Source organism: Vulpes lagopus, chromosome 7, assembly GCF_018345385.1.
Source record: "Vulpes lagopus strain Blue_001 chromosome 7, ASM1834538v1, whole genome shotgun sequence".
NCBI lineage: Eukaryota > Metazoa > Chordata > Mammalia > Carnivora > Canidae > Vulpes > Vulpes lagopus.
Window position 1 is genome coordinate 129,752,780 of NC_054830.1, and position 144,179 is coordinate 129,896,958.

General features: G+C 41.5%; 1 protein-coding gene across 2 annotated transcripts; it reads right to left on the reverse strand.

The window, feature by feature from the left end:
* Positions 1–9,317: 9,317 nt before the first annotated feature.
* On the reverse strand, positions 9,318–118,800 carry RNF130 (ring finger protein 130). 2 transcript variants are annotated; one of them, XM_041762566.1, is made up of 9 exons: positions 118,105–118,800; positions 85,878–86,072; positions 57,032–57,282; positions 31,371–31,442; positions 29,382–29,464; positions 22,188–22,284; positions 19,869–20,073; positions 16,559–16,652; positions 9,318–9,504 (listed from the first exon to the last, which is right to left on the reverse strand). In XM_041762566.1, exons 1-9 carry the CDS (start codon positions 118,349–118,351, stop codon positions 9,489–9,491), a joined length of 1,260 nt encoding a protein of 419 aa, XP_041618500.1. In that variant the 5' UTR covers positions 118,352–118,800; the 3' UTR covers positions 9,318–9,488. The 2 variants fall into 2 exon arrangements, with proteins under 2 accessions (XP_041618500.1, XP_041618501.1); XM_041762567.1 differs by lacking the exon at positions 16,559–16,652.
* Between the last annotated feature and the right edge of the window lie 25,379 nt (positions 118,801–144,179).

The window sequence follows — 144,179 nt, forward strand, 5'->3', positions numbered from 1 at the left end:
GCTACGGTAAATGAGAAGGTATAATTTTTCTAAGGTAATAAAAATTCAATTAAAATTCAAAGACTTTTCCAGGACACCTGTGATTTCTACCTGCCTTTTCAACTCCTCAGACCGTGCTCCCCCCACCGCCCCCGGAGCTGTATACTGAGTAGATACAAATGCATGGATGTAGCTCTCCTGTGCTGGGTGGATTCTCCCTAGAGGTCCCCTTACCCATGGGTTTTTAGGATCTTCTCCTCTTCATTGGCCCTACTGTTTCCATTCTATTTCTTGCCTGCTGGCTTGTTAAGGCATCTTCTTAGCTGGGATGTTCTAAGCCAGCACCTCTATATATTTTCTGTAGCGATCCCGTTATTTTAATTTCAGGAGCCAGTCTGCATCTAATTCACACTTTCCACAGTGCACGAGCCTACTTTCGGCTCCCCATTGGGAAAGCTGTGGTCTTATGACAGCACCAGGACACCTCTCTCCCCAACCATGCTTTTGTCCTAAACCCAAGCCAATTACACTTCTCAGCCTTTCCTACCACCAAGGTTTGTGCACACAGGGCTCATGGCTAGGACGACCCATGATCTGCTCTTCTACTTGGCAAGCTTCTCTAAGGCAAAACAGAATGGGGTTTAGGACACAGCATTGGCAAGTTACTGGATTTCCCTAAACTTGTTTCCTTACCTGTCAAGTGGTGGTTAATAATAAGATGTTGTGAGGATTAAATGAGTTAATATGTGAAATGCTTACAATTGTGCCTACCACAAGGTAAGCTGTTATGATAATCAATAATTCACTTAAAAAATACATACACACACAGATATACAGAAAGAGAATGTGCATGCATGTGCTAGCTCAGCCCAAATAGTTCCCTCCATTCATGGTCCTGTTTTCCCCCTGAATCCATAAATTCCTTAAGGGCAAGAACCATGTACACCTCAGCAAAAGCAGTCTCAGGGCTGGAGGGTGGCTGGGGGTCAGGAACCACTGGGATGCCTTGGTTTCCTTCTGACTTTGTCACTTAATAGGTGTTCAATCTTGGCCAAGTTTTGGGACATTCTCTAAACCTTGTTTCTTTATTTGGAAAAGAGGAAAAACTATACCTCTTCTGATTTGGATACAGCCACAATAAAAAGTACAATGTATGCAACCACTCAGCATGGTGCCTGCCACATCTTATGTGATCTGGAGCTGCTGGTTTTCTCCTGCCCAGCTTCACAGTAGAGATCTAGAATGGCAGTTCCTATTTCTTTCTTTTAATTTTTTCCAAGATTTTATTTATTAATCATGACACACACACACACACACACACACACACACACACACAGAGACAGAGACAGAGACATGGGCAGAGGGAGAAGCAGACTCCACACAGGGTGCCCATGTGGGACTTGATCCCAGGACTCCGGGATCACACCCTGAGCCAAAAGCAGGTGCTCAGCCACTGAGCCACCCAGGGATCCCAGCAGTTCCTATTTCAACTGGATTCTTTCTTCTATTTGTTGCCATTAGGTTCTATTCTTAAACTTGTCTTGATAAGGAATTTAATATAACTGAATATTTTTATAGATACAAGTCAAAGAACCTTACTATTGAAAAAGGCTAGTTATAACCCAGCCAGCCGAAGAGAATAGATTTAATTCTATCAGGTTTCAGTGGCTATAAATAGCTGAAGCCTGATTATCAGGTATAATCAGGAAGTGCTTTCCGAGGGTGCCTGGATGGCTCAGTGGTTGAGCCATCCTTTGCCTTTGGCTCAGGTTGTGATACCGGGGTCCCGGGATCAAGTCCCACATCGGGTTCCCTGCAGGGAGCCTGCTTCTCCCTCTGCCTGTGTCTCTGCCTCTCTCTGTGTCTCTCATGAATAAATAAAATTTTTTTTTTAAATTTTTTTTTTATTTATTTATGATAGTCACACACAGAGAGAGAGAGAGGCAGAGACAGAGGGAGAAGCAGGCTCCATGCACCGGGAGCCCGACGTGGGATTCGATCCCGGGTCTCCAGGATCGCGCCCTGGGCCAAAGGCAGGCGCCAAACCGCTGCGCCACCCAGGGATCCCAAAATCTTAAAAAAAAAAAAAAAAAAAAGGAAGTGCTTTCCTATGAAAGGGCTTTTTGGAGTATAGATTGTATTCTTACACACCTTTGGTCTGTTGTACTGAGGTTGCCTTGAAATAAAACTCTTGAAAAATACGTTTTTTTGGGTATGTGTAGAAAACAAAGGACAAAAACAACCTACGTTTTGAAGATTACAAAGTTTTTCCAAGAAGGTCTTAAAACCGAAATATCAATCTGTTCCAGACTTGTTGTTTTCTAATTTTTAAAATACGTAAAAAAGAAATTACTCAACTTCCTACATTGCTTCTATTCATAAAGCTGACTTCTTAGTTGGTAGCACTGTGACTATGAATAAGCAAACGCATTTTGATGAAACTTTGAATTCTGGTTCTAAGGAACCCAAACACCCACTTAAAGGATAACATGTGCGCACGCACACGACACATCACGTTCTTAGCTGAGACCATGACTAATTGAAACATAAAAACTTAATGATGCCAGTTTAATCTCAAAGCCACAAAACGGCAGGTTCAAATTTCAATGGCTCATAAATCATCTGTAAGATTGATGAAAAGCTCTATTAGTTCACTCATTTCATTTCTTAGCTCTTATAAAAATTCTATATTTGGCCCCACATGGGACCTATTGTTTGAAAAAGTCTTATTCTCTGCTAGGGCTTGAAATAATATGAAAGGGGTGAAAGTACACTAACAGTGGCATTGTCATTAAACAGTCTTACATCTCCTGCCTATTGAAGGAAAATAACAACTTGTCATAAATGGGAAGGAACAGCAAAGAGAACAAATTTGGTTAATTTTCACTGGAATAAAGTGAGGTGGGGAGAAACTATTCTACTAATTTGTGAAAATCTGCTCGAAGAGAAAAATTTTGTAGGTATTGAGGAAGAAGCGAACTTCAACACAGCCCACTCTAGGAATAAAGTCAAATACTCAGCTGAACTCTCTAGCATACAGTTAGCTGGAAATGTCAGGAGAGCCACTGAACCAGTCAATCTCAAGTGAAAAAGATACACTGAATAATCTCCGCAGCTTCTAGAAATTCTTTAACCCCATATGCACCTAACAACAGAACCCCAGAATACATAAGGCAAAAATTTCTCTATTTGATAGCAGAATATATATTTTTCTCAAGTACACATGGAACATTCTCCAAGATAGACGATATGTTAGGCCACAAAACAAGCCTAAATGTATTTAAAATGATTGAAATCATATAAAATATGTTCTCCAACCATAAGGTAATGAAATTAGAAATCTTTAAGAGAAGGATATTTTGGAAATTCACAAACTTTTTAAGACTTTATTTATTTATCCATGAGAGACAGAGACAGAGAGAGTGAGAGAGAGAGAGAGAGAGAGGCAGAGACACTCACAGGCAGAGGGAGAAGCAGGCTCCATGCAGGGAGCCCAATGTGGGACTCAATCCCAGATCTCCAGGATCACGCCCTGGGCTGAAGGCGGTGCTAAACTGCTGAGCCACCCGGGCTGCCATAAACATATTCTTTTTAAAGATTTTAATTTATTTATTCATGAGAGACACATAGAGAAGGGCAGAGAAACAGGCAGAGGGAGAAGCAGGCTCCCTGTGGGGAGCCCGATGCGGGACTCAATCCCAGGACCCTGGGATTACACCCTAAATTGAAGGCAGATGCTCAACCACTGAGCCACCCAGGTGCTATTCACAAACATATTTTTAAGATTTTTTTTTTAAGATTTAATTTATTTGAGGGAGAGTGAAAGAATGAGTGCAAGTGGAGGGAGCAGAGGGAGAGGGACAAGCAGACTCCACTGTGTGGAGCCAGATGAGGGGCCCAATCTCACAACCCTGAGATCATGACCTGAGCTGAAATCAAGAGTTATTTACTTAACTGACTGAGCTACCCAAGCGACCCAATATGTGGGGTTTAAATAAAATATGGATCCAAAGAGAAATCACAAAGGAAAGTAGAAAATACTCTAGGATAAATGATGCAAAACCCACAATATACCAAAGCTTATGGATAGGCAAAATCATGCTTAGGTGAAAATTTATAGTTGTAAATGCTTGTAAGAAAGATCTGAAGTTAATAATCTAATTTTCTACCTTTAGGAAACAAAACAAACAAAACAAAACTAGACCCAAAGCAGAGGAAGAAAGTAACAAAGATCTGAGCAAAAACTAATGAAACAGAGAATAGAAAAATAGGCAAATCAGTGAAACCAAAAGTTAGTTCTTTGAATAGATCAAAATTTACAAACCTTTAGCTATACTGACTAGGCAAAAGGAAGACTCAAGTTACTATGAAATTAAAGAGGGCATTACTATCAACACTGCAAGAATAAAAAAGGATTATAAGGGAATCTTAAAATTGTATGCCAATGAGCAAGACAACCTTGATGAAATGGACAAATCACTAAAGAGATACAAACTATAGAAACTAACTTAAGTAATAGAAAACATGAATAGAAAAAAAATTAAAAAAAAAAAAAAAGAAAACATGAATAGATCTATAGTAAGACAGTCAGTATACAAAAAACTCCCCACAAGGAAAAGTCCAGGCCAGATGGCTTCACTGGTAAATTCTACCAAATAATTGTGTAAGAATTAATGCCAATCCTTTTCAAACTCTTTTAAAAACCAGCAAAGAGGAATTACTTCATAATTCATTATATGAGGCCAGCATTACATTGACATTAAGCCAGAGAAAGACATCACAAGAAAATTACAGATCAATACCTTGTATGAATGTAGATGCATAAATCCCCCTGGGCTGCCCAGGAGGGGAGGGAAGGGATGGGGCTGGATTTAGGTGGATTCCCACCTGGAATGGCAGATGACCTCTGTGATGGAAAGGGAGAGGGTGATCCTCTCCGCAGAGAACCCTCAGTCCTTTGAGCGCAGTGTGATGGGATTTTACAAGATATGTGGCCTGTACTCTCAAAAAAAAATTGTATTTTGGAAATATTTAGATAAATACAAGAGTTGAGACCATCTGAAAAAAAAATACAAGCAAATAGTAGCAACCTGAATTTTGCAACATATAAAGGGCAAAACCCACACAATCATAATAGGCATAGAAAAAGCCCTTGCAAAATCCAAAATTCATGATAAAAACACTCAATAAGCTAGAAATAGAAGGGAACTTTTTCAATCTGATAAAGGGCATCTATGGAAATCCCATAGCTAACATCATACACAATGGTGATAGTCTGAAAGCTTTCTCCTCAAGATCAGAAACAACAACAACAAAAAGATCAGAAACAACATACGGATATCTGTTTGCACTTCTGTTCAACATTACATTAATGGGGGGTCTAGCCAGGGGCAATTAAGCAAGAAAACAACAGGACTCTAGATTGGAAAGATGTTAAACTACCCCCATTTGCTTATGAGATGACCTTTTATATAGGAAATTTTAAGGTATCCACTAAAAGACTATTAGACCTAGTAAAGGAGCTCAGCAAGGTTGCAAAGATAAAAGATCAATGTACAAAAATTAATCATATTTCTACAAAAATTAAATGGAAAAGGTATCCTCTCTTCAAGGACTGACTTACTATTTTAAAATTTTAATTATTTTTAAAATAATTTATTTGAGAGAGACAGAGAGACCACGTGTGGGGTGAGGGACAGAAGAGAGGGAGAAGCAGACTCCCAGCTTGATCCCAGGATCATGAGATCATGACCTGAAGTCAGATGCTTAACTGAGCCACCCAGGTGTCCCAATAAAATATATATTTTTTTAATTAAAAAAATTTTTTTTAAAGTAGGCTTCATGTCCAGTATGGAGCCCAATGTGGGGCTTGAACTCAACCCTGGGATCCCTTGAGCTGAGGGATCCCTGGGTGGCGCAGCGGTTTGGCGCCTGCCTTTGGCCCAGGGCACGATCCTGGAGACCCGGGATCGAATCCCACATCGGGCTCCCGGTGCATGGAGCCTGCTTCTCCCTCTGCCTGTGTCTCTGCCTCTCTCTCTCTCTGTGACTATCATAAATAAATAAATAAAAATTAAAAAAAAAAAAAAAGACTTGAGCTGAGATCAAGACATGGATTCTTAACTGAGCTTCCTAGGCACCCCAAAGACTGAATATTATTCTAAAGCAATCTGCAGATTCAGCATAATCCCTATCAAAATGTCAGCTGGAGGGGGGGGATCCCTGGGTGGCGCAGCGGTTTAGCGCCTGCCTTTGGCCCAGGGCGCGATCCTGGAGACCCGGGATCGAATCCCACGTCAGGCTCCCGGTGCATGGGGCCTGCTTCTCCCTCTGCCTGTGTCTCTGCCTCTCTCTCTCTCTCTCTCTCTCTCTGTGTGTGTGAATATCAAAAATAAATAAAAATTAAAAAAAAAACATTTAAAAAAAATTAAAAAAAACAAAATGCCAGCTGGGGGGATCCCTGGGTGGTGCAGCGGTTTGGCGCCTGCCTTTGGCCCAGGGCGCGATCCTGGAGACCCGGGATCGAATCCCACGTCGGGCTCCCGGTGCATGGAGCCTGCTTCTCCCTCTGCCTGTGTCTCTGCCTCTCTCTCTCTCTCTATCATGAATAAATAAATAAAATCTTTAAAAAAAAAAAATGCCAGCTGGCATTTTTGCAGATTGAAAAATTGATCTTAGAGTTTATATGGAAACACAAGGGACCCTCTATAGCCAAAACTATCTTGAAAAAGAACAAAGTTGGGAGGACTCACACTTCCCAATTTTAAAACTTACTACAAAGCAATAGTAATCAATATCATGGGATACTGGCACGAGGACAGAAAGGGAGACCAGTGGAATAGAATTGAGAGTCCAGAAATAAACTCATATATTATGCTTAACTGACTTTTGACAAGGGCACCAAGACCACTCAATGGGTGGGTGGGGGGGGGATAATTTGTCCAACAAATGGTACTGGGACAAATGTATAGCCACATGCAGAAGAATGAAGTTTGACCCCTATTTGACACCATAAGCAAATACTAGCTCAAAATAGGTCAAAGATCTGAATATAAGAACTGTAAAAGGGCAGCCTGGGTGGCTCAGCGGTTTAGTGCCGCCTTCAGCCCAGAGCCTGATCCTGAAGTCCCAGGCTGGGCTCCCTCCTGCCTGCTTCTCCCTCTGCCTGTGTCTCTGCCTCTCTCTCTCTCTGTGTCTCATTAATAAAGTCTTAAAAAAAAAAAAGAACTGTAAAATTGTCAGAAGGTTTTGTCACCCTCAATTAGGCAATGGTTTCTTAGATATGATACCTAAAACACAAACCAAAGAAAAAAGCAGATAAACTGGACTCCATCAAAATGAAAAACTTGTACTGTGAAAGATACTCTCAAGAAAGTGAACAACTTAAAGAACAGGATAAAATATTTGTATATCATATATATGATAAGGGCCTAGTAATCTGGAAGTATAAAGAACTCTTACAACTCAACAACAAAAAGACCACCCAATTAAAAAAAATTGGCAAAGGACTCAGATTTTTCTCTAAAGACATTCAAGTGGCTAATAAGCACTTGAAAAGTTGCTCAACATCATTAGTCATTAGGGAAATGCAAATCAAGAGCATAAGGAGATGGTTTTAAAAAGGAAAATACGAAGTGCTAGTGAGGATGTGGAGGAACTGGAACCCCTGAACACTGCTGGTGGGATTAAGAAACTGCAAAAAAAAAAAAAAAAACAAAAAACAAAAAAAAAAACGAAACTGCAACGGCTCTGTATAACATTTTGGCAGTTTTTCAAGTCAGAGCTACCACATGACCCAGCAATTCCACTCCCAGGGACAGACCCAAGTGAGCTGGAGATAAGTTCATAAACTTGTACGCCAACGTTCACAGCAGCGTATTTGTGATAGCTGAAAGGTGGAAACAACAAATGTCCATCACTGGACAAGCAGACGAACAAAACGTGGTACACACCCATACAGTGGCATATTATTCAGCCACAAAAAAGGATGAGTACTGATTAAAGGTATAGCATGGAAGAACTTGAAAATGTTACACTACATGAAAGAAGCCAGATGCAAAGGCTACCTATTCTAGGATTCCATTTACGTGAAATGTTCAGAACAGGTGGATCCACAGAGATAGAGAGATTAGTAGTTTCCAGAATGGCAGGGGGAGGGCAGGGGTGAGAGGTTACTGTTCGTGAGTATAGGGCTTTTTTGGGGGTGATGTAAATGTTCTGGATTAGGCAGTTGTGATGGTTGTACAACCTAGTAGTCACAACTATACTAAAAACCACGGAATTGACTTATCCTTCAAAAGGGTAAATTTTTATGGTATGTGAATTATATCTCAATTGAAAAGATAAAAATCTTCAACCTACCAATTTGAGAATTTACTACTTTTATTGGTTTACTGTAGTGGGAGTTAAGTTCTCATCCCTTAGGGATGCTGAAGTAAAAGGCTGAAAATTCACTGCTCAAAAGGTTTATACACACTGATAATCCTTCAAGCATAGAATTCAATATAACATAAAATATTTCAACATTTTCCTCATCAATATAGCAAAAAATATTTCATTTACACATAAAATTGCTCTCTCCCAACTTTTTAGAATTTGCCATTTTTATTTTTATTTTTAATTTTTTTTAATTTTAATTTTTTTATTTATTTATGATAGTCACAGAGAGACAGAGAGAGAGGCAGAGACACAGGCAGAGGGAGAAACAGGCTCCATGCACCGGGAGCCTGATGTGGGATTCGATCCCGGGTCTCCAGGATCGCGCCCTGGGCCAAAGGCAAGCGCCAAACCACTGCGCCACCCAGGGATCCCCAGAATTTGCCATTTTTAAAGAGTACTGTACAAATCAGGTAGAAAACCATCATGGGTAGATGCAATTCATTACTCATCAGTGCGTAGTTTGGAAAATTTTCCATATACTCATTCCTTCATCCCACAAATATTTATTGAGTCCTTACTATGTGAGAACCACTTTACAAGGCTGGGGATACAGTGGCCAGCAACACAGCTAAACGTTTCTGCTGCTGTGGGGCTAATGTTCTGGTGAAGGTAGTAGGTCAACCACAAAGCAGTAAGAGATGATCAGAGAGCACGGAGACCCTAAAGAAAGTAAAACAGAGGAACTCCACAGAGTGCCTGAGCAGGCGGTGCCTCTGCTCGGGACTATGTTGGCATGGGAGGAGCCACTGTGAGAATGCCAACAGGAGCAGCGTCATGTTCCTCCTGTGGGGATTCATGAGCACATTCTGTCTCCAAAACACACATGTGAGATTTGGGTATGTGATCTCCAAGTCGGCCTTCCGAACACAAGTGAGTCAATGATACTCAACAGCACGGTCTTTTTATTTTATTATTTATTTATTTTAATACAAAGCTTTGGCATTAGCAATTTTATGAAAAAATAAAATGTACTAAAAATAAACGCTCGTATGGCATGATTGGTAAATGATGCACAAAAATAGGTTCTTTTTTCCTTGAAGGCAATCAGTCAGAAAGCAGTTTTTTCTTCTTCAAAACCACTCTACCCTGTGGAATGAAAGGGAAAAAAAAGAAGTCAAGAATCAGTTAAAGGGGAATTGCCAATATTTTAAAATAACAGAGAAAGTGATCCTCACTGAGGGGTGGCCTGGCGCTGTCCCCAACTACTTCCCAGCCCTGTCTGGTAAAGCCAGGAAGCCACTGGCATCTTCCTGAACTTAGCAGCTTCAGATCTGTGATCAAGTGGCGCAGTCACCTTGGAAGTGTGTGTGTCCTCCCACCAGGAACATGGACAAAAGCCCAGGCTAATAGCATCTCGTTTAAAAATTCAGGGACAGGGGCACCTGGGTGGCTCAGTGGCTGAGTACCTGCTTTTGGCTCAGGGTGTGATCCCGGAATTCTGGGATCGAGTCCCACATAGGCTCCCCATGGGGATGTGCCGTGCCTATGTCTCTGCCTCTCTGCGTCTCTCGTGAATAAATCAGTAAAATCTTTAAAAATAAATAAAAATGCAGGGGCAACTATACTGGTTGCTGGTTCACAACTTTTCCTGGTTTGAATGTATGTTCTCAGGGCCACGTGTCCTGGAATCTGTAGTTGTTTCTTTATAATAGGATCCCCCTTTATATCTCATGCAAGAAGGTCAATCTTTACTTTGAAATAAAATTTGCAGAACCCAGCCTTCCAGGGCTTATGGCTCTCATGGGACTTCCCCAGACTGTATGCACACACATCTGTCCCTAAAGGAAGTGCCTGATAGTACCTGGGGCCTCTGCAGCCTGGCACTGTGGGGCTGCTCCAGCTCGCTGAAGCCCTGTATGGCTGGCTCACTTCCTTGGCTCCCCATTTGTGTCTTTAGTGCTGCTTCCTCTTCTCTTTGCTCAGTTCCAGAGCCACGTTCCTTGCCTCTCAATTTCTAATCACACATTGCTCCAGCACTACTTCATGTCCTCTCTTCCCCATGACTTCCTCCCTTAGATCCATACTCTCACCTCACCCATCACCCTGCCTGCAGCCTCTACGCTAGAGCAACTCTTCGGCCACAGGAATCCTCTTTTTGCTGAAAAGCCTTACGTATTAGTCGCTGTTTCCAAGAACACAGTCCAAATTCTGCAGCTGGCCTACTGCCGCCACCACTTTCAGCAGACACAACCAACCCACAACTCTCTGGTCCTGTTCCATGAGGACCCCATCCAGGAAGCCTCTGCTAACTTCCTAGGGTGTGAGCAGGGCCCACAAGCTCTCCCATCACTTCAGCAGGCGCCATAAGCCTGGCCATAAGCCTGAGCGCTGTGCAAAGCAGCCCCATTCCCACAGCACCCCTGCAGGGCAAGGCCATTCACAACTTCACACAGAGCTCTGGACTTGACTGGTTACTGCAGCCCCGCTGAACATAACACACTGATTTTACAAAATTTTCCCAGAGAAATTAGATGTTAGATATAACAACTTTCAATGGGCAAATCAAGATTTTTAAACTGACTTTATTTGGGCTGCTCTTCTAAGGAACTGTAAATCGCTGCAGCCACAAGATTAAAGGGACTTGTGAAAACCAGAAATGAACACTACAGAGACAGTGCAGAAGTCCAATCCAAGGTCCTCATTGCCTTTGATCTTCTCTGTGTCATCACATTTCTAGAAAGCCAACAGTCTTCTTCTACCACATTATCCAGAGCCCTGGGATGGCTCTCTGGAGTAGTCAAAGATGAGCAATGCAAAGGGAAGAGGTAGACCCAGAAACATCGAGCTTGAATTCCAGGCCCTTCTTCCTATGGCATTTCTCAGGGAATCCCCCAGCCCCTTTGGGCCTCAGGTTATTTTGTGTATGTATCTTAGGCTCAGAATGGCTAAAAGGAGAAGTAAACACTAGCAGAAAGAAGAGGATTCGTTATAAAATTGGGGGCACGTTGAATCTTTGCTGGTGTTATGACAAGGAAGGCTGTCTCGGAAAAATAAGCAATCCTTGATGGGTGCCAGTGTAAACAAAAGGTACTCGACTGAGAACCAGAAATTGAAAATTTTTAGTTCTGTGTTTTCTCAAACTGCAAGCAGTCTCCTATTAATGGACTGAAAAAGCCATGCAGAATTCCTGACTAGCATTAACAACAAAGTGTAAAGGAGGATCGGTGGAATACTGTGTGTAGGGAGGAAGACACCTGTAAACTTTGTCAGTTACACACTGGGAATGTCACAATGTAAAATGTAGTTCTTACAGTGGTAGGTGGTAAAAAAGTTTTCAAATCATTGCTTAATATTTAAGGTTCTTTTTTTTTTATTTTTTATTTTTTATTTATTTATGATAGTCATACAGAGAGAGAGAGAGAGAGAGAGGCAGAGACACAGGCAGGGAGAAGCAGGCTCCATGCACCGGGAGCCCGACGTGGGATTCGATCCCGGGTCTCCAGGATCGCGCCCTGGGCCAAAGGCAGGCGCCAAACCGCTGCGCCACCCAGGGATCCCCAATATTTAAGGTTCTAAAAGGGGCAGCCAGCCAGCAGGGCATGCAAGTCCTCTTCTCAGGCTCTGACTTGTCCCAGGAAAGGACCATTGAGGACAGACAAGTGAAGAGGGGCTCTCAGAACTACAGGGAACCTCTGGCCTCCTCCCACTCGGTCTGCCTCCAAACAGTGCTAGCTTTGTAGCTCATTTCTGTCTGCAGCTCCCTGGCTTGCAAAGCATCCCATGTTCAGAGACGGATACTGCCGACCACCACAAAGCTCTTCCTTGTACTCAGTGGTGCTCTACCTTCCTGTGGATATCTTGAGAGCTCCCCAACTACACAGTAAGCTCCCCCTGTGTGTGCACTGGTCAGTCCCCATGGGACTGTGATGAGTGTCACACAGGGTAACTGGGGCAGACCCAGAGCCTGACAGGAATAGGCTGTTGGGAGGTACTTGGCAAACCATTGCTATTTTCATCTTTGCGAGCCCTTCAAATACTTGGAGACCTCCTTCACATCACCCTCAACTTTGCTCTTTAAGCCAAGCATCCCCAAGACATCAAAATGATTACACTTGCAAATCCTTTTACACTGAAACAAGTTAATGTTCCTCTTAAGAGTGTGAGAATAGGGCGCCTTGGTGGTTCAGTAGGTTGAGGGTATGACTCAAGTTCGACTCAAGTCAGATCACAGGGTTGTGAGGTCCAGCCCTGCATCTGGCTCTGTGCTCACTGTGAAGTCTGTGTGAAATTCTCTCTCTCCCCCTTCCTTTGCCCTTCCCCTGCTTGTTCTCATGCTCTCTCTCTCTCTCTCTAAAATCAATCTTTAAAAAAACAAAAAAACAACAACCATGAGCAGAACAATTCAGAACTACTGAAGACAGTCAAATAGAAGCACCCATTCCTTTGATCAGGCTCCTAACTTTCCGTCACTATGCCTCAGGAGCCAGCTCAGCAGGAATACTGGCAGGGTTGACTCTGACCTGCTGCAGAGCTAGGGCTTCCTGGCCTCGGGTTATGCCACAGGAGTTTATATTTGCTACAGTTACTGCACATTAACCACAGCAGGGTTCATTTCCTTCTCCTGAGATGGTTTTGAAACTTGAATGTCTGGGTTATTATACTCCTGGGCAGATCTTTGGGCATGAGTTCTATGAAGTGGAATCTAGGAACTGAGAAAGAACACTGGAGGATACCTAGCTGAACCTCCCATTCCGCTCAAAATCCGTCTGCATCATTGTCCTGACCTCGCAATGCAACTCGTGCCTCAAATGAAAACAATGAAAATACTTACTGTTCTCATGTTGAGGGAAAATAGACTGATACAAACATAAGCTGGTTAACACTGAGATTTAATGAGGTTTTTGGAATGATGAAGTAGAGCAGCAAACCTCCTTTGGGAGCTGAAGTTTACTAACATTGCTTACTTAGGTACTAAGAAATTGGGAGTATGGAAAATTATATATATAAATATATTTACCTTGGATGTTATTTGCTGCTTTGACTCTTTATATTTGCAAAGCCTCAACATTCACTAGATTTGTTTGCAGTGTTAAAAATTAAAGCACAAAAAAAAAAAATAAAATAAAAAAATAAAAAAAAAATAAATAAAAATTAAAGCACAATTAGTCACGGTTGAGTATTTAAATAATATTTTGACACAACAGAAGGGGAGTGACCTCAGATTCATGGACTTGATTGACTTCACATCAGGAAATAGCCTCAAGCCGTGGATAATTGTGCAGAGTGTGGTGAGGGCGGAGGGCGTGCGTTTAGCCCTAGCAGGGCAGCCATTCACGCACTGCAGCCAGGCTTGGGGCCGTCTGGGTTCCACCACATGCCAGCCCTGACATGTGGCCCACACTGCTTCCTTTTGCCTACAGGGTTTCACCCGCAACTAGACTGGGTCAAGGTCTTGCTAAAATCACAATATACAAGTTCAGTGTAACACCAGCAGAAGAGTAAACTATAATAGTAGGTAATATGTGGGGAGGTGAATTTTACTATCAACTTCCAGACAAACTGTTAACATGTGAAAAGATGGAATCTACTTATATAGAAGACTATCTCACGCATGAATGAGGTTACCTAGAAAACTAAAGTAGCAATTAAATTGAAAAGGCAATCTCATTTTGGCTGCAGTTTTTGGTAAAGGCAAAAAAAGGAAGTAAGATAGATTTAAAAGAATTCATTGATGAAGAATAATTAGATTTATGTACTAATAGAAACTTTCCTCTGGAATTAAAACCTCATAGGAATTTTTCATCAAATTCTTGGGAAGGAGACACTGAGTAAGAGTGACTATTATTTTTCATCCTCCACAATTAAAATGGCCTTTAAAATATTAAGTAATTCATGTTTTATTGAAAATCAATATATAAAAGCACAATAGGAGAGAAAAACATCACCCCAAATTCTACTAAATTAGGGTAATCACCATTAATATTTTGGTGACCATTCTTTCATGCACTCATATGTCCACACACACACACACACACACACACACTCTCTCTCTCTCTCTCTCTCTCAATGGGATCATGAAAATCGTCCTTCAGAGAAGTTCTGATTGGAGGCACAGAAATATTATCAGGATGAACAATTGCAGTATCAATCCTTTACAAAGGCTCATGGGAGAAGGGTTGGCCTAAGACATGGATCTAAGATCAATGTTGAGATTGAGTCATGCAGGCATTTATGCGTGGAACTGAAATATTGTGGCCAAGGGACCCTGATTTCTAAAAGGTAACATGTCTATTGAGCCTTCTTTAAACTATCTGATGCATGACCTGACATCTGGCAGATCCTTGGTGGCAGCAAGGTGATCATTACATCACTGAACAGTTTTCTATAAGTGCCCAGAGTGCCCCTACTTGCTGTGATTGGTTTTCACTCATTTGTGAAAAATTTAAGGAGTGGGTTACATCATCATCTAGTTTGATGTGGTCACTGTGAGAGTAAGCAAATGAGGCGACTGCAGGTGAAATCACCATTTCTCTACAAACTGAGGTCTGAATCACAGGACTCACAGAGTTCCTGTGATTCTGTATTATTTCATGGAAGAAAATGAAATTGATTTACCAAATGATAAAGGCAGCTATGGTCATCTTGTTCACAGGACTGGAAGAATCTCATTGGAACTGTTCAGCTAACATTTATTGAGCACTTATTATGTACCAGGCACTGTGCTAAGCACTGTATATGCTACTTCGTACAACCTATGATGTACTCCTGCCGTTATTCCTGTTTTCTGCATGACTAAAATGAGCTTCCGAGAAATACAGCTGCCCAGGTAGAAAATGGAAGAGCAGGGAGTCAAACCCAGGCTATGTCTGACTCTAGAGCCTGAGCAATTAATACTTGCTATGTTGATGTAAACCATCGGGTAGGTTGACGTGCTGGATGGAGCAGCTGAGACTACGCGCCAGCAGGCTAAAGATGCCAACTGACCATGGCATCCTCCCAACCTGTGCTAGGCCAGGGATACCAAAGGGCACTTCTTACAAGTATCTAGATCAGGTTAGAGATAATAAAATCAGGTCATTATAAGTGGAGGTTACTTGCCCATTTGTTTCCATAGCTGGACAATGAGTGTTCCATTAAATCAATTACAGGAGCTTGGCTGGTTATTATTAATAAGTTAAAATGCCAGGGCATAAGTGAGTGTGGAGAGCACAGGAATTCCACCTGTGCCAGTTTAGGTTCCTATCTGGGCTGTGTCCCAGGGATAAGTTCACCTCAAACTAGCTTTCATGAATACTGGTAAAGAAAAGGACTCAATAATACCTTACAGTTAAATGCCTTGAATTTAAAACAAACTAACAGAACCAAAAACCTTTCCTGCATCTTAGCCCTGTGGAAAGCTATCCTAGAAAATCACTGGATCAAATGGACCTTAACAGTCAGCTAGCTCAGTTTCGCCTACTCCGAAAAATCTCTGACCTACAACAGTCCAGACAAATAACATGCAGCTTTTGCCTGCACTCCTGGTCCTGAGCACTCCCCATGGCAAACCAGTTCACTCGCAAGGAGCCTCGCTGACAGATGTTCTTCCTTTCACTGAGATGAAATTCACCTTCCTGTCATCTGCCCACTGGTCCTCATCTTGCCCCATAGGAATACAGTTTATACTTATTTTGTTTTCCCCTGACAGTCCTCCCAATATTTGGAAACAGCGGGTCTTCCCAATTGCTTCTTTCTTATAGGCTAAACATCCAAGTCACTGTCCCCTGACCACAGGCCAGGGTACCAGTGTTCCATCAAAAGCTAAGTATGTAAGTAAGAATCCAGGTGAAGTTTGGTGGGCACATAGGAGTGGGACTATTTCTGCCAGTGATCCGGACACGGGCCTTCTTTATATGCTACAACTGTACTGGATCCCTTTGGCATCTGCATCACACTGCTCTTGTACTTTAAGCTTGTGGCTAACGGGAGCCCCTAGGTCTTTTCTCAAGTGAGCTGTTGTTGCTGAGCAAGGTGACCTCCCCGATCTGTGTACTGACTGCAAATATATGGTCACGAAATTCATTATTTTGCTAGGTATGATTTCATCAGGATCAGTATGAAACTGGTGGAGGCCAATTTTCACCATATCTATGAAAATTACTCTACAAGTTTTCTTGGGGTCATGTGGCACATGCAATCCAAAAAATAATTTGTTACTTACTCATTAGCATTCAAGCTAGCTGTGGCTCTGATGATCATGTAGCAGAGTGTGAGAGCACTGAGGAGGCCAAAACTGGCAATAATAAACCATTCTTCTGTTGACAAAGGAAAGGGAGGAAATCACTCTGGGGAGAAGCTTAAGTCAAATCGATGTCAACATTTCCCTCAAATGCAACGAAGCAGACGTCAACGGAGTTGTAAGCCAAGACTGGCCCAAGGAAGTGCAGCAGGAGGAGGTTTGCCAGAGAGCTACTAACTGGAGAAGGTTAGTGGAAGTAGTGGTGAAAGCTGCAAGGGAGAAAGGAAAGCATGGCCCAAACATTTCTTCCAGTTAAGGTCTTGAGGTTGTGGAGGAGTGTGGCCACCAAAAAGCGTGCAGTAGAAATATGTGTATAAAATTGCACGTGGACAGAGATTTTTAAATTACTACTTTAGATGACAGTAAAATGGACTGGCCATACTTATATAATCTTTCCTTCTTCACTTTGTCACTTCTGCATGGTTGTGTTACTCAGTCTTAGAGACAGGCTTACAAATATAGAGTAGGGGTCCCAGAGGTCTTGTGGGTACTCCACGCAGTCCGCAGGCTGGCCTTCCGTGGCATGCAGCTCTACTTTCTTTTCTTTTAGAGACTTACAGTCTTTACTTAAATAGGACATTTCATTGGTGACTCCTGGAAAGGCCTACGCTTCACACCCCCACCTTCCCAGTGGGGAGCGGCACTGGGCTGCTCTGGTTGCGTCGAGCAGGTAGTTCACCAGGTACACGGCCCATTAGAGAGCCGAAAATCTCTGGTACCCAAAGTTTTTAGCTAGTCTCTCTCTAGATCCAGGAAGTCAGTGGATATTTTTCTTTCTTTTCAAAGTCTGTGTTGTCAAGGTAACATTCCAAAAACACTATTTACTGAGAACCTCAAAAATAACCTGTGAACCGATCTGACTTCCTAACAAGTCTTAACTAGAAAATATTTCGTAGAGTATACACTAACTGGGGCTGGTTTAACAGTGCTACACAGTCAAGTCCCTTCTACTTCTGCAGTAAGGCAGTAGGAAGACATTTCTACTTGGAATGTCAAATGTTTCTATGCAAAGTGTGTAACATGAGTGTTTCTCAATCTGGTTTCCATGAATCCCATAAATATGCAAAATTATGTATGTCTAGGAATTTGTCCAGAAAAAGGTTTTTATAATTTCACTGGACTAAAGTTTTAAAGGTGGTGATCTTCAAAAGGTTAAGACTTTGTTCTTCAGGATTCCAGGATGATGAGTTTGTTCTATGAGCATTTCTTGGCCATCTTGATATTTATTATTAAAATGCTTAGCAAACTCTTTCTTCTTGGTAACAGTGCTGCCAAGTGCTTCCCAGATTACAAATTCCTCATCATTCAGTGAATTTATAAGGTTTGAATTTATGTCAAAATGAACATTTAAGAACCCACGCAAAATCCATCATTTTTACCTGGAGATATTTTAAGTTAGGAAAAATGTACACTGGCATTTAAAAAAATTAAGAGATGACTGGTCATCGGTATCAAGAAGCTTCGAACTCAGTGTTCTTCATTTTTTTCTTCTCAGAGACCTTTATATGTGATAAGGTGATAAGACTAACTTTTAGAACTTCTATTACATGTGTGTTTCTGCATTCTGAATATATCATCCACAGGTGTATGGCATTTCAATGATAAAAACTAGTGACCAAAAAGAAACAAACGCCATTGCAATGATCTCCACAGGGGACCCGGGGTATTTGGGCAGCAGTCGGCTGCAGCTGGGTCCCTGATCACCTCTGTCCACCCCAGAGTGTATTTAGCACAGTGTCTTGCACAGTGGATGCTGGGCAAATGCACTGTAGTTGCTATAGCACTACAGAGCTTTGAGGGGAAAGGAGAGGTAGCTTTGGTTTAATTTAACCATGTGAAGTTATTGATTAACATGCATTAATTTGGCTAAAGGTGATTAATTTGATACATGAAGTAATATTTTTTTATCATCAAAACGTAAGATTTTGAAAGGACATTCCTGCATAAAATTTATAACAGGACCAGAACTTAATGTAGTAGGAGGTGCTCAATAAATGTCAATCAATGAAGAGCCTACAAAAACTCAGTGATAAACAAATAACCTTTGTTTCCTTTATTGTTACTAGGTCAGTTTGAAAAAAATCTCCACTCTAAAACCTGAAACCATGAAAAGCTGTTAAATCGCCAGGATATGAAAGGAAATGAGTCAAACTGCATGGAAGAATACTTTTCCTGCTTTTATGAATGAATTAAGTCTCCTTGAGTTTAGACAAATGATAGAACAAAACCTGGGAAACTGTTTATTACTACTGATTTTTGGTCAGTGAAAAACATGTACACTTCAGTTGAACAGACCACACGAGCCTTACTATGTGGAGGAAAACTCCTGTGATGGCTTTATCCGTGCCACTGACTCATAGGGTGAGGCGGAGGTCCATCGGGTTTAGGGCTCGAAGCTACAGGCAAGCGACAGCACACACTGGGGAAGGAAGCACCACAGTGGTGACAGGGAGGATGAAGAGAGGCTGTTAGATGGAAAGACCGTGTAGGGGATGGAGCTGAAGGAGACAGCTGGCTTGTTGCAGGGTGAATGCCCACAGGGCCTACACACACACACTCCTGCCAGCCCACGCATACTGTACTTCGGCCTGCCCATTGACACACACATACTCGATATAATCGGAGCACCACTTTTCTTCGTGTCAACACTTCACCAATCAAGATATTCAAAACTAGTGAGAGCGTTTTTAAAGGCACATCACCCAATGGCTCTTGGTCCACCCTGTGCACAGTGATACCAAGACACCAGACTTCATAAAAAGTGTAAAATGAAATAAGCAGCAACAGGCCATCTCAACTCCCCCCTAGAGTTGTTTGTTCATTTGTTCAAATTCTGCCCTGGTTTTTCACTAAGTTGCCTGCAGCCCAGTGCTCATGGCTGGTTACACAACACATGATGCCCTGTGTCACATCCCAACGTGAATCTTAAAATGTCCGTCTGCAAGGCAGTCATCAAAACAGGTTTATAAACAGCTCCTAAGACAAATCTCTGAACAACTTGTCAGATGGCAGCTATTCCTATTTATTATACACAAATACACAAGCTCTTTATTGTAAGGACAGTTCTGTCTTCCCAAATACCTGTTTTAACAAAACTACCTGTCACCTTGTCCCTTACAGACTACTATCTCCCTGGCCTGGGTGACTGCCTCAACTGTCCTCTGGAGCAGTCAACACACACCAAGCAGCAGCAGCAAATCTGCTCTGCGCCTGGGTACAGGGTCCCACTTACTTGTTACTGCAATGTTGATCTCTCCCGTTCTGGGAGTGAGCTCCCCATCCTGCGCAAGAGGCGAGATTCCCGAAGTTCGAAGCGGCTCAAGGCCAAGGGAGTTTTCACTGGCGAGGTCACCTAGGGCTGATCTTCGGTTAACTGCTTGGGTTCTGGTGAGCCTTTCCATGTCAAATGCTACGTTATCAGTACATGGCAAATTTGGCTGCAAAATATTTCCAGATTAAGAGTACTTATAAGAATAACAAAATTTTTAAAAATAAAATTCTAAACGTCTGACACGCTGCTGAAAAGATCTCAAATTTTTTTCCATGTGATTTCCTCTCATTTCTTTCCCCATTTACCCTTTTTCACCCAAGAGTTTTCCTTTACGAGATGATCTCTTCCCCAAAAATGATACAAAAACCCCCAAATCCACTGCAGAGTTGATGAGAAAACTGGATCATTCATCTTCATGAAGAAACAACCACCTTTGGAGGACATGGCTCACGGGCAAAGGGATTCATTGTCATTATTCTAAAGCTGACCAACAGGAAAATGTAATTACACTGGCTCTTCCATTAATGCTGAGGGAGAGCAGATAACATAAAATACTGCTTTTATCCTATTAACTTCGCTGTAATGCCCCATTTATCTGGCAGTCAGTTTTTACCTTTTGACACGAGGATAGCACACGACCAAGAGTGGATCAACATTGAAAAGACCTTTGAACTGTGAGTATACCATCTGTTTCAAAATCAAAGCATCTAACCCAGAAGGAGAGGTATAGAGCTGCCCTGGGGCCAATATCTACCAACTAAAAAAATAAACGGGTACGAAAGTGTTCTGAGGTAACAAGATGGATATTTGGTTTCCCTGGCAACCTTCAGTTCTTTTAGCAGACAGCAGGTTGGAAGCAGAGCTGGGAAGGATGGCTGAGAGAAGCTCAAGGATGGAGAAGTCACAGCCAGCCAGACCCAGAACAATGGCTTCCTGTGCAGAAGTGTTCTAGATTGCCCCATGGTCCAAGTGAAAATGCTTATAATGATACCCAGTCAGAAGAGGTTTATTACAGTTTTTATAGTTAAAACCACAGCAGCTTGTAATAGATTTTAGAAGGATGTTTATTAAAAACAAAAGGCAGAAGTGTCAGTACTTCAGAGAATAGGACTCAAAAAAACCCCAAACCAAACAACCACCAAGATTGGAGGCAACAAAAAAGGCTAAGTTAATACTTCCCGAAGCATCTGTCATATGCCAGATATTACAGCAGATGCTCTACGTTAAGCTCTTCAAGCAGGGGTGATGGTTCCCCAAGGGAGACACAGCAATGTCTGGAGGCATTCTGATTGTGTGACTGTTGTGTCTTGCTACTGGCATTTAGGAGCAGCCAGGGATGTGTGAGACACTTTCCAGTGTACAGGATGTGCACCCCACCCCCTGCCCCGGTGGAATGATCTGATCTACAGTGTCAGTGGTGCTGAAGTAGAGTAACCCTGTGTTAAACTATGTCAATGACATGATCTCTGGAGACAGGAGGAACAATCCTGCCTAACTGGACTGCTAAGCATATTTCAAATAGGACTATCTGGATGTGCTTTGGGTTGCAAAGCTAAAATGAGCAATTCATCTGTTGGATCAAACTAAACTTTCAGTTCCATAAAGAAATCATTCACCCACTCTTTTCTGAGACCTGACTTTCCTCTAAGAAGCGTTAATTTTGGATATACACTTCTGGTAAGGAAGAACTGTAAGAAGTCTCCCAGGTCCTGGGTTAGTTAGTCAGGGCAGAGCTGCCTGGCCATAGCTGAATGAAGTCCTCTGAGTGGCACCTGACCAAAGGCTGCCAGGCTGGCAGAGGTTCACCCTGGGCTGGCACTGCCCACCTTTGCTGCTTGCACCTGACAAACGCCCTGGGGAGCAAAGCCAGATTCAAGAGGAAGGAACAAAAGTGAGGACATGGTTTTATATGATGCTAAATACAGAAAGAAAAAAATCTACTATTGGATCAAAGTCAAAAGTCTATATTCTAATTCTAGTCTTAAACAAAACACAACAAAAACAACAAAACCAGAATGGAAGAAAACCCCCACCCCTCTTTCCACTGCCATTCTTCACATTTCCACCACCTGATAGAAGCACGCTTCCAAGTGGACTAGTTCAGTTCTCTATCTTCTCTTCTGGGAGTTCCCCAAAATGGGCTGACCTTTAAGGACTCTAGAAGGGACCCCTGGACTCACAAGGCTGTGCGGCAAAGAGGCTTAACCACCCGCTCACGTGATGTTAGCTTACACGCGGAGACAATACCACACAAAAGTAGTGACAAAATAGAAAACATACCACAATTCCCAGGGCCTTCAAAATATTAAGTTTGCACATTGGACAGGTACAATGTTCACTAAGCCAGGGATCCACGCAGGACTTGTGGAAAACATGCCTATAAAAAAAACGGAGAGTCGTATCACAGGTTATATACTGAGTAACTATTAAACCCAAAGAAATGGAAGTTTTAGTGGTTTTTAGTGGCTTTTGGACATACTGGCAAGTCCTAAGAGACAAATACTAGGGATGCATTAAAATACAGCTGGCAGAAAATCTGCCCCCAATCTGTATGATGAGAACAGATATTTGGCTGTAACACTATTTAGCAGGTTTTTTTATTCTAGCATCTGAAGAAACTTACGATATTGATTAGGAATGAAACAAACTATACTTTAACAGTCAGTTATCCTTTCTACAATAGCTAGAGTAAAAGAAGGGAAATTCAAAAAGATATGAAGGGTAGAGTTTTCCACAAAAGTACTAATTGGTTTAGTGGAACTTGGTTTAAACGTTATTTAAAACATTATTTAAAACAACTTCTAGGGCAGCCCCAGTGGCGCAGGGGTTTAGTGCCGCCTGCAGCCCAGGGCATGATCCTGGAGACCCGGGATCGAGTCCCATGTCAGGCTCTCTGTGTGGTGCCTGCTTCTCCCTCTTCCTGTGTCTCTGCCTCTCTCTCTCTCTCTCTCTCTCTCTCTCTGTCTCTATGAATAAATAAAATAAAATCTTTTTAAAAAAATTTTTTTATTTATTATTTATGATGGCCACACAGAGAGAGAGAGGCAGAGACACAGGCAGATGGAGAAGCAGGCTCCATGCACTGGGAGCCCGACATGGGATTCGATCCGGGGTCTCCAGGATCGTGCCCTGGGCCAAAGGCAGGCGCCAAACCGCTGCGCCACCCACGGATCCCAAATAAAATAAAATCTTAAAAATAAAATAAAATAAAATAAAACAACTTCTAAGCAATCTATGTTACATGTTTGTGAAAGTTACAGGGTGGTTGGGAGTATTTTTAGAGATGAGCTGTGCCTAAGAATCAGGCAACACTGAGCCAACATTTTTCAGTGGAAACATTAAAAGGAGAGAAAAGGATGGGTGATTTTTTTTTTTTTTTTAATTCAGGAGAGCGGAAAGTCACATCCTTGTAATGGAAAAGAAGTCAGTCATGGAGAGCTCTCCATGTGGAAATAATTTCTCAAGTTTAAGTACTCCTCAAGGCAGCATTTAGAAGCTAAAATGAAGCCACATGGAAGCCCAGAGTCCTGGCCACACAGGGAAAGAGAACATACATTCTGGGAACCTTTGGAGGAACTAAACTTGGGAGTCTTAGGATAAAATAAATTTTAAGAAAAAAAAATTTTAAGAAAGATAAAAAATTGAAACATGGTATGCCCTTAAAACTTTGTTAATTTATAATTTACATGTGGCTTAGTTAAATGGTTAACTTTAGCTGGTTAAAAATGCAGGTTTGATCAAAAAAAGTAAGAGTCAAAAAAAGAAATTAAGAGTCTAAACTCACTGCTCCAAATGGGATCTGGAAGAAACATTCATGCTTACTTACAGCTTCAACTTTAACAATGCCTATGCACCCACCTACTGCCACTTGGTGACCTTGTACTCATTTATATGGATAAGAATAAGTATCTTGAAGACTGAGTTTATCAGTGCAATGAACTGGAACCTCCTCATCCCAGAAGGCTTTTATTTAAAATATTTAAAACTGCAGGTTTTTACTTAAGGGGCAAAGGAGTCACCAAACCATAGGCAACAAGACCAAAATTTAGTATACACAAGGCACTGTCATGTCTGCTTGTCACTTGTATCCTTATATGACTGCTTCAACAGGGGGATGAAGGGCTCCCTATATGCAGGGCTCCAATGGGCGGGTGTTTTCAGAGCCAGGGTTTATACCCAAGCAGCTGTCAGCTGTGCCAGTGTTCACTATAGTCTGTCAAAGATTAGAAGAAGGTTTCTAATCTTTCTGGAGACACAGACCCCTTTAGGTCAACTAACTGACAGGATCCTCCCCCTTACACCTGCCTAATCTCTGGCCTGTAGATCTCTGAGGGTTTGGTTAGTGTTCGGTGGGGGTGAGTGGTTGGGAGAGGTGCTTGAGGCCAGTTTTATGTGGGGCAGATGATGGACTTTGTGCAGTTGGCAGGTGACAGGAGAGGTGAGGCTGTGTGACCTCTGATGGAGCTGCTGCCATTAGCCAGCTGTTTGTGGAAACCCTGGTTTCTACAAGCAGCAGTGGCCTGGGGCAAACAGTGGTTTGCTCTCCCCACTCCCTCCACTTGTGTTTTTGCTTTCTGTTTTTCTTAGTCTACTTTTTTTAGTCTACTGCCTTTCTTTTTGATTACTGGTTGTTCAGAAAGAAGAAAATGGTATAATCTTATATTTAATTTTTAAAGCTATGTGAGTTGAATGTTCTCTGCTCATCTGTTCCTTTAGTTGTAAATGGATTTTTCCTACGTTGAGCTTTTAAACTGTTTCCTTATAGGTTTGTTGAAATAAAAGACAGTGTCCCTCCATCCCTCTTGGGGTACTGTAATGGACAACAAGGACTGGCCAAGTCTCCAGGGACAAACTGAGAATGGCCCCTTTCCCTGGCCAACCCAAAATCTGAAAAAAAAAAAGGAAAACAAACTTCTTTCTTTAAAAAGCCAACTTTTCCTTTTGAATATGTGTCCACCCCCGGCTCTCCTACTGTTGACCCCACCCCAGTTGGCCACCTGCCTCTCCCTTTGACAGATTCCCCAACAGCCTGGTTTTTGCACCTCGCCTGAGGGGAGGTGGGAGGTTGTCAATCTAGCTCCCATGCACGCCCCTCTCATCTGAAAATAGCCCGGCAGCTTTCCTGTTCACCTACGGGCCCTCTGATGCAGACCCCCAGCCTCCCTGGGGTTGCTGCTGGGATCTTGGTGGGTAGCTACCCTGTGCTCCTTCTTGTCCTCCTCACCCATCTCCTTCCCCCCAGGCACACTCCTGCAGTTGTGGAGTCTGAGCCTGCCTCCTGGCTGTGTCACCCACAAGCTGCCAGGCAGAGCAGCGGCGAAGGTGCAAACTCCCTTGTGAGTCTGTCTGGGGCAGTGAGTGATGAGCTGTTGCAGAATACTTAGAAAAGCACAGTGTGCAAATGAAAGGTACTATTAAACCCACATCACGTGAAGTAACGTTAATGTTTCACAGGATAACCCAATAAATGGTCAGAACATATTGTGTGGGCCTCCAGCGCCAGCATACCCAGCACCAGTGACTCCTGACTAACAGGTGTACCTTGCACCAGTCACAAAATAGAGCAGAGCAATGGCCGGGGTGGGGTGAGGGGGCCACACTGAAGGTGAGTGGTTTTCACAGCCCTGAAGCCTCTTGGTGTTGTGCAAGAACCTGGTGGAAATACAAGGACCTAGGATCCTTAAAGGTCAGAGACAGAAGTCTTTCCCTGGCCAGCCCGGCAGCAGCCAGAGGATGGAGCCCTCCTGGGCTCCCCAGATGGCATCCTGGACATAGTTTATCTGAGCAGTAGCACTCTACTTCTGAAAAGTATTCTTAACTACTAAAAAATTTTGTGGCTGACCTTTAAATAAGAGGTCTAAATAAGGTGATAGTTTCTAAGATGCACTGGCTGACATCCAAGGATGATCAGCTGTAATCAAATGACACATGTAGGAGGCCCCAGAGCAATGCCAAGTGCCATCTGTCCAAAGTAAATTAATGTGACAGAAGAGGCAAAGTAAAGGTCATGCAACAAAAAGCCAGCAATCCAGGAGAGCTCTGCTGTCTACAGATAAAAAGTCTTAGTTCAGTCTCCAGATAGGCTTGTTAAAATTAAGGACAGACAGAAACAAAGGCACTGGGGCTTTCCTTGGTCCCTTCCTCAGAGAAAGAAGGATGGTGAGCATAGCTCCTTCCCAAAGTCTGGCTGTGTAGGGAGGAGCCGAGGGTGGTAGTCAGAGAGGGCTTATGAGGCTGCCACAGAAGGTGCTTGAATGTGATGCAGCATCAGAGCTGCAGAAACAACACAAACTGGTAGGGGCACATTGCTAACAGAGGGAGGTCTGGGAGGAGGGGAGGAGTTGGCATGTAGAGGCTGAGGTGGGAGGAGCACATGGGGACAGATGGAGGGGAGGCTGCAAGGCTGGGTGGGGATGCAGGCACACCTGAAATATTGTGGTCAGGTAGTAAAGGGAATTTCAGGGTTGAACAGGTTCTCCATGAAGCTGATGGGGAAGCTGTCCAGCCAGAGCAAGGAGCAAGCAGATGAGCTGAGGTGTTTAAGGGAGAATGAACAAGGAGAGGCAACCAGTGAAAGAGAAGGGCTGTGAGCAGCACTCTAGGCCCAGCTTAGGGGCTGCCTGGAGGCCTATGGGAGGCAGGAGGCCCCAGCAGTACCTGGCAGCAAGAGCTTGAGGGAGGGCAGCTCTGGTGGCTCAGCGGTTTAGTGCTGCTTTCGGCCCAGGGCGTGATCCTGGAGACCTGGGATTGAGTCCCACGTCAGGCTCCCTGCATGGAGCCTGCTTCTCTCTCTGCCTGTGCCTCTCTCTCTCTCTCTCTGTCTTTCATTACTAAATAAATCTTTTTTAAAAAAAAAAAAAAAAAAAAAGAGGGAGAGGGAACGGAGTCACAGTCTCCTTGGTTCCAAAGACCTGCAGACGAAAGAGGAAGGGCAGGGTGTCCCAGGCAGAGGGAACAAAATAGGCAGCAGTACGAGGCCAGAATTAATCAGAAAAGACTCTATAGGAGTGCCATGGAAACCAGAGGCGTGTGGAAGATCTGAAGTGCGAAGCTGTCCTCTAGGTCAGTGGTTCTCAGCTGCATACTTGTATTTAGTGGGTGGACTCAGGGATAATGCTAACTATCCTGCAATGCACAGGACAGCCTCCCCCCTCCTCTGGCCCCAACAAAGAATGATCTGGTCCCAAATGTCAATAATACCAAGGCTCAGAAACCTTGGTATTATTGACAAGTTGTCGATCCTGGTCCCATAAAAATATTGCCCAACGCACTAATTTTTACTATAGCTGAGTGCCATTGGTACCGTTTCAGTGAAGTGACTGGTTTTGCTGAGCAGGTTGTGTGATACACCTCAGAGAAAGCTACAACTTAAGGCTGAAGGAGTACATCTAACAGATACCACCCTGCTCCAAAGCAAAAGGGGAACTCTGATATACAGGCATGGCATGTTAAGTCAGACAAGGACCCAGTAATGCAACACAACCCACTGAGGGTGTAGCACCCTAACTGCCGACACAGAGACCTGCCATTAAGTTTGCCCAAGTTCTAATACTCAGAAGCAGACCACAAGTACAAAAGGTGAGAACCAGTTCTTAGTTGGCAGGTGCAGCCAAAAGAAAGGTTAGGACTCTGATGGAGGGGGCAGGCTGTCAGTGTTGCTTAGGTGACTATTAAAAGCCACATGCCCGGGGGGTTGGGGATGTGTTTCTAACGATCCCCACTAATTCTGACACACTGTCAGGTTTGGAAAACACTAGAGTAAGTTAAGAAAAAAGAGAACTAAGAATCAAACTCTGTAAAAGCCAGTGCCCAGGGGGTGGGGAGGATGGGGAACAAGCTTCCAGAGTAATCTATTTTTGGCTGAAGCTCCCCTGAGGAAGACACTCTCATGTCAGTAATAACCACAAATGGCTTCAGACTCCTTTGTTCTCAAGTCCAGATGGTCCCTCTGGAGGGGGGACCCTGGCCTGAAATAGGAAGACAGAATTTGGGAAGACTTGGCTTATTATGCCTGGTGATTCTAGGGTCAGAGGAAATCTGTACAGGTGAAAATATGTTTAGATAGCAGTTAAGAGTTGGTAACGCTTTTTTTTTTTTTTTTTTTTTTTTTTTTGATAACGCTCTATAATGTACCTGATCTTCCTGGTTTGTATTTGGATGTGTATTTCCTTCAGCTCCATTTTTTTGTTTTTTGTTTTTTGTTTTTAAAGATTTTATTTGTTCATGAGACACACACACACACACACACACACACAGGCAGAGACACAGGTTGAGAGAGAAGCAGGCTCCATGCAGGGAGCCCGATGTGGGACTCGATCCTGGGACTCCAGGATCACACCCTGGGCCAAAGGCAGGTGCCAAACTGCTGAGCCACCCAGGGATCCCCATAGCTCCATGTTTTAAACCATAAATGACTGCTGCTGAAGGAAATCTGGTAATTAGCAATTTTCTACAGGATGGCTTACAGTTTTGTAGATTTTCCTTTATATGTAAACTAGATTGACTTGACTTCTAGAAACTGTTTTCTGTTTCAGCATTTGGAATTATTCTTAATTTCTATGGTTAAAAAAAACCCTCAAAGATCTTTCTAGGTTCAAAATAGATGACTTTGAAAATAGCACTATTAGCCTCATAGAGACAACTACTGACAATTATTTTTTTCGTTCACATGTTCTGTGTTATTAGATGGGCAGAGTGGTGTGGATGTGTTTTAAGGGAGGGAGAAAGAGGAGGAAATGTCTTTGAGTTCAGGCTTCTCAGTAGGCACTTTCATATTTTCCCGATCAACATGCTTCTAAAGAACATGTGCTCTTTTCCGAGCACCACATACAGGTATACACCTTCTTTCTGGAGGGAGCTTCATGGTCCTATGTAAGGAGCACCAACATTCAAGGCAGATCTTTACTTTGACTCTGCCATTTCTGGATTGTGTGACCCCGGCACCTACCAGGGGAGGAAAGCACTGTTAAATGTCAAGCATACAGAGCACAAGGCCTGGCCCGGAACAGGCACGCAGCACCCAGCAGCCACTCTGAATAATACAGGTTCAGAAGGATTAACCCAACTCCTGGAGTTTCCGTTCCTGGTGACAAGTGAGCACCACTGAGCCTTCACCAGAAGGCCTCATGATGCACTCAGATTTAACAGGGAGAGGAACAAGTGGCTCGTTTGGAAACCCGTAAGTCACAGAATTGAAAATTCTTGACCTTAGTGGTTTTAGGTTACAATGTGTCTACAGGATTTTCTCCATGTGTTTCTTACAAGCTGAGGAGGCTCTGCAACCAGTCTGTGCTGAGGCAGCATGGCTCGCTGCCAGCTGCCACTTCCACTATATGTAATGTGCTGTTGGGCCTCTACCTGCCACGAGAGCTGTGCGTAAGGTGGCTCTGAAAGCAAGTGGAATACCCACTCTGAAAGGGAGACATACATGCCATACTGATGTCATTCTGTTTTAGACAAAGAAACCTGACATACTTGCAGGGGAGAATCCGGACAACATCATTCTGCTTATAGCTCTCAATGCAGACAGCGCAATGATCAAAGTCAGGGTCTGTTTCCTGCAAGGAAAAGCACAGGCATAAGAGTCACATTTTAAAATTAAAGATAGACATAAATGGAGGAGCTAATCCAGCTAAAAACCTTCCTGTGGCAACTACGGTAAGCAAGTGACTATAAAGTGAAAAGTTATGAACAGTTTTAATGTGTTTAGCTGTATTATCCACATGATATCAAAACCACTCTATCTTGGCTTTTTTTTTTCTATCTTGTTTTTAAACTATGTTGTAACAAACTAAGTCTATTTGTGAAATGTCTGAGGAGTCAGAATGCTTTTTTTTTTCTAAGATTCAAATCCACCATCACTGCGGACATCCTCATCTCCCTCCCACCACTGCATCATTACTATTCTGGTTTAGTGGGTTTCACTGTACACCCTCCATAGTGTGGGTGGTCGTCTGACAATATCTAAGTATAGGCAGAAAAGATGGTGAGCCCCCAAGAGACCAAGTCCCAAGGATGGGACCTAGTCACAGGTTTGGGGTAGAGAACAGTCATGGTCCAACCCAATAGTGGGTCTTTGTCAAGGGTCAGGAAGAGTCAGCCAGGTATTTGGTCATCTAGACTAACTGGCTTCCATCCTCGTCTGTGCTGGGAAGGGATGCCCCTGAGTTGTCATAAAATAGAGTACTGCCAGGAACCTAAGCCAGGAAGGTGTGACTATTTGCTATGTCAAGGCCACTGTACTGAAACTCAGCGGGACAACTCTTGGTAGGTACAAACTAGGAAGAGGTGTTGGTATGATCAAGAAAAGATGGTCTGGTGTTATCCTGAAGGACAAAGTAGGACGGGCAGGTTACACCAGCTCTGGGGAATTTCAATTAATGTGGTAGCTGAAGGCTGCCAGGCCAAGAGGGTGGTGACCTCTCCTCTGGAGTTAAGGGGCAGCTGTTTTTTTTTTCTTTTTTTTTTAGGGGCAGCTGTTTTGATGCTGCTTTTATTTCTGCAAATGTTTTTACTTTTTTCTTTCCTTAGTATACACTGAAGTTCGCTGAAAATGTCTCCACCTTCCAGAGCTGTGTCAAAAAAACCCCGATGTGATGGTGTCAAGGTGTGGGAACAAAAATGGGTTTGACCAAGAAAGTGGCGAAACTAAGGAGGATGGAGGATTGTCTGAAATTATCCTCTTAGAGCTGCTAGTCAAAATGCTAGAACTGGGTGTGGGGCAGAAAACAGTTTTGGTTTTATACCTTTAGAGTGTAACTTTTCTAGATAACTGAATCTGTCGAATGTTGGGTCTCACATCAAGTTGCTTTGTCCTCATGGACCAGAAGTGGGCTCCAAGTAACGTGAGACCCAACTGGGGAGCTCTGGTGTGGTCACTGGTCACCGGGTTTCTCACTTGGTCCCCCCAAGCCGAGGGTCCAGCTGTGACACACGAGGCGCTGCCCTCAAACTGTCTGGCCCACTATACAGAAAGCACCTTGCAAATGACACTCCCTCGAGATGCAGGTCTCCAGCTCTCTGGTGAGCTGGTGACAGATTAAAACATGAAGGAGATGTGGCCATGTTTCTCAAGAAACACAGGGAGAGAACGTACATTCCTGGCCTCCGAGTGCACCAACCGACCCATCAGGGTTCTTCTCGAAGGCATCCTTGGCTGCAGTGGTAGAAAGCTCTGTGGAACACCACGGCTAGGGGAGCTGTAAGTAGACCAGTGCATCTAATAATGGCAGGGGCACTGGGAGTCCAGGAAAGTCAGACACTGTATGGAAGGCCTCCAAATGAGGTGAGCTAAGGGTAAGAGCTCAGAGGGAGGCTAGTTTAAAATGAAGCATTTAGATAATATACCTGGAGAAAGAGTCACCAAACAAATGAGACACAAATGATTAGGTGCTCTCTCCCACCAAATAAAAAACAAAACTACTTTATTATTTTTATAGGGTTAAAGTTATTTCACTACCATACCTTATCACCCTTTTTTACTGTTCTGGTGGTCAATTTGCTGATGGCTTTCTTGGCAGCATCTCCAAGACGACGCTATGACAATTATAAAGAAAAACAGACATTAATGCAAAATCTCTGATGTCCTTTACTTTAAAATAATTAAATGTATGAAGCCCCTGTTATCCTACAACATTCTCATGTCATATCACAAAAGGATTCTAAAAAAGCAATTAAAAATATTAGAAAACCTGGCAGTTTTCCCATAGGTTCAGCATTCTGAATTGTTCTGGTTGAATAATTAAAAAGTGCGTGTAGTGAAAAATTCAGGTGTCATAACCACTACTGCATTCCTGTATTTAATAAACTTCTGAAATACTACAGCATTACTGAAGTCTTCTTGTACATGTCTGAGCTACTGCCAATGTACTAACAGCTTTCCTATTCTACTCCAAGGATGATGAGATGTATAAGCTCTATCTTAGTAACAGGAACCTCCAATGCCCCCAAAACTGCTTATCATGGTGCCAAGTGTGGCAAAAGAGACGCAGTCACAAGCTCTCCTTCTGTCTTTGCCAATACAATGCTCCATGATCTTAGGAAGGTGCATTTATCTTTCCAGGGTTGGGTTGTCCAAAAGAGTTAGGTCATAGACTTTCTAAAGCTGGATTTATCCAAGATTCTGGCAGACACTGCCAGTCTTGCTATATATACCAAGGACCCACAGGTGAAAAGACAGTGCCCCCTAATCTTGAAAGGCCAAATGAATTGGGGAACAGACCACAGAGGTGTGTGGCAGCACCAAGGGGCAGCCTAATGTGGGTGGGTGGGGCTGTTAGGGAAGGCTGAGGAAACGATGGCTGAGCTGAGCTTTGGGACACCAGTGGGAAGGAATTCAATAAGGAAAAGCAATGGGCAGGAGGAGGGGACATGTGAACAAAGGAATATTCTAATAAAGAGGTACGAAGCACAGGAATATGAGGGAAATTATTCGGTATCATTAGAATGAACATACGTGTTATTGTGCAAATACAACATTTTCAGAGACAGAGGGCCCTATTAATAATTACATGGGACAGTGGGTGCAAACAGGCACATGGACAGGCAGCCACTTGACACACAAGCAAATCTTGAATTGTGGCAAGAGGCAGAGGTGAGGCTGAAGGGTGATGGTGGGGGCTAAAAGGGGAGACCCTGGATTTTATACCTTGAAGATTAAAAAAAATCATAACAATATAAAAATTTTAGGGGGAATTTATTTTTATTATTATTTTTTTAATTTATTATTATTTTTTAAATTTATTTATGATAGTCACAGAGAGAGAGAGCGAGCCAGAGACACAGGCGGAGGGAGAAGCAGGCTCCATGCACTGGGAGCCTGATATGGGATTCGATCCCGGGTCTCCAGGATCGCGCCCTGGGCCAAAGGCACGGGCCGAAATGCTGCGCCACCCAGGGATCCCTATTTTTATTATTTTTTAAAGATTTTATTTATTCATGAGAGACACACACAGAGAGAGAGGCAGAGACACAGGCAGAGGGAGAAGCAGGCTCAATGAAGGGAGCCCAACGTGGGACTCGATCCTGGACCTCCAGGATCAGGCCCTGGGCTGAAGGTGGCGCTTAAACCACTGAGCCACCCGGGCTGCTTAGGGGGAATTTAAAAACACATAAAAGAAAATAAGTTGATGAACTTCTATATATCCATCATCCAACTTCAATGATCAGTATTTTACCTGTATTTTCATCTGTCCCCTTCTCTATTGTGCTACAGGATTTCAAGCATATCACAAGCATGGTAGCATTTCACCCACCCATAAAATCGTCACTATGTCCCAGAGATAGGGGCTTTTGTTTGGTGCTGTCTCATCTAGCAAAATTAACAATAAGTAATCAACATTAATAAATACACAGATTATACTGCAATTTCTCTAGTTCTCTCCAAAATGTTTTCTGAAAAAGATTTATTTGAGAGCGAGTGAGTGAGCAAACATGTGAGCACGGGGAGGGGCAGAGTCCCCAAGCAGACTCCTTCCTAAGCGTGGAGCCTAAAGTGGGGCTAGATCTCAGGACCCTGAGAACATGGCCTGAGCTGAAATCAAGAGTTGGCCATTCAACCAACCAAGCCTCCCAGGTGCCCCAGAATGTCTTTTTATATAGTTGGCTTGTTTGACTCAGGATACAAAGTCCAAGCACAGCATTTGGTTGCTGTTCCCTTTCAAGTTTCTCTTGATCTGTGAGAGTCCCCTCTATTGTATATGTATCTGTAGCCTGTGGAAAAAGAATGGACTCAAACAGTGTAGAAAGTGTACAATTGGTATTCAGACATGGCCCACAAAACCATCATTACCATTAAGACAATTTATCTATCACTCCCCAATTTCCTTGTGCCTCTTCCTAATCCTTTCTTTGTGCTACCCCTCCACCCATCGCCTACTTTCTGCTACTGTACTTTGTATTTTTCAGAGTTTTATATGAAAAAGATACACTGTGTACTATTCTGTATATGGTTTCTTTCACTCAGCATAATTATCTTAAGATTGATCCATGATGCTGCATGTATCACTAATTCACTGCTTTCTTATGCTATGGTATTCTCTTTTAACCCTTGATGGAACTTTTGTATTGTTTTGACTGCAATGCAGCTTTTGACTGCAATGAATAAAGCTGAAAACCACCTTATTTATTGGTACAAGTCTTTGTAAAGACATGTGCCTTCTTTTCTCTGGGGTAAATACTTACAGAGTGGGGAAGACTGACAATATTGTGGTGTGTGTGACTTTTTAAGAGACTGCCCAAGTGTTTTCCAACATTGAGTGGGCCATTTTACATTCCCACAAGCAGTGTATGAAAATCCCAGTTCCTCCACATCCTTACCAACACTTGGTCAGTTCCTTTCATTTGACTAATCACTCTAAGAGGGGTGTAGTGATATCTCCCTGTGGTTTAAATTTGCATTTCCCTAATGACTAAGGATGGTGAGCATCTTTTCATGAACTTGTTTGCCATCTGTAGATCTTCTCTGGTGAAGTATCTGGATCTTTTGTCCATTTTTCTACGGAGTTTGTTCTCTTATTATTGACTTGATAGTATGTTACATATATTTTTTTTAAAGATTTATTCACTTATTTTAGTGGGGAGGGGCAGAGGGAGAGAGAATCTGAAGCAGACTCCCTGCTGAGTGGGGAGCCTGACGGAAGGCTCGATCTCAAGACCCCCAGATAATGACTTAAGCTGAAATCAAGAGTCGGAAGCTCTTGATTGAGCCACCCAAGCACCCCTATGTTACACTTCGAAATACAATTCTTTTTGTATACTGTTTCTCTCCTTCTGTGGCATAAGTTTTTAATTTTGATGGTCAATTTATCAATTTTTCATTTGTGGACTGTACTCTGGTGTCATATCTAAGTAATTTTTGCTGGTATGTTAATACCATGCGGATAATCCGCATGACAGATATATGTAGAAATATCACTAAAATTAACTTACATGACCCAAATGTAGCAAGTTTCCTAAGGGGTAATAGTGGATTCAGAACTGACATTCTGAAGCACATCCTCATTGTAGACAGTAATGCTAGTGCATGAAGCTTCTGTTTATTGCAATTTCCACATTTAAGGAAACAACATCCCATAATAGAAACTAGCATGCAGGGCTAAGGTGTACAGGATTTTTCTGCAGGACTTTAAAGCTTTGAGAGGCCAATATCCCTTGTGTTAACTCTAAACATGTATATTTTTGTTTTGTTTTTTTACTTTTCATTTTTATATCAGCATACAAGGACAATTGTACATATGTAAACATTTTTAAAATTAAAAAAAAGCAGCTGTTAAAAAAAAAGGTTACAAGGTTACAAGACTTTCTTCCATTTTCCTTTCTTGAAGTTATTTATGTTTCACATAGGCCTCTGGTCCATATTGAGGTCATTTTGTATATGGTGTGAAGTACTGATCACACGCGTTTTTTGGTATATGATATACAATGGTGCTGGCACCGTTTGTTGAAAAGGCACTCTTTCTCCACGAACTGCCTTTGTATATCTGGCAAAAATCACTTGCCCGTAATTTGTGGGCGTGTCTGAACACTATTTTATATCATATATCTATCATTAAGCAAATATTACACTTATTAATTTCTTGTAGTGCTTTATAAAAACAAATCTGAAATCAGATAGTATTACACTTCCAACTTTTTTTCTCCTTTTCCATCTTCCTTTTGGTTGTTTTTGATCCATCTAGTGTGTTCCCATAAGAATTTTAGGTCAAGCTTGTCAATTTCCATAAAAAAAATTATCTAGGGTTTACATTAGGATTGATTGCACTGAATGCACAGATCAATTTGGGGAGAAGTGATATCTTAATAGTACTGAGTCTTCCCTTGAACACTGTATATCTCTCCATCTATTTAGTTCTTATCTAATTTCTCTCAGCAATATTTTATAGTTTTCAACGTACAGGTCTTGCAAATCTTTTTGTCAGATCTCTAATAATTTCTATTATTTATTCTATTTTACGTTTGATGCTAATGGAAATGGTACTTAAAAATTCAATTCTCATTCATTGCTTGTACAGAAATAAAATTTATTTTTGTATATTATTATATCTCTCACCTTGCTAAACCCATTAGTTCCAACAGCCTTTTTATAGACTCCATCAAATTTTTGATATAGATGTTAATATCCTTTGTGAATGAAGACAGCTTTACTTATTCTTTTCATTTTTTTTTGTTCTTTTTTTTTTAAATTATTTTCTTTTTTAAAGAGAAAGCAAATGTGAGCGAGCAGGGGACAGGGAGAGAAAGAATCTCAAGCAGGTTCCATTCCAAGCCCAATGTGGGGCTGGATTTCACGACTGAGATCATGACCTGAACTGAAATCAAGAATGGGACTCTTTTTTTTTTAATTTTTATTTATTTATGATAGTCACACACACACACACACACACACACAGAGAGAGAGAGAGAGAGAGAGAGAGAGAGATAGAGAGAGAGAGAGAGGCAGAGACATAGGCAGAGGGAGAAGCAGGCTCCATGCACCGGGAGCCCGAGTGGGACTCGATCTTGGGTCTCCAGGATCGCGCCCTGGGCCAAAGGCAGGCGCTAAACCACTGCGCCACCCAGGGATCCCAAGAATGGGACTCTTAACTGACAGAGCCCCCAAGCATCCCTACTTACTCATTTCTGATATGGGTACCTTCTATTTATTTTCTTTATTCCTTGTTGTGCTGGTTAGAACTTAGTCATCAGAGCACAGATACTTCTATTGTTCCTAATCTTAAAAAGAAGCATTTAATCTTTCACCATTTGGTATGATGGTATGGCTGTTTGCTTTCTATTGAGGCCCCTCATCAGTTTAAGGAAGTTATCTTTTATGCCTAGTTTGCAAAAAGTTTTTTTTTTAAAGACTTTTATTTATTTATTCATGAGACAGAGAGACAGAGAGACAGAGAGACAGAGAGAGAGAGAGAGAGGCAAAGACACAGGCAGAGGGAGAAGCGGGCTCCATGCAGGGAGCCCGATGCGGGACTCGATCCCGAGACCCCAGGATCATGCCCTGGGCTGCAGGCAGATACTAAACTGCTGAGCCACCCAGAGATCCCCTGCAAAAAAATGTAAAATCAGGAAGAGATGTTGGATTTTAGGAAGTGTTTTTCCCTCCATCTACTGAGACATATGATTTTCCTTTTTTGGTCTGCTAATATGATAAAATTACATTAATTTCTCAGTGTTAAAACAGCCTTGCATTCCTGGGATCAACACCCCCTGGTCATGATGAAATATCCTTCTTATATATTGTTGGGTATGATTTGCTAAAATTTTCTTCAGAGTTTTTACAGTTTTGTTCAAGAGGGATTCTGGTCTGTAGTTTTCTGTTTTGTAATATTTTTTGTCTAGTTTTGGTATCAGGGATGTTGCTGGCTCTATAGGACAAAATGGGAGGTATTCTTGCCTTTTCAATTTTCTGGAGTTTGTAGATTCTTCTTTTAATGTTTGATAGAACTCAAAAGAAATCATCTGCCTTGAGTTTTCTTTTTTGGTGGAAGGTTTTACACTACAAATACAATTTTCCTGGGAGATAATGGCTGTTTACCTTTTCTTCTTGAATGTACTCTGAACATTAAGGGTCTTTCATGGAGTTTGTCCATTTCATATTAGGCGCCATAGAATTGTTCATAATATTCACTCATTATCCTTATAATCGGTAGTCACATCATTGCTTTCATTTTTGATATTGTTAATTTGTGCCTTCTCTCTTCCTCCTAATCAGTTTGGTCAGATGCTTTTCAATTTTATTAATTTTCTCTTAAAACCACTGTTTTCCTTTTTTCTAGTTCATTTTCCTTTCTTCTGTGTACTCTGGATTTAATTTGCTCTTCTTCCCCAGTTTCTTAAGGCATAAACTGAGTATTAATTTCAGAACTTTCGTCTTTTCTAATACAGGCACTACTTTAGTGGAATTTTGAAAATTTTGATATTGTGTTTTCATTTTCATTCAGTTCAAATGAGTCTCTTATTTCCCTTTTATCTTTATCTGATGGCTTATTTAAAAGTTTCTAAATATTTGAGTTTTCCAAAGATTTTTGTTATTGATTTCTGATTTTTTTTAAAAAAATTTATTTCAGAGAGAGGGAGAGCATGAGCAGGGGGAGGCGCTGAGGGAGAGGGAGAAGCTGACTCCTTGCTGGGAGGGGAGCTGGACTTTGGGGCTTGATCCCAAGACTCTGGGATCATGACCTGAGCCAAAGGCAGACCCCCAACTGACTGAGCCATCCAGGAGTCCCTATTTCTGATTTAATTCCAAGTGGTCAGAGAACATATTTTGTAGGACTCAAACCCCAATAAATCCACTGAGATCTATTTTATGGTTTAGAGTACACATTAAGAGATTAGAGTTTTCTTTAAATGTCAATCAGGTCAAGTTAATTACGTTGGTCTGAAGCTTTTACATACTCACTGATTTTCTGTCTATTCTTTTAATTTTTGAGAGTGGGGTACTGAAATCTTGCACTGTAACTATAGGGCTGCCTACTTCTCTCTGCAGCACGCTGTTAGTTTTCATTTCGCATTATTTTGGAATTTTCTTATTAGAAGCATAAATGTTTAGGTGCCAGGTCTTCTTATCAATCAATCAATCAATTTATGATTAACAAGTAACGTTCAGCTGAGCCACCCAGGAAGTCCCCTGGGAACAAAAACCGTTCTATTTTCTGTCTTTTATGATTTTGACTATGCTGAGTACCACATGTTAGTGGAGCCATTTGTTATTTGTCTTTCCGTGACTGGCTTATTTCACTTAGCATACGTCTTTCAAGGTTCATCAATGTTACAGTGTATTACAGAATTTTCTTCCTTTTTAAGGCTAATGATATCCTCTTGTATGCACACATCACATTTTGCTTATCCATTCATCTGTCAGTGGACACCTGGGTTGCTTCCATGTTTCAGCTACTGTGAATAATGCTATCAACATTATTTTTGTACACATGGGTGTACAAATATTTCTTTGAGATTCTGTTTTAATTTCTTTGGGTATACTGAGAAGTGGAATGCTGAGTCATGTGGTAATTCTACTTTTTTTTCTTTTTTTTTAGGAACCTCCATACTTCTTTCCATAGTTGTAGTACCATTTTAAATTCCCAGCAGCAGCATGCAAGGGTTCAAATTTCTCTATATCCTTGCCAACATTTATTGTTTCATTTAAGTTTTCATTTAAATTCCAGTTAGTTAATGTACAGTGTAATATTAGTTTCAGGAGTACAATTTAGTGATTCAATACTTCCATACAAAACCTGGTGTTCATCACAGGTGCTCTCCTTAATCCCCATCACTTGTTTCCCCCTCTCTTCCCTCTGGTAACCATCAGTGTGTTCTCTGGAGTTAAGAGTCTACTTCTTTTTAAAATATTTTATTTATTTATTCATGAAAGACATGAAAGAGAGACAGAGACACAGGCAGAGGGAGAAGCAGGCTCCCTAGAGGGAGCCTGACTCGGGACTCGATTCCAAAACCCCGGGATCATGCTCTGAGCCAAAGACAGATGCTCAACTGAGCTGAGCCACCCAGGCATCCCAAGAGTCTATTTTTTATTTCCTGTTTTTTTTTTTTTTTTTTTATAGTAACCATCCTAATGGGCATGAGTGCTATCTCACTGTAGTTTTGATTTTCATTTCCCTAGTGATTAGTAATGTGGAGCATCTTTTCATGTGCCAATTGGCCATTCGTGTATCTTTGGAGAAATGTCTCTTCATGTCCTTTGTTTTTTTTTTATGGGTTGTTAACCTGTTAAGTTTTTAGTTCTTTAAATATTCTGGCTATTAACCCCTTATCAGAGACACGATTTGCAATTATTTTCTCCCATTCTGTGGGTTGCCTATTCATTCTCTTGATTATGTCCTTTGATGTACAGAAATTTTTAATTTTGATGTAGTCCAGTTTACCTGTTTTTTAAATTACTTGTGGGATAGGTGTTATATCCAAGAAACACTGCCAAATCCAATGTTATGAAGCTTTCTCCCTATGTTTTGTTCTAAAAGTTACAGTTTTAGCTCTTATGTTTAGGTCTCTGATCCATTTTGAGTTAATTTCTGTGTATGGTGTAAGGTAAGGGCCCATTTTCATTTTTTGTCATGTGGACATCCATTTTTCCCAGAACCATTTGTGGAAAAGACTCTTTCCCCACTGAATGGTCTTGGTGCCCTTGTCAAAAATCATTTGACCATACATATGAGGGTTTATTTCTGGGCTCTCTACTCTATTTCATTGTCTGTCTTTATGCCAATATCACACTGCTTTGATTACTGTAGCTTTGTAGTAAGTTACTAAATCAGGAAATCTGAGACTTCCAACTTAGTTCTTCTTATTCAAGATTGTTTTGGCTGTGCAGCTCAGAGAGTAAAATTACCACTTTATGACAGGGGAAAGATGCAGGAAGAGCAGGGTGGGATTCAGGATGTCTGAGGTCAAGCATACTGAGCACTGAGAACTGACTATTGCAGCTGGCCAACGGGTCATGCAGCCTTGATGGAAGTCACTCAGTGGAAAGATGGAAGGAAAACCTGTGGGAAGGGGACTTTCACTGGGACAGGGCTGTGGGAGCAGAGTAATTTTTAAATATTACTGAATTGCCTCATGAAAAGGCCCACACCAACTTTAGCAAAGGCAGGTGGGTCTCCCACAAACCTCAGACTAGGGATAGGCAGGTCAGACCACCAGTAGTAGTGATATTCTAAAGGGATGTAGGCCAGCAGCTGTGCTGAGGCTATAAAGAGAAGAGAAGAGGGGTTCTGAGTTCCTGGAGCCAGGGAACCCAGAAACCACCACAGAATACCTCCCACACCCCCGAGAGAGACTGCCCACCGAACAAAGGCCTCAGCAGGTGATGTTGAGGTACAACCAGTGACTTGGGAAGGTTTCTCAGGCTCCATTTCATAGATGAGCCAACACAACATAACCCACAGGAATCCACGAACAGGTGAAGGAAGATCAGATGATTTAGGGCAGCCCACTCCCCTAAGGATCTGAAACATCCACTACAACCCCCAAGGAAAGAGCCCTCCCTCCCTGAGGAAAACAAGACCTAGGACTGAACAGGGCAGGAACCCCGATGGGGCAGGGGGGAGGGGTGTTGTAAATGAGAGGGAAGATTCAAGACACTAGAGGAAACTCTTCCATTTTGGTCAAAACCAGAAGTCTCCACCATACTTTTTTTAAATGCCATTTTAAAACGACAAAAGTGGGTTATTTGTCTAACAGAATATCCCACATTCTAAATTTGGCTGCTTGTTTCCTCCTAGTGTCATTTTACTTGGTCCAGTTCTTATGAAACAGTAGTTAGATTTAGGTTCACCTGCTTTGGTGAGAGTACATCCTAGGTGGTGCTATGTACTTCCTAATACACCCCAACATGAGGATGCAGTGTTCAGCTTTCCGATTTCAAGCAACATCAATAGATTCAAGCTTTGTCAGCTCATTCATTATAAAGCTCCCTAAGTCTTTCAGCTGATTATAGTATCCACTGGTGATCACTACGTAAGGCATAATTCACTGATTAGTTGGAATTCTTTTTTTTTTTTTTAAAGAATTTATTTATTCATGAGAGACAGAGAGAGAGAGAGAGGCAGAGACACAGGCAGAGGGAGACTCAGGCTCCATACAGGGAACCTGATGTGGGACTCGATCCCAGCTCTCCAGGATCACGCCTTGGGCTGAAGGCGGTGCTAAACCGCTGAGCCACCCAGGCTGCCCTGGAATTCTTGCATAAGGAGCTTTTCCTCACCAACTAGTTGGTTACTATACAATAATACAATGTGTACAGAAGACACAAGATGAATCATTTTTAAGGTCCTTCTCTTTCTCTCTCTCCTCCCTCCCTCCCCTCTTTCTTTCTTGTAGACTCCATGCCCAGCAGGGAGCCCAACATGGGGCTCATGACCCTGAGATCAAAACCTGAGCTCAGATCAAGAGTTGGACACTTAACCGTCTGAGCCACCCAGGCGCCCCAAGATGAATCGTTTTTAAAACTTGGTTTTCAAAAAAAAAAAAAATAAATAAAAATAAAACTTGGTTTTCAGAAGAGCAGGTGGGTTCTTTAACAGCTTCTGGTTTCCATCAACTGCTGTATTTATTCCTTGGTGCTCTTGTCTCACTTTCAAATATGAAGAGTTCCTTTAGATATCACACCTCAGTAGTCTTCAATCAGCCACCTTATATATTTGCTGCCCTAAACCTATACGATAAGCCATTTTTCCAAGGATCCCTGGCTCCTTTGAGTGGGAAATAGCATTTAAAGATAATGCTAGAGCAGCCTGGGTGTGGAAAGGAATAGTACAGAGCTTCATTATTTTATTAAGGATGTAAAATGGTAATTTTGCCATTCCTTCTGCATTTATTAGCTGGAATTTTTCTATAACAGGGGTATTTTTTGTTATTGGGTTGTTACTAGCATGGGCAGAGGAGCTCTGTATTATTTTAGAAAAAGGAAACCAAAAAAAAAAAAAAAAAAAAAAAAAAAAAAGAAAAAGGAAACCAGGAGTTCACACGATTTCCAATTCAAAAGTAGGATCATAAAAAAAAAAAAAAAAGTAGGATCATAATGTTATCACCTAATGTCTTTTAGTATTTTTTCTTACAGTGAAAATCTTGGTTTCTAATATTATTAACACAATTACTTAAAAAAAAACAATTACTTATTTGCTTTATCCTGCAGTATGCATACAATATGCATATAATTGTTTCAAATAACAATATCACTAACAATAAGATTATTAAGTGCAGCTGATTTTGTTTTTAATCCTTAGGCTACATCCCAGTAGAAATGTATTGTCCAAAAAAAGTGCCCTAAAAACAAAAAACAAAAAAAGTGGCTTAATAATTCCTTTCTTTATATGCGTGTATGCCACCATCTTGAAATACATTTATGTTCACTTGTTTTCATGTATTTTTGATTTTGATGATTTCTTCTTTAAATTATCTACAATGGTCACGTGGTTCCAGAGTCAAAACTACCAGGTACAGGGAAGTCTCACTTCTATCCCTAGTTCCTCCACCCTGTTCTCCTTCCCTTAAAGAACTCTTTAAGAGAATCCTGCTTTAACGTTATATTGTTTCCTTTTGGAAATACAAGCTCACAGGTATAGGGTGTGCATATATACTATGTACATCCATTTTCGTGGGTGAATTTTCAAAGTCCTCCTCTTTGTTACAATAAACTAGTGCACTAAAACTATTCTGTATAGGGGTTCCTGGGTGGTGCAGTTGGTTAAGCAGCTGATTCTTGGTTTCAGCGCAGGTCATGATCTCACTGCCCTGAGTTCGAGCCCCATTTTGGCTGTACACTCAGTGCAGAGTTGTCTTCAGATTCTCTCTCCTGCTCCCACTCTCCAGCTCATGTGCAGTCATTTTTTATTCTACCATACTTGGAGCCATAATTCAAGGTTTTCCAAGTTTCTCTATTATAAAGGAAAATTTAGCCCACATTTTCTTCTAATATTTGTAGTTTTACTGTTTATAATTAGATCTCTGATTCATCTGAAATTTATCCTGGTGTGCAATGTAAGGAATAGATCTAATTTTGTCCTTTTCCAGTTGTCCCACCACCATTTATTAAAAAGTTCACCCTTACCCACTGATTTGAGATGATGTTTTTTATTATATACTGTACTTAAATTTCTACATGCAGTTGTGTTTATTTTTGGATTTTGCATTTTGTTCTATTGGTCTTTTCTCTTTTTTCTTTTTTTTTTTTTTAAACTTTTATTTATTTATGATAGTCACACAGAGAGAGAGAGAGAGAGAGAGAGAGGCAGAGACACAGGCAGAGGGAGAAGCAGGCTCCATGCACCGGGAGCCTGATGTGGGATTCGATCCCGGGTCTCCAGGATCGCACCCTGGGCCAAAGGCAGGCGCCAAACCGCTGCGCCACCCAGGGATCCCTCTATTGGTCTTTTCATTCACGGGCTAACTTTTAACATTCTTTTAAATAAGAGGCTTCATTTATGTATTATAAAACTTGGTGTGGCTAGCCAACCACCACTGCTCCTCTTAAGTCTTTTTTTCTGACTATTCTTAATTATTTTGCCATATGATTTTTATAATTACCTTATCTAACCCCCCAAAATACCTGAAGGCAATTTTGCTTGGATTAAGTTAAATTTATGAGTGAACTTTGGGAGAACTGCCATCTCCATTGTATTGAACGTTTATATTCCCACAGGAACCAGGTATGTCAGGAGTGTTGTGGGTCTTCCTCGTGTAGGTTTACACAGTATTTGTGAAGTTCATACCAGGATTGAGCCACACACCCATCCACCCATCCAGTTGTAAATGTTGCCTTCCATCCCATTTTATCTTTTGATTTTTTTCTGTTAGTTTTTTTAAAAATATGTATTTTACAGAGAAAGGGAGAGTGTGGGTACACTTGTGTGAGCAGGGTGGAGGAGGGAAGGGCAGAAGGACTCCTTGCTCAGTATACAGCCCAGATGGGGCTCAATCCCATGACCTGAGACAAAACTAAGCATCGGACGCTTGACTGCCTGAGCCACCCAGGTGCCCCTCAAGATGTTAATTTTATATCCTGTTCCTTTATTAAGTTGTTTCCCTGTTTTAGTATGGTTCCATTGGCCCTTTTGGGATTTTTCACATAGACATTCGTATCAACTGGATATAGAGAAACTTCTGTGAGCCATATTCCTCTTACTGCTTGCTCTTATCTAACTGCTTGGGTCAGTACCTGCAGCATGACGTTAAAAAAGAGCAGCTCTGCTTCGTCCTGACTAGAGGTGAAATGTCTTCGTGTTTATCTGCCTAGTAAGATGCAGGGCTTTCAGGCTGAGGGTGTGCAGGTGTGTGCTCCTGGATGCCTCAGAGCCCAGGCACCCCACCACCTCTTGGGCTCCCTAAAGCTCCTTAACAGCCTTCCAAATCAGAGCCTGTGGTTTCAGCAGCTGTTCTAAGATGGCTTTGCTGAGGCTTTTGCCTCAGGGCGAAGCCCTCTCTTTCTGATTTCTGGGTTTCTGATTCTTTGGACCATAGGAACTACCCCTTTTCTTCTGTGGGCTACCTTCTCTGGGGTTATAGGGCAGGTCCTGCTGCTGCTGGCAATCTGGCCTGACCACGGCTTTTCCTGGAGTTCTTGGAGGCACCCTGTGGCTTCAGATCATCAAAGATGCTGAGGATTTTTCCTTTTATTATCCTACCTGTTCTTCGTTGTTTACTGTTTTATTTATTTTTTATTTATTTTTATTTTTTTAAATTTTCATTTATTTATGATAGTCACACACACACACAGAGAGGCAGAGACACAGGCAGAGGGAGAAGCAGGCTCCATGCACCAGAGCCCGACGTGGGATTCGATCCCGGGTCTCCAGGATCGCGCCCTGTGCCAAAGGCAGGCACTAAACCGCTGCGCCACCCAGGGTTCCCTTGTTTACTGTTTTAAAGGCATTTAGGGAAATTAAAAAAAAAAAAAAAGATACCCTACGACTTCCATCTTGTTCAGCTCAGAATTCTGCTGAAGAATTTTAAACAAAAGGGTTCCCTGATGAGATCTGAGTGTTGGGAGGATTGAGGCCTGGCCTCCTGAGAAAAAGGTATGTGACACAGGGAAGACTGGGGGCAGTGAGACCTGGAAGGGTCAGGGCCTCCAAGAGAGAAGAAGGCAAGTGTAGCAGGGAACAAGGGGAGGACAGAACCCTGCCAGGCTTCAGAGGTAAACCTGGCAGAACCAAATGACTGACCGGCGTGGGGGCCTAAGAGGGACAGGGGATCAAGATGACTGGCCATGTGGCTGTGGCACATTAGAGAGCTTCTGGAAGGAAGTGCAGGTGCTGGTGGTGCTCAGCCATTGGCAAGCTAGTATCAACGCATGCAGGGTATCTGATTAGAGAGTGCCTGAAAATATTTGGGTAAATCACCCCTTCCACTTCTCGACTTCCAAAATCTGGGGCAAAAGGGTAAAAAAAACAAAAACAAAAACAAACAAAAAAAAACCCCTTCTCTCTGTATTTGATATTAATGTCAAGTAACTTCACTGTAGTATTTTTCACTGGAGTTGGCCGTGGTACTTCCTTCTTGTGGACCCCTCACCGTCTCCGATCACTCCAATCACACCTCCAAGGAAAGATACACCTCAGCCATGGTTTTGGCCCTTATTTGAATCTAAAACCCACTGCTTTAATACTATTTGTGTTCTGCTGACTCTCAAAATCTAAGATGAAGCACAAATTCCCTTTGCTAAGATCATTTTTTATTCAAGTTCCTTGTCTATACCTGACCACCATGCTATGAAGTCACTGTTTTCAAGGTGTAGTCAGTGGGGCAGATGCTTGAAATTTACCTTTGGTGCTTAATAGTAATATGAAACAATGATATTTATAGTAACTAAGATTTATTCAGTATATACCACATGCTAGGTACTGACTGTTCTAAGCCTTTCATATGGACTGACTCACATAATCCTCATCATTTTGTGAGAAAGGAACCACATTATTCCCATCTTACAGAAGAGGAAACTGAGGCACAGGGAGAGGTAACTTGCCCAAATCCAAGCTGGTAATCCAAATCTAGACTTCCGGCCTCAGCTTGGGGGGTGGGGGGTGTCTTAAGAAGTTGCAGTTTTAAAGTGCACCTCCTCCTGCCCCCACATGATTCCTTACACACTGAAGTTTGAGATGCCCTAAACTAAGTATACACTCCCAACCCTCTCTCCAAAGCATTTCCTGGAGTACTCCACCCACTCCTCATATTCTCCGTATTTCTGACTGTGCTTTATTCATAGGTAGTAAAATTACTCAAGCTTCCACCTCGGCGCACACAGAGCAGTGGAATGGAGCAAACCACAGGGACATGTCAGGCTGCAGAGGAGAAAGCCCAACCAGACACAGTTGGGGTGATGTATGTGATGGCAGCACAATTGCTAGGACCAGAGTCTCCTGACCTCCATTCCTGTTTCCACTCTAAATGCTGCAATGACTCTCCATAAGACAAAATACAAAGGGCTACTGATGGTCAGGGGCCACGCGATCTTGTTTCACTTTGCTAAAGGCACCGATGGTGCCAATGTGAACACTCCTCTGGATGTGGATGCAAACAAAGCACCCATGGGTTTTAAATGGGCAGAAAACAACTCCGGCTTCACCGAACAGGAATACCTCGTTTAAAGCCAGCTGGTTCATAGCGTATGGAGGACAGGTCACTAGAATGACACTCAATCCAGATTTCCTGGTCATCAGAACTCTTCCACAGACCCACAGCAGGTCTGCATCAAAATGGAGCAGGGTTCTCTCCCAAACACAGTGAGATCCAGGTGCTGGGACTGTACTTCTTGACCCAAACCGCCTGGTCATCTGCAGTCTGCCATCCACTCTATCGCTACCACTTTTTGTCCCTTTTGTCTAAAACAAGTACCACAGGCTCGTGCCGACCCCTCCCCTGCCCTCTACATGACCTTGCTTTATGAATATTACTTTCTTTGGCTCTTCAATCTTTCCCTAAGAGCTCCTTCTCCCTAAACTTTTCCCATCAGAAAAAAATATTCCATTGCTCCACTGCTAAAACCATCACTTTATGGCTCCTTCTGGCATAGAGAATAAAGTCTAAATGCTTTAGTGTGTGATTCCAGCCCTTCTTGTGTCAACATGCACCCAGATCAGCTCATAGGCTTAGGTCTCCTCCCCACGAATCCTGATGTCACTCCACCCTCCCGTCCCTCCTTTCATCCCTCCAAGGTTCTGTGGAAAATGATCTCTTGGCCTAACTTTCCTCCTACTCCCTATTTGATGAAGTCTTATTCATCCTTTAAAATTCAGCTCAAATGTCACTACCTCTGCTGTGAAGTACCCTGACTCACCTAGAGTAATATCATTCTGCCCCCAAAAGAACTCATAGCACACAGTATTTTGATTACACCCGTCTGCCTTCCTCATAAAATGTAAGCTCATTCTTTAATTCACTGAGTCAGTGTGATGTGCCAGGCCCCATGCAAAACCCTGAGGAGGCAGAAATGAATGTCTCACAAACACCTGGATCTCAACAGCATATTCTGTGCTAGAAAAAAATCTTAAGCTCTTGATGTATGTATAACTTTTAGAAGGCATGTACTTTCTTTATATAGACAGTGGTATTTATATATGTAAACTGATCGTAATAGCAGGACATGAAAAAGAAAGTAACACCATTTGAGGTATATTAGAAAAATGATGAAGTAATACATACATAGCTGAAACACCCCCCCCCAGTTTTTCTACAATTATTAATCTTTAATAAACGTAATAGACAAAATTCAAAGTACAATCCAACAATACAAAAGAAGTCTGTCTTTTTGACACATAATCTTTTCCTAGGGGAAAAATCTTGACAGTATGCACAGTATTCCCTCCCTTCCAATTAGGAAGGAAGCCATTGAGCCCACTGTATTTTTTTTTTTAAAGATTTAATTTATTTATTCATGAGACACACACACACACACACACACACACACACGGAGAGGGAGAGAGAGAGAGAAAGAGAGAGAGGCAGAGACATAGGCAGAGGGAGAAGCAGGCTCCTTGCAGGGAGCCCGACGTGGGACTTGATCCCAGGTCTCCAGGATCACACCCTGAGCTGAATGGGGCGCCAAACCCCTGAGCCACCTGGGCTGCCCGAGCCCACTGTATTTCAAAGACCAACTGTGTTTAAGCCAAGCATTAGCCCTCCTCTGAAGAACATTCGGTTTTCTTCCTCACACTTATATGCAAGTGTGCTCTCCAATTAGCTACCTTCCAAGATAAAATGGGCAATAAAAGCCTGCTTCATTTCAGTAACCTCAAGATATTTAAAGTCTAAGAATTATGTATATATATTTTGTCAAGGAGCTTTGGCAAGTTTTAAATACCTTAGAAACTTAGAAATATGCATTTTCACAGGGAATTTTCATTAAAAAGTCACTCTAAACTCAGGTTTACCTTGTGGAACTTCTTTATATCTGCCTTATTATTCCTCAACCGTAAAATAAAAAATTATTTGTTCTATTGTGGGAATCAAACCTGACTTTAGGATTAAAGATGCAACATTAACATTAACTGTGAAGTTTACCCTGAGGCTCCCTCTCGATAGAAACACACCAAACATAGATCTTCATGTGAAGGATTGATCACTGACTTACCAGCAGGCAACACATTTGCGTCTACCATCAGCCATCCTGAGCTGTCTGTGCCTAAACACTGTATTTAGATGCACTCGGACAGTTTTTCAGGAAAAGCAGACCACCAATGGATGTTTAACAGTAACGATTAGTTCTAGTTTTTTCTGTACATGTGAAATGGTGTCAACTGTGTACATTATATTGTGCTTAGAAAGTTATTTATGATACATTGTCTTTCTTAGTAGCATATTCTATACAGAGCACTGCTTCCTGATGATAGTCTGGGAGAAAATGAGCCTCTCCCTAAAGTCACCGTTTCTCCTTTGCCAAAACTTCTGGCTTCTCGTTTAAAATAGCCAGAGGTTTCAACCAGTTGAGCTTCTGCCACCTTCTTATTAAACTTTAATAAGCTAAGCTTTTTAAGCCACATAAAAATTTCATCAAGTGTTTCTCAACCCTTAGGAAAAGACGGAAGGAGGAAAAAAAGGTCAGATAGAACATGTCTTTCTGCTCTGGCAGCATCTGGAAAAGGCTGTGGAAGCCTGTATGCAGCCAGCTGCACTACAAGTGCTGGGGAGCCAGGAGGCCCTGGGCTGCACCAGATGGTGGGTGTGCCTTCACCTTCATCACACATGGGCCCCACACTGGGTGCTAATTAAAGTGCTACTGTCAAGCACCAGGCTCCTGGGACCAACTGTTTGCTCTTTTCCAAAAGTCCTTGGGATGTGCTATATTCACCCCACCATTACAGGGTTCTCGTGTTAGGAACACCATTTCAGAGCAACTCTTGATCATTTTACTTGCAGTGTTTCATAATGGCAACATATTTAAGAAGTGTCTTCATTTTAAGAAAATGAATAGGGCATGCCACATGTTAATACAGAGTTAATAACAGAAGGAACAGATAAAAGAGTTGAAAGAGGTTACTTGTCTCCGGGAAACGAGAATTAGGAAATGACTGGGCAAGGAACCAAGCCTTGTGGTGCTATTTATTTTTAAGAATCCTGTTCATACATTGTATTGGTGAAACATTTAAATTTACAAATGAAAGTTCCATCACTGAGGAAAGTGGGCTATTAAAAACCACTTCAGTGCTATGCCACAGTCCTCCAAGAAGCTCAAAAACTTCAGTTGACATCTATTTTCCCCAGACATCATCAGACAGGACTTCAATGATAAATACACAAATGTTGTCACTTTGTTGGTGCTGGTATGACTCTTCCTCATTTCATCAAAACTGAATTTCACATCTATTCATTTTGTCAAAGACCGCACAAAACTGGTGCCTTCTATTTGAAGGCTGTAAATGTGATTTCACACATTAATAATCTTTTCTAGAACAGGCACATTTTAGATCAGCTAACACTTCCCACCTGCTAGTCCTTTATTGCCACCACCTATGTGCCCACCCCAGTGTGGGACATGCTATGTGGACTGTCCATTCTGACAAGAGAAGCCCCTCCTGCCCAACCCTCCCTCCGGATCTGCTGACAAGCACATGAGTCTGAAAGGTGGACACCCTCCTCAGGGACTTCGAGACTGGAGGAATGCAGGGTGGAATGCCTGTACCCATCCTACTCTAGCCACATCCCTTTTTCCATGGTGGCTTCAAAGGGGCCCAGCAGAAAGGTGATCTTTCCACCCTATCTTCTTGCAGAAGCAAGCTCCATGCACCGATCTAATTGACATCTATAGAATATCCTGCCCAACAACAGATTGTGCATTTTTGTCCAAATGCCCATATTATATTCACCAAGACAGATGACATGCTAGGTAATAAAACAAGCCTCAACACATCTAAAAGAACTGAAATCAGGGATCCCTGGGTGGCGCAGCGGTTTGGCGCCTGCCTTTGGCCCAGGGCGCGATCCTGGAGACCCGGGATCGAATCCCATATCAGGCTCCCGGTGCATGGAGCCTGCTTCTCCCTCCGCCTGTGTCTCTGCCTCTCTCTCTCTTTCTGTGACTATCATAAATAAATTAAAAAAAAAATTAAAAATAAAAAATTAAAAATAAAAGAACTGAAATCATACAGAGTATTTCTCTAATGATAATGGAACCAAAATAGAAATCAGGAATACTAAGATAACTGCAGAATCTCCAAACTCCTGGAAAGTGAACACATGTGTCAAAGAGGAAGTTTCAAAAGAAAAAATTACATAAAACTGAACAAAAATGAAAATACAGGATATCAAAGTATATGGGACACAGTTAACATAGTCCTAAGAAACTTAGAGCACTAAAGGCTTACGTCACAAAGAAGAAAGGTGTCAAATAGATAAATCTAAGTTCCCATCTTTAAAAATGAAATAAAAGGGGATGCCTGGGTGGCTCAGCGGTTGAGCATCTGCCTTTGGCTCGGGTCATGATCCTGGGGTTCTGGGACTGAGTTCTGCATCAGGCTCCCTGTGGGGAGCCCGCTTCTCCCTCTGCCTATGTCTCTGCCTCTCTCTGTGCGTGTCTCATGAATAAATAAATAAAATCTTAAAAAAAAAAAAAAAGAAATAAAAGAGGCACCTGGAAAAAAAAAAAAAAAAGAGGCACCTGGGTGGCTTAGTCTGTTAAGCATCTGCCTTAAGCTCAGGTCATGATCTCAGGGTCCTGGGATCAAGCCCCATGTTGGGCTCCCCACACAGTGGGGAATCTGCTTCTCCCCCTCCTCTCTGCTTGTGTCCTCTCTCCTTATCTGTCACCATTTCTGTCTCTCTCGCAAATAAATAAATAAAATCTTTTAAAAAATGAAATAAAAATGGTTCTTCGAAAAATATCAGTAAAATGGAGAAGTTTCTAGCAAGACTGACAAAAATAAAAAAAAAGATATAAATCATTAAAATCAGAAACAGGAATATCACCACAGACACTGTAGCATTACAAGAACAACTTAATGCTCATAGATTTGACATCTAAAAAACGAGCCAATTAAAAAAATAAAAATTAAAAAAAACGAGCCAATTGCTCAGAAACCACAAATTACCAAATTCCATCTCTCTTACAAAATTAGACACAAAGGTCCTAAACAAAATTAACCAGCCAAATACAGCAATGTACAAAAAATTATATACCACAACAAACTGGGATTTATTACAGGCACGTGGGTCTGGTTCAACACTAGAAAAATCCATGACTGCAATCTACCATGGTGGGCAGCCCTGGTGGCCCAGCGGTTTAGTGCCGCCTTCAGCCCAGGGTGGGATCCTGGAGACCCGGGATCGAATCCTGCATCAGGCTCCCCTACTGGGAGGGGAAGCATGGAGCCTGCTTCTCCCTCTGCCTGTGTCTCTGCCTCTGTGTGTGTGTGTCTCTCATGAATAAATAAATAAAATATTTTAAAAAATCTACCATGGCAACAGGATAAAGAAGAAAACAAAAAATCATATTATCATGTCAACTGACACAAGAAACGTGACAAAATTGAACTAGAAACACAGAAGACCTTCCTTAAGTTGGTAAGAAACATCTACAAAACATGACAGCTAAAACATATTTAATGATGAAATTCTTTCCTCTAAGACCGGGTACCAGCAAGGATGCCCACTCTCACCACTGAACTCTCATGCCCGCCCATTCAACACAGCACTGAAAATCTAGCCACTACAATTAAGGCAAAACAAACAAAACAAAAACAAGGGCAGTGAGACTGGAAAGAAGTTCCTATTTGCAGGTAACATGATTGTCTATACAGAAAATCCCAAGCAGTCTACAGAGAGTTTATCAAGACTGCAAAACAAAAAGTCAGCATACAATACTGAATCACATTTTGATCTACTAACAGTGGACATATGGAACTTGAAGAAACTAAAAACACATTTGCAGTCCATTTACATTATATTATCACTCACAGTCACAAATGTTGATGAAAGGAATGAAAAAGACCCAAATAAGTTGAAAAGTATTACAAGTTCATGGACTGGAAGATTCAACACAGTAAATATATCAGTTCTCCCCAAACTGATCTATAGTTTATTTATTTTTTAAAAGATTTTATTTATTCATAAGAAACACAGAGAGGCAGAGACAGAAGTATAGGGAGAGGCAAGCTCCATGCAGGGAGCCCAATGTGGGACTCAATCCCCAGACCCAAGAACACGGCCTGAGCTGAAGGCAGACGCTCAACTGCTGAGCCTTCCAGGCATCCCTGATCTATAGTTTAATGTGTTCATATAAAAATCCCAGCAGGGTTTTGTTTTTTGTTTTTTGTTTCTTTTTTGGTAGAGATACAGGCAAACTTATTCTAAAATTTACATGGAAAGACTCTAGGACCTAGAATAGATAAAAGAATCTTGAAACATAAGAATCAAATAGGAGGAATCACTCTACCCAATAGTGTGGTTACAGTCATCAAAGCAGTGAGGGATGGGCAGAGGGATAAAACCATACTTCAGTGGAATGGGACAGAAAACCCAGAAACAGAGCCATAGAAAAATGCCCAATTGGGGGGGGGGGGGGGAGAAAAAGAAAGAAAAAGAAAAAAGAATCTTAACCCAAATATCTCATTTATACAAAAATTAACTCAAAATGGATCATGGACTTCAACATAAAAGGTAGAAGTATATAACTTCTAGGAAAAAAAAAAAGAGGTCTTTGGAATCTAGGGCTAGGCAGAAATGTTTTTAGAGTTGCAGCAAAAGTAAAGTTGAAAGACCTCATCAAAATTAAAAATGTTTGCTCTTCAAAGACCCTGTTAAGAGGTTGAAAAGACTAGATACAAACTGGGAAAAAATATTTGCAGACCACAATTCTGACAAAGGCTTGTATCTGGAATGTAACAACTCTTAAAACTCAATGATTAAAACAAACAAACAAACAAACAAGACCAAAAACAACCCAGGTAGGAAATGAGTAAAAGCCATGAAGGGCCATTTCAGTAAGAGGATATACAGATGGCCAAAAAGCACATGAAAAGATGTTCCACATCAGCAGCCATGAGAGGAATGCAAATGAAAACCACAGAAGAGATGTGACTACACACCTAAAATATAAAAAAATATTGACAATAACACATGCCATCAAGGATGCAGAGGAACTGGGTCAGGAATATGTATCTAGGGGATCCCTGGGTGGCGCAGCGGTTTGGCGCCTGCCTTTGGCCCAGGGCGCGATCCTGGAGACCTGGGATCGAATCCCACATCGGGCTCCCGGTGCATGGAGCCTGCTTCTCCCTCTGCCTGTGTCTCTGCCTCTCTCTCTCTGTGACTATCATAAATAAAAATTTTAAAAAAAGAAATCTCTAAGAGATTTCATTAAAAAAAAAAAGGAATATGTATCTAATGCAAATGTGGAATACTACAGCCACTTGGGGAAAAGGTATGGCAGTTTCTTACAGACTTTTATATATGCTTACCATAATAATAGAAATATCTATTTCATTCTTGAACTTTTACCAAAGGCAAATGCAAACTCATGTTAACACAAACACACAAACATCTTTAACAAATGTTCATAGCCACTTTAAAACAGCCAAAACATTGAAACAATCTGGTTTACAAAACTGTGGAACCACCAAGCTACAGAATTCTACTCAGCACTAAAAACGAATGAGCTACCAATACATACAACTTGGAAGGCTCTCGAGGGAGTTGTGTTAGGCGAAGACACCCAAACTCTAAAGGTGAAGTACTATATAATTCCATTTCAACAGCTTTCCTGAAATGACAGACCTGTAGAGTGGGGAACAGATCAGTGGTGTCGGGAGCTAGGCAGGTGGTAGGAGGAAGGTGCCTAGGACAGAAGAACAGTACAAAGGATCCTGGTGGGGAACTGCTCTGTGTCTTGACTGTGGTGACCTAACACTGTATAGAACTACACACATGCATGCACAAGTACAGATCAAACTGGAGAAACCTGAAAAAGATCAGTAGCTTGTATCCATGTCAATATCCTGCTTGTAATATATACTCTAGTTAAGTAAGGCTTTACCCCTGGTGGAAAATGCATAAAGGGGATCTGGGATCTCCCTGTTATTTCTTACAAATGCACATGAATGTACAATTATCTCAAAATAAAAAGTTTAACAAATGTAAAGGGCTGGTATTCCTGAAAAGATGCATATAACCTGGATCTAAGAGTGAAGGAACACTGGATATCAGACAAACTCAATACAAAACTATTAGTTTGGATTCTTCAAAAATGTCCACGCCATGAAACAGATTAAAAGACACATGAGGGATCCCTGGGTGGCGCAGCGGTTTGGCGCCTGCCTTTGGCCCAGGGCGCGATCCTGGAGACCCGGGATCGAATCCCACATCGGGCTCCCTGCATGGAGCCTGCTTCTTCCTCTGCCTGTGTCTCTGCCTCTCTCTCTCTCTGTGTGACTATCATAAATAAATAAATAAATAAAATTAAAAAAATAAAAAAATAAAAAATAAAAGACACATGACAGGGGTACCTGGCTAGCTCAATGCCCAATGAGGGGTTTGAACTGATGACCCTGACACTAAGACCTGCAAGCTCTCCCAACTGAGCCAGCCAAGGTGCCCCTATTATTAAGACAATTTTACAAAACTTAGAAAAGGTCTATAGATCAGTTATTGTTATCAGTATTTTGAAAATCATACTGTGATTATGTAAGAAATATTCTTCTGTTGCTTTTTAAAAATACACAATAAGGTATTTAAAGGGGCATATCACAAATTTACTCTCAAATGGTTAAAAAAAGTATATATACATAGAAAAGTTAACAGTTGAAGAATCTAGGTAAGGAAATACTTTATACTATTCTCACAGCTTCTCTAGAAAATTATAAATAATAAAAATTGTCATAAAAATTTAAAGGTATACAAAATACTGCACAGAGTGTGGCACAGAAATGTGCAATAAACTACAGTTTTCAGATATTTTATACCTTTTTTTTTTTGTTTGTTTTTTGTTTTTTTTTATTTTTATTTTTTTTTATTTTTTTTTTTTATTTTATACCTTTTATCAGATGAAGAAACAGGTTAAGAAATGAAATAAACAGTCTAAGAAAGACCATGGCAAACTGGTGATAAGGTCAGGATTTGAACTTAGATCTGTTCCACAGCAGCATCTGTGCTTTCACTAGAATGAGGAAGGCTGAAAATTTTGACTCTCCCACAAGGGTCTTGATGTACTCTGTTTAAAAGGAGAGGATGGCATTGCCTAAAGACTGGCTTCAAGCCACTCTCTAAGCAGTTCCCTTGCTAGTTTCCTACCAGAGAAACCTTGGACTGGGACTGGGACCTCACAGCTTCAACCCTGCCCCCCCAGGTGCACTTTGTCTAGAGCATGTCAAACAAACTGATAAGATCACCGCCTGCAGGCCCTCCACTATAGGGCAGCACACTGTCTTGTCTTTCCTTGGTCTTTATTCACTGATGTGAAATCCACTGAACATTCAGTCTGTGCTCACCAATGGAAGTTCTAGGACAACCAGATACCTTTCTCCTACAGGTCCTCCTCCACCTCACCATCACCCCATGGCCAGGCTTAAACAGGGTAGGTGGTTTTTAATTGAATTATTTTTTCTGAAGAGATAATACACATGGGACAAAAGTACTTGAAGTTTCCCTCCCTCCACTTCCCAGCTCCCCTCCCCACGGACAACGAATGCTTCAGCTCAAAAATGCAACTCCATGATATTTATCCAAGGTACTAGCATTAGCTAGATCGTACTGTGATACTAAGCTGACCATTTACCTCGGATATTCCCAAGTGATCACTGTAAATTTAAATTCTAAGTTTAGGCATTTAAAAAAATCCTGAAAATAACATGAATAAGTAGGTTTTCAACCTACTGACATGACTGAGGGTCACCACTTTCTTCTTCTTCTTCTTCTTTTTTTTAAGATTTTATTTATTTATTCATGTGAGACACGGGGTGGGGGGCAGAGATACAGGCAGAGGGAGAAGCAGTCTCCATGCAGAGAGCCTGACATGGGACTCAATCCCAGGTCTCCGGGATCACGCCCTGGACTGAAGGCGTTGCTAAACCGCTGAGCCACCCAGGCTGCCCCACCACTTTCTTCTTAAGTGAAAAACTGCATTATTTATGACAACAGACATCTCCGAATTATGGTTGGTAAGCATGGATCATTAGAGAGTGCTAGGAACTCACCTGGTTCCTGTCGCGTGCGTTCGTGTACCTGATCTTCTGAATGAAGTAGAATATGAGCCACGCAGAAGAAATAATCATCAGAACAATAAAGGATATTGACACGAAGACTAGAGAGCCACGGCTGAAGTTCTTTGGCGGCATTCGTGTTCCAACAGCTATTGTCATTTGTACAGAGATGTTTTTCTCCAGATAACTCAAAATATCCTTACCCCTCAATTCTGTAATCATGACAGCAATAATATCTCCAGTGCCTGTAATGTAAAATAAACACAGACACTCAAGTGACCTTTAAAATTTATAGGAACATCAAACATATAAAAATGCTACTTAGAAAAACTGCTACAAGTTTTGCTAATGGCATGGGTCTGCAGATTCGACTCTTCAATGCGATGAATTTGCAGTTGGGTATGCTGGCACCAAGTAGAAACAAGAATCTGTAGTATATTACTTAAGACACAGACAAAGTGTAAAAGGATTGCAGTGGCAAGAGCCATATAACTAGGCATACAACTAAATTTAAAAAATTGATTATTGTATCAGCCAAATGTGGCAGATAGTATAAAACACATTATACAACAACATAATGTGATAAAATAATGGCAGGTCTTTCGTAAAACCTTTTCCATCTTGAAATGCTCCTTAGAAAGTCTCAACTCTTTAAGGAGAACAGCGCTAGTATTTATAGAACAAAAAAAATAGTTCAAAAAGCACTAGTATTTATAGTACAAAAATTGGTACTTTTGGTACTACTCGTTTTTAGAAATATTTATGGAGCACCTATTGTGTATATAGAACTAGTATAGGGAAGAGAAAAAAGTATAGGATATGCAGTTTTATAATATCACTGATGTGACACAAACCTGGTAACAGAGCTGCAAAAGCCAAATGCCTGCCCGTGGTAACCTTTTTTTTTTTTTTTTTTTTTTTTTGGTAACCTCTGTTAATAACAGTGGAGACTAAGTTTGGTCTTCTGTCTAGACCTGATGAGAGGAAGGTTCCTTTCTTGTTTACCCCAGAACCCTTCCGGATATTCAACCCTCCCTGAGACAAATCCAAGCTTCCACACTCTGGGCTAGCTGGGCATCAAAACCCTTCCAGCTTCTAATAGCTGTCCAGACATTCTGCCACAGCCACAAACTATTTAATATTTAAGGTAATTATCAGGATGTTAAGTTGCTCTTTGAGTCATCTACTACTTTCACTTATGTGATTTTCAAGAGGAGTAATACAGTCAAGGCAAGTTACTCTATGTTCTGTGGAGCACAAAATTACTATTCCTTTCCTCCTCCACAAAGGGAAGTCATTTTCCATTTCCTTTCCAGGAAAAAGGGCAGCTGTCTTACTCCAATCAAGTTGCCAACGATCCTCCTTTCTAAGCTGAGGCTGGTGGCAAAGTGCAACTTCTAGCACACTTCAAAGCAAAGACTAATAAGACTGCGGGTTGGAGGAAGGAGAATAAACATTTTATTTCAGGAAAGAGAAAATTAAAACTATTTATTCAAATTTGAATAAGGTCTGCACATTAATGTAAACCCCAACGCCAAACAAACAAACACCCACAACCTGCCTTTTCAAAGGCTTTTTCAATGAGTAATACTACTAAGGATCTGGTTTACATGTTTACATATTTAACTAAAAAGAACCACCCTTGTTCTCCTATGCAGTCAAAAGGCCTCAGGCAACTGAAAAGAAATTTAATAATTAAAAGTTTCATGAAGCATTTAACCCAATGGAACATAGACCTTTTATATTACCTTATTCAAAATTGTCCCAGACATTTTATCAAAATACAGATTTAAAAAAAAAAAAATCCCAAAAACAAAAAGAAAACTGCAAAATTAAAGCAAGCAACAAAATTAACATCTTGTTTACCTTTCTGAAGTAAAAGTTCTGGTCAGTAAGTTACAGAAAATCATAAAACAATGCAAAACCATTTAAAATTTGCCATTCAGAAATCTTGGGTCTGTGCTTTTAAAATGCTGTTCAACAGGCAGTGGTGTGCGGTGTCAGGTACCAGGCACGGCTATAAAGTAACTGAGACGGATCCCACAACCGACACATGACAATCAGTCTCATTGCTTTATAATCGCATCAGGTACAAAGAGTTTTAGAAACCAGTTCTGAGGCTTCCTCTTGAAGACTCGAGCTGGAAGAGGAGCAGGGCAAGCTGCACAGGTAGCCAGGGGAAACCGATGCACACAATATCACTTGTTCAAAGAACATTAAGTGAATACCACCTAATTTCAACTGGAAAGCTGTTTGGGAAAAGAAGCATTTAATTATTTCAACCATCCACTCAATGGTATTTATTGAGCACGTACTATGATCAAAGATGATCTAATGTTCACTTTTTGTTTAATTATTTTCTAAAATTTTTTAAAAATTTTATTTATGATAGTCACACACACACACACACACACACAGAGGCAGAGACACAGGCAAAGGGAAAAGCAGGCTCCATGCACTGGGAGCCCGACGTGGGATTCGATTCCGGGTCTCCAGGATCGCGCCCTGGGCCAAAGGCAGGTGCCAAACCGCTGCGCCACCCAGGGATCCCCACCTTTTTTTGTTTTTAAAGATTTCATTTTTCAGTAAGTGCTACACACCCAGTGTGGGGCTCGAACTCATAACCCCGAGATTAAGAGTCACCTGCTCTACCGACTGAGCCAGCCAGGCACCCCTTACTCTAATGTTCACTTTTGAAAGTCAGAAAATTTACCTGCTGTGAAATAAGAGAAAACAGATATTATTGGTCTGCCCCGGTTCCTAGCACAAAGCTCCTAAAAACCCTCGGCAATTTCCTAAGTGGTAAGAGCATTAGAAGCATCTTTTGTTCTGATATCTGGTCTTGGATCCTGACACTGAGCTCCCAAATAATCCCTCGAACTTCCTGGGTGACAGGAGAGTCTTCTGTTCTAATGAGGTGACTCTTGATGGGCCATGAGGAAAAGTCTAGAACTTTAAGCCCATCCACTCCATTCTCTGGGGAAGGGAGAGGAGTTGGACATTGAGTTAATAGGATCATGTCTATGTGATGAATTCTCCATAAAAACCTATAAGAGTGGGGTCTGGAGAACTTATGTGTTGGTGAACACATGCAGGTGCTGGGACGGTGGCAAGCCAGAGAGCCTCTTTGCACATATCTTACCCCATGCATCTTCGGCTGGCCATTCACCTGTATACTTTATTATAACCTTTATAACAAACCAGTAAATGTGTTTCCTTGAGTTCTGTGAGCCATTCTAACAATGTTTTGGACACTATGAGGGGGTTGTGGGAACCTTGACTGGCTGCTCAGTCAGAAATACAGGTGACAACCTGGGACTTTTGGTTGGCTTTGAAGTGGAGTGGGGAGGATGCAGCCTCCTGGGACTGAGCCATTAGCTTGTGGGATCTGATGTGAACTCCAGGTAGACAGGGTTGGAATTCAACTGAATTCTAGGACACTCAGCTGGTATGGCTGAGAATGGCTTCATATAGGGGAAAGGCCCACATATGGTGGGCCTTGGTGACCAGAAGTATCACAGAAGCATTGTGTGTGAATAGTACAGGAGACACACAAGAGGGTTTTTTCCTCTTTATACTTGTTCTCGATTATGTGAAAACTGCATTTACCCTCAAAAAGCAAAGGAGAATCCAAATACAATTCAATTAGAAAAAAAGGCTAAACAAAGTAATCAATAAAAGGTACATCCATTTTTAAAGAGAGAGCAAAGGAGAATTTTTTTTTTTTTTAAGTAGGCTCCATGCTGAGCACGGAAACCAACATGGTGCTTGAACTCACAACCCTGAGGTCCTGACCTGGGCTGAGAACAAGAGTCAGATGCTCAACAGACTGAGCTAGCCAGGCGCCCTGAGCCAAAGGAGAAGCGTGAAGGGGTTGGAGAGAGGAGTCCATGCAGGTAGCCTCAGCAGGCTGGTGCAGAGGAGGAGACTGCCAGCAGGACAGGAAAGGAGGCTCAAGCACTGCTCTTCAAGCAGAATGAAGAAGGTTGTCAGAATACTACTCAAGCCACTAGGTTTTTAACCGTTTCTGCCTGCAAATCAGTTAGAGAATCTGATGACAGGAGAGCCTTCCTACAAGAAAAGTCCCTATTCTGCTAATTTCAGGGGATGTTCATGGCTCTCCTCACTCCCCACTCCTAAAGCTGATCTGGGCTCACAGACCCTGATTTAAGGATGCCCCTGCCGCTTGACTTTTAAAGATCTGAGAAGCCCTGGCCCCGCTTCTGGGGGTGGAGGGTTGGGGGACAGTAATGCCAGAGAAAGTACAAGCTTCAGGATAAAAGCAGGGTTAGGTCAGGTAGTGACCGGTAAGAATTAAAGACTTATTAGACTATCATGATGTAAACACTCAAGGAGAGATGACAAATATTTGGAGCATCCACCACCACCAACCTGAATCCTAACCCTTGGCCAACACTGCTAATAAGTCAGACATGGCCTCAGAATCTCACACATTTCAACATGCCCAGCAGCCAGGATTAATTTATCAGAGATGACAAATAAATAAAAATCTACTACAATCCCTACTTTCACTTATTTTCTTAAAACTTTCTCCACTTCTCTTTAACGTGAATCTGTTTCCACCGCTTGAATCTGGCTACTTTATTCAACAATTCTGTTCTCCTCTCCCACCTCTGCCTTTCTTTAAAAAATTCCTTTTTCAAAAAAAAAAAAAAAATTCCTTTTTCTTTTGAGAATTTACAAACCCCCAAAACAGTTTCAAGTTATGTCATTTCCTCCCTAAATACTTCATCATTATCACCTAATCACAAGGACACAATTCATGTATCACATTCAGGAAACTGAAATCTGATACAGAACTGTTGTAACAGAATTCTAGAACTCCCTCTCATGAATCCTCCTGACCACCACGGGAAGCATGCAGGCACCTGCTGACCAACATAGGCCTCCCGGCTTTCACAAGGACAAGTACTTTAGTTCAGCGAGTCCTCCCAGCAAGGAGGTGTTAGAGACCCAGCCCTGACCAATACTCACCTTTTTCCTGGCTCCTGAGGTGGAATCTCAGGGCAAGCCCTGTGCAGCTGGGCAGTGGATACTTTTACCCTAGAGAGGCAGATCCAGGAAGAAAACAAATAAGCTGTCTGAGGCACCAGGCCACAAGTGGAGAGAGGTGCTTTTACTGTATGCTGCTTTACCTTTTTACTGTAAGCTTACCATCCTTTTTTTTTTTTTTTTTAAAGAAAACAACATCTCTGTACAAAATCCCATTTTGCAGAGGTTTTAGTCCTTAACAGATGAAGCTGTTCGTTAAGTTCAAATCACCTGCCCAAGTTTTAGAGGATTTTCAAGCTCTTAGATGATCTTAGTAAATCTCCCATAAAAAAAGTTCAGGGAGATGCTGTATTCCCACATTAAGCATCTGTGGCGATATTTTCATAACTTCTGGTAGGTTACTATCAATGGTGTCAGATTTATTCCTATAGAATTCAATGGCCTATTTTTATATGTAAAACAGAATACTACAAACTTTAGATGAAAGAATTAAAATTGCTTTCAAGTTCTAGAATGGCTGCTGTGGGGGGGGGAAACAGGTGGGCAGTACCCAGGGATTTTTTTTTTCCCCCACGGATTTTTTGTAACTCTCCATCAGGCTGTACAGATGAGCTGCACCCTGAGTGGCTGGGCCTCAGTGAGTCTGCTCATGAATGGCCTGAGGCCCTCTCTCGAGTCTCCCTCCTGTGGCCTCCAGTCCTCCTCAAATGTCTGTCTGTAACACTCTCCCTTCTGCAAATCCAGTACTCACTCTTCTCTTCTTTGACCCCCTTAAATAACTCAAGGGGGAAAAGAAAAGATATGCTATGTTCTTTTATGAAATGAGTACAGCTTTAATTCTGACAGATGTAGATGACAGGTTGTATCAACTACAACCTCCTGCTGAGACCTGTCAGTGTTTTTCTAAAACCTAATTTGTCATCTCACTCTGTTCAAAGCCTCTGATATTTGAGATAACATGAATGGGCCCAGAGGGTGGTATGCTAAGTGAAATCAGTCAGGCAGAGAGAGACAAATGCCACATGATTTCACTCATATGTGGAATTTAAAAAAACAAATGAGCAAACACACACTAGACTCTTAAATACAAAGGGGTGGAGGTGGGATGGTTGAAATAGGTGAAGGGGATTGAGCTGTACAAGTTCCCAGTGATAAAATAAGGGAAGTCACAGAGATGAGGAGTATGGCATACATAGGGAACACACCCAGAACGCTGAAGTAACTCTGTGTGGTGATAGATGACAACTATACTTGTGGTGAGCATAGTCATGTATAGAATTGTCGGATCATCATGTTGTACACCCAAAACTAAGGTAAGGCTGTATGTCAACCATACTTCAACATCAAATTTTAAAAAAAGAAAAAAAGAAAGAAAGAAAAAGCCTTCATCCCTTAGGTCAACGAAATAAAGTCCAAATTTCTTAACCTGACGTTTCAAAGCATTTTGGGAGCCAAATGGGCCTAAAGGTAACAGTCATGTGACAGGAGACACTCTTCACTGCCCAAATGAAGCTGTTGGTCACACTGACTGAAACAGTGGCTCATCCAGTCCAACTGGAATGGAAGCATGACGCCTGGAGGAGGAGACCTGGAAGAGAATGGATTGAGAGCTCAAGGACCTGGAAGCTTCAACAAAAACAAAAGTCAGGAGATCTCGGAGAGGAAAGCAAGGGAGGAAGCAATGGTCAGAGACCAGGACACTGGATATGAGACCAGAGATGCACTGAATCTGGGAAGATACCTGAGCATGGTTTTTTTTTTTTTTTAATTTTTATTTATTTATGATAGTCACACACACAGAGAGAGAGAGAGGCAGAGACATAGGCAGAGGGAGAAGCAGGCTCCATGCACCGGGAGCCCGACGTGGGATTCGATCCTGGGTCTTCAGGATCGCGCCCTGGGCCAAAGGCAGGCGCTAAACCTCTGCGCCACCCAGGGTTCCCTGAGCATGGGTTTTAGGTGGATCCTGAGGCTGGCTAGGATAATGCAGGGCTGCGTGTAGGTAAGTGAGCCAGGAGTCCAGGCATCCAATGAGCATGGGGAAGTGATAGGCAGGGAGGTGTGTGTATGTAGCACAAGAATGAAGCTGCTGTACTGAATCAAGAAAACACTAGCACCATGGCATCCAGCTGCATCCCCAGTCAGCACATTGCTGATCAGCTTGTAAGAGTGCTGAAGGTGAACCTCCATGTCCTGCCCAAGGCATACATTCGGGTGAGCCACAGAGACTCCCAAGTCATGTGATGATTCCTGAGCTACTCAAAAGTGGGCAGAGAGGGAGGGAGGGGGACACCCAGAGAGACCATACCAGTCAGCAGAGACCACACAATATTTCAGCTAAGAGAGTTCTTGGGGGTCATCCTGAACACAATACAAATAACTTCCTTACCATTTTTAGGCAGCTAAGAATTAGGAAGGTCTTCCTTAGAATAAAAATCTTGATTTCTTTTTTTTTAAATTTTATTTATTTATTCATGATAGAGAGAGAGAGAGACACAGGCAGAGGGAGAAGCAGGCACCATGCAGGGAGCCCGATGCGGGACTCGATCCTGGGACCCCAGGATCGCGCCCTGGGCCAAAGGCAGGCGCTAAACAGCTGAGCCACCCAGGGTCCCAAAAATCTTGATTTCTAAATGCCCATTCATAGCTCTTTGTTCTCTTCACTCAAGAAGCACCACCTAATATATAAACTATATTTCTTTTATCGATGGTGCACAATAACACAGGCATCAGGTGCATCATTACTTTCATGTATCATGAAAGAAACAGATGTCGTCAAATATGAGAAACATCCTGACTTCAAGCTGTAGGTCCCAGAATGGAGGAAAATCCTTCTTCTATGCAATAGTTCTTTGTTAAGATAGTCAAAGACATCTTCTCTGTACTCCACCTGGACTTGTCTTCACGTTCACTACTCCCAGAGCCCCAAATCATTCATTTAAAAATACCTTTAAAGAACCTAACACAGAAAAGCTGAAGTATTATATAAAAACCTCTTTTCCCCAAACCACTGAAGACTAAGTTACTGGCACAATGTGTCATCCCCTCCAAACATTTAATGTGTATTCTCCTACAAACACACACCATTTATAAACAGAGTACAGACTCTCAACCTGGGAAATGAACACTGATGCATTACTACTGCCTCATCTGAGACCATCCAAGTGTCCCCAGCCAGCCAACAATATCCCTCAGGGCAGATCCGGATCAGAGCCATGTGCGCTGCCCTCAGTCGTCATGCCTCCAGTCTCTGCCAGTCTGGATGTCCATGGCCTTGACACTTAGAAGATTACATACAGCCTGGTTACTGCATAGAATGCCCCTCCTTCCGGATTTCTCTGGTGTTTCCTCGGGGCTAGATTTAGGTCATGCACTTCTGGCAGCAACACCCAAAGAAAGGATGCTGTGCTATTTCACTGCATGCTACTGGGTGGCGCACAGTCAGGATACATCCCAGTGCTGAGGAAGCTCATTCTGATCATGTGGTTTGTAAAAGGGATGTTCTGCAGCCATCTCCACTGCCAAGTCACTCTTTCCCCTTTGTCATTAGCACGTATTCTATGGGGGAGGTACTCTGAGACTTGGCAAATACTTCATTCCTCATCAAAATTTCAACATATTCTTTTACTTTTTAGATTACTATGAACTCATGTTTCCTGTATTATTTAATGGGCTAATGAAATCATTACTGTCATTATTCATTTTCATGCTCAAATTCCAAATGGTAAAACAGGGGTTACAGAATTTTTCAATCCTGTTCTTTTGTGGACATCAGTTTTTCAATGTCTTTATTTTTAAAATATATTTTATTTATTTGAGAGAGAGAGAGAGTATGTGAACATACACACACACACACACACACACACACACACACACGTGGCAGGCAGAGGGAGAGTTTGAGGGAGAAGCAGGCTCCCCGCTGAGCAAGCAGCTTAGTGAAGGACTTGATCCCTGGACCCTGAGATCCTGACCTGAGCCAAAGGCAGCTGCTTAACTGACTGAGCCACTCAGGCGCCCTTCAACGTCTTTATTAAAATAAAATTCTAAAAATGAATACAACACATCCAATATCAAGAGCAGCATGAAGCTAACCTCTCCCTATATCTGAATATTATGTTCACGAGATACAGCCCATGCTTTCAATATATTTTTTGGCAACCATGGGACACATTAGTGCATGCAGGGCTTACAGGATAGAAGGTTCCCAGGGATCCTCTGCCTGACCTGTTACTTAAGCCAAGTCTCCACAACTCCTGTTATTTTTTGAACCCATCTGCAGGTTAACTTAACGAATAGCTTCTTTTTATTGTTCTATGTATTCCAAGATCTACCTAGTTTCATGTCATTTTCAAGTTAAGATGCTTACATTTATGTTTCCTTATAAATTTTTGATAGAAGCATTTTATTTTATTTTATTTTATTAAAATTTTTATTTATTTATTATAGTCACAGAGAGAGAGAGAGAGAGAGGCAGAGACACAGGCAGAGGGAGAGAAGCAGGCTCCATGCACCGGGAGCCCGACGTGGGATTCTATCCCGGGTCTCCAGGATCGCGCCCTGGGCCAAAGGCAGGCGCCAAACCGCTGCGCCACCCAGGGATCCCGATAGAAGCATTTTAAACGGAGGAAGGAGGCATTCTGCCCAGAGAAGATATGCACCAAGCACCAGTGCTCTTAAAGCCTGCAGACCTGTTCTTTACATCTAAGAATCTGGATGTCTGAGAGCTCATTGAATTCACTGAGAAAATGGACGGTGGGTGGTGGGAGCCAGGTTTCTCCCAGTTGGAGTGGGAGTTTACAGGCAAGCAAGCGGAGGAGGCTAGAACAATCCATGTGGTCATGGATTAGAGTTGGAGGCATGGGTATGGACTTACTCTTAGCTTAATACAGATACAGAGAACTACATACAGAAGTATTTCTGGATACATGTGGTATACACACATGTATTCCCTTGCCCTGTCAGCTGGGAGGGCCCAGGGGAAACAAAACTGCAATAGTAACAAGCACATCTAACACCCAGAGCTTGGTTTCTAATGCCATTTTCTCATCAACAGAAACCAGGGTTCCTGGGAGAAAATGGCTGATTCTAGGACCGGGACAGGAAGTACATACAAGATGAGCCTAGAGTATCTCATAGCACCACAAAGGAAGAAAGTGCTCAAAAACAAAAAATCAATGTCCTTGGTAATGGGTGCATGTCAAGGGACAGAGGAGCCAAGTGAAAGCGCTCCCAATTGCCAAGGATGGAATAGTCTGAGCAACAAAAATAAACCAAGTAGTACGGTATTATAACAGAGTATAAAATAAATATCCACAAGTCCATACTGATATAAATAAATGACTGAATAAATTAGTAAGTGGAGAAAACCCAAATCATCCATACAAAGTAATTCCAAATAAGTAATACTCTTCATATGTGGTCTGTGCACAGTGACTTCCTTCTAAAGATTACTGTATGGAAGAGAAACAAGCTTTGCAGGGGAGAAGCCTGAAAAACACTCAACAATCAGCCAGGTGATCAAGGTCTACATGAACAGTCAACCTGTTGTTGATAGTACATGTAGTACATGTTGATAGTATGTATCCTGGATAATATACTGAAAGTGATGCTGCACTCCTGTGATCTTCCTCTCAAAGTACCTGTGATCTTCCTCTTAAAGTCCCATAACCTTAGTCTAATAATTAGAAAGGCATCAAATTCCAGTTGAAGGACACTGTACAGAATATCTGACCAGTAGGCCTCAAAAATGTCAAAAACAAGGGAAGTCTATGAAACTCTCACAGCCAGAGACAAAGGAGACCCAATGACACCCCCTCCCAGGTGGGATACTGGCAAAGAAAAAGGATATTACGTAAAAACTAAGGAAGTCTTTAATGACAATGTATGTAGGCTGATTTGGTCATTAATTATCACACGTGTGACATACTAATGTACGATGTCAGTAAGGGAAACCAGCAGCATTCTTTGTACTGTCTTTGCAATTTTTCTGTAAAGCTATTCTAAAAAAATACAATTTACCTAAAAAAAAAGACATTACATAAAAGAGAACACTCTTTCATTAGGAAGAATGGAGGCTAGAAAACAAAATAATAATACTTTTTAAAGTGCTGAAAGCCAAGTGCCATCAGCTCAGAAATTTGTGTCTATGTCCTTGAAAAATGACAGCAGAAAAAGACATTTTCAGAATAAGTAAGTGAGTGATGAGAGAACTCGTGATAAAGTTGACCTATGTTGACAGGGAAAGGACGGCAGGTGGGACATAGAAATAGCAGGAGGACCTAAGAGCCCTGGAAGCACTACTCTGTGGTAAACATACAAGTTCCCCTGCCTTTCCTTTATCATTCTCCCATTCCTCCTCTACAGGTACCAGAGACCTGGAAGGTGACAGTGGGTCTCAATGCGGGGGCAGAAAAAGCCTCTCGGGGCGTGCTGATCACAAACTTTGGGGAAGGACTATTTGCTGCTACACACATGGAGAGCTGTCATTGGCATTTCGTAGGCACAGGCTGGGGAGGCTGGATGTTATGTAATGCAGACGACAGCCCTGCAGAACAAAGGATTCTTCTGCCTCAAATATCTCTTACCCCTGCTTCATTCTGACAAACACAAAGTGCAGAGCACCCTGTGGCATGCCACTGGCCAGGCCACGGCACCTGCCCTGGCAGCTCTGCCTGTGTGGCCCACTCCGGGAGGGCTCCAGCACATCCTGACCACCAGCAAGGGGACAGCCATCAGGTAAAACCATGTCTCTCATCCTGTAAACTACGGACTTGGTTTCAAAGCCAGTATTCTACACCTCTGCTGATCCTTTACATTCTTTTGGCTTCCTCCTCTCTTCGGCTGTTGGTGAGGAAAGATAAGCACCCGGAAGATATGGCAAACCAAGTGAGGAGCTGAAGCCACCCTCTCAGGAGCCAGAGCCTGCAAGGTAGGAGTTGGACAGGAAAGAGAGGGGACAAACTGTCTCAGGCCTCTGGCAGATGGATAGGCTCTTCACTTACACTTCAATTAAGATTCAGACACACAGAGGAAAACCTTTTGGAGTGGTTTTTGAACAGAACCATCAGCAGTGATTTTTTTATAAGCAACTTTTATTTTTAAAAAGCTATGGCTTAAATGCTTTTTTTTTCCCCAGTTTTTAATTCCAGTAAACATATGATGTTATATTAATTTCAGGTAGGAACTGAAGAATTCCATACAACACCCAGTGCTCATCATAAGTGCTCTCTTTAACCCCATCCCCTACTCCCTGCGCCCCTCACCCCCAGCCCCGGTCCCATGACCATCAACGTGTTCTCTGTAGTTAAGAGTTTGTTTCTTGGTTTGTCTCTTCCTCCCCCCTTTGCTCATTTGTTTCTTAAATTCCACATATGAGTGAAATCACATGGTATTTGTCTTTTTCTGATTCACTTCACTTAGCATAATACACTCTCCTTGATCCATGTCATTGCAAATGGCAAGATTTCATTCTTTTTAATGATTAATATTCCATTGTATGTATATACCAACTCTTCTTTACCCATTCATTAGCCGACGGACACTTAGGCTGTTCCCATATAGTGGGTATTATAAATAGCCCTGCTATAAACAAAGCGGCATGTATCCCTTAGAATTAGTGTTCTTACATTCTTTGGGTAAACACCCAGTAGTGTGACTGTGGGATCATAAGGTAGCTCTATTTTTAAGTTTTTGAGGAACACCCTTACTGTTTTCCAGACTAGCTGCACCAGTTTACATTCCCACTAACCATGTAGGAGGGTTCCCCTTTCTCCGTCCGTATCCTCACAAACACCTGTTGTTTCTTAAGTTGTCATGTTTAGCCATTCTAACAGGTGTGAGGTGATGCCTTATAGTTTTGATTTGCATGTCCTGATGATGAATGATGTTGAGCATCTTTTCATGTATCTGTTAGCCATCTGTATGTAGGTCTTTTCTAGAGAAATGGCTATTAATGTCTTTTGTTCATTTTTAAATTAGATTATTTGGTTTTCAGGTGTTGAGTTTTATGAGTCCTTTACATATTTTGGATACTGGCTCTTTATCTGAGTAATGTCATTTGCAAACATGTTCTCCCACTAAGTAGGTTGCGTTTTAGTTTTCTCTATCGTCTCTGCTACTGTGCAGAAGCTTTTTATTTTGATGAAGTCCCAATAGTTTATTTTTCTTTTGTTTCCCTTGCCTCAGGAGACCTACCTAGAAAAAAGTTGCTACAGCCAATGTTAAAGAAGTTACTGCCTGTATCCTCTTCTAGGATTTTTAGGGTTTCAGGTCTCACATTTAGGTCTTCTGTATCTACTTTGAATTTATTTTTGTGTATGGTATAGGAGAGTGGTCCAGTTTTCCCAATACCAATTGTTGAAGAGACTTTTCCCATTGGGTAGTCTTCTGTTTTGTCAGATTAATTGATCATACAGTTGTGGGTTTATTTCTGGGTTTCCTATTCTGTTCCATTAAGTGTTTCAGTTTTAGATTTTTTTTTGATAATTCTGAATTTTCTTAAAAGTGTATGGATCATGTGGATGTCCAATTTTCCCAGCACCATTTATTGAAGAGACTGTCTTTCTTCCAATCGATAGTCTTTCCTCCTTTATCGAATATTAGTTGACCATAAAGTTGAGGGTCCACTTCTGGGTTCTCTATTGTGTTCCATTGATCTATGTGTCTGTTTTTGTGCCAGTACCACACTGTCTTGATGACCACAGCTTTGTAGTACAACCTGAAATCTGGCATTGTGATGCCCCCAGCTATGGTTTTCTTTTTTAAAATTCCCCTGGGGGATCCCTGGGTGGCGCAGCGGTTCCGCGCCTGCCTTTGGCCCAGGGCGCGATCCTGGAGACCCGGGATTGAATCCCACGTTGGGTTCCCAGTGCAGGGAGCCTGCTTCTCCCTCTGCCTGTGTCTCTGCCTCTCTCTCTCTCTCTCTCTCTCTGTGTGACTATCATAAATAATAAAAAAAAAAATTAAAAAAAAAAAATAAAATTCCCCTGGCTATTCGGGGTCTTTTCTGATTCCACACAAATCTTAAAATAATTTATTCTAACTCTCTGAAGAAAGTCCATGGTATTTTGATAGGGATTGCATTAAACGTGTAAATTGCCCTGGGTAACATTGACATTTTCACAATATTAATTCTGCCAATCCATGAACATGGAATATTTTTCCATCTCTTTGTGTCTTCCTCAATTTCTTTCAGAAGTGTTCTATAGTTTTTAGCGTATAGATCCTTTACCTCTTTGGTTAGGTTTATTCCTAGGTATCTTCTGCTTTTGGGTGCAATTGTAAATGGGATTGACTCCTTAATTTCTCTTTCTTCAGTCTCATTGTTAGTGTATAGAAATGCCACTGATTTCTGGGCATTGATTTTGTATCCTGCCATGCTGCCAAATTGCTGTATGAATTCTAGCAATCTTGGGGTGGAGGCTTTTGGGTTTTCTATGTAGAGTATCATGTCATCTGCGAAAGGGAGAGTTTGACTTCAATTCTTTGCCAATTTGAATGCCTTTAATGTCCCTTTTTGAACTCAGCCACAGTAACTTTTTGAAAGATACATCCACGAAGGCAAAAGAAACAAAAGCAAAAATGAACTATTGGGACTTCATCAAGATAAGAAGCTTCTGCACAGCAAAGGACACAGTCAACAAAACTAAAAGACAACCTACAGAATGGGAGAAGATATTTGCAAATGACGTGTCAGATAAAGGGCTAGTTTCCAAGATCTATAAAGAACTTCTTAAACTCAACACCAAAGAAACAAACAATCCAATCATGAAATGGGCAAAAGACATGAACAGAAATCTCACGAAGACATAGACATGGCCAACACGCATGTGAGAAAATGCTCTGCATCACTGGCCATCAGGGAAATACAAATCAAAACCACAATGAGATACCACCTCACACCAGTGAGAATGGGGAAAATTAACAAGGCAGGAAACAACAAATGTTGGAGAGGATGTGGAGAAAGGGGAACCCTCTTACACTGTTGGTGGGAATGTGAACTGGTGCAGCCACTCTGGAAAACTGTGTGGAGGTTCCTCAAAGAGTTAAAAATAGACCTGCCCTACGACCCAGCAATTGCACTGCTGGGGATTTACCCCAAAGATACAGATGCAATGAAACGCTGGGACACCTGCACCCCGATGTTTCTAGCAGCAATGTCCACAATAGCCAAACTATGGAAGGAGCCTCAGTGTCCATCGAAAGATGAATGGATAAAGAAGATGTGGTTTATGTATACAATGGAATATTCCTCAGCCATTAGAAATAACAAATACCCACCATTTGCTTCAACGTGGATGGAACTGGAGGGTATTATGCTGAGTGAAGTAAGTCAATCGGAGAAGGACAAACATTATATGTTCTCATTCATTTGGGGAATATAAATAATAGTGAAAAGGAATATAAGGGAAGGGAGAAGAAATGTGTGGGAAATATCAGAAAGAGAGACAGAACATAAAGACTCCTAACTCTGGGAAACGAACTAGGGGTGGTGGAAGGGGAGGAGGGTGGGAGGTGGAGGTGAATGGGTGACGGGCACTGAGGGGGGCACTTGACGGGATGAGCATTGGGTGTTATTCTGTACGTTGGTAAACTGAACACCAATAAAAAATAAATTTATTAAAAAAAGAAGTGTATGGATCATCACATGGGAGATACAGGAGAAATATTTGTAACTCAGGCAAAAGATACATACAACTTAAACTCTGACTTTCTGTCATAGCAGTTCATTTAAACTACAGGTTTCATCTTTTCAGAGGTAATTAAATCCATATTCAATTAGAACCAAAAAACTTTAAACACTAAACAATAGTATGACTATTTTCTTGATGAGTTTTTAGGATAAAGACACCAAATTGACACAATGTGGCCCAAATTATTGATATATAAAGATATTTCTCAATATGTTTATGATTAATCCTTATTTGCTTTCATAAAGTCATTTTTTATATTCACAAGGTGAATTTTTTATATTGTACAAAGTGTGATGTTTTCTATTTATTGCTTGATAATAAATATAGAGGTATGTAAGTTTTTTTTTTTTTTTAAGAAAATATGATGGAAAAAAGAAGGTAAAGGGCCATTCAACTAATTCTGTTCAACCGGCCAAAGGAACAGTGAGAAGCATTTGATACTGCTGATTGATACCAAGACTGAAAAGCAACATAACATTATTGTTTGGTAGCATCCTTATCTAAATTACATTTTCCTACTAACAATGGAAAGAATGTCCACAGATTCTTACAGACACACATAAAACTGTAAGAGATTCCCAACTTGACAATGGTCTGACACAATTTAAGACTGGTAAATAATAACAGTAAAGCCTATATAAATTTTTAAAGTCCAAGAAGATAAATCCTTAACTTTCAGACAAATGTATATTATTTTGAACTATCCAAGAGCCCATAACTTCCCTTTTATACTACCACACATCCGCTAACTACATTACAAAGAACTCATTCAGCTAACTAGAGGTAACAAATCAAACCACAAATTGAGCTGTCTTTCCTGTCAATGATGTCATGGACACTGCACTGGGAAAGATGTCCTTCAGGCACTAAGCGAAGGACATTCAGTAGAACAAACACAGGCAAGCTCTTAGAACATCATTAACAAAGCAAGAAAATGAAATACTTAACAATGTGTAATTTTTTAAAGTCAGTTATAAATCCTATCCTCAAATGGAAGGAAAGCTCGATAAAACTAAGCATCTTAATGAAATCATTCCAGTGCTGTACACATTTATTTTGGTCAAAGCATTCTGCTGACCACTGCAGAGAACAGAAAGATAAGAAGACACACACTTTCACATAAAGAAAGCTGGCAAGTATGCAAATAACAACATAACAGGAAAAGGACAATACCGTCAGGGAGGTACAAGAAGGTGCTCTGGAGATCACAGAGGCCCCGGGTTGGAAACTAACTGAGGGCGCATCCAAGTCTTTTTTTTCTTAGAGTCTTACCAATTCATATTAGTTCATATCACAATGCACAGCACAGAGAGGTGCTAATCTAAGGTTTCCTGACTAAAATGAAGGGTGGGCAGAATTGACAGGCAAGCAGGGGAGGGCTAAGACATGGATCTTTGGGTCCCCTCCTTGAGATGAGGAGCTGTAGGTTGGGAGGGGAATACCCAGTGACTCTGATGCAAGGCCCCTTGAGCCTCACGTGGACAATGCTGCTCTGCAGGGAGAGTAGGGTAACTGTGCAGGGAGAGGGAGCAGTAGCACACAAATGAGGCAGGATAGCAAGCGCTTCTCAGCGCATAAGGCTTCTCTATGGAGTATAAGCAGGAACAGAAGAGCAAAGCGCTAGGGCACATAGAGGAATTGCTGCTGAAAAGATGGAGGCCCGAGAAAGCCTGAGATGATGTGTATGCTGAGCCTGTGCTGTTTAAGCTGACCCCATTCCCAGAGGGTAACAGGACAGACCTCCATTTAGTGTCACTTGGCTCGCTAAAACAGGATCTTCGGGATCCCTGGGTGGCGCAGCGGTTTGGCGCTTGTCTTTGGCCCAGGGCGCGATCCTGGAGACCCGGGATCGAATCCCACATCAGGCTCCCGGTGCATGGAGCCTGCTTCTCCCTCTGCCTGTGTCTCTGCCTCTCTCTCTCTCTCTCTCTCTCTGTGACTATCATAAATAAATAAAAATTAAAAAAAAAATTAAAAAAAAAAAAGACACACACACACACAAAAAAATAAAACAGGATCTTCCTATAAACTACCATCTCACTGACCCTGAATGTGGACATCATTGGAATTCAGCCAGGCATCCAATGTCCCAGGGCCTTCCTGCTTCCAGGCTTTTCACCTGAGGCACTGGCCAGGGGTGTGTGTAGGGGGTGTGGGGGTGTGCAGGGACACACTGTGTGGAGCTCGATTTGCCACCGGTCGTTCCCTACACACCCCTGTCCACTGCTTCCTGCTGGGTTTCCCAAGCCCACACTTGGATGGCAGAGAAGCCAGATACAACTTTCCAGCTGCTTAAGACAGCAGCCACCAATGGAGCAGAGCTGCTCCGTGCTGTGGCAGGTGTGTGACCCCCACAGCTACAGAGCCTCTAGCACAGTGCCGGGACCAACCGAGGGGGCAATTAAGTTAGGTGGCACTGGCCTCACTGGCCAAGAACTACATCTCCCACATCTTTCAAAATCCTCACTGTGACTAATAACTAAGTCCTTGCCTTGGGCACAGATCTACTCTGAAGAGGCCTTTAAGTTTAATTTACTATTACCCTACCCACCCCCCTTCAGCAAAACCTTCCTTCCCGGTATTTCAAATGCTTTCACATTGCTTTTTCCGCACCTCAGAGTCCTCAGACCTGAGGATTCTTCTGTCTAGAAGACTCTTCTCAACTAGTGAATTCCTGTTCAGAGATCAACTCCTCAGGGCAGCCCTCAAGGCAGCCCTCTCTGACTCGGTGGGACTTAGTTCTGCTTCATAAAGACTTTTCGTAATTATCATTTCTGATTCAATGTTTATCTTCTCTGCTTAATTATAACTCCACGAAAGCACTTATCATGTGGGTCTTGTATACATCTGGAGATCTGACAGCAGCTCAAAAAATATCTGTTCATGAATTAGCATATGGAACCCAAATCCCTCTGCTTGCTGTCAACCCACCCAGCCTCATTCCCTGCCATCATCCTTAGGCTCCTGCCCCTCCAGGGGTGGAACCACTGACTCATGTGGTTCCCCCACTGACAGGGTCTCCTCTGGTCAAATCCTGACAACCATGGAAGGCCCCGCAGAATGAAAGCATCCTCTATGAAATCCTCTCATAAGTTCCTTCCAGCCATAAGAACCAAGAACTCTTCCTTGGTAACAATACTAAGGCCTGCTGTGCTAAGTCAGCATGCAGTGGGCCCCCAGATATTTCATGCATGTTTGTCTCCCTATAGGGGCAAATGTTGCTTAAGGACATGAACTTGCATATATTTCTGCAGATCCCTACAGGGTCTGTCACAGAATGCATGGCCTAGAGCAAATGTAACTTAATACCTGTTGATTAACTATTTTACACTAAATACATCTGAAACAATTGTCACCTGGAAGACCAGAAGAACAAAGAAAAAGTATACTTGGAAATTAAAAAAAAGAAGTACTAGTCTTAAAGAAATAAGTAGATTGATTTTATAGTGATAAAAGAGGTGGTGCTCATTCAAGGCACAAGAAAAACAAATAACAACTGTACAATTTAACAAATTCATTCTCTCAATAAAGATACAATCGTCCTGTTTGGTGATTAGGCAGATGCTCTCACTGTTTTACAAATGAGGACAATGGTTTAAAGACTCATTCACCTACAGCCCCAAGGCTAGTCATCACTGAGCCTAGCATTCCAATTCCAGTCTCCTGACTGTCAATGCCAAACTCTTTTCACTATTTTAGAGGTGTTCTCTTATTGGACAGAGATTTAATTTTGTTTTTATGATGAAAAAGATGATGCAGAATGCTGTGGCAAATTACAGGTCAGTCACATACCCTTAAATACGCCTCTGAAAGATGAGGGTAGGAGAGTGAAGTCACTACAGAAGCAGAGATCTGTGTGAACCAGACAAAATACTCCCCAGCGCTTTTCCAGGGCGATGACTGCGTTAACAGATGCACCACCACAGAGAACAGACTGAAACGAAGACTGAATTCTGCTGGGCAAACGGGAGATGAACAACAGCTTGGGGATTCAAAAGACGAAGGGCAAAAGTTCTCCCTATCCAGACACCAGTCAGACCTTTTCAGACCCTAAAATGAGCTTGTTTGCTCGTAACCCCCAAATTCCCAAACAAAATGGCATTTTAATTTTTCTCTAGTTAAAAGTAAAAATTAAAAATAAAATTGTGTTTCAGAAATCTTTTCAACGAATGGATTTACTTCCATTGCTTTTGTTAACAATATACATCCATGCTCTCATTTAAAATAATATGTGTAACTTTACAGGTTAAATAAACTGCAACCATCTAGAGCAGTCTGGTTTAGCCAAAGACTTCATAACTCAAATATTTAACCTCTGTGTTTAGATCATGACTTGAGAGTTAATCTTTCCATCTTACACACACATGGGCATTTAACATGTCTCCACTCACTGTAAAGGGACTGTCTTCATTTTTACATTTTCTTGCTCACATTTTAAAATCATTCTATCCTTATATGGTCTTTAACATCCTACCCTGAATACTTAAAATGAGAACCAAAGTCACATAAGATTATCTCATGAGTACCTGCTCTAAGTCTCTCAAAGTAAGAATATTTAAGGGCATACAACTCAAAGCTTCCAGTTTAAGAATTTTTATGTTGCTTCTGAACCTTACACTCACGTTATACCTTTTCTAAAAGCAATCTCTACATCCAAAGAAGGGCTCAAACTCATTAGTCACACACTCCATCGACTGACACAGTTGGGTGCCCCTGCATCACACTTTTGAACAACAGTGTAATGAAGTGTAATTTATATGCTGTAACATTCACTTTTTTTAAGTGTAAATTCAATGATTTTGTGCAACCACCACAAGCCACATTTTAGATGTTCCCATTACCCCCCAAAATACCCTTGTGCCTTCCCACAGGTGATCTGCACACCCAGCCTCCAGCCCGCATATCCACTAATGTGCCTTGTGTCTCTAGGACATTCCACATAAAAGAAATCATGCCACATGCAGATGTTTCTAGCTGCCTCCTTTTACTTGGTGTAATGCTCTAGAGGTTTATCCATGTTGTTGCAGCTATCAGTAGTTAATTCTACTTCATTGCTGAACTATAGTCCATTCTGTGGCTCTGTGGAATTGTTTCTCCAGTCACTGGCTGATGGACACTTGTTTCCACTATTGGGACTACTGTATATAATGCAATGAGTATTCATGTACAAGTTTTGTGGGGATGTTTCATTGTTTTCATTTCTCTTAGGTAGATTATCAAGAGCAGGACTGCTGAGTCATATGGTAAATTTATGCTTCATTTAAAGAAAACCTGCCTCACCATTTTCCAAACTGCTTGTACTGTTTCACATTTCTACCAACAAAGCAGGAGGGTTTCAGTTTACCCACTCCCTCCACAAAACATGGTCATACCTGTTTACTGTAGTCATTCTACTGGCTGTGGAATAATCTCCTGCTGTTTTGATTGTTTTCTAATAATTGATGAAATATTAAATCATTAAATCCTCTGCCCATTGTAAAATTAGGTTGCTTGTCTTATTCCTGATTTATAAGAGTTCAGATCTATGAGCTCGACCTATTTTCTTCCAGTTTGTGGATTTGTCTTCTCATTTTCTTCATGGTCTTTTCTGAACAAAGTATTTTACTTCCGAAGACTGACACTGTTGTCTTTTATGGATAGTGCTTTCGGAGTCAGAACTTTCCCAAATTACAAAGACTCTCCTACGATTTCTTCTAGAAGTTTATGTAGTCTTACTTCTTACATTTTGTCTAAATATCTATTGTGAGGTCATTTTTATACATTGTAAGGTAAGGGTCTTACTTCTTTTCTTTTGTATCTGGAGAACAACTGTTCTAGTACCGCTTGTTGAAAAGACAATCTTTTCCCCATGAAATGTCACAGCACTTTGCCAAAAATCAACTGAGTTTAAAAGGATTTATTTCTAGACTCTTTTTTTTTTTTTAGATTTTATTTATTTATTCATGAGAGACACAGAGAGAGAGAAGCAGGATCCACACAGGGATCCCAACATGGGGCTCGATCTGGAGACCCCAGGATCACCTCCTAGGCTGAAGGCAGATGCTCAACCGCTGAGCCACCCAGATGTTTCTAGACTCTCGATTCTGATCCATCAGTCTATGCACCATCCTTAACTTATGCCAATGCCACAATGCTCTGATTACTGAAGTTCTGCAATCAAGTAGCACGAAGTCTTCCAACATTGTTCTTTTTCAATATTATATGGGCTATCTGAGTTACTCTGAATTTTAGGATTACCTTATCAATTTCTACCAAACATCATATTTGGGAAGTTTTCAGCAGTTATTTCTTGAAATATTTTTTCTGCCACTTTCTCTCCTGTCCTCCGGGATGTGACAATGTCCCATGGGCCTTTGAACCTCTGTTCCTTTTCTCCCATCCAAGTACTAACCAGGCCCGACCCTGCTCAGCTTCTGAGATCAGACAAGATCGGGCGCGTTCAGGGTGGTATGGCCGTAGACTCTGTTCCATTTCTTTAGTTTTTTAAAATTTGTTCTTCAGAGTGGATAATTTCTATTGCTCTAGGTTCAAACTCATGGATTCTTTTTATTTTGAATCCACTGTCCAAGGCCTCAATATTTTTCATTTCCAATACCATACTTTTCAGTTCCATGATTTCCATGTGGCTCTTTTTGATACTTTTTATATCTTTTATTGAGAATCTCTATGTGCTGGCTTGTTGGTGCCATTTACTGTTGTCATTATTTTCCTTTTTAATTCTTTAAATATCATTTCCTTTAGTTATTTAAACATGCATTAATTCCTTTGAGGTTTTTCTCTGCTAAATTCAGCATCTGGGAATACACAGAGGTAGCTTCTGCAGACTTTTCTTTTTCTAAATAGGCTCCACGCCCAGTGTGGAGCCCAACGAGGAGCCCAAGCACATGGTTGTGAGATCAAGACCTGAGTGAATATCAAAAGTCGGATGTTTAACCAACTGAGCCATACAGGTGCCCCTGCAGACTTTTTCTGAGTATGAGTCGCACTTTCATATTTCTTTGCATAGCTTCTCATCTTTTGTTGAAAACCAGACATTTCAGACAATAAAATGTCACAACTCTGCTGCATTCTGATCTTTTTTTCCCCTTAAGTTTTATTCTGTTGCCTTGTTTGCCTGTTTTGTTTAGTAGGATGGCCAGGTTAGACCTGTGAAATCTGCTTCTGATGTGGTGTGCAGCCACTGACATCTCTGCCCAGTTTCTTATTTTTTTAATATTCTTTCAAGACTAGTTGTCAGCCAGTTGCTGGACATGGGTGCTCCAACATTTCAAATCAGTAAGACTTGTATCATCTGCTAACGGATCTGGGTGTGGGGAGAGAACAGGGTTCAATGTTGTGGCCACTTCCAAACTTGCCTGGCTACTGGCTACTGCAAGTCCCTTATCTCTTACCTACATGCACAGCCTCAGGGCCATCCAGGAGTGTAAACAGCTTCAGCTCAGTGGTTACCACGAAGCATGTGGTCTCTCAAACAAGAACATACTTGGCTGCAATCTTGGGCTAGGACAGACAGATACTAGCCCTTTCTCCACCTTCCTGCCCCCATGAAGTCACTTCCACAGACAACAATGTCGGGCACGGGTGTCACCCACCTTTCTGTCATGGTCAGGCAAGCCATCAGTCCTTGCCACCCACCCTGCCCTGGCAGAAACTCCATACAACAGAACTTGGGGAATGTGGGAAGCAGCCCCTGGCCAAACACCAGTTTCCCATTGTTCTTACCCAAAGTCTGGCAGTTTTTCAAAACAAAAATGAGCCTCAGATCGTTGTATGCCTCTGTTCTATTTCCAAACACTGAAGTGGTTGCTTTGTCAGTTTTGTCCACTTTTATAGTTGCTTTCTTTTGAGAAGAGAATTTGGTGATCTGCTTGGTCAGAGCCAGAAGTGCCCCCCTTTATTTACTTTTTAATCCTTCACAGAGTTTTACTATTGATTTTTACTTTGAAATATTTCAAAGCCCAAGAATTACAGAGAATATAATGAACATCTATGTACTCGACCTTGAGCTTAAGAAGCGACACATTACAGACCTGTCCAAACCTCATTTACTTCTCTCCGATCCTATTTAAATTCCCCTCTTCCTGCCCCCTGCTCAAATTCCCCTCTCCAGAAAGACCCATTATCCCCAAATTTGGTATTTGTTAATCTAATATATGCTTTTGTTATTATATATATATATATATATATATATATATATATATATATATATATATATGCTTACATGGCAGCTACTGTTTGGCATTTTTAACTTCATTCAAATGCTATTTGTACATACTCTTCTACAACTTTTCTATGCTCATTATTATGTTATTGGGATTTATTCATGTAATTATGTGTGGCTTTATTATTGGGATTTATTCATGTAATTATGTGTGGCTTTAATTCACAGACAGTTAACTGCTGTATAAATATGCCACAATCACTCCCTTCTGTGATGGACATCTAGGTACGCCCAGTAATTTGTTGTTACAATGCTCCCACGAATACTATTGTGTGTGTTTCCCGTGCACATGTGCAAGAATAACAAGGGTCTAGAGGATGACAGAGAGGGCCATAAATGCTTGTGTAAATACATGAAATCTCCCATTGATTCCCAATGGCTGGAGGCAGAAAGTAGATCTCATAAGACAGGCAAAGAGTGGCTGTCCTCTACAACAGGGATTCAAGACCTTCCACAGAATCTAGGTATAGAATCACAAGAAGCCTTCCCAGACAGAAGGCAACTTTCTGATGTTCCTGAGCAAGTCAGTGGAAAATCTGGGACTAAAACCTAGGTTTCCTGCATTTACTTCCTCGTGTCTCAAAGCAAGAGCTGTGGACAAGTAAGGCTTATATCATCTGCTAATGGATCTGGGTGTAGGGAGAGAACAGTGTTCCATGTTGTGGCCACTTCCAATCCTGCCTGGGTTGCTTCTGCAAGTCCCTTATCTCTGAGGCATTAGCATCACCTGGACATTTGTTAAAAATACAGAATCTCCGAGTGTACCCCAGATAATGCTGACTAGAATCTGCATTTTAACAAAATGTCCAGGTGACCTGTATACACACTAAAGTCTGGAAAGTACTCTGGAGGATGTATACAGGCATGAAACTACTGGATCACAATGAATGAACTCTTTAACAAGATCCCATGATGCCAAATCTCTCTCCAAAGTATGTCTCAATTTAGTTTCCCAGAGTACATTGATTGTTTATGTGTCTAATGACAACATAAAGCCATTTCTCATAACTCTTACCTCTGCTTTCATTCTATTTGCCTCACCAAAGTTCCACTTCCTAACATTATCTCCTCAAACTCTAGCCTGAAATTTTCTTACTTGTGCAGTTCCACACTAAACTGTGATAAGAGGGATACACAGTCAAATAAATTTGGGAAGCCACAGGTTAATCTGTATAGAACAAGTTTTTATTTAATTTTTTAAAAATTTTATTTAAGATAGATTTATTTATTTATTTATTCATTCATTCATTCATTCATGAGAGACACAGACAGAGAGAGAGAGGCAGAGACACAGGCAGAGGGAGAAGCAGGCTCCATGCAGGGAGCCTGATGTGGTATTCGATCCCGGGACTCCAGGATCATGCCCTGGGCCGAAGGCAGGCACTAAACCGCTGAGCCACCCAGGGATCCCCTAAAACAAGTTTTTAACCCTAAAAGACCTCAGTATGTCTACGAGGAGCCTCTAAAAGTGGACCATATCTTTCAAGCATTTTCCTAAACTTATTTTACCACTTATCTTTTTTCTGCCATGTGTCATCTATGAACATATCTGAATAATATTTCAAGGAACACAGATGGGAAATCTGCAATAATTTATAGAGGCTTCCCTCCTTTTTAAACAAAAACCATTAAAAAAAAAAAGACATCAATTTTCTCTCTTACAATCCCCAGATCTTCTCATATTTAAAAGACTCATTCTAGCTACTTCTTTGCAGTTTTATGTAAATATCACCACTAGGAAAGAAAAATACATGTGCTCAAATGAATTTCTCTCTCTTCATTTTTTCTTCATGTCTTCAGTAAGAAGAAATCAGTATGGAATAATCAGGTCCAAAATTTCAAATAGTTTCTCTTCACTCTACTACAACAGCTGAGGAGAACAAACTGGCATCTGCTCTGAGATCTAAAGTAGAAAAGCCATGGTCTCTAAATCCAGTGTTCTCCCGTAGATGGCCAGCTGAATTAGACTGTCCCTTAATCTCCTTTTGGTTTCCCTGAAGAAATTAAAAGCTATAGAACTTCAGGGATTTCTGGACAGTGAAAGTCACTCACTCCATTTTATTCTTTGTGTTTTCCTATAGTTTCAGTTTTTCTACACTGAGCATGTGTTACTTTTGGAACTAGAAAAAATATAGTTTAGCTCTAAAATGCTTAATATGAAAGGAAGAAAACAAGTCACAGAACAATAAAATTTAAATCCACCTCATTATTCTACTAAAATAGACACAAAAGGTGACCCTCAATTAGGGTGTGGAGGCCTTTGCAAGATTAGTGTCTAAAATGGATTATATCAAAATTATATTTATATTTAAATAAGTCAAAATGATTAAAATTCTTTAAATAAGTTATTAAATAATTTATATTTAAATAAGTCAAAATGATTAAAATTCTTCAAATTCATAAATGAAAAATTCTTTAAATAAGTTATTAAATAATTTATATTTAAATAAGTCAAAATGATTAAAATTCTTTAAATAAGTTATTAAATAATTTATATTTAAATAAGTCAAAATGATTAAAATTCTTTAAATAAGTTATTAAATAATTTATATTTAAATAAGTCAAAATGATTAAAATTCTTTAAATAAGTTATTAAATAATTTATATTTAAATAAGTCAAAATGATTAAAATTCTTCAAATTCATAAATGAAAAATTCTTTAAATAAGTTATTAAATAATTTATATTTAAATAAGTCAAAATGATTAAAATTCTTTAAATAAGTTATTAAATAATTTATATTTAAATAAGTCAAAATGATTAAAATTCTTCAAATTCATAAATGAAAAATTCTTTAAATAAGTTATTAAATAATTTATATTTAAATAAGTCAAAATGATTAAAATTCTTTAAATAAGTTATTAAATAATTTATATTTAAATAAGTCAAAATGATTAAAATTCTTTAAATAAGTTATTAAATAATTTATATTTAAATAAGTCAAAATGATTAAAATTCTTTAAATAAGTTATTAAATAATTTATATTTAAATAAGTCAAAATGATTAAAATTCTTTAAATAAGTTATTAAATAATTTATATTTAAATAAGTCAAAATGATTAAAATTCTTTAAATAAGTTATTAAATAATTTATATTTAAATAAGTCAAAATGATTAAAATTCTTCAAATTCATAAATGAAAAATTCTTTAAATAAGTTATTAAATAATTTATATTTAAATAAGTCAAAATGATTAAAATTCTTTAAATAAGTTATTAAATAATTTATATTTAAATAAGTCAAAATGATTAAAATTCTTTAAATAAGTTATTAAATAATTTATATTTAAATAAGTCAAAATATATAAGTAATTTGAAATCATTATGAATGCAGAACTTAACATTATCTAGGTTGCAACTTTAAGAAGTGAGAGACCATTAGCAAACCTGCTGGCCTGACCCCTGCTGTGCTTTCCTGGTCAACAAGATAGGAGAGCACCTACACCATGCACAGCTATGGGGAGGACTATGAAAATATGTATTAAAAAGTGCTACATCATATCAATAGGGAAACATATCAAAACAACTTATTAGAATTCTAGGCAAAAATCCAGCAAACGGTGACAAACTCTCATTTATTGCTGGTGAATGTGCAAAATGGTATAGCCACTGGGGAGGACAGTTTAGCAGTTTATAAAAAACCGGTATCTACCTAAAGGATCTGAAAACCTAAATCCACACAAAATCCTGCACACGAATGTTTACAGCAGCTGAATTCATAATTGCCAAAACCTGGAAGCAACCAAGATGTCCTTCAGTAAGTGAACAGGTACACTGTGGTATATCTAGAAAAATGGAATATTATTCAGCACTCAAAAGAAATGTACTATCAAGCTATGAATAGACATGGAGGAAACCTAAATGTATGTTTACTAAGTGAAAGAAGCCAGTCTGCAAAGGCTGGACACTGTATGATTCCAACTACAGGACATTCTGGAAAAGGCAAAACTATGGAAATAGTGTAAATCAATTAATCAATCAGTGGTTGGTGGAGAAAGGGATGAATAGACAGGGCACAGAGGATCTTTAGGGCAGTGAAAATACTCTGTGTGATACCATCATGGTGAGTACATGTCATATCTGTCCAAACCCACAGAATGTACAACAGTAGTACTGACCCTCAAATTAAACTATGGCCAGTGGGTGATTGCAGTCATTGCAGTTTCACCAACTGTAAGGAACTTACTGCTCTGGAGGGGGATGTGGGTAGTGGGTGAGGCTCTGCATGTGTGGGGCTGTATGGGAAATCTCTGTACTTTCCACACAGTTTTCCTGGGAACATAAAATTGCTCTAAAGAATAAAGTTTGTTAAAAAAACAACCTCCCCTAAAAACCTCATAGTCCCGTGCCTGGCAGATATAGATATAGATATAGATATATATATATAATCTCAATAAATATATAAATGCTCAATAAATTGCTACTATTGTTATTAAAACAGTTAAATTAAAAATATCCTCAAACGCTCCCACGAGAAATGAAGAAATAGTTACTACTGAGTTGGCTTCAACATTTATCCTGATCAGATAAAAAGCATCCTCCTTGAAGAGATAATCCTTGAGAGTCCATGACATAACCTAGACAAATGATTTTAAATGAAACACATTATTTTTCAAAGTTATCAAGTGAAATGCAGAAATGCAAAATGACTAAAGATTTGGTCAAGGTCAGTCATTTATTAAGTACAAGTTTTACAGATGCTTACGGTCACTACTTAAGAAACAAATTCAACTAAAAGAAAAAGACATGCATCTCAATAAACAAATGGTAATATAAAAATGAATATAAAAAACAAATATAATCATAGAATTATGTTGTAAATGATGTGGTTCAGTGGTGGCAAAATGCTTACCTAAAATGCACTAATTTTTAGAAGGAGAAACAAAATTTACAACCCCCCCCCCATGTTGTGTTTACCTGGATGAGTCATGGTGACGGGTTCCTCTTTGGATTTATTATTGTAGATGACTACGGCAACTGCATTGTGGAAAGCAGCCCGTGATATTTTCTCTTTAAACGTGCAATTTCCCCTCTGCAGCAAGGCAATCCACTGTTTGATATTAGGAGGAACAAAGAACCGTGTTTGAGGATCACAGCCCAGATGATCAGCAACTAAACAGAAAAGAAAAAAAACTATTAATTTTTTTCTCAAATAAAGATAAATAAAATTAATCAAGTCTTTATGAAAGTGTTCAACTGTTCCCTGAATACTCTGTGTATATCCAAAGCACTTCAAGGAGCTCACTGCCAACAGACCTATGAATATACCCAAGAAGGACAATACGGTGAAAATCAATCTGTATCTGTACAGGGAGAGAGGCTCCATTAAAATGTTACCTGTGATGCAAATTAAAGCTCTGAAAAAAATCCTGTTTAATTTCACAGAATGTCAAAGGTAAAACAGATTGATACCTCTAACACCCAGGTGACTGATCTACCCCTGACTTCTGCTTCCTCCTTTGTATTCAACTTTTCTCCACACCCTTACTCTACTCCCACCCTCCTTACCCACCCTCACATGGCAGAAAGGGACTGATTTTGCTTGAGATTGTAAATGAGGCAGTCAAACTAACCTTTATTTCAGTTACCAAGTGGTTTGTTGAAACTCAAGCTTGTTTGAACAAATTTCCTATTAAGTGTCTAAGGAAATTAGAAAGGTAAGCTTTGGTTTGTATCGGAAGTTCAAATAGTTAAAATAACATGAGATTAGAAACTGAAATAGATTATTCCTTTAATTTACCTTTATTGGTAAAAAAAAAAAAATACAATTCCATATTAAGATACATGTATTAACTTTACTATATCCACCTGTCTGAAAAGATACATGAATACCCTAGGACACTCCTTTTAGGACACTAAATGGCCACTATATGGATTTGGGGGGAGAATCTGTTTCAGATACCCATAAGTACACCGTAACAGTACACTGTTAAGGCAGGCTCTGCAATTTCTAGGTCTACACATATCATCATCATAGCTCTGCCACCCTCTGCAAATCTTAAGAAGCCACCCCAGGCTACTCTTCCCCTCCCTGTCCTCACGATTCCAGCTGGTTAAAGTGAAAGGGAAGGGTGGTCCAGAAGAAGGAAAGAAGTCACAGAGGTGAAGCCCAAAGGCCACCATATGCAGTGCCAGAGGACAGCAGGCCCTAGGCTCTGCACCGGTGTGAGTAGAGGTGCGGGAGAGGGGATGGAGAGGACAAAAGGGTAACACTAAAAGCAAATAAATAATAAAAATACTAAATCAGTGTTAATCAATAATAAACTGTACCAAAAGATGGGAAATATATACTTTCCACACCCCAGAAGCATACTACTTAGCAAAAGAAATGAAGTGTTTATGCTACAATGTAAAGATGCCAACTAAATTCAGAGAAAGGTACATCTATCCTTCCCACTTACATGGTTTCTTCCCCCAAATTCTCTTCTTATTGCGGTGAAGGATTGTAACAAGAGCGTATTTGCTACCCGGAGCCTCCTAACACACACTGAGACATAAATGCTTTCACAACATCATGATTACATTGTTGACAACTATCACCATTTTCCTTAAACAATTTCTGCACTCCGAAACTTTAGTCCTTTCTCAATCAAATTAAATGGATGGAAAAAAAGAGTTTATTACAATTTTAGTAGTCAACTATTTATTGAAAGATACATTCAAGGCATTGTGAAACTCTAAAATCCTGAAACAGACTGTTTACTTGCAGTGCTATCTGTTTCCCAGATAATTATACTGCTTTGAAATATAAGCGTTTAGGTAATGTGTTGTGATAACCTGTCTTGGAAAAACTTCCAATATTGTATATACAGAGCAATCAAAGAGTTGGTTTTAAGTGTTTCACTTGTTATTTTTCAAAACATGCTGCTACACAAAACCTGGAAGAAAATGCAGAAACAAGAATACTTAAGAAAACTTATCTTCAGCACAATACTCATTTTTCTGTCACTTGCTCTGTGTGGTCTATGATTTCACGCATATCACACTGCAGTAAGGAGGAAACAAGACAGTCATGGAATTAGCAAGACTGGGGTCCACATTCTAGATGAACTATGCACTAGCTGAGCAACTGCCTGGGTTCAATGATCAACTTCAATTTTTACTTACAAAGATTGAGTTAAAATTCTTATTTCGTAAGAGTCATGTATATGAAAAAGGCTCTAATTATTCCTCCACTCTTCAGTGCTTAAAAAAATTAATTCCCTTGGGATGCCTGGGTGGTTCAGTCAGTTAAGTGTCTGCCTTTGGCTCAAGTCCTGATCTCTTAGCAGGCAGCTTGCTTTTCCCTCTCCCTCTGCCCCTTGCCCTATAATTAATATATAAATAAATAAATAGTCTTTTAAAAATTCCTTTAGTTTTATGGGTGTCAGTCTATCTGGTCCTAGTGTTCCAGTTTGGTGCCGTGAGGATTTTCTGCACCAAAGTGTGTGAAATCCACCCACAGCATAGAGCACATGTCTGCCCCACATCCCCAGTTCCTAAGAGCTACTACTCTGGTCTCATTCTCTCTCCCTACTGCACAGTGTCACCGTCCACTTAGAAGGCCAGCAGTTCAGTAACAGTCATAATTTCCAAGAATGAAAAAACACAGGAAAGGATGCAACCACACAGGCAAATCTATCAAAAATACTGAAGGAGAGCTTTAAAATTCTCTTAAGGAATCCCCACCAAGAACAGATTCTTCAACTGTATGATCCAAACAAATTCCAACAGACTGAGCAAAAGAATGTCCTTGTTCCTAAAATTCACCCAAATCATCATCCATAAAATGTCTCTAATAAATAAAATAAAAAAAAAAATTAAAAAAATTAGGGATCCCTGGGTTGGCGCCTGCCTTTGGCCCGGGGCGCGATCCTGGAGACCCGGGATCGAATCCCACGTCGGGCTCCCGGTGCATGGAGCCTGCTTCTCCCTCTGCCTATGTCTCTGCTTCTCTCTCACTGTGTGCCTATCATAAATAAATAAAATTAAAAAAAAAAAATTAAAATGTCTCTGAAAACATTTATATCAGTAAGAATATGCAATAATAAGACATTCACATTCCTGTTCAAGGAAGGAATGTTCATTACTTAGAAAAAGAAAAGAGGTTTTCATAGCCACTTAATGTTGCAGCATGGTTATTTTATTATCTATTTATTCCTTCCTGTAATTAATAACTATGCATTTAGAAGCTATTAAAATTTATCAATAGCAATTTTGCTCAAACTCAAAATCATTTTACTTCTTTTTTTTTTTTTTAACCTGCCAAATCTAGAGGAGGACTACACCTCTGACTTCTTTGCATTTATTAGTTATAGTGTCAGGAAAAACTTTTTGGAAGTTATCATGAAAATATGAAATTACAAATATAGAATATTGTACTACAGGATCTTAAAATTTTGTGAATTATATCTTCGATAAACCTGAAAAAAATGTATTGCAGACTGAACTTCATTTTTTTTCTGTGTGTACTATCCTGTTGAATCCAGAAACAGTAATGAGAATTTTATTTATTCCTTGAGAAGATCCAAACGATTACCAACAAGAATTATAGAATCCTCACCTCAACGAACACAGAAGGTCAGCAACAACCAAAACCCTGGTCTTGAATCTTAAGGAATCTCTAAATGTACTGAGAAGGCAAGCCTGGCACAGAAATGAAATCTCAGCAATACTGGTCAGTAGTATAAAGTACCAACATGAAAGGTGCTTAGAAATCTAGGAAAAGGAAAAGAACATGATGGTAAAGGTCTAATGGGTGCTGGAACCCCAATGGAATGCCGGAAAACTGCTAGGCAGAGAGGAGGGGATGCAGAAGTGACTCACACAAGAACACAGAATAAAGACGAAGCCCTTCTTTGAACTCTCATGAAAATCAAGTAAGATTTTCATAACTGAAGCTACAACACTATACAAATTTAGGATAATCAAGTTCTGAAAAGATGATCCCATCTGCAACAAACAGGAATAATATTCTGGCGCAAAGAGTGTGTAAATATTTAAAGGGTTCTGTGAGGGAAGAGGTAAAAAAATAAATAAAATCTCTTCTCCCCAAGCAGCCTGAAACTCCACATTGGTTCACTTGACTTAGACCTTGTCCCATCTAGTACATAGCAGTCACCACATTCGTGTGGGTCAGGTCTCCTCCCCACATCTGAGAACCACCCATCTGCTGCAGAGGGAGCTGGGACACGGGGTGGAAGGTGCACAGCACAGCTCCCCAGTGCACCTCACGCTTTCAGAACCTGCGTGGTCTGTCTCCTCTGTCTGAGATGCCAATTGCTTCCTTGCTGACCACCTCCTAAACCTCAGGATTCTAAAATCTCTCCTCCAGAACGCCCTCCCTCACCTCCTGAGGCCAAGCTGGGTGCTTTGTGTTTCCATGGCATTCTGAGATGACACCCACTTTAGCATTTATCATAATGTACTAGCCACTGGCTGCTTATTCCAAGTCTCTCCTATTCGATTATGAGACTTAGCATCTCCTCCAGTATGTGTGGCACACAGTAGGCACTTAACCTCCTAGGTAAAGGAAGAAATGGAAGAATGACACAGAGAGACTGAGCCAGAACTGACACAAAGAAAAGGGTCTGTGCTACAGGCCACAGTTTCATGTGGGAGCATTCGGAGTCTACTGGCTACTTCCAAAAAAAAAGTAAAAATAAAAATAAGCCTGACTAGTTACCCTAGATCTAGATGTTTTTCCCATGGTGTTGTATGTTCCGGTTATTTGCTTCCTATTTATACATTAGATTATCATCTCTTTGATCTTGAGATTTCCAGCTTCTTATCCTGACTTTCCTTATTTTCCCTCTGTTAAATTCCAACTTTATGATTCAAAGGACAAAATATAATTCTTTGTGTTTCTCGTTTCTTAACTTTTAATGTTCAGCTCCTGGATTTAAATATCTAGCTTTCATTCCTTCATCCACTTTCACGGATAACTTATTTGCTTACGATTTCTAATACTTTCAATTAAATCTAGCACCTTTTTACGACTTGTCTTCAGTGTTTAATGTTGTTGAAATGTTTTGCTCTCCTTTTCTCTTAATTTCTCCTTATTTGTAAGTTCGATTTTTCTCTTAACCTTGTATCTACTTTGTTCTGATACCCTCCTCCCACCCCTTCCCAACTTCTGTTAATTCTTTTTTGGATTTGTTGCTATAATGGCCAGGAAAAATGATCTGGACCTTAGCTTTTCTTGATTTTTCAGGAACCTTCTATTAATGATCATTCCCTCTTTGTCTTTTTCTTTCAATTTAACCTGCAGGTCCCTTACATCTTAAAAACAAAGAAGGACAAAAGATCTCTCAAAAGGCTTGCATTTGCAGCCACTGTTGTCAAAAGCTGCCTGTTCCTGCTGTCCCACCTCCTCTATGTCCACTCATTCCTCATCACACATTTTAATCTTCACATCTAGCCACTCCAGAAAAGTGCTCTGGCTAAAAAGCACCAATAACCTCAGCATTGCTAAGTCCTGGGACACTGTGTCCTCCTCCAAATCTGACTCTCAGTAATATCTAAGCTGAGCACTCTCCTCTCTTGGCTCTTAATGCTCTCATCCTCCTGGCATTCCTCCTCCCTTCCTCCTCCTCCTTCACAGCCCTCCTTCCTTGTCTTCTTTTCTGACTCCCCTCCCTACACCTGAACCTTCAGGACCACTTGGATGTAGGTCTAGGACTCTCCAGGACTAGCATGTCCCTCTATACTGATGGTACTTTTTTCTTACTGCAACGAGGACGTTTACTAACATCTTGTGCCAATCAGCTCTTCTTTCCCGAGAAACTACTTTTCACTTTTTACTTACATAAACCCATAGTTTCCAGTATATACAACTAAATCAGGTTAACAGCATGCTAAGAATCAGGAGAGGAATATGGAAAAGTATACACAGGGAAGGGATCCATTCTATCCCCTTCCAAGCAGAAACTGGTCTTATCCTTGACAAGCCGGCAGGCATTCCTGAATGTTTCCACTGGTTCATATGGAGGGAAGCATGGTGGACAGACTGTCACCCTGATTTGTTTCCAGGTTACTCTTCCCCCCTTTCCAGGCAGGACCATGGGGTCACTCTGAGGTCTGAAGTAGATTCTGTTAGTTAACCCCCCCCCCCCAAACATAAACAAAACATAAACAAAAACAGAAACCTTATTTAATTTGGGCATCTACCTACCCTGCATATGCTTTCAGTGACAACTATATGAGTGCCAGCTCCAGGGGGAGGGAGGTAGACATACAGTCTAAGAAGAGCCACAGGGAAGTGAAGAACTTAAACTACATTTAAGAAGAGGCCTTTCCTCTATTTCCCACAGGGAAGTGAATAAGGAAACATGGGGCTATAGTTGCTGCTGGCAGCCATTCTGTGATAAAGAGGAAACAATCTTAGGATGAAGTTAAAGCTAGGATGGCAAACGGGAGAGATCAAAAGGAACAAGACCCCTAGTAACTCTGCTAGGTTTTGAATTCCTGAACCCTGAAAGTGGCCCTAGCTTTGAGCTTACAGTTCTGACACAGAGCACTGTTAAGCAATATAAGTAGGGATTTGTGACTTGGAGCATTCAAGCTTCTTGTGCGAGTCAAGCAGCAATGGTTGAGATCTTGAGATCGGGGCTTTACTCCTGCTGAGGCGCTTTCTTAGTCCACCAGGATCCAAGCATGGCTACTCAAGCCCACCAAGAAGAAGGCCACACCTAAGGAGAAAGATTCCTTGGGGAAAGTCCTTTGACACAGGGAGACAGCCACGCATCCACTGACACAGGATGTCAATCCTTTGCCTCCTTCCCTCACTCAAGGGACATGGCAGCTATCTGGGAGAGGAGAGTTGCAGAAAGACTAACATCTAGAGCAAGGACTCTTGAGACGGGGCAGAACCCAAAAGGTTGGTGAAATATGAATGAGGGAAAACCATCTTTATTTTCACCACATTAAATGAAATCTACCGTTTTCTTAATCTCTGAAGGTAAACAACAAAACACCTGAATCTGTAACTAACAACAATTACATTAGTTACTGCAGATATGGCAAAAACATGAAAACATACTGAGATTCACTTCATAGACGCAACATTGGTAATCAAAATGACTGGACCCACTGCTAGATCTTGTTACTTAGCATGACTAGGAAGCACAATTATTTTAAATATCGATACTGAGTATTTCAGGAGACTTGGTTTGCTTTAATCTTATTTACTTCTACATGTACTACTACTCTAAAAGCAGCCTAAGTGTTTCCCTTCCACCAGACTGCCAAAGGAGGCTCAACCACCAGGTCTGTGAATGTATATTACTCACAGGGTATACCTGGATCTGTTTCTATTACTTTACTTTGTTCTCATGTATCCTGTTATTCCTAAGCTTCTTTATACTCCCCCTCCCATCCCTCTCTACTTCTGAAAGCACTGATCACATTTTCTCCATTCCCCACTTTTCCTCCATTTATATATTCAAGTTCTACTTTAGAGATTACTCTTAAAATGTTAACATGCATACCTGATAAAGAGTTTACATTTAGGGATCCCTGGGTGGCGCAGTGGTTTGGCGCTTGCCTTTGGCCCGGGGCGCGATCCTGGAGACCCGGGATCGAATCCCACATCGGGCTCCCGGTGCGTGGAGCCTGCTTCTCCCTCTGCCTATGTCTCTGCCTCTCTCTCTCTCTGTGACTATCATAGATAAATAAAAATTAAAAAAAAAAATACATTCTTACTATATGTGCCTTATTTAAAAAAAAAAAAAAAAAAGAGTTTACATTTAATCAATGTCTTTAGTTCCTTCCTGAATAGCGCAGGCTCTTAAACTATGTATTAGTTTCATAGGGTTATCCCAACAAAACACCACACACCTGCTGGCTTACCCAACAGAAATTTATTCTCTCATAGTGGTGAAGGACAGCAGTCTGATATCAGGGTGCTGGCAGGGTCCCACTCCCTTGAAGGCTTCAGTGGCAAACCCTTCCTTGTCTTTTTTTTTTTTAAGATTTTATTTTATTTATTTATTCATGAGAGAGAGAGAGAGGGCAGAGACACAGGCCCCATGCAGGGAGCCTGACATGGGACTCGATCCTGGGTCTCCAGGATCCTACCCTGGGCTGAAGGTGGCACTAAACCGCTGAGCCACTGGGGCTGCCCCCTTCCTTGTCTTTCCCAGCTTCAGGTGGCCCTAGGTGACCCTGGCTTCTGGCTGCATCATTCCAACCTCTGCCTCTATCTGCACATGGCCTTCTCTACTGTGTCTATGTCTTCACTTGTCTCTGAGGATACTTACTGTTGGATTTAAGGCCCACCTGGGTAATGTAGAATGCTTTCATCTCAAGATCTTAATTTAATTACATCTGCAAATATAACTTTTTCTAAATTACATTTCCACATTCATGGGTTCTGGGGGTTAGGACATGGACATATCTTCTGGGAGGCCAACATTCAACCTACTGCTGAATACAGCTCCAACCACCCCCTTTCATCTTATGTGTAATGACCCGTATTCAGTTCCATCTTGCTTTAATTATTCCATCCCTAATATTTAATGTTTCATACAGTCAATGCTTGTTAAATGTTACCTACAGATATTTGTCAGTCCTTATGTCAGTATGGGATCTACAGAGAAACAGACCAGTAAAATATGTGTGTGTGTAAAGAAATTTCTTATAAGGAATTAGCTTATGTGATTATGGAGGCTGACAAGTTCCAAGATCTGCAGGGTAAGTCAGCAAGCTGTAGAATCAATGGTGTGGTTAGTCCAAAGCCTAGCAGCTTAAGACCAAGGAAGAGCTAATGTTTCAGTTTGAGTCTGAAGGCAGGAAAAAGCAAAGGTCCTAGTTTGAAAGCAGTCAGGCAAGAGGAATTCTCTCTTATTGGAAGGAAAATCAGCTCTTTTGTTTCATTCTGGCCTTCAACTGATTGGATGAGGCCCACCATAACTGGGGATGGCAATCTGCTTTGACCTACTTTATTTAATCTACCAACTTAAATGTTAATCTCACTAAAAATACCCTCACAGAAACACCCAGAATGTCTGACCAAATTATCTGGACACCCTGTGGGGACACTTAAAATTAACCATCACAGGGATGCCTGGGTGGTACAGTACGTTAAGCTTCCAACTCGATTTCCGCTTAGGTCACGATCTCAGGGTCTTGAGATCAACCCCTGTGTCAGGCTCCGAGCTCAGGAAGGAGTCTGCTTGAAGATTCTCTCTGCCCCTCTGCCCACTCATGTGTGTACACACACTTTCTCAAATAAATAAGTCTCAAAAAAAAAATTAACCATCACTATCCTCTTCACATCTCACTTTTTCCTTTTGTGTTTAGTTTCCTCCTTCTGTTTAAGAAGAATAAGAATATCCCTTTGATGTACTTTCAAATGAGGATCTGTTCAGGGTAAAGTCAGGTTTTTGAGTAAACTTGTCTTTTTATATCTGAAAACATCCTTCAAATGATCCCACTCTTGAATGACAGCTTAATTAATTACCTAATTAGGTAAAAATTTCCAGAGAGTTACTTTTCTCTCAGCACTTTGAAGATATTCCATTGTCTTCTGCTTCTTATGATGAGAATAGCTGAAGAAAACATTTTAATTGTCTGAGCTCTCAAATGTTATTGTATCTAATTTTTCATTTTTGAATCTAGTATCCTTAAAAAGTAAAATAAATGTGTCCCTTATTTTTCTCCTAATTGGCAAATTTTAGTTCTTTGGTTATATTCTAAAGAAACAAATTTTTACAAGTCATTACCTTTCTGTATAGAGTTTTTAACAAGAAGGCAACATGAAGACATCTTCTGTACACCTGGAGTGCTAGATGTATCAGACTACATTGCAAGTAGGGTCATACTAACTGAACTGTCAGCAAGTTTAATTGTCAATAGCTATCCATTATCTTTCATCTTCTATACTTAGTTACTATGTATCACAAATGGATTTTGATTATTTTTCATATCCTTACAACTTAAATATATCTGCTGGATATTCTCCATGACATAATAAAAAGCATCTTAAGAGTAATTTTAAATGATGGCTAATACCAATCACTTCATCTAAAAAGTTATGCTCAAAAATAATTTCTATTACAATTGACACAACATCTTCATGCCAGACAGATGCTACAAATCAAAAGAACTAAAAATCATGCTAGGTTCTTAGACAAACTGGTATCATGGTGCAGCAGAAGTGTGTTATTTAATCCACCACACTGCCCATTCCACAAAAGCATTACAGCACTGAGTACAAGTCTTTCTGTAGCTCTCTATTCTGTTGACTCCTGTCCACCACACTTTGTTCTCAACTCTCTGCATACTCTTGCTCATCCTTCTGTTGCTAGCCTTTTTGCTGGAGGTGTTTCACTAAGCATCTGCCCTGGGCCCTCTTTTTTCAGTGGGCAACCTCAATCCCTCCCATGGTCTCAACGATCACCCTCTGTATGTAATGTCTAACTAAATCTAAATCTCTCTCTTGTGCCTTATTCTGTAATTTTCAACTGTTTGCTAGGTAGTTCTCCATGAATACTGAGTATCTCAAACTCATTATCTTCCCCCCTCAAATGTGATCTTCCCAATGTGAAATTCCTGACTTCCAGCACCATCATTTACCTAAACATAAACACATAAAACTGAAATCCCTGTTGAAAAACAAGGAAGTGACAATTAAGAGACAAGACTAAATAGAATGTCCAGTTTTCTTTGCCACCAAAACCCCACCAAAGCAGAAGAAAGCCACTGACTATACCTCAACACTGCTGGTACACGGAAGGAGGTAAGGATACCATTGGACAGGAGAGTCTTTGAAGGCATTATTCCTTTCTCCCATCCCAGTTTTACTGAGGTATAATTAACAAATAAAAACTACATATAAAACAACAAAAACTATATATATTTAAAGTGTATGACGTGATGATTTGATACGCATTGTGAAATGATTATCACAATCAAGTGAATTCATATATACATCACTTCGCTTACTTTTTTTTTTTTATTTGGTGAAAACACTTAAGATCTAGTCTCTTAGCAAATACAAATATGTCAACATGCTGTATATAAGATCGCCAGAACTTATTTCATCTTATACTTGAAAGCTGGCAACACTGGAAGGTACTATCAATTCTTGGGCAGAAAAGTAAGGAATGTGGGAGTATTTCTGTTTTATTTATTACTTCATTTCTTCTGGTACTAGTACTTCCAGTACCAATGACTTGGACACAGTGACAATGTTAACAAAAACTGGGCTATCTGGAACATAATTTCAAACATAAGAGTGATGGCTTCAACAATACTTAACTAAATTAAAGGGTCACACACCATATCAAGTAGGGGATTTGTTCCAGGGATGAAATGATGGTTCAACCTCCACAACTGAATGTGATGCTCTACATTAACAAAATGGAGGACCGGGGATCCCTGGGTGGCTCAGCGGTTTAGCGCCTGCCTTTGGCCCAGGGCACAATCCTGAAGTCCCGGGATCAAGTTCCGCCATCAGGCTCCCGGCATGGAGCCTGCTTCTCCCTCTGCCTGTGTCTCTGCCTCTCTCTCTATCATAAATAAATAAATAAATAAATAAATAAATAAATAAATAAATAAATAAATCTTTAAAAAAAATGGAGGACCATGTAATCATCTCAATAGATGCACAAAAAAGCATTTGACAAAATTGAACATCTATATATGACAAAAACTCTCAACAGGAAAGGTATAAAGGGAATGTACCTCAACATAATGAAGGCCATATAAGACGGGCCCACAGCTAACATCATATTCTATTAATGAGAAGCTAAAACTTTTTCCTCTAAGATAAGGAACAAGACAAGGATGTCCACTCTCACTACTTCTATTCAACATAGCACTGAAAGTCCTAGCCTCAGCAATTAGTCAAAGGGCGGAGGGGAGAGGCATCCAAATCTGAAAGAAGGAAAAACTCTATTTGTAGATGATATTATATATAGAAAACCCTAAGGAGTCCACTAAAAAGCTGTTACAACTTATAAACAAATTCAGTAAAGTTGCAGGATACAAAATCAATAAATATGCATTTCTAGACACTAATAATGAATTACTAGAAAGAAAAGTTAAGAATCCCATTCATAATTGCATCAAAAAGAATGAAATATTTAGGAATAAATTTAACCAAGGAGGTGAAAGAGCTGTTTACTGAAACTTATAAGACATCGATGAAAGAAATGAAAAAAAAAAACAATAAATGGAAAGCTATTCTGATTGGAAGAATTAATACTGTTAAAATGCCCATACTACCCAAAGCAATTTACAAATTCAATGCAATCCCTATCAAAATTCCAATGGCAGTTTTCACAGAAATAGAATAAATAATTCTAAAATTTGCATTGAACCACAAAAGGGCCTGAACAGCTAAAGCAATCTTGAGAAAGACAAAGCTAGAGAGATCATGCTTTCTTATTTCAAACTATATTACAAAACTAGTCAAAACTATATATAAAAACAGATACACAGAGGTGCCTGAGTGACTCAGCTGGTTAAGTGTCCCACTCATGATTTCAACTTAGGTAATGATCTCAGGGTTGTGAGACTGAACCCCATCCCATGTCTGGTTTCATGCTGGGCGTGGAGCCTGTTTAAGAGTCTCTCTCTCCCTCTGCCTCTTCCTACACCCCCCTACAAAACAAAACAAACAAACAAACAAAAAAAGACACATAGATCAAAGGAACAGAATAGAGAGCCCAAAAATCCACACATATTTGGCCAATTAATTTATAACAATAGAGCCAATAATGCACAACAAGGAAGGGATGGTCTCTTCAATAAATGGTGTTTTGGGAAAAACGGACAGCAACATGCAAAAAGAATGAAGCTGGACCACTATCTTTCTTTTTTTTTTTTTTTGGACCACTATCTTATACCATACACAAAAATCAACTCAAAATGTATTAAAGACTTCAACGTAAAACCTGAAACCATAAAACTCCTAGAACAAAACATAGGCAGGAATTTCCTTGATTTGGCAATGATTTTTAAAATTTAAGTACAAAGTAAAGGCAAGAAAAGCACAAGTAGGACTCCATCAAAATAAAAAGCTGCTGCACAGCTAAGGAAATATCGACAAAATGAAGAGGCAACCTACTGAATAAGAGAAAAATATTTGTAATTCATATATCTGCTAAGGAGCTAATATGCAAAATATATAAAGAACTCATATAGCAAGAACATTTCTTCACATTGGGGTCCTTGCTTTATGCAATATCCACACAGTTCTCCACCATTCCTTACATCTGAGAGATGCTAGCTAAAAGTGTGTGATATGGGGATCCCTGGGTGGCGCAGCGGTTTGGCGCCTGCCTTTGGCCCAGGGCACGATCCTGGAGACCCGGAATCGAGTCCCACGTCGAGCTCCCGGTGCATGGAGCCTGCTTCTCCCTCTGCCTGTGTCTCTGGCTCTGTCTTTGCCTGTGTCTCTGGCTCTGTCTCTCCTTCTCTCTCTCAAGAATAAATAAATAAAATCTTAAAAAAAAAAAAAAAAGTAAAAGTGTGTGATACTGTTGTTAACCTTTGAATAGATATTATGTGAGTTAAAAGAAATGACTCATCCTCAGAGGCGAAAAAAAAAAGAAAAAATGATGGGCTAGGAATAGCTAACTGCTGAGGAAGGATAGGAGAACATGAAAAAGAATCATGAAGTCAGTCCCTGTGGAGGACAATTAGGGAAAAAACCCCACTGTAAGAGACTACTCACATGAACGAATGAGAACAGGAGGTTTAAAGCTTTCGTAATCTGAGATGTCCATAAACTAATATTTAAAAGTAATAAGAAAAACTTTTAGATCACCTTAAATAACAACTAATCATCAAGACTTGTTGAAGTAGGTCTTGAGATTAGTCTATAATGATGGAGAAGTCTATCTAAGGAACTATTATTCAGAGAGGAAAAAAGATATTTTATATCAAGATAATAGACATCCTTTAGAGAAATCTAAGTGAACAGAACTCAAGAACCTAAGAAACAGAAATGAAACTTTGATGGGAGCAATATACCTATGTCAACCGGCCAAAGAAAGTATATATGAAAGTTCTTAATATTTTCACAGAGCTGGTAGACAAGAGTACTGACGGGTATCTAGAGAACTGTGAAAATCTTGTTCAACTTGTGCCTAACAAGTTCGTGATTTGCTTCACCATCACTTCATCTCCAACAAGATAATGGCTAGGGATAACCAGAGGAAACTGTTACCAGAACCCAACACACATCCAGGATGCAAAACAACTAGTAACTTGGAAGAAAGCAACCCATCATTACAGAGTATGCAAAACCCAAGGTAAAGATAGCTGAGTAATTACAAATTATCCTGATGAGGAAGAAAATGAAGAAACCAGCAGGAATGCACAAGACAAATTAAACTTTAAGAAAGACTCACACAAAAGCTGTAAAGGCAAATGCAGGATGACAGTACAGACTTATAATTTTTTTTCAAAAATTAAAAAGCCCAGGAAGAGTTAAAGATTGCAAATAATGACAGGAACAGGCAAAACAGCTTCTCTCTCGCCTCCTTCCCAAATTTTTTTTATTAAGTTTTTTTCAGAGCAAGAAAAACAGGAAAGAAATAGGTCTACTGCTCACAGTCAACAAAGCAGTGGACGAAAACATTTCTCAGAACCTTGTTTTGCTTTTGTTTCCTCTAACAAGGAGAATAACCTGAGAATGGAGACAGTAGCAGGATGGATAAAGGACACTGAAACTGGGTGCAGAGACAGATATACAGATTCTCTCTGACACACTCTCATCTCAGCAAAACTGTTGTATCTTGTGGATTCACACTGGTTTCTTCAAGAAATCTCATTCCTTTAAGATGATCTATGTAATTTTCCAGCCTTCTTTTCCCTGGGATTGGCAAACTTGGAAATAACATAGTTGCTTTCTTCCAAATTTCTAGTCCCTTTGCTCTCCATCACGAAATGCAAAGGAAATTTCCCAGACCTGGGCAAACATCCTCCTCAATAGCGTCAGCAGGGGCTAGCCACTTAATTTTGAGACAGTACACATTTCTTTGGCCTTCTCTCTCTCTCCCTCCCAGTCCCCCTGGCTATCCAGTCTTCCCAGCACCTTCTGTTGAAAAGACTGTTATTTTCCCCACTGACTTGTCTTGGCATCCTTGTCAACAATCAACTGATCATAAATGCAAGGTCTGTGAGATCCCACTTCTAGTCCATTGATGTATTGGTCTGTGCCAGAACCACACTGTCTTGTAGTAAGTTTTGAAAATAGGAAATGCGAACCCTTTGATCTTGTTCTTCTTTTTCAGAATTGTTTTGTCTACTCAGCGTCCAAGTCAATTTTGGAATCAGCTTGTCAATCCCTGCAAAGACCCAGTTGGTATTTTCCTAGGATTATGTTGAACCTGCAGGTCAATCTGCCATATTAACCATAACAGGTTTCTGGATTTGTGAATATGGGATGACTCTCCACTAACTTAGATCTTTAATTTCTTGTGACAATGTTTTGTAGTTTTTGATCCCAATGCCATTTCAAATGGTATTTTTAAAAATTTATTTTCTAATTGCTTGTTTCTGGCATATAGAAGCACAATTCTCTTTTGTATTTGTATTGATCTTATATCTACTGACTTTTCTAAGTTTACTTGAGTTAAAAAAAAAAATCATTCCGTTATAGGTAATAAGAGATTCAGCTTTACTGATGTTTCATTATGGAGTAACACTGCCTGCTTTTCTCAATCTGTGTCTAGTTGTTGTGTGTCTCCTATGGTATCTGAGGTATCCTAAGTGGGATCCCACAAATGTGAAAAGGATAGTAGTGACTCCCTCACACATGCGTTTCACTTTATTGCAAAATAGCTGAGTTATGTGGGTTTACAGATGAGACCTTCTACTCTTAAGATTTCATTAGACAAATGCCTTAAATAAAACCCTGAACAGTAAAGCAATAAATAAATAAATACATAAATACATAAATAAATAAATAAATAAAAGTTGGCAAAACTGACATTTCTACTGCTGTACAAGCCCTTTCTAGTCACCATGAAAGGGCAAAACAAAAATAAATCAACCCCCCCAACCCCAAATCCAACCTAACATGAAGACTATTAGAAATACAGATTTATTACAGCTGTTGACCTAAGTGCTGGGCCTTAAGATGCAATGTCTAAGAACACCAAGAACATGGAATAACATTCCTAAGTATAATGCATACACTGGGGATACGTATGTATGCACAGCCAGAAAAGTTTGTGTTCTCATACTCCAGGGAATGAGTCAGAGTGGCTAACAGTGAACACAAGGAAGCTGTTAGGAGGCCACAGTCTGGATAAGAGATGAGAGTAGGCTGCAGTAGATGGGGCAAATGAACACATTTTAGAGACCTTTAGGAATCTGGATCAACAAGACTTGGTAAGTAAAGAGATATGGAGGCTGAGGGGGGTGTGTCAGTTTCTGGCATAACACACTGGGTAGAAGTTGGTGCTGTTGGCTGACATGGCGCACAGTGGAGGATGAACGGAGTTCTGGTGGAAGACAATGAATTGTCCTGGACATATTGGGCCTGAAAGAAAATGGAGAGGGAGAGAATGGTCCCCTAAGCGCATCCCTATACAACGCTCCCTCTGTGTAACTAGATGTGGACGCAGTGTGCAGGACAGCCACAAAGCAGGCAACCCACATGCCCATCAACAGAGGAACAGATAAACTGTGATCTACTCATGCTCTGGACCACTGGCAAAACTACAGAGTAACAAGTTCACCTATTAGTGATGGAAACAAAAGAAACTAGTCACAAGAATACAAAAGAAGGCCTATCAAGATCTATGTGCATCAAGTTAAATGACAGGCACCACCTGTGGTGTTCAAAGTTTAGGAAGGGGGAGGTGTCATGACAGAAAGGGGGCTTCTGGGGAAACCCATGAGGCTGGTGGTGCTCACTTCCATGACTAGGTTTGGGGTTACATCAGTGTGTACACTACAGTAACTCAGCAAGCTGCAGACTTATGATGGTGTATTTTTCTGTGTATGCTGTGACTGAAAATGTTAATTCAAAAAAAAAAATCTGCTTATCTCACTCCTCAGGTTAAACCCTTCAACTGTATTCAGATACATGCTATGACATGGATGGATCATGGATGGACATTATGCTTAAGTAAAATAAGTCAGTCACAAAATGACACACACTATATGATTCCACTTATATGAGATTCCTAGAGCACTCAAAATTTCGAGACAGAAAGAAGGAGGGTGGTTGCCAGGGGCTGGTGGAGGGGGATATGGGGAGTTTCAGTTTTGCAAGATAAAGAGTTTTAGAGACTCTTTATTCACAACAATGTGAATACACGTAACACTACCGAACCGAACATTTAAAATTGGTTAAGATGGTAAGTTTTGCATTCCATGTATTTTACCACAACTAAAAATTCAAACCAACCAGCAAACCCTTCAAAAGTCTTCTGTTCTTGAGATAAAGTAAAAAATCCTAACAGCCCAGAAAGTACTGACCTACCTTTCCACCTCTACTATATATCGCTGTCTCCTTTACTCTAAATGATTCACTTATTTCCTCCAGCGTACACAAATGGTTTTTTTTGTACCTTTTGGTCTTCGTACAGGTCCCCTGGCCTTGGAATGGTCTTCCTTTCTGTGTTCCTCTTAGTTTAACATCTGCTCATGCTTTTGTCCCCGCATTAACATTTAATCAGAGAAGCCTTCCCTGACCATCCTAGACTGGGCTAGCTCTCTCATTTATGCCCGCCTGGGGAGGCTACTTGTAAAACTAAAAAAAAAAATTTAAAAATAAAGTTACTTGTGTTATCATCTGTTCAATGTCTGTTTTCACCATGAGATAATGAACAGGTGTTGACTCCCCTTGCCTCCCCGCCCAGAAGCATGCAAGAACTTCTTGTCCTGCCTGCCACACAGTAGGTACTTAATGAGTATGTGCTGAATGAGCATTTGAAGCAGCTGCCCACTTGAGTTTAGGATTTCTGATCCAGATGAATCACAGTCTGGTGAATCACAGAAGAGTGCCATCAGAAAAGTAACCTGTAAACAGCACTCTAATGTTTACAAAGTGATGAAGGTGTGCAAAATTATGGATCTGTTAGGGAACCACTGATCCTTGGCAAAATTTCAGAAATTATTAAAAGAGTAACTGTAGACCCTGAGAAGAGAAAGCTGTAATCATGGGATCCTAGCACAAGTTCATTACCTATGCAAGGCAGAATAATGCCCTCCCTCCCTGACCCCAACCTAATCCCTGGGACCTGTGAATACGTTGGGTTACAAGCACAAGGGAATTAAGGTTGCTATTGGGCTAAGAGATTACACCCTGGACTGTGTGGGTGGGTCTAAGGTAATCACAGGGTCTTTTAAATATGCGAGAAAGGGGTAGGAGGTCAGATAGATGTCTCACCATGAGTTCTGAAGACAGAAGCGACATGAGCCAAGGAATGCAGGTGGCCTCTAGAAGCTGGAAAAGGTGAGAATGGAGAATGGATTCTCCCTTAGAGCCTTCGGGAGAAATACAGGATTGCCAATGCCTTGATTTTAGCCCAGTGAGACCTATTTTGGGCTTCTCACTTCCAGAACTTAAGGCAATAAATCTGTGTTGTTTTAAGCCACCTAGGTTGTAGTAATTGGTTCCAGTGGCAATAGGAAACAAACACACTACAGCTGAGCCATGAAAGAGCCACTTCTTTTCCTTCTTTTCCAAAGCTCCTGACCTAGCAAATCAGGAACAGAGTAAAATATCTTTGTTCTTTCCATCAAAACACTTGATTATGTCTTTTAAGATATCGTAAGACTAAGAAATAGGCACCAAATGTGGAGTCAACAAAGTAAATTGGAAAACTCTGTGGAGTGCCCATGCCCCAAAAGTGCTGACGAATGGAACGCTGTCAACTGTCTTAGAAGATTCTGAGCAACACACTATGAGGGTCTGTCACATTCTTCAATACTTTTACCAATTACTCAAAGCAGAGATTCTTAACTTTGGGTTCGTGGACCACTTGGAGCTTTAAGAGGTCTCTAAGCCTTAATGAAGTTTTGTGTATTATCTAAATATGTATTTTTTGGCAGAAAGCTCCATGGCTTTCATTAGTCTTAAAGAGGATCTAGAGGCTCACAAGGTTAAGACCTGATTTAGATGAAGATATAAAAGGTATGCTCATTGCATTCACTGTTGCACTAAGCTGCTGGAAAGAGCAAAGACTGTGGGTGACACATCAGGATTCAAACAGTATCCTGAAAGGCTGAATGGACAGGCTGTATCCAGTAAAGATAAAATCACAGAGCTTAGGGGAGCCACTGAAAAAGACTCAGAAGGTTTAATCAACAGTAAGCTCAGTTCGAATCAGTGATTAGGGATACTGAAATAACTTAGAGGACTCTAGACAGGTGAACAGCACTATGGAAAAAAGCAGTTCTACTCTCTCCTGCTTTGGTAAAATCAAATGCATCACTCTGTCCAGTTTTGGGTTTCCTTTGTATTCATTTCCTAGGGCTGCCGTAACAAATGACCACAAACTTGGTGGCTTGAAACAACAGAAATGTATTGTCTAGCAGTTCTAGGGAGGCCAGAAGTTGAAATCAGAGTGTCAGCAGGGTTGGCTCCTTCTGGAGGCTCTGAAGGAGAAATGGTCCCATGCCTCTCTCCTAGCTTCTGGGAGTCGTCAGCAATCCCTGGTGTTTGCTGGCTGTGGCAGCATAACCTTGACCTCTGTTTCCCTCTATCTTCACTCTGTACCTCTCTTTTTTCCCTCTATCTTCACTCTGTACCTTTCCTTTTTCACTCTGTACCTCTCTGAATCCTCTCCTCTCCTTACAAGGACACCCAGGTTGGATTTTGGGCCCACTCTTAAACTATCACGATCTTATCTTGATCCTTAACCACTTAACATCTGTCAAGATCCCATTTCCAAATAAGGTCACCTTCTGAGATTCCAGGTGGACATGAACTTTTATGGGACACTATTCAACCCACAGCATCCTTTAAGTGGAATGCCAATGGCAAACACATTCTGAAGTTTACAAAACCAATATTCTTAAGAATGGTCAAAAGAAATAGGGCTATAAAGCTGAAGGGTTAGAGGGCTTGAGTCGAACAAGGAAATTAACTACTGCTTACGAAGATTTGAACCAATTTTTTTTTTCTAACACTATCTTCCAGAGATGAGTGTGGTAGATTTCTGTCACTGGTTTGTTCAAGCTTGGGCTGTACAGTCACCAGACAGGAATGCTGAGGCTTCATATGGGTGGCTAGACTCGAGATTCTCATCACCGATGACCACCAAGTTCTGACATTCTGTAATTCTCTTCCCTTGTCTCTGTCTGCCCCTTTAGTTGGCCATCATACAGAACCATGCACTGTAAAGCTCCGTTAGCACAGCACACACCATATAGGGGAGTAGGAAGTGGGCAGCCAGAAGGTACACATTGTGAAAAAAACCTCAGAAGCCCTATGAAGTAAAAAATATCAGAACAGCTTCAGCATGGTGAGCAGGGGTGAGTGGACTGGCAGAAGTGAAGGAGGTACACCATGGGAAGTTCAGATTTCCAGTCTAAGGATGATAAGAAGACACTGAAAGGGTTAAGCAGGGAGTGTTATGATTCCATGCAGAATCTTCAAGGTTATTCTGGCTACTGTAGGGAGAAAAGATTAATGGGAGTTAAGAGAAGTAGAGAGACCAGGAACAGGCAGGAGGTGAGAGCTGCCCATACTGCGATAGCAGAAGAAAGAAGGGCAAGCAACAGACTGGTATGTGTATCCTGCAGGTGAACTGTGGAGCAAAAACTGAATGTGGAATGTGAGGAAAGGAAGCAAGGACGACTCCTAAATTTGTTTAAATAGTAAGAGTAGACAGTGATGTCATTTGCTGAAATGGGGAAGACCGGGGAGCAGGGGGAGCAGACAGGAAGGCAAAAAATACATCAAAAGCCCCATCTAAGGCCCATTAACCCAGAGATGTCCTTGGGACGTTTAGGTTGAAGATACCAAGCAGGCAGAGTTGAATATGTGACTCCAAGGCCCAGGAGGTAAGATGAGGCTGAAGGTAATCTGAAGAGACAATAGCAGACATTGGGGAGAGAGAAAATTGTTGCCTCAGAGAGCTGTCCCACTTCTCTAGAAGAAAGTATTTTTGGTGGCTGGCTCAGTCGGAAGAGTGGGCAACTAACTCCTGATCTCAGGGTCATGAGTGAGCCCCATGTTGACTGTAGAGATTACTTAAATAAAAAACTTTAACATTTTTGGATTACTTAACATTGTTAAGTATCCACTTGTTTTTGCTTAAATTTTATGTTAACATAAATTTGGCCAGGTGGGTTGTTCTGATTTTCTCCAGCAACATTCAGCTGCGTGGTGACAGGAGGTGCAGAGATGATGCATGATACGTGGTTCACCCAGGATTGAGATTTTGCCAAAAGAGTCTGATACAGAGAAAAAAGGGGTGATTATCATGAAGAATCATGGAATCTACATCAAATAGGGAAATAAGTGAGAAGCCCTGAGGAAGCTGAAAGAGCACCAAAGGAGGCCAAGGGTTGGGGTCATCCTATGCTCAGTCAACGCTCAGGCCTTATCACAACAGACTGGGGTGGAAGGTAGTTGCCAGAGAAAAGGAAAACACTATGAGCCAATGTAGCAGCTACAACAATAATTATTTGTTGTTTGTCTATAGATGTAGATCTGTTTATGAGATAAAATCAGTTAATTCACTGGTAGCATTTCCTGATTTCAGAGTCTGTCAGTGCCTACTAAGTAGGAATGCTCTAGACACAGTGCTTAGTTTCTGCAGAACCCTACGTACTAATGCAGCCCTGGAGCTGGAAAAGACTGCAGATGCTGGGAAAGCAGGAAGCTTCAGGAAAGGAAAAAAAGAGGTGGGAGCAGAATTCATTTGTAGTGTGGAAAGGGGAAAGAGTGGGGATCTTACTGCCCATACACAGAAAAGACAAATTTATCCAATGGCATACAGTGAAGTGCACCTGCCCCATTCACCCTGTTGTCCCAAGTCCCAAAGGCAACCACTTTTAACGTCTATTTTTAGTTGTTCTGGTGGTCACCATCCAGTTCCAAAAAGGCTTACAGCCATTATTTCAATGTTAGACACTATCTTTGGATTTACAAGTTCACAAATCAAGATCGTGCTTACTGAGGTTTCTCCATCTTCCCTCTCTCCCGATTTACTTCCTTATTTTCCTCTGCAGTTAAACCTTCCCAGCATTTGAACTACACACACCCTCCTGAATGCTTACCTTGTGTGCAGAGATGAAGACACTGGCCCTCACTAGTTCCTAACGTGTCTTTTCTCTCTCCCATTTCTCTATCTTCGTCATCTATTTATAGTGATATATTCTTAAGGTTGGTAATGTTTACTTTCTGTTCTACAACTAATAGAGCCTCCCATACTTTAACTACAGATTGATTTTTAAACAGTGAAAACCAACGAAACCACTAAAGCATTAATATCATTATAGAAATGTTACAGAGCAGCTGAGCCCTGTGCTACAATTCCATTTCCCTTTCCAGGACCCGCTAACTGCTCAAAATCATGCCACATTTTACTTTTGTTTCATATTTGGATCAAGTATTCTTGGTCTTAGAGTTCCTTTTTTTTTTCTTACTAGGGAAAAATATGCCCTTTTCAATATATGTCTGGTATCTTCTAGTTTCCTACTCTTTCTGACCATGGCTTGGAATTTATTCCATGCTTCTTAAATCTAGGGAATACACAAACAAAAGAACAACCTGTTGATACGGACTTGTTCCCTTCGGGAAATAGGACTTTTCCCCTATGAATGTTCTGTACTGAAAATTAACAATTTCGAGTGAGAGAAAGCGAGAGAGAGGAAAAAAAGAGAAGAAAATGAGGAATGTCACCCACAATCAAATCAATATAACACATCTAGTTTTATTTTTGCACATTACTTTGAGTCCTTCTCTGCTGTAAACAAATTTAACATAGTCACAGTTCAATCACTGTATATTCATTTTTGTAGGATATAGGCAGCTTTCATAATCCCCTTTAATGGCTGCATAACATTCCACTGAGTGGATATATCATAATTTATTAAACCCATTTGGGAAGCAGTACAAAAAAGTGGTTAAAGTATGGACGCTGCAATCAGACAGAGCTATATCACATCCCAGATCTGCTGAATCCCTACAGTCACACGGATGGCATGTTCCCTCATTTGCTTTAATCCATCCCACGCTAATTACCCAGTGTCACCCTACTATGTTCCAGGTACCACACTGCACACTGAGTATACAACAGTGGACACAGAAACTGCATCTCTGCCCTCAGAGACAAAACAAACCGGAAATATAATTTCCAATCCTGTACAGTGCCCTAAGGAAAAAAGACACTCAGTGAGAACCTGGAAAACCCTGAATTCCCGTAACTACCTATGGCTGTTATTAAAGGACCATCCATGTAGAATATTGGCACCATCCTCAATCCACAGTATGTGTTAACTATATCACTGCCTGAGATACACTGAGAGCATCAGAGCAGCAAACATCCTCTTGGTAAACTCATTTCTCTTCTATTCTCTATCAATATAAATTCAACCCTTTTTCAAGTTGAGTTAATGGCTAGAAGTCTGACATGGGTCTTTTCTGTATTCATTTCTCTCATCATGTTCGTATTTTCTTTTATCTCCTTGAACAAATGGGGTAGATCTATAATAGCCATTTTAACATCCTTATCTGCAACTCAATAATTTGTTCCCTTTCTGATTGCTACTGATTGTTTTTGTCTGGCTATAGGTCAGATTTTCCTGTTTCTTAGCATGCGTGGTGATTTTTGACTGGATATCGGTCTTGGATTTTATGTCCTTGGGACCCAGAAGTCATTGCATCCCTTTAAATACTGTTGGGCTTTGTTCCGGACCAGTTACTTTGAATCAGTTCTATCCTTTTAAAGTATGCTTCTAAGCTTTGTTAAGTGGGGTCCAGAACAGATTTTTACTTAGGGCTGACATGGCCCTGCTCTATGCCCTGTGCATTAGGGGGTCTCCCTACACTGATGAATGAGAATATGAACTATTCTCAGCATCATGGGAACTTCAGGAGTTCTTTCACCTGCAAATTTCTGACAGTTCTTCACAAAACGTACAGATCAGTCCTCAACCAAAGACTTGAGGGGCCAGCTGCAGCTCTCCAGAGTCCACTCTCTGTGCAGCTCTCTCCTCTCTGGTACTTTACCTCCTTGCATGTCCAGGCCCATTCCAACTGCCTTGACCTCCCTGAGCTCTGAACTCTGTCTCAGCAACTCAAGGAAACCACCAGGTTCCTTCTGGATTCCCCCTCCTTGCATGGCAACATGCAAACACTCAGGCTGTATGCTGGGGCAGTCATCTGGCTCCAGTTTATTTCCTTTCTTTCAAGGATCACTATATCATACTCTTTGTTGATCTATTTCTAAAACTGCTGTTTCATAACTGTGTCGGGTTTTCTAGTCATTTTAAGGGGGGGAGTAAACCTGGTCCCTTTGACTCCATATGGCTGGAAAAAGAACTCATCAAGATAGATTTCAAATTTCACATTTTTAACGAAGCCTTTCCAGACTACAAGTCCAGATCATGTTTTATTTTTCTGGTCTTCATTCCATTTACAATGCAGCACCCTAACAGAGGCCCTACAGTATCCTCTGTCCATCTATCCCCCTCTCCCCACCTGCCTACAAAGCCTGCCATCAGTTTCACCACCAGACCAAACACCACAGGATTAAATGCAATCATATATTCCAGTGGCTTGCTAGTGCCAGGCATAGTCCTAGGTGCTGGACTGAAACAAAGACAATGTTGTCCCTAACGGCCAGGAGCTCAAAGTCTGTGGCAGTTTAGGAATCAAACTTTCATCCGTACAACCACAACATAGTTTTTAATGGGAAAAACTAAGGTATAAATGAACTCTTAGGATACAGACTGTCAAACGTTCTCGTAAAGGGCCAGAGAGGAAGTAGTTTAGACTTGCAGGCCACATAGACTCCTGTCACAACTACCCAATTCAAAAGCAGCCAAAGACAAGCGAACAAATGGCCACAGCAGTCTTCGATAAACTGTTTACAGTAACAGGTGGCTGGCCCCTGGCTGTAGTCTGCAGACCCCTGCTTTAGAAAAACATCCGCCAACTGGTGAAGACAACCACATCATCTTTCACAATGTAGACAAGGCTGATCTCAACAAGAAGGCTCAACAAGAAGACTAAACTCTCCCAGGCAGGAAGTGCCTTCTGCACACACTATAGGACTTATATAACACAAGCGCAGAGTAGGTACTTTTTGTTTTTTTTTAAGATTTTATTTATTTGTTCATGAGAAACACAGAGTGTGAGAGAGAGGCAGAGACAACAGGCGGAGGGAGGAGGCTCCATGCAGGAAACCCGACGTGGGACTTGAACCCAGGATCACATCCAGAGCCAAAGGCAGATGCTCAACCACTGAGCCACCCAGGCCTCCCTAGAGTAGGTACTTCTTAACTACTTTTGTATTGATGCCATTTTGCATTTGAAGAGCTCCTTTGTTTTACCCAGAACTGCTTCCAACAGTAAAGAAAGCTACACTTACTACAATTTACAGAAAATAATGTCTAGTGCATAAAATACTCTAAGGATGATAAAACAAACAAATGTTGATGGTCCTGAAAAACAGTTTCATTTTGTAAATAAGTCAAGACTGCTATACTTAAATACTCAAAAGAATCAGCTCTGGGGACTATCCATTCATCCCACAGATGCGGCTGACATGGCCTCAAACACTAGACTTCCTCTCTTGAGATTGAGAATTATCGAAAGAGAGAATTCACAAGCACATAAAAAAGCATGGACTCAAAATAACTTTCAATTGTCAAAATTCAAAACTATCTAAGAAAGACAAGGATTTGACATATTGCACACCATTTTTAAATTGTTCAATCAAAAATAATCTTACAAATTCTACAAGTATTTGAATGTATGTTTTCCTTGCTACACAGTATGTATGTGTATGTATGCATATACATATGTATACACGTGAAGTCATGTGACTGGTTTGAAAAGAATCACTCTTCTTTATAGGTGCATTCTGACAGGTCTGTTCAAAAAGATTTGTCTTACCACTTTACAGTCACACTTCGATCAAGGTGGAAGAATCTTAGACGTCATTTAATCTGACCTTCCTTCTAATGAAGGGTTACTCTTTTATAACATTCAAAACAATGCTCTGTAGTTCATTTTTTAAAACCCATATGCAGAACTACACATGAACTAGAGGTGGCTTGGCCTCTATGAGTGGGGTCCAGTGTTGGCCAGGATCTAGACACCCAGATATATGAAGGCTGGAGAGGGCCTGTCCTGCAAAAGGCAGTTAACTTTATCTTCTTTCAACTCCCTTTAATGCAGACTTTTTTAAAAAAAAAAACTGGAATTCAAGACTATTTATTTATTGAATTAACTTTTTTCTTAGTTTCAACGTACCATTCCACACATTGAGATCCTAGGGATTCTGTATGCCAATATAACATTTAAAATGCCATGTTCTTATCAAAATCACTGGCACAGCAATCAAAGTCTTAGAATGTGAAGAACAGTCAGAGGAAAAACTGAAGGCAGGAAATATGGACAACACTTATGAGAAGCTTTGCCATTTAAAGAAACAGAAATAGGATGGTGGCAGGATGGTTATTTGGCCAAACGTTTTTTTTTTTTGTTTTTTTTTTTAATATTCAAGTACTTATATGCCATGGATCATCCAAAAGTGAAGGAAAACACGGTATGTTAAACATTTATGTTAAACATTTTCTAAATTGCAAAATTCAATATAGCCCTGAGTGGCTCAGTCAGTTAAGCATCTGCCTTTGTTTGGCTAAGTTCATGATCCCAGGGTCCCTGCTCAGCAGAGAGCCTGCTTTTCCCTCTGTCTTCCCATACCCCCCCCCTCGCCCTCCACCCCCCCGGCTCCTGCTCTCCCTCAAATAAATAAAATCTTTAAAAAATTGTAAAACTCGGGATCCCTGGGTGGCGCAGCGGTTTAGCGCCTGCCTTTGGCCCAGGGCGCGATCCTGGAGACCCGGGATTGAATCCCACGTCGGGCTCCCGGTGCATGGAGCCTGCTTCTCCCTCTGCCTATGTCTCTGCCTCTCTCTCTCTCTGTGACTATCATAAATAAATAAATAAAGTTAAAAAAAATAAACTATACAATCCTATAAAAAATTGTAAAACTCAGCATAAATAGAATTTATTGTATATATCTCTTTTATCTGCTTGCTTGGCTATTTAATTTATATTAAAATCTGGTTTTTATTTTTTATTTTATTTTATTTTTTTTTTTATTATAGTCACAGAGAGAGAGAGAGAGAGGCAGAGACACAGGCAGAGGGAGAAGCAGGCTCCATGCACGGGGAGCCTGACGTGGGATTCGATCCGGGGTCTCCGGGATCGCGCCCTGGGCCAAAGGCAGGCGCCAAACCGCTGCGCCACCCAGGGATCCCTAAAATCTGGTTTTTAGAACCTCCACCTCCTTTTGAATTCTTTTTCCTATCAGAGTCCCTGCTTCCAGGAACATACCTATTTTTTCTCTGAATATTTTGAAATCCCTATCTCCAGTAGCCCCTGCCTTTGCCGTTATGAATTTCAACATTATGTGACCACTTTCATACAAGGTCTTATTTCCAACATCAATCTCCTTCACTCTTTACCAGAATTTTAAAAACCATATTCAGGTTTAATGGATTCATCCAATAAAATTGCTTTCTTAAGCTTAAAATTAAAAAAAAAAATTATCGTATCCGTACAGTCAGCAAGATGGTCCCTCCCCCGAAAAGTTGATCATTTGGTAAAATTGTTCTCCAAGGCTGTAACATCTAATCCTCAAAATTTCGATGCAAAGCAAAAGGCTGATACCAGATTCTTCCCACCAGCACATCTGCATACACAATGACATCATCAACACAGGGCCTTTTCCTTCCCAACCCCTCACCCCAGGCTCAGACAAAAAGTTAGTGTGCACACACACAGAGCACATTTACAATGTCTGCTCCACAGCAGGTACTAGCTAGTTTACCTTTGTTTCTGGTTCTAAGCTCACCCTTTGAATAGATCAGTAATAAGAAAGCAACTGTAATCTGCAAATAAATACAAGACCTGTTTCTCCAAAGGCCCATTTCTAAAAATGAATTCCTTATCAATTAAAATATGAAATGTGGTAGCACCAAACAAATGGATCTTCATTTACAAGTGAATTCTATTTAATGACAAAGAATGTTTTCAAAGTAGAACACTTATTGTTTTATAAAGTTTTACACTTTCCAAAATGTACTATTAAAATACCAAAGCATCTTGGGGATCCCTGGGTGGCTCAGCGGTTTAGCGCCTGCCTTTGGCCCAGGGTGCAATCCTGGAGTCCCGGGATCAAGTCCCGGGATCAAGTCCTGGGATGGAGTCCTGGGATCGAGTCCCACGTCAGGCTCCCGGCATGGACCCTGCTTCTCCCTCCTCCTGTGTCTCTGCCTCTCTATCATGAATAAATAAATAAATAAATAAATAAATCTTAAAAAAAAAAAATACCAAAGCATCTAAACAAAAAGTTGCCTATTTATCTTTTAAGGATGTAGGACAAATAAATTTTGCTCAGTAATTCATACATGCGTAATTGATAGTAGCACTACAAAATAAGAAAGGTTTCACAAAACAATATTTCACAAATCAAGGCATAGATTTAAAATGAATCATGTTAAGCTCTAGGAAAATGTGAAGTTATTTTGTCTTTATGTTCATTACTGCCAAACACTTATCCTCAAAATGCATTTTCATTAATGTCACATCTAGGGGCCCCAGGCTGGTTCAATGGGTAGAATATGTGACTCTTGATCTCAGGGTGGTGAATTCAAGCCCCACGTTGGGTGTAGAGCGAGAAGAAAAGAAAAGAAAAGAAAAGAAAAGAAAAGAAAAGAAAAGAAAAGAAAAGAAATTGATTCACATCTCAACTCACAGCTGCTTTTGCCAGAAATTCTATTCATAACATTTTTTTATAATCTAAACATCACTTTATTTACTGTCAATATACAGTAAATCCTCAACATGCTAAGAGCTCTCTTCAATTCAAAATTTTAAGAGCATAAAGATAATTAGAATTGCAATATTTTCTCTTAAAATATAAAATTTTGAAGCTCACTAAATCAAGAATACCCACTTTCTTTCTCGCTTTTTTACCGAGGTATAATCGATGTAAGTTATTTCTTAAACAGGAGTAATTTTAACAGGTTTATATCACCACTGTTGTTTTTAAGATATATTCCTAAGTTCCTGCTGCCAAAGCATGAAAATGTCTTGGATTTCATGATTTACTGGTAAACTGATTTATAAAGGCCCTTACTAGCACTTCAGGAAGAGAGATTTTTATCTATTTTGTTCATCGCCCCAGGGGCACAAAGGATTTCATTTTTTTTTTTTTTTAAGATTTTATTTATTCATTCATGAGAGACACACACACAGAGAGAGGCAGAGACACAGGCAGAGGCAGGAGCAGGCTCCATGCAGGAGCCCCAAGTGGGACACGATCCCGGGGCTCCAGGATCAGGCCCTGGGCCGAAGGCGGTGCTAAACCACTGAGCCACCCGGGCTGCCCCACAAAGGATTTCAATTAATATTTGCTAGACTGAAAGCACCTACGTGCGCAGACCCCTTGGTAGGAAGTCAGATCCAAATCACCACTCACACCCTGAGAAAACGAAGAACAGTCTCACGTATGAGAATGGAGAAAAGGAAGACAGACACTTAAGGAAACGGACCCCAGACTCCGCCTTTACACACTGCCCTAATGTGTTCACTTTGATGGGATGTCTAAAACCTCACCAATTTAGACTTTCATCTAGATTAACAAGTTTGGTCTCTTTAAGAATGGAGAAACTATGGGGTGCTTGGATGGCTCAGTCGGTTAAGCACCTGACTGGATCTCAGCTCAAGTCTTGATCTTAGGGTTGTAAGTTCAAGTCCCCTGTTGGGTTCCATGCCCAGTTTTTTTTTGTTTTTGTTTTGTCTTTAAGATTTTATTTATTTATTCATGAGAGACAGAGAGAGAAAGAGGCAGATTCACTGGCAGAGGGAAAAGTAGGCTCCTTGCAGGAGCCATATATGGGACTCGATCCCAGGACCCAAGGATCACACCCTGAGTCAAAGGCAGACACTCAACTGCTGAGCCACCCAAGCGTCCCCATGTGCAGCTTTAAAAAAAAAAAAAAAAAAAAAAAAAAGGAGACCATGTATACCACTCAAGAACCTTACTGAGGTAAATACATCATCATTATGTTTTGCTGATGAAACTGAGGTTACACAGCCAATTTACTTTCCCAGTGTCACATGCCAAGTATATGTACAACAGGGTCAGAACTTTTAATCCGACAGTGATGCTACCTCCCCAGGGATAAGGGACAGGACTCACCTTCATCCACACACTGGTTGCATGTTAGCACCCAACACCCTTCTATTCCAACACCTAAAACAAGCTTTCTCAAAGACAGGGCTTTCATTTGGGGTTGACAAGCAAGCAACAAGTAGTCTTTAAACATGGCACACTCTGTAGGCAAGCATCTAAAGTGAGGATCATGGATTTAGGGTGCCAGAAGGAACCCAGCCCCAAAGAAAAACCACAGATTACAAAACACCACACAGGGCCAGTTCTTGCTTCAGAACCGCTTGCCTCTCTCTCTTCCTCTTCCTCCCCTACCACGTGACCCTCATGGTTCTCAGCACCAGAAAATAGGCTACCATTGTTAGTGCCATAGTTTGGCAACATTCTGTGATCCAACCACAGTGACTGGCACAGAACAGGCACACAAATATTTACTAAATGAACGAAAGAGCAAAGTTGTTTCTGCAGGCAAGCTGGGACCCTAACAGCCGTTTCTAACAAAGTGGAGATGAGTATATGCACATGAAGCCCCAGACTGTTGGCGTAAAACTGAACTTTGAGAGGGCAGGTCTAAATGGGGGGGGGGGGGGGGCGGGGGGGAGCAAGCTACAGGGAAAGAAAGCCTCGTAGGAATCTTTTTCTCCAGTCAGTATAAAACAGCTCACCGGTTCAGCACACAAATGCAGATCTCAGGAGAGGCACGATGTTTTAATATTGTGAGTACAAAAACAAACACCATTACCTTATTTAGGCTGCCTTGTTTAGGTCATCTTAACATGAATAGCAGCTCAAAAAAAAAAAAAAAAAAAAAAAGTCCCCTCAGCATTCTCAGGATGAGTGTGGGGGTGGAGAAGATAGCAGGCATTTCCCAAAAAGTTCGCAGTGGGGAAAAAAAAAAAAAAACCCGCAAAAAAACGAAAACAACCAAAAACAACAAAGAAACAGCCCACAGAAAACAGCCAAAGGAAGAAAGGGTCCTTGAAAACATGGCCAATAATTTACACAAATATACGTTTTATACCAAATCACTAAACAGACCCTGCGTGTTTTAGGAAGTCATGAGGATAAGCCAAATGGCTTCAAAGACAGTTCTTGAAAATGTTATCTATTTCCCCTATGGTCGGCACCCGTGCCCCGAAGACTTGGCTACTGGTCCCCACCGGTATCAGATTCTTCCTAATGTGAGATTTTCAGGCGTCAAATTACAGTAAAACTCCTGGGGCGGGACAGGAGCCAAGAGCAACAGGGAAGATGCCCGTTCCTCCCCACCCTCCTCCCACTTGCCACTTAACAAAAACGGCACGTTTTCGCGTTAGAAAAGGGCCTTATCCTTCCAGGTCCAACGCAGCGTGAAGTCTGGGATCTCCGGGACGGGCCCGCCGGCTCCGAAAGGCAGGTCAGGACCTCGCCCACCGGGAACGACTTCTGCGCTGCTCCGCCGCCTCCTTTGTCTGACCGGTCCCCGCAAACTCGCAGCCCGATGCCGCCCGCAAGCCAGCGGCCTCCACGACAAAGAACGTTTTCCCCAAACGCGTCTGGAGCCTCAGCGCCAGCCGCCGAGCAGGCCGGGCTGCACGGGACCCGCACCCCTCGGCGCGGCGCGGGGCGGCTGGGAGCGGGGCGGCTGGGAGCGGGGCGGCGAGCCCGGCTGGGAGCGGGGCGGCTGGGAGCGGGGCGGCGAGCCCGGCTGGGAGCGGGGCGGCTGGGAGCGGGGCGGCGAGCCCGGCTGGGAGCGGGGCGCAGTCTCGCCCGCCCCCGCGCCCGGCTCCCCGCGAGCCGCCCCCGCCCCCGCCCCCGCCGCCGCCGCGTGCCCTCCGCGGCCTCTCACTCACCTCCGTGGATGGGCAGCGGCGCCAGCACCTGGCCGCGGACCTCGGCCTTGGGCGAGTCGAGCCCGTAGCGCCCGCGGTCGATGCGGAACGTGAGAGGGGCGCCGCGGCCGGGCTCCTGCACCGTCACGTTGATGAGCGCCGTGTAGTACTCCTGGCTCGCGTTGTCGGCCCGCGCGGGCCACAGGCTGCAGGTCAGCAGGGCGAGCGCGGCGAGCCGGGCCGGGCCCGCCCGCGCCGCGCCGCTCATCGTCCCTCCGGCCGCCGCCGCCGCTCGCGGACCGGGCTCCGGGGCCGGCGCCGAGAGGCGGGGCGGGCGCGGCCGGCGCTGCGGCGGGAGCGCGCGCGCGCGGCCTGCGCGGAGCCGGGCACGAGCACGGCCCTCCTCGGCGCCGGGGCCCGCTGCTCGCCGCCCTCACGTCCGCGGCCCGCCGGCGGGGACGCGCCCAGGAGCCCGCGGGCGAGGGCGGCGCGTCAGGCCGCGCGGAGTCTTCTGCTCGGGGCCCAGCTTGGGCCGTGGGGACGGGCCCACTCCATCCCCCGGGGCTGGTCCCGCCGCGTCGGGGCGCCCTGCTGGGAGGCGGCTGGGGTCAGGCGGGCGGCTCCGGGAGGGTGCGCCCCACGGAGGGTCTGGAGCACGGGCAGCGCGCGCCGGACGGCCGCCTCCGGGCGCGCTCGCTACCGCCCCGCCCCGCGGCCCTCCCCCGCCCCGGCCGGCGGCCGAGCCGCACCGCGCAGGCCTGCGGCGCCGCCCCGCCCCCGCGCGCGTGCGCGCTCGGCCCTGCGCGCTCGGCCGTGCCCGCTCCCGCCCGCCTGCACGGGGGTCCCAGCCGCTGGGCCCGGTCCCTGCGTCCTGCGTGAGGGGCGCGGGGCCTGGAGCCCGAGAGCTTTCCAAAAGCCGTGGAAAAGTTTGCAGCGAGAATGCAAAAGAAAAGACGGTTAAGACCTTAACTAAAAAAAATGAATTCATGTGAGATTTCACATTTTAGCAGCTCAGCTGCTAGTCCTATCATCGACATGATGGAGGGCAGAGGAGAGGACGCGTCTCTCGGCAAGGAGATGTGGGGGCCCGCAACACCCAGGATTGTCAGGGCACCTGTGTGGTTGAGAAGGATCTCTGCAGACTAGACTAACTGGTGAGACCCAACCAGCTCCCAGCACACACACACATTGTCAGTTAAGCTGTGCCCTTTTAAAGCATAAACGAAGGGGAGGGATGGGTCCTGCGTCAGGTGTAGCTGAATCCAGGAGCTCATAGACTACTGGGCAGTGTGGTCCTTCTTACTCTGAGGTAGAAGGAAACAGCATCTCCCGGACTGGCCAGTCCCGGATCCTCTGAATCTTATAGAGGAAAGGGGTGGAGTCAACCTTGCCCAACCAAATGTACTGAATATCCCAGAAAGAGGAAGCTTCACAAAGGAAAACCGAGGCACTGTTTCCAGGTAAACGGTCTGGATGCAGGGCTGGCTAAAATAGCAGATGTCCCTGGGTGACTCTTTAGCAACAGCCTTCACAATTTCTCCCTGTAGATCCTTCCCTTTCACCCTCAGTGCCATCACCTGTCTACTTCCTGGCCACATCGACACTGGATTGTATTTTATTTACATGCCTCCAGGAAGTACAGTCCCCAGACCAAAATAACCAGGTCCTCTCCCTGGGCCTAGCGCTTAGGCTTAGTAGGAGCTACTCTGGCCCTTCTGCAGCTGCCACCCTCATCACAGAGCAAGGATTCTTTGAACTAAGGAACCCATGTTCTGGCACCTGAGACCTGGAATTCCCTGCCCAGACAACCCTGGGTCCGGTGGGGATCTCTCTGCTCTGCTCCTCTTACTTGGTATGCCCTGGTCTGCCTCCACCTGACATGTTCATGCCTCCTGCTACTTTGTCCTTACAAGGGTCTTTCAAAGCATGGGATACAGAGTGGGATAAGGTCTCCATGCATAGCCTCAGCAAATGCCAGCATCTAGAGCAATGTTAAACCACTTTCATTTGGAAGTGTAATTGTTTTTAATTTTATGGACAAGAGTCCTTTAGGGCAAGAGATTTTCATTTATAGTAATGATACATACCACCTTTTAAGAATTAAAGAATTCTTTAAGAATTCTTTATTTAAGAATTTCTTAAGAAATTTTTATTTCTTTTATTTAAGAATTTCTTAAGAATTCTTAAATTTAAGAATTTAAGAATTGCCAGAAAATAAACAAAACAGGGGCACCTGAGTGGCTCAGTTGACTGAGCTTCTGCCTTTGGCTCAGGTCATGATCTCAGGGTCTTGAGATGGAGCCCTGCATCAGGCTTTCTGCTCAACAGGGAGTCTGCTTCTCCCTCTCCATCTGTGCTCTTTCTCTCTCAAAGTATTTCTTTAAATACACAAAATAAAATTTATCATAACCATTTTTAAGTGTTCAGTGGTATTTGATATATTCACACTGTTGTGCAACCATCACCACTATCCATCTCTACAATTCTTCATCTTGTAAAACTGAATTTCTGTATCCATTACATAATGACTTTCCCCAGCACCCTCCCGCAGCCCATTGTCACCACCATTCTACTTTCTGTTGCAATGAATTTCACTACTCCAAGTATATACATATAGACATTTATATATATACATATGTGGAGACACACAGTATTTGACCTTTTGGGGTTTTGTTGGTTTTATTTTTAGTATTTGACCTTTTGTGATGGGTTATCTTATTCAGCATAATGTCCTCTGGGTTCATCCATGTTGTAGCATGTGTCAGAATTTCTTTCCTTTTTAGAGATGAAGAATATTCCATTGTATGTACGTACCACATTTTGTTTATCCAACCATTGATGGATGCTTGAATTGCTTTCACCTTTTGGCTACTGTAAATATGGGTGCATAAAAATATTTTCAAGATCCCTATTCAGTTCTTTTGCATGAATACCCAGAAGTGGGATTGCTGGATCATAGTGTAGACCTATGTTTAATTTCTTGAGGAACTGCCATACCATTTTCCACAATGGCTACACCATTTACATTTCTCCATATCCACATCAACACTTTGGACAAAACTACCTTCTAAAGTATTTAAGTTTTAAAAAAAAGTTGATTAAAAGTACTAATAACAGCTTAATATTTAATAATATTTAATATATGTTTAATTTATTTAATATTTAAATATTTAATAATAGTCAAGTGGAACACAAATATTTAATAATAGTCAAGTGGAACACAGATGTGGCAAAATTGTAAAAGTGGTGTGCAAATGAGCAAGGTGTAGCAAATGCTGGCAGAGATGCCCAGATCTACTTGGCTATTATAGAGCTCATGAAGGATGTGTGTTGAGGGCTGGGAGTGAGATCTGGGTCCAGTCTCCAGGCTGTGCCCTCTATAGGGCTTTTTCTTTTGACTCCACCACACATGACTTTCCCTTACCTCTGCTCCTATATCCCACCTCCTAAGAAATCCAGGTCACCTGTGAGCCCCATCTGCAATCCCCCTTCTCCTCAGAGAATTTAATTTCTCCTCCTCACCTACCCCCTTCCCCTCTTCTTCTTCTCTTTCTTTATTAAATGGCATAGGAGGGGCACCTGGGTGGCTCAGTGGTTGACATCTGCCTTTGCCTCAGGTCGTGATCCCAGGGTTCGGTGATTGAGTCCCACATCGGGCTCCCCACAGACAGCTTGCTTCTCCCTCTGCCTGTGTCTCTGCCCCTCTCTCTGTGTCTCTCATGAATAAATAAATAAAATCTTTAAAAATAATGGCACAGGATCCCCTTTTGGCCCTAGTAAGGCCTCGATCTTATTATTTATGATTTCCTTTTTATCACTACTTCTTGCTCCCATTCCCTCCCCACAGGCAACCGTATGAATGCATTTAATGCATATCTTCTGTGTTCTCCCAGAATGTGTGGTATCCCTTAGTACACATATGTTTCTTAATTGTTCAATGGTATTGGTTATAGATGCCATTCTGTTTCTCACTCTCTTCAACCAGCACTATGTGGGTATTTGGTATACCTTTTTCTTATATTTAGTTTTTAAATTTTATATTGAAATAGCACATAGCTGTACTATAGTACAAAAAAATCTTATGTATATGGCTCAACAGATGTTTAGTAAGTGAACATAACTTTATGTAACCACTATCTAGACTGAGGTGGGCAACCTTAACTGGCACCCCTGAGGCTTTCCTGGGCCTCTCAGTCATTAGCACCTCACATTCTGATTTCTCTTACTGTAGCTTAGTTTGCTTGTTTTGGGACTTGATAGAAATAAAATCACACAACACATACTCTTTGAGGTCTGGTTTCTTTTTCTTGACATTATGTCTGTGATATTCTTTCTTTCCTTGCATGTGGTAGTATGAGGTTGCTCTTTTTCTTTTCTGTATAGTACTCCACAGTTGATTTGTCCATTTTACTGTTGGTGGGTATTTGTATTGGTTTCCATTTGGGGCTGTTATGAGCAGCGCTGTTATGAAGACTCCATGTGTCTTTGGTGGACATGTGTATGCCTCTCTGAGAGGATATATTCTGTAGTGGAATGGCTGCATTGTAGGGTAGGCACGTATCTAGCTTTGATGGATACTAGCACTGCACTAGCTGCCTTCTGTACAAGCCTGTGTTTTTGCTTCCTCCCTCGGGCTTTGTCCCTTGGAGGTCCTGGTCCATACTGGCTGCCCCCTCCATTGCTGCTGCTGATCAACACCCTATCCCTCCCACCCACCGAACTGTGGTGGCAAGAGAAATGATTATGGAAACCTTTAGAGACATCAAGACTCTCCAAGACACAAGTCTAAACACTGGCTGAGCATTTTCACATTCATATCATATTTGCTGTCTCCTCCTTTTGAAGGACACAGTGACATATCCCATAGCCCTTTCATATGGTGGCTGTTATGGAAGCCAGCAGAAGGATGGGCCCCAGGTCCCCAGAGTGGAGCCTCCAAGTCACGCAGGCCAGCACATGGAAAGGGTATTTTAGGAAGTGCAAAAAATGTGTTTATTTTAGTAATTTAATGTTTGTTTTAATATTACTTATTGCTTATTCTTTATAGCAAGTGATTTTGCTTTTCAGCAATAGTAATGTCAACCATCTTTAAAAAGTAAGGTGTTGGGGCACCTGGGTGTCTCAGTCAATTAAACGTCTGCCTTTGGCTTAGGTCATGATCTCAGGGTCCTGGGATCCAGCCCTGAGTTGGGCTTCCTGCTCAGGGAGTCTGCTTCTCCCTCTCCCTCTCCCCTCCTCCTGCTTGTGCTCCTTCTCTCTCTCTTACAAATAAATAAGTAAATAAATAAATAAATAATCTTTTTTTTTTTAAGTGAGGTGTCTTAGGGAAAAATATTTAATAATAGTCAAGTGGAACACAGATGTGGCAAAATTGTAAAAGTGGTGTGCAAATGAGCAAGGTGTAGCAAATGCTGGCAGAGATGCCCAAGATTGGGTTCAAATCTGTGGTGCTGATTGTTAATATTCAGGAATTTTGCAAGCCATGTGTTAAGCCATGGATCTCTTGAAATTGACCATGGTGGTAGGTAATATTTATACCTGCCTTCCCCTCTCTCTGTCTCCTTTTCCTATTTTTCAGAGGGTGGTTTACCAGAATGGCCCTGGATTAAGTCCCTGCTTCGATAAATGTCAAGTGGGTGACCTCTCCAAACTCCTCTCCCTCTGGGGTCAGTTTTCCTCTGTGAAGTGGACCTTATGGCCTCACTCTCTATAGCTCTGACATGCAAATTAGATGATGGGTGCCTGGAAGCTGTAGCTACCACTGTCACTCCTCCTTTCCCTATGACTTGTCACAGGCATAGGAACCTGTGAAGGGTTTGAGGGGACTGCAGTGCACCCCCCACTGGATGCCCAGGCTGGCCAGCATCCTGCACACCCAGACACCAGGAGGTACCTCACAGCCAGTAGGGACACCACATAATACCATCGTATTTAGAAAAATGTACAAAACATTTGAATCGACAGTTTAAACCTTTTGTTTTTCTTAAACCCTCATCTTTTTTTTTTTTTTTAAGATTTTTATTTATTTATTTGAGAGAGAGAGAGGGAGAGCACAGAAGCAGAAGGAGAAGTAGACTCCCCACTGAGCAGGGAGCCTGACGTGGGACTCAATCCCAAGATCCTGAGATCAGAACTGAGCCTAAGGCAGATGCTTAACTGACTGAGCCACCCAGGTACCCAAACTTTTCATCTTTCTTAATGAAAAGCTTCAAGTATGAGAAAAAGTTGGAAGAATGGTATAATGAAGCGCTTGTACCCCACCATCTGAGTTCAGTTGGGGTTCACATTTGGTCATAAATCCTTTACCTGTCTATTGGTTTATTTCAACAATTTTTTTCCAAACCATTTTATGACTCTTTGGGCTGTTCTCCTGTATGACCACAAACAAGACAATGTGCTGTAACTCTGTAAAACAATCCCATATCCTACTCTATTCATATGTTTTCAAACATCTAAAAATGTCCCCCCACCCCTACTGATTTCTTTTTTCAAATGGGAACCAATGAAGATTCTGCCTTGGATTTGGTTGTTTTTTTCTAGAAACTCAGACTTTGAGGGTACAGCCCCAACTCCAGCAGATTATAAGAAGTAAATGGCCATCAGGTGACTTTGTGTCACATGCAGACTGTACCACTAAAGTCGTTCACCAGAAAATGTATTGAGTTCTGCCATTATCTTGTCAATCACATAAATATATTGTATCATATTTTTGTTGTGTGTACAAAATTTTTATTTTTGTAAAAGGTTTTATTTATGTATTCATGAGAGACACACAGAGAGAGGCAGAGACACAGACAGTAGGAGAAGCAGGCTCCCTGCGGGGAGCCCAATCCGGGATCACGCCCTGAGCCAAAGGCAGATGCTCAACCACTGAGACCCCAGGCGTCCCACTTTCCTCATTTTTAATACACTGGGAACCTCAAAAATGAAAGCAGCCCAGCTTCCTCTCCACTCTGGGCCCACTAGAGGAAGGAAGCAGATGCCCTCCCCGCTCTTTCTGGTGGCATGGCATTAGGGAAGTCATGGAAGGGTTAGGGGGAGTGCAGGCCGATGGTATTGGCAGTCTTCCAGCCTGAGGTCACCTAGGTGAGAGGGGGCTTGGGGTCCAGCAAGAGGCACTGTGAAAATCCCTGTCGACAGAGGAGGCACAAGGAGAGACAAATCAGTTCGGATTCTGAATCTGTAGTGGTCTGGAAGCTGGAATATAATTCTCCCTGGGGACTCGGGCATGGGGATTATTGCACCCATTTTGCAGATGAGGAACCTGCAGTTCAGGAGTGAACTCTTTGCCCAGCGACCGTGCTCCAGCTAATGGAGAGTGAGTGGTGGTGCTGGGGTAGAAGCCCAGTCCTCACCGGCTCCAGGCTCCTCACTTATCTCTCCCTAGCTGCTTGGCCCCAGGCTCAGGATTCTGATAATGTCTCAATTTCTTGGTACTTAGCCAGCCTGGAGAGCCAAAGTCTCTGTCCAGGAATTCGGGTGGGTCTTCGGGCCAATGCTGAGTGGGTGCAGGCTGCTGGCGTGGCTGCCTTTTAGCAGGATCGAAGGCATCGCTTTGTCCTTTGTCAATTTTTGTTTGGTCAGAGTGATAAATTACTGAGTCAGAGATCCGAGAGAGGAGATGCTGGCTGGGCAGAGCTGGTCTGTGCATGCCGGCCTGCATGTCTGACTACTGACCCTCAGGCTGACCTGGAGTGGTGGTCCCTTGGGTCTCCAGGACTCCTCTGCCAGGGGGCCTGGCTCTGTCTGGGAGGGCGTTCTGTTCACAGAGATATGTACAGAAGGAGACTCTTCTGGAAGGCTGCAGGGTGAAGGCCAGGGAATAGGACTAGGTTCAGAATGGACTGCACCCAGGAGGTTCTAGGGATCTGGACCTGAGGAGAGTGGCTTCACCAGGGCCTGGCTATTGGGCTAAATCAGTGTTGCTTTCCTCCAGGAAGAAAACATCTGACCTGTCTAGTTTGAGTCAGATGCCCACATCTTGATCCTAGAAACACAGAACGTCTTGACTGTCAGCCTGCCTAAGAAGCATCTGATAGAGAATAGCAACCACGAGCTGACCTAGCCTAGTGAGCATGGGAGGTAAGGGCAACTCGGTCTGCTGTGGGGAAACCGCCCAGGCTGCTTGATCCCCCTTCCTGCCAGGTGAACCCCACTGGTGTCTTTTGCAAGTAGGGGTGGGATCCCAAACCTCTCTCTTCAGACATGTCATCCAGCAGGGGGACTGTGCTGCTGCCAGTTCATTGGTGGTTGACCAAGAGACCAAAATTGGAGGCTCAGCAGCTTTTTTCTGGCCAGCAGCCTGAAGTTTCAGGTGGAGTAAGGCAGCTCAAGCTGCAGGCCCGGAGCTGACACCAGCCTCCATGCTGCTTTTCAACCAAAATTCCACACTAGGAAGAGAAAACTATGTGCCCAAGGATGTTTATCGCAACATTAGCCACAGAAGCATAAAGTTGGAAGTAAACTCATTTATTTGTTAAGCAATTATGGTACAACAAATTTAAGGATGATTATGCTGCTATTAATATATCAAACAAGCTGTAGCAATGTGAAGAGCACTTATGATGTACTGTTGAGCATAGACACAGGATAGAAAATAAATCTCTGGCTGTCACTCTGTAAAATAAGTCCACATATGTGAACAAGGCCAAGAATGGAACTAGCAAAATGAAAAGAATTTGGTTTATTTGGGAGGATTATGGGTATCTGTTTTTACTTTCCCTCCCCCCTCCCCAGATGTGTTCTTTTTGCAAATATAGTGAAGCTCTTTCTAGTGATCCATCAGGAGATCATTAAGGAACCTATTTGAGGTAGTAGAACAGTGGTAGGTGGAGCCAAGGGTAGGGAGATTTAGTATTAAGGGGAGGTCAGGTTGGCAGAATTGGGGAAGGTGGCTCCTGGTGGCCCTCAGTCAAATTCTGCTTTACAGGCCTAATACCCTCTATACATTTAATGATTCTGTTCCTATCCCTTAGGGAAAAAAATAGACATTAATTTGACCTATTCACTGGCTGCACCATTGCTAAAAAGAAATCTCACATTATTGCAGCACATGGGATATGTATGATGGCAATGTTCCTATAAGAAGTCCTTATTCAAAACTGGTGCCAGTTTGTTGTTACTGAAAGCAGAAGGGGCCAGCCTGTTACATTCCCTGGAGTCACAGTTGGATCTCATTCCTGTCATCATTTTTGCCCCAAGAGAAGTTACAAAAGGTGAGGAACACATCTCCCCAATGAAGCATATGCTCCATGATGGATAAAAATCTCCTAAGATTGGGGTGGGGGTAACCATATCTGGCTCAGATATACGAAAAAAAGAATTCTTTTTTTTTTTTATTTTTTATTTTTTTTTTTTATTTATGATAGTCAGAGAGAGAGAGAGAGAGAGGCAGAGACACAGGCAGAGGGAGAAGCAGGCTCCATGCACCGGGAGCCCGATGTGGGATTCGATCCCGGGTCTCCGGGATCGCGCCCTGGGCCAAAGGCAGGCGCCAAACCGCTGCGCCACCCAGGGATCCCGAAAAAAAGAATTCTTATAAGAGATCCCACCTGTGGAGGGTGAAGGCCCATCCTCCTGGATACTGTGTGCTAGTGTGGGGAATGGGGGTCAGATGATGTGAGGGATCACTCAGTGGCCATTCCAGTCCCTTCTTCCTTGCTTGATTCCATGGTGGGGCCAGAAGGAGATAAAAACTCAATTTTCCCATATGGGAATCCATTCATCGAACTACACACCCATCCACCCAATCATCCATCAACCATCCACTCATCCATCCATCTATCGACCTATCCATCCACTCATTCACTCATCTACCTATCTATCCACCTATCCACCCACCCATCTACCTATTCATCCATCTACTCATTCACCCATCCATCCATTCATCTACCACCCACTCATCCACCCAATCACCCATCTACCCATCCACTCATCCACCCATCCATCCACCCATCCACTCATTCACCCATCCACCTATCCACCTATCCATCCATCCATCCATCCATCCATCCATCCATCCATCCATCCAGTCATTCATTCAGCATATTTATTTGGGCAGCAGTTCTAGGCACTTGGAATACCTAAGCAAACAATTCAAGATCCCCACCCTCAGGGTATATTTCAGCCAAGATGCTTTTCTGGCCAGTGAGCTGGGATGAAAGGTTGCTTTTGCCACATCATCCCCTTCCTCCTGCCCGTGTGGGATCATAAGCATGGAAGCCACACACCAAGGGTGGTGGAGAAGCAAGGGTGAGGGAGTGTGGGTCTGTGTCCTCTGTCTTCTGCATTTCTTTGTTTAAACTGCCATGTGAAAGATTTCCCATTATTTGCATCTGAATGCAGCCCTAACTGATAGAGACAGAAGGAGAGAGAGAGAGAGAGAGAGAGAGAGAGAGAGAGAAAAGAAGAAGAAGAAGAAGAAGAAGAAGAAGAAGAAGAAGAAGAAGAAGAAGAAGAAGAAGAAGAAGAAGAAGAAGAAGAAGAGAAAAACACTATTCCTGGGCTCTGGATGTCTTGGTGTTCTAAAATATCCCCCATACATTTCATCTTAAAAGATTCTCAGACTAAGCCTTTCCTAGAGAAAGGAGCTTCTCCTGACTGAGGGAACAAACTCTAAGAATGAAGAAGGAGCTTGGGATTTGCAGTATGAGTGAAGAGGGAAGTTTGAAGAGGGTCTTGCTGCAGGCAGGTGGCCCTGTAATCACTGGGAAGTATGTACTACTTGGGGCCACTTTGTTTTTGTTTTTATTTTTATTTTTTTTTAATTTTTAAAAAAAGATTTATTTATTTATCTATGATAGACATAGAGAGAGAGAGAGAGAGAGGCAGAGACACAGGAGGAGAGAGAAGCAGGCTCCACGCCAGGAGCCCGACGTGGGACTCAATCCCGGGACTCCAGGATCGCGCCCTGGGCCAAAGGCAGGCGCCAAACCACTGAGCCACCCAGGGATCCCCTGTTTTTATTTTTTAAAAAGACTTTATTTATTCATGAGAGACAGAGAAAGACAGAGAGAGAGAGAGGCAGAGACACAGGCAGAGGCAGAAGTAGGCTCCCTGTGGGGAGCCCAATGTGGGACTCGATCCCAGGACCCTGAGATTATGACCTGAGCCAAAGGCAGATGCTCAACCATTGAGCCACCCAGGTGCCCATACTTGGGGTCATTTCAGTGGCAAATATCAGAAATCTAACTCACTGTGGAGGAGAATTTTATATACAGTCACTTAACGAAAAGTCCAGGGGTTGCACAGGCACAAGTGAATCTGGGAGCTCAAGTTATCAGAGTTGGGATTCTTCTGACTCCCTCTCAACCTTGTTTTCTTTTCTGTTGGCCTTCATTTGTTCTCAGGTGGGTTCTTTCCATATGGATGCAAGATAATTCCCAGGAGACCAGGGGTACATTCTATTCTGTTCTTACAGAATCCCAAGAGGTCAAAGCAGGAGAGAAAGTCCTTTTCTTTCTCAATGGACTTTCCATTCCATATTCTGAGTCTCATTGGTCCACCTTATGTTATGAGTTCAACACTAAGCTGACCACTGTAACCAAGGGGATAAAATGCTCTGACTGGACAGTCCTTACTGGATGCTCACCCTTGGAGGCAGATAGAGTCTCCTTGACCCAACCTCATGGACTGAGAATGAAGGTGTGGTATAATAAGAAAATAAATAGGGGATCCTTTGGTGGCTCAGCGGTTTGGCACCTGCTTTTGGCCCAGGGCGTGATCCTGGAGTCCCAGGATCGAGTCTCACGTTGGGCTCCTTGCATGGAGCCTGCTTCTCCCTCTGCCTGTGTCTCTGCCAATCTCTCTCTCTCTCTCTGTGTGTGTGTGTGTGTGTGTGTGTGTGTGTCATGAATAATTGAATAAAATCTTTAAAAAAAATAAGAAAATAAATATTTGGTATTTGCCTCTGGTTCCTGGCTCCTAAAACCATTGGCATCTGCAGAGTGGTAGAGTGTCCTTTCTCTCTCTTTCTTTTTTTAGATTTATTTTATTTTATATATATATATATATATATATGCATATATATATATATATATAGTGAGAGAGAGAGAGAGATAGAGAGAGAGAGAGGGAATGAGAATGAGTGGGAGTGGCATAGGGGGAGATAGAGGGAGAGGGAGAAAGAATCTCAATCTCAAGCAGACTCCCTGCTGAGCATGGAGCCCAAAGCGGGGCTAAATCCCACCACCTTGAGACCATGACCTGAGCCTAAAACAAGAGTCAGGCACTTAACAGACTGTGCCATCAATGTGCCCCTGGTAGAGTGTCTTTTGTATGCTAAGGAGAAGAGATGGCTGAGGGCCCCTAAACAACTTCAGGATGGGAGCTGGTTGCCAGAAAGACCAAGGCATGTTTAGAGGGTTGAAACTTTCAGCCTCACCCCCCACTCCAGGGAGGATATTGAGTTAATCGCCAATGGCTAATGATTCTATCAGTCATGCTTACATATTCCTAAACAACAGAGTTTGCAGAGCTCCCTGGTGGGTGAGCACATGAAGGTGTTAGAAGGGTAGTGCACCTAGAGAGGACGTGGGAGCTCTGCACACTTCCCCATATCTTGTTCTATGCATTTTTTTCCATTTGGCTATTCCTAAGTTATATCCTTTATAATAAACTGATAATATTAAGTAAACCATTTTCCTAGTCCTATGAGTCATTCTAACAAAATATTAAATCTGAAGAGGGGTGTTGTGGGAACTCCTGACTTTGTAGCTAAATGAGACTGAAGTGCAGGTGACCTAAGGGGTCTGATGCTTCTGACTGGCATCTGAAGTAGGGCCAGTCTTATGTGACTGAGTCTTCAACCTGTGAAGCCTAATGTAACCCCAGGTAGTTAGTGTCAGAATTGAATTGGACTACAGGACACCCGGTGGGTGTCAGAGTTGGTTGGTGTGCAGAGTTGAAGAATCGGTTATTGGTGTGGAAACAAACAAACAAGCAAACAAACAAACCAGAGGGGTTTCCCAAGGATATACCTACAAGCATACAGGACACAGATCTGGACAGGGACAATAGAGATGCACTTGGATTCCTTACCTGTGATCAGAAGTAGGCTTGCTCTTATCCTAGGCACAGAGTCAAGCAGTTCTCCAGCACTAACCTAGGGATGGGGGCTCCTGGAGACCATCTAAGAACAGCTCAGGCTGGGATGGGTCAATTAGGATGCTTTGGGATGCAAATAACAAAAGTCTTGACTTAAACTGGCTCCCTTAAGAAGGAAATCTAGAGGAAAAGGAGGTGCCGGGCAGGCTGTCCTACATGGGCATTGTCCCAAGGCTGTCTTCTCTCACAACTGGAGGTGGATGCCAGTGGTACAACAACATACTTGTAACAACATATTTCCTCGTTCATCTTGGGTGGGGAGACAGAAGACATTCCCTCAACTGTAGAATAAAAATCCTTGTCTTCAGCTGATTGTGGTGACCTGCCCAATTGTACCTGGACAAGTAAGATTAACAAGGAAGTGCCAAGGCTCATTGGGTTAAGCCTGGACCCTGAAGGGAAAGGGGGGTAGGAGTACATTATTGCTTAGAGAGGTGATTTGCTTGTACTAACTTTGTAGAAGAAGGGGATGCCTGTAAGGGGTGGGGTGAGTTCTGGCTAGGTGCTCTCAATGCAGAGCTGCTGTTGCGTAATACTTCTCTTACCCATGTGGAAGAGACCTCCTTCTCTTCTCTAGGCTCTCCTTCTCTGCCTCTTCTTTTTCTCTTCCACTTCAGCCTCTCTCTCTCTCCACCACTCTATTCTTCCACTTCCTACTTTCCTTTTGCCCTCTCCTGCTTTCCAACTCTATTCCACATGCCTGTTCCGTGAGGTAATTAAAATTTTTTTGGTAAAAATTTAAATTCAAGTTAGCATATAGTGTATTATTAGTTTTAAAGGTAGAATTCAGGGAGGATCCCGGGATGGCTCAGCGGTTTAGCTCCTGCCTTCGGCCCAGGGTGTGGTCCTGGAGTCCTAGGATCAAGTCCCACATCAGGCTCCTTGCGTGGAGCCTGCTTCTCCCTCTGCCTGTTTCTCTGCCTCTCTCTCTCTCTCTCTCTCTGTCACTCATGAATAAATAAATAAAAATCTTTAAAAAAATAAAGGTAGAATTCAGGGACACATCAGTTGCACACAACACCCAGTGCTCATTACATCACATGCCCTCCTTAGTGCCCATCACCCAGTTACCCCTTCTACCCACCCAACTCCCCTCCAGCAACCCTCTGTTTTCTATAGTTAAGAGTCTCTTTTTTTTTTTTTTATAGTTAAGAGTCTCTTATGGTTTGTTGCCCTCTCTGATTTTGTCTTGTTTTTCCTTCCCTTCCTCTATGTTCATCTGTTTTATTTCTTAAATTCCTCATGAGTGAAATTATCTGATATTTGCCTTTCTCTGACTGACTTACTTCACTTAGCATAATACCCTTTAGTTTGTCCACGTTGTTGCGAATGGCTAGAGTTCATTCTTTTTGATGGCTGAGCAATATTCCATTGTATATGTATGGACCACATCTTCTTTACCCATTCATCTGTCCATGACATAATTTTAATCATGTATATATTTCACCTTAGCATTAGCTACATGGTTTGGGCAGGTGGCTATGCATCTTTTAAGCCTTGAGTTCTTTATCTTTAAAATAAAGATAGTTTATTTTGGTTCTTGGGAATGCTGAAAGTTACATTTTTGGGTTCTGATGCTGGTCAAGATGAAGTAAAACCACTACAATCTACCTATTCCTCTGATTACAAATAAGCACTCTAGACAAAGTGAACAAGTAACCAGCTGAGGACTCTAACCTGTTAACGATGGCACACAGGTTGGAGAGAAGAATCAGAACTTGAAGAATGACCTGCCACGAGGGTGAGACTCCCAGTTTTTTTTTTTTTTTCTCTGGTTTCTCAGTTTTGATTAAAGGTCAGTTCTAGGGTAGAATGTGCAGAGAAACCATCTCTCTAGCCAGAGGACTGGGATAGAGGCCTCTGCAAGATGAAGTGTGTATGAGAAAATCCTTGAGCTCACTTTATTTAATCTTTTTTTCCTTCTTTTAGCCCTGTCCCAAGGATAGCCGCAGCTGCGGAGCTATACTCTAGTACCAGCATCATGAACACCTACAACTCTGAGAGGAAATCCATGTGAGCCAGAGAATGTGGGGTGAATCCCAGAAAGAAGAGGAATGGAAGGAAAATTCCTAATTCTGTGTGTGAGCTGACACAAATCCTAGGGTTACCTCCAAGCTGCACAGAACAGATCCAAAGCAGTATGGCAAAGTTTTTTTTTTTTAAAGCTTTTATTTTGAAATAATTATAAATTCATAGAGTGTACCCTTCACCCAGTCCCCCCACAATGGAGCATCTTAAATAATTGTAGTGCAATATCAAAACTGGAAAATTGACATTGGTACAATATTATTAACTGCACCTATAGACCTTATGCAGATTTCACCAGCTTTCGCGTGCCCTGTGTGTGTGTAATTCTATGAAATTTTATCCTATGTATAGATTTGTGTAACTGAAACCAAAATCACACAAACACACAGAATGGCTCCATTACCACAAATAGACCTCCTCCTGCTGCCCCTTAACTGTTGTGCCCACCCCCATCTCCTTCCCTGTCCTCTGGCAATCACTAACCTTGCCTGTTTTTGTAGTTTTGTCATTTTGAGAATGTTGTATAAATAGAATCATAGAGTACAGAATCTTCTAAGATTGGCTTTTTCTACTAAGTGTAATTCCTAGGAGATCCATCCAAGTTGTGTCATGTATCAATAGCCTGTTTCTTTTTATCATTGAGTAATATTCTATCGAATGGTTGTGCCAGAGTTTATTTAAAATTTACCTGAGGGAAGGCATTTGGGTTGTTTCCAGTTTGGGGCTATTCTAAATAAAGCTGCTAAGAACATTCATGCAAAGGTTTTTGTGTGAACCTAAGTTTTCATTTCCTTTAGATAAATGACCAAGAGTGCAATTACTGGGTCATATGGGAAGTGCATATTTAGTTTTCTAAAAAACTAGTTAGCTAAAAAACCAAAACAAAACCAAAAACCAAAAACAAAAAAACAAAACAAAACAAAAAATACTAGTAAACTATTTTCCAGAGCAGCTTTACCATTTCACATTCCCACCAAGCAAAGCCTTTGAAAAGTAAGGTGACTTTGGATTTACCAGTGACAGAAGATGAGACAGAACTTGTGGTCTGAATCTAACCAGGATTGCTTGATTGCTAAAACACTGTAACAAAATCCATTCTCTAAAGGACTTCAATAGAACCCAGCATTGCAACAAAATGATATTCAAAATGTCCAGAACACAATCCAAAATTAGTTCAAGTACTTACAGCAAGGAAAAATGTGACCAATTCTCAAGTAAAAAGGCAACCAATGAAAGATGCCAACCCCCAGATAACCCAGATGTTCAAGCAGCTATTAGAACTATGCTCCAGGAGGTAAAAGTAAACTCTTGGAAAAAAATTAAAAAGATAGATATTCTCAGAAGAGAAATGAAAGCAGCCAAATGGAAATTTTAGAGTGAAAAAATTACAGTATCTGAATTAAAAATTCACTCAATGGGGTATGTGGCAAAAGAGAGATGACCAAGGAAATAGTCATTCTTGGTGGGCCACTAGAAATGATCCAATTTGAACAATAAGAGAAGTAAAAAATGCAAGAAAACAGAATCCTGAGGGATCATGGGATAATATCAAAAGGTTTATTATACATGGTGTTGGAGTCCCAGAAAGAGAGGAAGAAAAAAATTAAAGAAATAATGGCTGAAAATTTCTGGAATTTGATGAAAAGCAACATTTACAGACTCAAGAAGCTCAGCAAATATCAATAGGATAAAACTCAAATAAAACTATGCTCAAATACATCATAATCAAGCTGATGAAAACTAAAGATAAGGAGTAAATCTTGAATGCTGTATTAATGGATTAGAAGAACTAATATTGCTAAAATGTCCATACTATCCAAGACCATCTATAGATTCAATGCATTCCCTATTAAAATTCCAATGGCATTTTTTCACAGAAACAGAAAAGCAATCTGAAAATTTGTGTGGACCCACAAAAGACCCTGACTAATCAAAGCATTTCTGAGAAAGAACAAAGCCAGAGGGATCACACTTTCTGATTTCAAACCATATTACAAAGCTATAGTAATCAAAACAATATGTTAGTGGCATAAAAACAGACACATAGACCAATGGAACAGAATCAAGAATCCAGAAACAAACTCCCTCATACATGGTCAACTAATATTTGATAAGGGAGCCAACTATATTCAATGGGGAAAGATAATCTCTTCGATAAATGGTGCTGGGCAAATTGGATATTCCTATGTAAGAATGAAACTGGACTGCTGTACTACACAACCTACAAAAATTAACTTGAAATGGACCCAACTATAAGACTTGAAACTGCACAACTACTAGAAGAAAACAGGGGAAAACCTTCTCAACATTGGTCTCCAGAACCGTTTTTTGGATATGACACCAAAAGTATAAACAGAAGCAAAAATAAGTAAGTGGGACTACATCAAACTAAAATGCTTCTGCACAGCAAAAGGAACACTCAACAAATGAAAACGCATCCTATGGAATGAGAGAAGATATTTGCAAATCCTACATCTTGATAAGAGGTTAATACCAAAATATTCAAGGAACTCATACAATTCAACAGCAAACAAGGATATTAAAAATATATCCACATATATAATATATATCCAAAATATATAAGTAATTCATATAACTCAACAAAAACAAAACAAAAGAATCCCAAATACTCAAATTTTAAAATGGGCAGAGGACCTGAATGGACATTTTCCCAAAAACACACAAGTGATCAACAGGTACATGAAAAAGTACTATTACAATCATCAGGGAAATGCAAATAAAAACCACAAAGTGATCTCACTTCACACCTATTAGAATGGCTATTATTAAAAAAAAAAAAGGCAAGAGATAAGTGTGGGTGAGGATACAGAGCATGTTTGGTGGGACTGTGAATTGGTTCAGCCACTATGGAAAATGGTATGGAAGTTCTTCAAAAAATTTAATTAAATTCCAAATTAGCACTACCATATGATCCAGAAATCCCATTTCTGAAATCAGTATCTTGGAGAGATAATTGCATTGCTCACCACCACGTTATGTAATATATATATATAATTATATATATTGTCATATATATATATATCTCATACATATATATATATGACAATATTATTCAGCCAAAAAGGAATCTTGCCTTTTTTGTTTGTTAAGTGGGGCTTGAACTCATGACTCTGAGATCAAGACTTGAGCTGAGATTAAAAGTTGGACACTTAAACAAATAAACCATCCAGGTGCCCCAATCTTGTTTTTTTTTTTTTTTTTTTTGACAACATGGATGGACCCTGAACACATTGTGCTAAGTGAAATAAGTCAGATAGAGAAACTAAAAAACCATATGTTACACAAAAATCATATGTGGAGTCGAAAAAAGCTGAACTCATAGAAACAGTAGAATGGTGGTTACCAGAGGTGGAGAGAAATGGGAAGATGCTGGTCAAAGGGTACAACTTTCAGTTATAAGATGAACAAGTTTTAGGGACCTAATGTATAATATGATAATGATAGTTCACGATACTGTATTATATTCTGGATAGTTGCTAAGAGAGCAAATATTAAATATTCTCATCACACCCCCCCCCCCCCAGTATCATCCTTTCCCTTATTGATGAGGTGCATTACATCAGAGATATTGGCCTATAGTTCTCTTGTTTTATAACACCTTTGTCTTGTTTTGGTAACAGGGTAATGCTGGCTTCATAGAATGAGTTTGGAAATTTTCCTTTCTAATTTTTTTAAATCATTTGAGAAAAACAAGTTCTAACTGTCCTTTCAATGTTTGCTCAAATTCACCTATGAAGCTGTCTGTTCCTAGACTTCAGTTTGTTGGGAGTTTTTTGGTTACTGATTTTTTATTTCCGTGCTGGTAATTTATCTCTTCAAGTTTTCTATTCCTGGTTCAGTTTTGAAAAGTTACATGTTTCTAGAACTTTATCCAATTTATTGGAATCTAATTTTTCATAATATTCTCTTATAATCCTCTATATTCCTGTGGTGTCATTTACTGTTCCTTCTCTTTCATTTCTCATATTTTTTGTGTGATTTCCCCTCCTGCCTTTTTTATTTGTCTGTTCTTTGATGAGTATGGCTAAGGGGTTATCAATTTTGTGGACCTTTTATAGCACTACCTCCAGGTTTCAATGATCTGTATGATTGGTTTTGTAATTTCTATTTCATTTAATTTGCTCTACTATATCCTATTTTCTTCTTTCTGCTGGCTTTAGGCTTCATTTGCTGTTCCATTTCTAGCTCCTTTATGTGTAAACTTTGGTTGTCTACTCGAGAATTTTCCTGCTTCTTGAGGTAGAGCTGTATAGCTCTAAACTTAATTCTTAGAACTGCTTTTGCGATCAACCCTATTTTTCGGTGAACTTCCCAGGTAGTAAAATGACCCGGAGAGTAGAGAGACACATAAGAGTATCTGCTGCAGAAATTACACCTGATTTCAAAGCACAAGAGCAAGGTATTGACAAGGATCCACTACAACTAGGGCTTTGACTTTTCACAATGCATTTATCCTGTATATACTTATTTTCTTCAGAGTATAATGGGCATGATGTTTCCCTCATAGGAAAAGGGCATTTGTGTGCAATCACACCATAAATATGCATGTTTGTTAAGAGTCAGAAGCTAAAATTAGGATTGAACTCGATAGAGGTATGTGCAAATTTAGGTCTGGTTTTGGCATTTAATAATTTTCTAGGAATTTATCTGTTTTATCTACGTCGTGTAGGGGCACCTGGGTGGCTCAGTTGGTTAAGCATCGGCCTTCAGCTCAGGTCACGATCCTGGGTTTTTGGGATCCAGCCCTGACTTGCGCTCCCTGCTCAGGGGAGAGTCTGCTTCTCCCTCTGCCCCTCCCTATGCCCACTTGTGTGCCCTCTGTCACTCTCAAATAAATAAATAAAATCTTTTAAAAAGTTAGTAATGTATAGCATCTAACTGTTCACTAACTGCTGGTATGATTACCTGCCTGAAGGAACTGATAGGACCCAGAGAAGCTACTAAAACCAACAAGAGTTTAGCAGGGTTGCTAGATATACCATTAACATTCAGAATGAAGAAGACATTTCTCTATGCCAGCAATAACCAATCAGAAAACCCCAGAAAAGTTATATTCCATTTATAATTGCAATGAAACTGTGAAGTGTTCAGGGGTTAATGTAACCTAGAATATAGAAGACCTTCATGGAGGAAGTTGCCAAAATGAAATCTTCAGAAAGATAAAATCATGATGTTCACGTAAATGGAAAATGGACCGGTGTCAAGGTTCTAAAGTAATTAATGAGGGAACTGCTCATGTCGGGGTCAGGTCGAAGGGCCCTCACGGAGCCAGGGATTTGGTGTTTGCCGGTGCGGCCGAGCGGGGAGCAGCAAGTGCGCGGGGGGGGGGGGGGGGGGGGGGGGCGGCGGGGCCCTGGGTCCCGGGGTCGCCTCCCCACCCCCGCCCCCGCCCCCCCCCGCCTCCCCGCCCCCCCCCTGCCTCCCCGCGCCCGCGGGCGGGTCTCACCAGGCGGACGTGCCCCCGCCCAGCGCCGCTCCGAGTGTCCCCGCCCACCAGTCCGACCACCCTCCCAGGGCCGCCCGCTGCTGCGTGGCTCCGGGCCACCGTCTCTAGGCTACACCCGGGAACCGCGAACAGCCCGGTCCCCCCCAGCAAATACGCTGAGCTGCGGCCATCCCTGAGGAGCCGGGGCGGAGACTGCACCCACCTGCGCGGGAGCGAGCGCGGGGAGGCTGCGGCGAGGCATCCTTCAGCCGGGGACGGGACGGGCCCAGGGCGCGGGGCTCCGACCGAGGCAGGCCGGGTCCTAGCTGCCCGGCAGCGGGGGGTTCTCCGCTTCTCCCAAGGCCAGAAGACACAGCTCGTCCCCCACGTGCAGATGACACTCTTGTCTTCAAGATGTAGCAGTTTGGTTTCTCCTTCCCGTGTCCCTCCCGTGTTCAGGAGGCTCTGAGACTGGGAAATACTTTGCAGTTGACGAGGATTTACATTGCAAATAGGAATTACCCAGGGTTCTTTGTTTTTATTTTTTGGTTTTTCGTTTTCTGATTTTGAAGCATTGATTTAAAAGATGCACGTAACAGATCCCTGTCTCCCAGCCGATACCCCAGCCCCTTTCACCCTCTTTTCGGAGTACACTTAAGTTACTCAGATGGTTTTACCTTCTCTTTCATAAGCTAATACAACTCAGGGTTTTGTGCTGAGTGCATCCGTTTGCCGTGGTGTGGATTCTGCTTAATGTAACTTCTTTTGAGCTTAATTAAGCATTTGCTTGCATGACTATTAGTGCTTTGAGGTCCATTTAAAAAATGCACAAGTTATAAATACCGAAGAAAGCGCAACCTACCAAACCTAACCTAACAAGAACTCCCCTTCCCCCACCAAAATTTTCCTACTAAGACTGTGGATTTCAGTTGTGCTTTACCTGTAAGTTGATCCAAACATCTGGAAGAAAATGACTAAAACTGTTTGCATCTTTGTATGTATTTATTACTTGATGTAATAAAGCGTATTTTCATTAACAAAAAGAAGAAGAAGAAGAAGAAGAAGAAGAAGAAGAAGAAGAAGAAGAAGCAGCATCCAGGGATTTATAGGCAATTTAGTAGAGAAATATAAAGATAAAATTATTGAATTGATTATAACATAAATGTACCACCGACCTTAAATCTTGGGAGTTGTTTGATCAGTCACAAAATTATTTGCACCTACTGGATGAAACTCGAGAAATTAAAATGTAACCTCACTAAGTCTGAGACCTTTCAGTAATAGTAAATGGTGAGATAAACCAGATACATTTCATAGCAATCCTTTCCTTTTGTGGCATTTATCCCCAAATGATATTAAAAGCATGTTCCATGCATCTTTTGGGCCTTATTTCCAAGTTTCACATGAATTTCCTGATGCTTTAAGATTCTAGTGAAAGAGGGCAGCCCGGGTGGCTCAGCGCCCGCCTTTGGTCCAGGACGTGATCCTGGGGACCTGGGATCGAGTCCCCCGTCGGGCTCCTTGCAAGGAGCCTGCTTCTCCCTCTGCCTGTGTCTCTGCCTCTCTCTCTCTCTCTCCCTCGCCCTCTCTCTCTCTGTCTCTCATGAATAAATAAATAAAATCCTTTTTTAAAAAAAGATTCTAGTGAAAGATATAAAAGATGATCTAAATAAATGGAGCAACATTTCATGCTCCTGGATGGGATGAATGTATATTACTAAAATGTAGATTTTCTTCAGTTCAGTATATAAATGCAATCCAATTTCAATCCAAAGTACAGTGAAATATTTTGCAGTAAAATTTGTAGAGGCAAATAAAAGCTCACGGCTGCCTGTTACTTAAAGAGAAGTCTTAAAGTTGGAGACCTTGCCCTGTCAGGTATTAAGACCTACTGCAGGGCCAAAGTGATAAAAAGCAATATGCTATTGGTGTAAGATCAGATAAACAGATAAGTGGAAGAAAATAATACACTCAGAAGAGACACATGTATCCATGGAAATTTAATAAACTTTAAAGAAATTACCACAAATCAAAGAAAGTTGTTTAGTTGAAGTTTTTTTTGGAAAGCTGGCTCACTATATGCAGAAAAATTAAATTGGATCCCTACCTAACCCCAAATAAATATTGATCACCAGATAGATTAAAGATCTAAATTGGAAAGGGAAAAACATAGAGCTGATAGAAGGGAATGTATGAGCTAATCCTTGTAACCTAGGAATAGCGAAACAGTTCAAAAAATTCAAAAACAAAGTAAAGCAAAAGGTTGATAACCATAGGTAGATCAAAATTAAAGCTTTCCATTCATTAAGACTACCATGGGCCAGATTACTCCATGACTAACTAGGAGGAGGTGTTGTCAGCATCTAAAACTGGCAAGGGATGAATAATTAGCAGAGATTCTGTAAATTGATGTCAGTTCTGTAGCAGGGAAGCAAAGGATATAAACAAGGAATTTACAGAAAACTCTCAAAACCAACATGTACCAGAAGCCATGCTAGAGATAATAATCAGATGCAGGTTAAATGAACAATATTAAGTTGGCAAAAATCAGAAAGCTGGATAAGGCTGAGTGTTGTCAGGGAAGCAAGTGCACAGGAAGCTTCCTGGGGAAGTAGACTGGCACAGTCACTGAACAATCTGTCATGATGTATGTAAATTAAATATATGTATATGCTATGACCTGGCAATTCTGCTCCTGAGAATTTATCCCCCCCTCCAAATTCAAACATTTATGGCGTGACAAATATAAAGATATTTATCGCAGTGTTGTTTACAGTGGTGAAAGTTGGTGGCACTTTGGGTACACAGAACAGACTTGGAGAATACCACTGTGGGTTCTTAGGAAGCATTAGAAAGAACACATCTGATACGTACATAGAAATAAGATCAGATCTTCTATTTGCACTTTGGGTACACAGAACAGACTTGGAGAATACCACTGTGGGTTCTGAAGAAGCATTAGAAAGAACACATCTGATACGTACATAGAAATAAGATCAGATCTTTGAAAAAAAGAAAAAAAAGAACTTCATTCAGAAAAATAGAAGCTGAATGAGATCTATAAGGATTTTCATAGTTTAACATAAATGCCAACAAAATTACACATCCAATTTTTAAGCTTTTAAAAATAAAAAGGAATAAACACAACAGAATGGTTACTTTGGAGATGGGGATAAAATGGAATAGATAAATATTAAAACTAGAGATCCTCATATGGATCAGTGTGCCTTGAACTGAGGAGTATAATTAATACTTGATGAATACATTTAAAAAAATAAGAAAAAACAGTGTACCGGAGGATCCTAAGTGTTCATTGTTCATTGTTATAGAGGAATTATGACTTGCCTACTCCTTGCCTCTTTAAATTTACCACCATGATTGCCTTCTGGGGGATAGCCCCCCCCCCCCCCCCGGGAGGCTGCTGTGGGCTGATCTGAGGGGTTTTCACATGGTCTGAGGTTAGAGACCAGCAAGAGAAATCAGAAAGAAGGAGCACATGCACCACCAAAATGGTCGTGACCTCTTTCGTACATGTTGTTAAAATGCTGCAAAAATTTTGAATATTATCTTTGCTAGCAAGAATTCCAATGTTTCTGCATCTCCTCCCCTGTTTAGTATATTATCTTCATGTTTAGTAACCACTCATGCTTCTATGGTTTTACAATATACAAGTCACTTTGATGAAACAATGATTTGTGTTTGCTACGGATCATTTGGAGACCCTATCATGGTACTTTTGCAGCTAAGGAGGCAAAGGCCGAGAAAAACCAAACAACTTGCAAGATGCCAAATATCTGGGAAGTGATGGAAACAGATTTTAATGTCAGGACTTTTGGCTCCAAACTCCACTTTTTAGAATCTAATGCTTTAGGCTGTTTTAATGCAAAGAAATCTTTAGTCCTAACTGAAATTTAAGAAATCAAAGAAAAAATTAATGGAATTCTTACAGAGGGTTCTATTGCTATTTATGCAGAAATTAGCTAAGAATTAATTGGGAAGAGTTAGTAGAGGAGAGAACCAGGGTAAGGCAACTTTCCAGGGAAGTCTAAAAAGCAGTGATAAGTACTGTAATTAATTTCTTGGTCATCCAGTATTGTTTGGAAACCATAATGCATTTTATAATAAATTCTGAATTTCAAAGAATCTCAATTTGTCCAAAAGCATTAGGCTATGAATTGCAGATATTCTGTAGTGTCATCCCAGATGCAGTTTCAAAAAAAAAAAAAAAGGAAAATTTATGGTATTAAACTTCTCAAATTTAGAAAAATTTTCGGGAAGTATGTCATTCAGTTTTGCAAAATAACAGATATGGGAAAGCTGATTAAAATGGAACATAAATGTTGAAGCGAGAGTGACAGTAGTCTACTACCACGGGGCCTGTGGGCTTTCTCCATGTGTCTTCTATGAAACAAGACTACTGTCACCTCTCTCCTGAACCACACAATGTCCATTGCCTCCCAGTGCTCATTTGGCACAACAGTCAGGGTGATCTGATTATTTTAGAGTTCTCCAGCGCAAGACTTCCACATTTGCTTTCATAATAAAGAAAGATATATGGCCTCATCTAGTTCTATCTTACTTCCTTTTTTTTTCTTTAAGATTTTTAAAAAAATTATTCATGACACAGAGAGACAGGCAGAGGGAGAAGCAGGCTCTTCTCAGGGAGCCTGATGTGGGAGACTTGATCCTGGGTCTCCAGGATCACACCCTAGGCTGAAGGTGGCGCAAACTTCTGGGCCACTGGGGCTGCCCTAGTTCTATCTTACTTCCAACACTCTTCTCCCTCATCAACCTTAATCTAGAATCAATACCCAGTTCTTCTACCTTCTCAACTTGCCGTGATCCCTTCCACTACAGGCCTTCTGCATATGTGCTTCCCCTGACTGGAATGTTCTGGAATGTTCTTTAGCTCCTTTCATCTGCTTACCTCATTCCTTCCTCAGACTCAGTTCAGAAATAATTTCCTCAAGAAGTCTCCTGGATCCCCAGTTCAAGTTGGGTCCCATTGATAACAGCTCTCGGAGACCTGGATCTCTCTCCTTTGCATCACTTGTAGGGTTTATGATTGTATCTTCATTAATGTGATAACTTCCTGATTTTTGTTCTACCTTCCCCCCCCCCAAAAAAAAACTATAGATGCTGCACAATTTGTTGCTTAAGGTGTTTTCTTTTACCTTATCGTTTCATCAGTTTGTGTCTAGTGCCCTCTTGCTTGTTGGAAGCACTGGTTATTTATTTTAACTTTTTGGCACCTTTGTACCTCTTTCTTTTGTTTGGGGGAATTCTTCACTTTCTGAGTCCACGACTCACAGTGGCAGAGCCCAGAAACTTCCTTCCCTAGCCATCATACTTTGTAGCCATGCACAGACAGTGGCATTCAGCTTTTCACAGGCACAGTCTAGAAGACTCCAGAAATTGTCTTCGGTACCTGGAATCACCAGTGCAAGCTACGGCCTTGTGCCTCATGCTAGCTGTGATGCTGGCACCATTTCACATGCTCTTTTGAAAATTTTTACTG

Coding starts and splice junctions, on each gene's coding strand:
- RNF130 (XM_041762566.1), bottom strand. CDS start 118,351: ATGAGCGGCGCGGCGCGGGCGGGCCCGGCCCGGCTCGCCGCGCTCGCC. Junction 86,073..118,104: donor GCCGCTGCCCATCCACGGAG/GTGAGTGAGAGG, acceptor TTTTCTGTTTAG/TTGCTGATCATCTGGGCTGT. Junction 22,285..29,381: donor GTCCGGATTCTCCCCTGCAA/GTATGTCAGGTT, acceptor TTTTTTTTATAG/GCATGTTTTCCACAAGTCCT.